Source organism: Mus caroli, unplaced genomic scaffold (assembly GCF_978045245.1).
Source record: "Mus caroli unplaced genomic scaffold, Mus_caroli_1 scaffold_9, whole genome shotgun sequence".
Classification (NCBI taxonomy): domain Eukaryota; kingdom Metazoa; phylum Chordata; class Mammalia; order Rodentia; family Muridae; genus Mus; species Mus caroli.
The window spans coordinates 130,028,691-130,155,262 of NW_028227264.1; the positions used below are offsets into that span (position 1 = coordinate 130,028,691).

At 40.0% G+C, this 126,572-nt stretch overlaps 2 protein-coding genes and 1 long non-coding RNA gene across 6 annotated transcripts; 2 read left to right on the forward strand and 1 right to left on the reverse strand.

The window, feature by feature from the left end:
- Window positions 1-32,295: 32,295 nt before the first annotated feature.
- On the forward strand, window positions 32,296-71,404 carry Tespa1 (thymocyte expressed, positive selection associated 1). The gene is made up of 9 exons (XM_021175048.3): window positions 32,296-32,389; window positions 53,270-53,476; window positions 54,401-54,443; window positions 64,630-64,685; window positions 65,316-65,369; window positions 66,157-66,193; window positions 66,643-66,741; window positions 69,298-69,506; window positions 70,660-71,404. Exons 2-9 carry the CDS (start codon window positions 53,314-53,316, stop codon window positions 71,379-71,381), a joined length of 1,383 nt encoding a protein of 460 aa, XP_021030707.1. The 5' UTR covers window positions 32,296-32,389; window positions 53,270-53,313; the 3' UTR covers window positions 71,382-71,404.
- LOC115032115 (uncharacterized) lies at window positions 58,939-87,469 on the reverse strand. Of its 3 annotated transcripts, XR_015048504.1 has the most exons (5): window positions 87,177-87,469; window positions 75,847-75,959; window positions 64,045-64,176; window positions 62,369-62,406; window positions 58,939-60,967 (listed from the first exon to the last, which is right to left on the reverse strand). It is a non-coding gene; the product is annotated as an uncharacterized LOC115032115 (long non-coding RNA). The 3 variants fall into 3 exon arrangements; XR_015048506.1 differs by lacking the exon at window positions 64,045-64,176; XR_015048505.1 differs by lacking the exons at window positions 64,045-64,176; window positions 75,847-75,959 and having other exon boundaries at window positions 58,941-60,967.
- Window positions 87,470-99,461: 11,992 nt separating this feature from the next.
- LOC110288620 (uncharacterized) lies at window positions 99,462-105,646 on the forward strand. 2 transcript variants are annotated; one of them, XM_085843310.1, is made up of 4 exons: window positions 99,462-99,607; window positions 99,797-99,857; window positions 100,949-103,371; window positions 103,853-105,646. In XM_085843310.1, the coding sequence occupies exons 1-4, from the start codon at window positions 99,574-99,576 to the stop codon at window positions 103,906-103,908; spliced, it is 2,574 nt and encodes an 857-aa protein (XP_085699436.1). In that variant the 5' UTR covers window positions 99,462-99,573; the 3' UTR covers window positions 103,909-105,646. The 2 variants fall into 2 exon arrangements, with proteins under 2 accessions (XP_085699436.1, XP_085699435.1); XM_085843309.1 differs by lacking the exon at window positions 103,853-105,646 and having other exon boundaries at window positions 100,949-103,702.
- The last annotated feature ends 20,926 nt before the right edge of the window (window positions 105,647-126,572 follow it).

The window sequence follows — 126,572 nt, forward strand, 5'->3', positions numbered from 1 at the left end:
GTCTTCATAGAAAACTAAATAAAAAATAACTTTTTCTGGTTTTTACAAGTAACTATTAATTTTCAGCAAATCTTTAAAGCCTCACTAATCTTTTTGTTCCTTATCCAGGAACTATTGCTCAGCAAAATAAACTTCATTTAAGCAATGCATAATAGACATGGTAATTTCTGGAAACATATCAGAATTTATTCCTCAGCCAGAGGGAGGGTACAAATAGGAAAGTTTGTCTCTAGATAAAGCACCTTAATAATTTCTAAATGTATGCTTATTAGATGGGTCACTCCCCCAAATTCTGTCTTCAAAGCCATATACATGGATACTAAAAAGTTGTTGTTGTTGTTGTTGTTGTTGTTGTTATTTTGGAAGTGGCACCATGCCTGTGAGATTTACTGTAGGAGGAAAGGAATGGAACATTAGTAGAAAAATAAACATATTGAGACAAAGGTGAGGGTAGAGATGGAACATTGTGCCCAGATATCTCTGACAGATGTAAGGAATTGAACATAAGAGGATTAACTTTCAAAATACATTCAATTGTGTGAGTGCACACACGTGGTGTGTGTGTGTGTGTGTGTGTGTGTGTGTGTGTGTGTGTGTGTGTATACTCATGTAGTGGCAGAGGGAGTTTTTCTTTAAGAACTAGTTTTTGGTTTTTGAGTTGTTCGTTGTTTTTTTTTGTTTGTTTGTTTTTTCAGAAAAGTGGATGGAATGCATTCATCAGGGTTTCTGTCAAAACTCCTTGACAGTTGTGGGGTTGGCTGTTGAATTCTGAGAGAGCAGGAAGGGCAGAAAGGCTGTGCAATCAGCAAAAGGAGGGAGTGATGACTGCCTTAGGAAAAGAGAATTAAGGTCATTTGCATTCATTCTCCTCCCCCACATAGTTCCTGGGCTAGAGGGCCAGTCCACAGCCCTTCCCTCTTTCTCTATTGCTTTTTTGTAAAGATCTGAGGTAACCTGTTAGAACCATCTGCTGAGTGGAGAAAAGAAGACCAGACCAGCACTCAGTTGCTGGCCCACTGGCCTGACACTAGGAGCCATTGAAGCAGAGAAAAGGAAGGCAACAGGCAGATTTATGAGCAGCAATCTGTTACACCCCACCCCACCCCACCCCACCCCACCCCTCAGGCTCCTCTGCTAGGAGACAGCCTGATAATCCATCAACCCCACTAATGAATTAATTAGTATTCCCAGTAATCCTGACCCCCAAAGGAGACCTGCCCATAGGCCTGTAAGGAGAGTAGAAACTGCCTTCTGCAACCAGACACTGAAGAAGTGAGACCACTGTCTGACACTGGCCCTAGGGCACTGGGCTGAAAGCCACAGACGCTGTTGGTAACTGTCCCCAGATGTCCCTCCTTCTCGTCTTCCCTTGGGAGACCACTTGCCTTTGTTGAATTAGACCACTACTTCCAAACAAATGGGGTCCAGAGGCATAAATCAAGAACTATAGAAAGTGGGAAACTGAGACTCAGAAAAGAAATTACTGGGCCGCCCATAATCACAGTAAAATTTGAGCAGACCCTGAGCCTGGTCCACTTACTGGGACTCTGGGGCAGCAATAGAAGGGAACAGGTTGAAAAGAAGGCAAAGGACACAGTCTCTGATCTATGGAAGTTTAGGGCTCAAGTAGTAAAGTCACAGAGAGTCAAAAATTAATTGAGAAATGTTTTTAAACCAAGTGGTTTGTGACTTGAGATACTTCTGAATATGGACTGAAGCAAAATATAAAGACACCAGTTAATTTTCCAAGTCTGTGGAGAATGACATCAGGGAGATTCATCATCCCTCTTTACAACCACAAAATCCTTTTCATTCTTCTCACAAATAAGATGCAATGGACAGTGAAAACACACACACACATACATACATACATACATACATACATACATACATACATACATACAGATTGGAAGTAAGCATACTTGTGTTCTGAACCTTAGTGGATTCCTCAGGATCTTGGTAAGGTGTGGTCAAGTGGCCTAAGCATAGTGTTGTTCCCTCTGGTCAACCATCAGGGTAGATTAGAATCTCTGACCTCTAACATTCAGTAATGGCAACATTGTTAGATGTCACAATCATCTTTTGAGACTGGATCATTCAAAGGTCTTCAGGTTTGAATAAGGCACCAACATTGGTTAGTGACCAGATCATAAATATAAGTGTGGGTGTGACTCCACCTGTATAACTGGTAATTTGCTTCATTTTTCCTCTACTCCATTCATCCAAAGTCTGTGCATCTGGGCATTTATATTGTGCATCATTTCAGCTTCATAGTATTATCCACATTTGCTTAAATCTGCTTAACAATACTTTTTTAAAACCTCTGTGCTTTTGCCCTAAGCCTTCTTGGCAATTGCTGTTCCCAAAAGTCCTCTTGCCCTCATTGATGCTTAGTGCTACTATTTACTAATGACAGGACATCAGACAGCTTATTTTCTTCTCTACTCCTAAGTTCCACCATATGTAATTGGGGGTAATAAGGCTCAGCTAACAAATTGTATCTGACGAGTATACACAATAACAGGTGGTGAGTTTGCTAAGTTCTTAGTATAAGATCTGACACTTAGCAAGAGAGCAGTAGACACTATTTATGAGTATTTTACCTTAAACATTAGAATCTGATCTTTTATTCCCTACTGACCAAAGAGTTAACATTAGGATCTCTTTTTATAAGATTTGTTTCTGTATGTCTATGTTACAACAATAATCGCACCATACTAATTTATCTATTACATACTTTTATATGCAGACTTGCCTATAGACCAAACTAATAGAGGCATTTTCTCAGTTGAGCTTCTCTCTTCCCACATGACCTTAGCATGTGTTAAATTGAAACAAAAAGCTAACTAGACAGAACTCTTAATTTTTTAAATATACAAATATACATTAGATGATATATATTTTTTACATGTACATTCATCTCTTATGTAGCATCTTTATATGAGGATATTTGTTACAACATATATCTAAATCAAAAAAGATTGTTTTCACCTTGCATGAGTATAAAATACTAATTTGTAAGTTGTGAGAATACAATTGGTTTTAGAACATAACTAAAATATACTGTCTTTAAAATGCCATTTTTAGTTACTTTTCTCATTGTAAAATAACCCTTACAGAAACAATTACAAGAAAGAGGGGTTTGTTTTGCCTTACACTTTGAGAGTACAGGCCACCACTATGTGGAAGGGTGGTGGCAGGAGTCTGAGGCAGCTGTTCATATTGCATCCACAGTCAGGAAGCAGAGAGAAATGTGTTCAACTCACCTTCTTTTTTCTTATTTCTCTCTTTTATGCACCTCAGGGTCTGTCCCATAAATAGAGCTACCCACACCCAATGTGGACTTCCCTGCTCTGTGAAACTGTTTGAGTTACATACTCACTCACACACCTAGAAGCTTGTTTCTATGGTGATTTTAAATTACATTAAGTTAACAAAGTGAACAACTGAATCTACTCATTAGTTCCCAACAACTCCACCCTATTCTTCTTAGACCCAGAAACATCTGCCAAGATAAGAACAACTTAAACTCGAGAAACTCCAAGTTTATGGCTCCCATCTAAAAAATATGTGGTATGGGTCAATAGGAATTTCCTTAACAGATGGGTAACTAAAACAATAACAGAGTAAATAGGTATATAAAGCCAAGTACAACTTTCAAGTACTTTCAGTTGTACTTGATGACAGACAGAGCACAGACCTGTGTACTTGCAGGTCAAAATCAGAACTATTTCACGATGTACACTCTTAAAAGAGTATAACTTAGCCCTTCTAGATAGTCTCTGTTTTATGGTACACCACTTTATGATTAGTCTCTGCCATGTGCTTTCACTCGGGCAAAATGAGTCACTCTGAAGTTCAAACCATCTCCACTATAATGGAATGACACTCCTAAAACTGTGAGCCAAAATTAATCTTTCTTACTAGGTTTCTGTCCATTATTTTTCTCACAGTATAAACAAAGTAACTACAACCTACTTCTATGGCAAATGATTCTTCAACAACTTTCCAATTTTACTTTGCTATCTTTCTGTTCCCATAGCTAGAACTATTTTATTTTCTACAACTTTTAATGTTAATATGAGTCGAAAGACAGAGAATCAAGCAAAACAAAAAACATATTGCTGTGTTCATCCTTTGAGACTCAAACTAAATATATCAGAATTATGGAGAAGGGGTGATAAAAATAAAGAAGGAAACCAACATTTTCTTAAACATTCCTTACATCAGCACTCTGAATATTTATCACAAGTTTCTGATTTTTCTTTTTTCTTTTTCTTTTTTGGTTTTTCAAGACAGGGTTTCTCTGTATAGCCCTGGCTGTCCTGGAACTCACTTTGTAGACCAGGCTGGCCTCGAATTCAGAAATCTGCCTGTGTCTGCCTACCGACTGCTGGGATTAAAGGCGTATGCCACCATGCCTGGCTAAGTTTCTGATTTTTCATGTCAGTAACTTTACCTACAATAATTCTTCATAGATGTGATTATTATTACTTTTTAACTTGTTTCTTTGCCTGTTTTCCCTGTTCATCACATCAAAGGCCCTGCATACCCTAAATGGGTGAATACCCCATTTAGATGTGTTATTTAGATGATAGAGAACAAATTTAATTAATTAATTCATCCAATAAAGATTTGAGTGTTTCTCATGCATAATGGGTACTAAAGATGTATCAGTGAGCAAAACAGAAATGATGTTAGCATGTCCAAGGTAACAAAACCAAGGAATGAAGATTACTTCTTGAAATGGCTGCTTATTTCCATGCCTTTCTATTGGATTGATTTATTTTTTATGTGTCTGGGTGCTTGTGTGTATGTATATTACTCTACCATGTGTGTGTCTAGTGCCCAAGGAGTCCAGAAGAAGATGTCAGATTCCTCTGCAACTGAAATTATAGATAGTTGAGAGTCATCTTGTGGTTACTGGGAACTGAAAATGAGTCCTCTGTAAGAGCAACCAGTGCCATTAAAGACTAAGCAATTTCTCTGTTCCCTTATTTTTATTCTTAATGTCTAAGCTCTAAAAGAATATATTTAAGTGAAAATTCTGTAAGTTAGCACTCCATTCCAGGAACCTACCTATTTCCAGGAATAATATTGGTTATATAAAGGTAAGTAATGGCCCTAGTGTGTCACTATAAACAGAGATATCCTATAAAACTTTGAGTAAAATAGTTCCCATATGGTGCCTTTTTCTTTTCTCCTCAAGCACAACCGTACTCATTCAATATATATCCATATTTAGTCATATATATGATGATCACAAGTTCTGATTTACTTAATACATTCATAGCTTAAAATTATAAGCCATTATAATTATTATATCAATGATTATAAATTATATTAATCATTATAAACCAATGATTCCCTATCAACAACTTTATTTTTTTATTTTATTAGTGTGTGGACAGTTTTCGGAATTTTAGTCTCACTTTTCACTTTATTAAGAAAGGGTCTCTTATTTTTTCTGCTGCATTGTGACCAGACTAGCAGGCTTGTGATTCTTTGGCCAAATGTGACATCTCTGTCTCTGATTCCACTATAGGAATGCTAGGAATACAGGTGGATAACATTATATTTGGTTTTTATATGGATCCTGGGAATTGAACTCAGGATATCAGCCTTGTGCAGCATCAATTTTTAGCCTCTAAACTCTGTCTCTGGCCCCTTTCTAATTATTTTAGAAGTTCTTTGATTTTCTAAAATATCCCAACTTGGAGGTTCATTGTAGTGTCTCTTTATTTACACTTTCTACTGGGGTAGAATTTGCCTGTTCCCTTTAGTTCCCCTTGATGCTTCCTACTTTACTTCACCATTAAAAGAAAAATGCCTTCTTTATCTAGGCTGTAAAAGATTGTACTGATGAGGTTCAGAGGGGTCTTAGAGGGGCCTAGATAAAAGATGAGATGATAACTGGGAAAAGTAAAGTGAAGGAAGTAAAAAAATAGAAGAGGAGCAAAGAGAGAGAGAAGCAAGAGAGAGAGAGAGAGAGAGAGAGAGGGAGGGAGGGAGGGAGGGAGGGAGGAAGGAAGGAAGGAAGGAAGGAAGGAAGGAAGGAAGTAAGGAAGGAGAAGAGAGAAAAGAAAAGAAAAGAAAAGAAAAGAAAAGAAAAGAAAAGAAAAGAAAAGAAAAGAAAAGAAAAGAAAAGAAAAAAGGAAAGGAAAGGAAAGAGAAAAGAGAAAAGAGAAAAGAAAGAAGAAAAGTCCTTTTTTATTTCATTCTGTGACTCAGTGAAAAAATAGCCCCAGGCTCGTCTTCTTGGTATTCAGCTGCCATCCCTTACCTTCCCTCAGATGAATCAGAGTTAGAGCACAAATAAATCTTTAAGGGTAAGCACTATTTCCCCTTCAGGCTAGGATGGATTTAACCTCTTTAAAGGCTAAATTAAGACTGAATATCTTCTGTTGGTACCAGCTGAGGCCAGGCTGTATTCTTTAGGAACCTCCTACAATATTCTGGGGTAGATATTGCCACCTGGCATTGAGAGCTCTAGTGAGCTTGACTAAAAATGACTCAGCCTTGTCAAACAGCTACTTGGAAGGCTGAGCCAGGAGGAATTAAGGCCGGCTTCTGCTGTAATGAGTGCAATACAGCTTTATTACTTGGGAAAACAGGATCTTTTAAGCATGTTTTTTAGTCTCTCAGATAAAATTATTTTAAAACAGACTAAGAGGGAAATTTGAAGATGATGATTTTATTAGAGTTTGAAAAACAGTAAGGCAGGAACATTAAAAATCCGCCAGGAAGAGGAAGATGAATAGGAGAAAAGAGAAAGTCATGCGTCTGAGCAAAAGGAAGATGATATAAAAGGGAGAGAGTTAGGAGAAGAGAAGGGAGAAGAAGAGATGGGGAGGGTGATGGATAAGAAGGAGAGAGAAGGGAGTTGTGTTGGTGTTTTAGTTACTTATCTGTTCAGGAAATCCCCACTGACTCATACCACATATTTTTTCAGATGGAGGAGCCATAAAATTGAAGTTTCTCAAGTTAGAGTTTTAAGAATGAATTAGATAGACAACTAAATTCTCTGAGATCTTAGGACACTGGACCTCAGTCCTTCCCTGTCCACTGACCCCTCACTTCTCAACTGTTCCAGAATAACATCCTAAATACCATCCTCCCAACTACTTTAAGGTTTAAGGGGATTTCCATGTCCCTATTAGGCCCGTCGCTATTGTGTAACCTCTGTGTATCTTTCTCTCTCCTTCCTTTAGTGCACATGTTCCCCAATTTGATTTACTTCAGGACATTGTGTGGATTTGCAATGGCTGGTCCTCAGAGAGCCCTCAAAGGGAGCACTCCATCTGTCAGTCTTTCATTATCTCCTCCCTGGCCTTCAGTCATTGCCCCCACCAGCCTCTTTGTATGCAGACTTTGTATGCAAGTTGTTGAAGGTTTAGGGACACTTTGCCTTCCTGACTTTGTCTCACCTTTGCCCTGCTTTCTGCCACCCTTACTCATCTTGATTCTGTTTGCCCCCTTAAGAAACCTTTGAAATTGTAGAAGTCTGAGAACTTACAGCTCAGTGAAGCTACTTTGCCTGTTCTTCCCTACTAGGGTGTCTTGTGCTATGCAATTAAGATGAAACAGGGAACTGGGTTATCAGTAAACTCAGGATTAGGCACACTAGCAGAAGGGAGCAATGGAGCAGAAAATCTCAATCAGCAGATAATCTAAAATTATATCCTATTTAACAACTGTTACTTATTCAAATCTGTGAAGACACAAGCAAGAATGAAATAGTAAATGCCCCAGTTCCTGATGACTTCCATTGTCTCTTGATGGCTATTCACACAGATGAACAACTTTATTTGAGAAGATGTACTAGGGGTGAGCACAGAGTGACTCGAGGGTCAGGGAGTAGTTCCAGTAGGAGATGGAACTTATGCTTTGAGACATCATGCCTATGAACTTTTATCCTATGAACTCAGCACCAAATTTGAACTGGATATGTATATACATCTTTTATCTTTAAGCTACACAGTAACCTATTTTGTATTCTATGTATAAGTAAGCTTGCAGGGATGTCTTTCTCCTTGTTCTATCATTTCCAACTGGTGTCAAAATTTCACTGACATTTTCTGCTCCAGGATTACTAGCTTCCTTGCTAGTCTTCAAAAACCCTGGCTATGAGTCAGAGCATTCAGTTGTTTCATCTACTACCAATGTTCTTATACTATATACGTACACACACCTTGTCTCATCTCTTGCAATTATTATTTATAGTCAAATTATATTTAGATTAAATTATTATGTATCCTTGAATAAGTTTTACTTCTTACTAAAACCCAATTTTAAGTTTTAAAATGCATGACACTATTTCTGTGATTTTTTTTCCATTTTACTTTACAGAGAATGGAAGAATAGCTTCTTGTGCCTATCATAGCCCTTGTCTCATCGTGTATTGTCACAGTTAATACCACTTGTTCATTTCTTCTGTAAAGGGCACACTGTTTTCATGTGACGATGTGTCTCTTTACAATGGATGCTCTGCAGTATAAAGCATAGCTTCTTTCATGTGTTAAATAGAACTGTGGCTGTCTCATCACACTGCCAATTCAGTATCACTGCTCAAACTTTTGCAGAGTTTTCATGACAGCTAAGCACAGCTCCAATCACTGTGGACCTAGTAAAGAGTGGAGATACTAAGTCATTTTGCAATTACATGGCATTATTTAGATAAAAATAGACAATTAAATTTCACAAGTGTTCCTTAAACATCAGATAAAAACATTAATCTGTGAAGCTAGGGTGCTATTTGCAGTTTAGCCTGTCTTAGATTCTCCCTGTTATGAGAGGCATATGATTTTTCTTTAGATGAGAAGGCCTACTTGACAATTTGTCATTCCCTTATGACTTCATATCTATTCATGTTTTTGCTTCTTTCCTGTCATTACTTTCATAGAAATACCTTCCTCTGTTTTATCCTTTTAGCTGTTCTTTTTTTAATTTTCTGGAACTGACAATTATCCTCAGCTCTAACAACTCCTAAACCACTTTGAATTAGTTATCAACTAATAATGGGCTGGACTGTATTCCGCTGGTGTGTGTGTGTGTGTGTGTGTGTGTGTGTGTGTGTGGCAGGGGGTGAGGTACTTTTGATATTCTTGCACCTACTTTCCAAGTCTGGGATAATGTATACCATACACCTTATTTCTGCTGTGCTGGGAATTGAATCCAGGGTTTTATGCATGTTCAATAAGCATTTTACCCTTAATATATATTCATATTTGTATGATATCATCTTACTAGTTAAAAAAAAGTCTAGATACTTTGATTAAAAGAGTAAGTTGTTCTGTGATAGTGAGTTAATTAAAAATTAAGTAGTTTTTGTATTTTTCCACTAAAACATAAATGCAAAATATTACCAGATGCCTTCTTATTAGAGCCCCATTTTCCTTTCTGATTATGAAATAAATTGTGATTATGACCACAAAATACATGGAATCTTGATTTCTCAGCAGTCTAGACTATTATCTCTGTTCTGGTGTCTAAAAATATTTGGTACATGGGAAGACAATTTTGTTAGACATGAAGTTAAAGCCAGGGAGATGCCTCAACAGGAAAAATTGCTTGCTGCCAATACTGACAACCCTACTTGATCCCTGGATCCCACATGGTGGAAGGAGAGAACAAACTCACAAAATCTGTCCTCTGTTCTCTAGACTCTGGTCTTGGCACATGTTATTATGTACATAAAATAAATAAGTATAGAAAAATACATTTAACTGGGCAGTGGTGGCGCACGCCTTTAATCCCAGCACTTGGGAGGCAGAGGCAGGTGGATTTCTGAGTTCGAGGCCAGCCTGGTTTACAGAGTGAGTTACAGGAAAGCCAGGGCTACACAGAGAAACCCTGTCTCGAAAAACAAACAACAACAACAAAACCATTTAAAGTGATACTGTATTATTATCTGATTTCTACAATGTGACTTGCCACTTACTTTTATAAACTAAAATCTAATGCAATACAAACTAATAGTCACATAAATTGTTACAATGATTTATATATTAAAGATCAAGTCTTTCTAAAATTAGAGCTAGTGATAACACATAAGTTATAGCTACAAGATCAAGCTGACCAAAGGTAAGCTGAAATTCAAAAAAAGTTACTTTAAATATTCCCAACATCAAATAAAATACTTTATGAAATATGAATAATTGTATATCCTGGGAAAACATAATCTGTTTAAAGACAATGTGTTGGGGTTGTTTGAAGTGTCTGTTTCCAGGGCTGAGAGCTATAGGCCAGTGATAGAGCACTTGCCTCACATGTACTTATCCCCGGTGTTCCTCCACCCCTCAGAAAAAGCAATAAACAAATGACAAAAAACATTTCTCTTATCTGTAGCCTTTTTACTTCTTGAAACACACTATGCCTGATTATTTTAATTTGGTAGATGGTACTATTATATGCCATATGTAAATGTTATGCCAGATATAAATAGGTAAATCAACTCTGGACCATGAAGGAACATAAACTTGATACGTCCAAGTACTTATATCTAAATGTTTTACAAATTATTTCTCTCTCCTGATGACTCTTTTTCTCCTTATTCAGCCTCATCATTATCAGACCCTAAGAATGAGCCTTCTTAGTACCCTGAGATATAAAATAACATTTGATTTCCATATGAATAAAATATGGTGGTTAGTCAACAGAAAGAACTATAAATTGAGGCTTCTAGAAAAATAAGTCATACTTATGTGAAAGATTTTAGTAGTCAAATTGATTGACCAGAACTTCTGTGTTTACAGGGAGTTGGAATGTTTTAGACCAGAGTCAAAGTACCTTAAGCTACCTTTAATAGCTACTCATTACCATCTTTGCATTTGACACAGTATCCTTGTCACATTATGTTAATTCTTTTGGAACATTTTAACAGACCACTAGCTTTCAGCAACACAAAAGCTAAAACAAACAAACAAACAAACAAACAAAAAACATGTCTTTAGATAGCATCTGAAACCAGTAACAGGGATGTATGTGCTTCCTTGCAACCTGCCTACTTGCTACTTCCAACCATTTATTTGAAAAGTGTCCTGCATTTTTACTTTTATTTCTTCTGTAACTATAAAAACTTCACAAGAGTGTTACAGTGTTGGAACATGATATTTAAATTAACCTGAATAGTGTTCCTGGGAGTTGGTCATTCATATTTGACCCCAGCATAAATGTATATTTTACTATCATTGATGTGAAAGGACAGAAGATTGGAGTGAAGCATGTGTCAACTAAGGAAAGACATGATTGTCATCAAACCACCATAATTTTACAGGATTTCACTCATGGGACACCTCTAGGCTTCAGTGAAAGTGCGTTCATGGCAGGATGACAGCTTGGCTTGCTTTTAGCACACAGTGCATATAAAACCAGAAGCTCAATGCTTTCTTAAGGTAGCCTAGGGAACCAATACAGTGTTCTTGAACTTTGGTCACATAGCACTCACTTTTATTTTTAAAAACATGCATATATGTATGTGTCCACTTTTTAATTACCTAGGTACTAGACTGAAATCTTCAAGAGAAAGAATCTTTCTATTCCATAACACTGTTATCTTTAGAATAGTAATTGATACAGTGCAGATAAAACATATTCTGAATTTATGTATGAAGAAACCAGGTGGCAAAGGAATTCAAAGACTGTGAGGGGTAACACCAATGATCTGGTTAAAGTAACTCTACTGCCAGAATTGTTCTTTTTAATCCATTAAATGTTATTTTTTATGTCCCTACAAAAGGAATAATCACATTATAGCAATGCACTTATTTGTGGAGGGAATGTTACAGGCATATTTTGAAAGTCATGACTGAGGTAGCTCTAGACTTTAAGAAAAATTCCTGTCCCCCTCAGCTAAGAAGTTTGGGCCCATAGAGCTCTGTAAATAAAGCATCATTCTACTCCTCAAAACGTATCTCTGTCCCACCCCTAGCCAATAATGTATTTGCAACTTATACATTCTAAAAGAGAGAGAAAATCAATTTTCTTTAATGGAGCAACAGTTATGTGTATCAACACACTCTTGTACTCCTGATTCTCCTGCCTCTTTCTCTCAATCATGTGTGCTACTATGCTTAATGGCTATGACCTTCTTCAAAGCAAGAATTATGACTTCACATTTTCTGTCCCCTTATGTTAGATACCATAGCATAAGTGCATGAGATAAATATTATTGTGACAAATATTGACGGATAGTTTTGTCTTTATTAAAGATAATTTTAAAAAGGAGGACCCTGTTATCATGAAAAAAAAAAACTATTTTCCAGCCATCAGGAGGAAAAGGCATTATCTAAAAGGCAATTCCTAAAAATGCTTTGTATTAATAATTAATAATTACAGAAGCATTATTTTTTTATGTGAGACAGAAGTAAAAAGTATTTTCTAAGGTTTGGTGGCATATAACTGCACACATTACAGAATGCATCCAAAGCTAGCCTGAACAACCCAATAAGACCCTAACTACAAATGAAAAATTAAACGAGTACAGACAATGTGACTCAGTAGGATAGTGCCTTCTTCATAAGTGTAAGGTTCTAAACCCAGTCCCCAGTACTGAGGAAGACAGAACAAAAATTCAACAATGATTACTGCAGGAAAGAAGGCACAGACATGTGACAGAAAAACTGCTTTACAAGAACAGATGGACATGTGGAAGCGGTGGTCGAGGTTTATTTTTAAGGAAAAGTCCCCTGTCATCCTCCGTTTGGCCCTACTGAGCTGAATTTGGATGGGAGTGTGGAGTTCCTTGGAGTAAAACTATATTCTCTCATATGGTCCTAATCTAATTCAAGAGGCCCAAATTGGCTGGGAAGACAAAACCACCCAGGCAAAAAGAGTCAAATATCCTCAGTAAATATTGGCACTGCTCATTTATTCTTTATTGGACCAGTACCCCAAAGATAGAAGAAGACAATTCTAACCCAGAAAATATAATTAGTCAGCCTGCTGGTCTGCATTCTAATTTAATCTGGACAGCTGTGCCAGGAACTTGTATTAGCATGACACTGGGAGGTGGAGAATACAATTACCAAGCAATAGAGGAGGGAAGGAGCAAAGGGATCCCAACCAGTGACCAGTGTGTGCCTGCAAAGGGGATGCAGTGGGGGCAGGGTGTCACAGAGGAGGAGAATTCCCCTGGGAGAAAACAAAAAAAAAGAAAGAAAGAAAGTGGCTTCTGGCCAGGGATCAACAGAAACATTAGTTTGGCTTTGGAGAAATTACATATGTGTGTGATTTTGTTTATAGATGTGAGTGCATGCTTGTCATGAGTGTGTGTGTGTGTGTGTGTGTGTGTGTGTGTGTGTGTGTGTGTGTGTGTGTATCTGTGTGTGTGTGCAGTGGCACTGGAGTGTCTGGAGAAGAGGATTTGTATTTGAGAACCGGTCCATTCTGCATGATGAATGTGAGTCTGAGAGTATATGGATCCTTTCTGAGTCACCCTGGAGCTAGGTTAAAGGTTGTTGGAGCAAGTTATAGTTGAACTGGGAGAGAGATTCTCAGATATATTTCAGCTCAATATGGAAAGCAAAGTAAGATCTGAGTGTTGCACACCTGCTGTGTTATTCCTTTTACTTTAAGGCAGATAATTGTAATTTAAAGAACAATGCTTAGATTACTCCACCCATACAGAAAAGCTTCCTGCTATTAATTTGCTTCCAAGTTATTTACTTCGTGTTGAGCTCTACTAAGGAGCTTATGTTTATTATCATACGGAATCTTTACAAAGCCAAGCAAGGTATTAAATATTATAATCCACCCACTCATCAACTGAAAAAACTGAGGTTCAGGAAAATAAAACAAAATGTTCTGAGTCAAATATTAGCAAATGTTGAAGGCAGGAACCAAATCTAGGCCAGACTGAGTCTAAATATGCTAACTATTGTTTTCTCCATTTACACATAGGGAACTGGGCCTCATAGCAACATAGCCATTTACATTAGCTGTAAATATGACCTTGTGTCAGAACCAGAAATAGACTTTCATCTCATGAGTTTGCTCTTTTGTGGAGTACCTATGGGAAAAGAGGGAGGCATTATTTACCAGAGGTAGAGCTGGATATTCAGAAAAAACAAACAAACAAACAAACAAACAAAAACAAAAACCAGGTTTCCTTACCCTCAATCTAATGCTTTCCCTAATATAAAACTATACTGTTAACTTCTTTACTATGGAGTAGTTTCACACCCCCTAGTTAGCATCCCTTCCTTGTTATATGAGAAAACAAAGACTTCAGGGCACTGAAGTTTGCCCAAACTCAAATACCAAGTAAATGGTAGAATCAAGACTCAAATCCAACACCTCTCTGAGAAGCATACTGCCTCTTCCTGCATGGTGCCAACCCCACCTCTATACCTTAACAGATTTGTAAAATTAAACTATCCTTTGAAAAGGAAAAGTATACTATACCTCTAAAGTCCATAAAACTTTATCCTTGGGATAGGTCTGTTGGCCTATGATAATTGAAGAGAAAGGAGATGCCAGGCATTGTGACACACACCTTTAATCCCAGCACTCTGGAGGCAGAGGTGGGTGGATCTTTTTGAGTTAGAGGCCAGCCTGGTCAACATAGTAAGTTCCAGGACAGCTAGGACCTACATATAGAGACCCTACCTTTAAAAAAAAAGTAAGATGACATTTGACTGATGGACTTATTAAGAATTACATGCTTTTAAACCCTCAGAATCAATATTCCTTGTGGCTCTCAACCTCTCCCCTGTTCTGTACAGAATAATTCTCTTTCATCTTACTTGCTTCATGGCTTATAATACTGGGCAGAGAATGTGCCCTGTTTTTTCTTCTGCCTCATGCAATGAGACTGCTACTTCTTCAGCTTTTTCTCAATAACAGCCTCTCTCTGGGCTTTGAGAGGTACTGAGAGTGAGAGGAGAACTCACCAATTTCCACTAGTGAAAGAATGGGGGCTGCTCTGTCTTCTAAAAACTGACAGAGCCAGCCTTGTCCTAATAGCTCAGCTGCACAGCATCTGCCCTACACCCAGAAGCGGTTCTTCTCTAGGGTCTCTGCCAATCTCCAGGGCTCTGGAAAGATGAACCAAACAGGGCACAGATGAGCCCTTTTCCTAAAGCCTATGGACATCACTGAACCAATGCACATAGCCCATGTGCAGGAAGCCAGAAGTGTCATGAGTATAGAGACATAGACAGCTCATGGGCAGCCTCTTAAGGACCACATCCCTGGTGAAAACCGACAGTCTTTCTTCTAGAAGATTTTTCTACTGTAGATTTCCTCATAATCTCACTGCAAAACAGTGGAGTAGATGACATTTGTCTAGCCTGTAGCTGAAAATCTACTGTCTACACAACTAGTGGAAAAGCAAGCCTTTCCTCCCTTCAAAGCTCTTATTTTAGTCGTATCCTCTTTTGTGGTAAGCAGAAAGGATTTGAGAGAGTGGATTGAAAAGATGGAGAAGGGCAACATTAGGGGTGATGGACATCAGGAGAGAGATTGTGAGATCAGATGTTGCTTCTGCATTACATGCAGTTTTCATTTCTCATTTCATTTATTTTAAAGTCCAGAATTGTTCTTTCATCTTTCTCTGTCTTTCATGACATTAACATTTTTGAAGACTGTGGTGTGGCATTGTAGACTGTTCTTGAGTTTGATTTCTTCATAGTTCATGTAATCAGATTTGGACAGGTGGTTGCTGTGAATGATTCGATCTGCCTAAGTGTACAGCACTAAGAAGCATGTGAGAAGGCTCTGCCTTCTACGGGGGTTGTAGTTATGCTCTCTGATAGGTTATTTCTCCACTAGTGCAATAAGCCTATTCAAACCAGATTAGATTATTAAAGGCAGGTTTATCGGGAAGCTGCTCTTGGGCAGGAGAGTTCAATGTTCCCAAGAAAGGAGGCTAGGGAAGTTGCCATGGTGGGGACGGGAAGGGGTAGAGAGAAAGAAAGAAAAGGGCACACATACAGAGAGGGGAGAAAGAGAAGAGAGCGAGAGCAACAGACCAAAATGTCTGGATTATATAGGGAAGGCAGCCCAGCCCCTGGGCTGGAAAGTTTGGGTAGGGATGCTGGGAGAACCTGAAAACCAAGTCTGCTTTGATGTGTAAAATATGCACCTCAGTCCCTTGTACCAGGGCAGGGAGGGTGCGGGACAGGGGACATGGGTGTGCAGGGAGGGAGGGGAGGTCTGAGACAGAACACTTTCTCTCACCTATAAATTTATGGTTTTCTTTTAAAATTATTAAATTCTTTTAAATATTTTAAAGTTATATAAACATTTTATTTCTATCAAACCTTCAACTTTAAACTACCAGTTTTGGATATTTAGTGTGTCCAATGATAAATCAATAAAAATTGAGCTTCTTGGGATAAAGTTAGATTTATGTTTAGAAATAGTACCATGAGAGAAGAAGGGAGAGAGGGGAGAGGCTCCTACATACTATCAACTTTCCTTCTATCTGAAACTCTGATACTGGGTTCAGAAAATATTTAACCCTTGAGTCTAACATAAAATCTCAGTATACTGGGTACTGATGGGGCTATGTTTCCAGGCTAAGGCAAGCCCAGTTTGTGATCAGAGATTTTGATATTTTCCCTCTGCAATTATGTTCACTGAGAACTGTAGCCCTGGCTTAGTAAGATGGCACACTACATTCATCAAAAATGTCATTGTCATGAAAGATGGGTAAAGATGAAAGAACAATTCTCGACTTAAAAAGACAAGAGAAATTAAAATTGCATGTAATGCATGATCCTGAACATATTTAGGTAACTTTTATGCATGTATGTGTGGTGTATGCATGTGTACAATGTATGTGGGGTTGTGCTTGCCAGAGAGTGAGTAATTGGATAGTTTGATGTTGCGTTATCTTCCTCAGTAGCTTCTCCAACTTTTTTTCCTTTTGACAATCAGTCCCCAGTCAACAGGGTTGCAGGCATGAAGTGTCACATGCAGTTTTCCTCAGGTACCAAGGATCCAAACTCCAGTACACATTCTTACCCAAGAAACACTTTACCCTTTGATCCATCTCCCAGCCCAGAAAGTAAAATTTAAGTTAAGTCTGTAAGTTAGAGTTAAATAGCAATATTGCATCATTGTGAAATTCTTGATTTTTATAATTACAGTTTAGCTACAAAAATTACTATCCTTGTTTTAAGTCAAATAGTAAATGAGTAGACATTATGTCTACAGGACATTCTCAGAAAGTTCAGGAAGAAGAAATAATAAAGCAAGGTATTAATAATCACAAACTATAATGACAGGAATAGAGTTACAACCTTTGTAAATTTGAAATACTTTCAAAACAACTGGGTTTTCCCAAAGTTAGATCCTGAGACAAGGCACTGAGTTCCCTATATTTAGCCTCACATCATGTCATCTTAGGAGTCAATCATTTCCCGTTGACAGTGTGACCACTTGATTTTCTTCAAATGTACCTACAACTTTACACCGTAGAATGTGCTCAATTAGCATTCTTTTTGTCTAATCAGACCTTTTTGTGCTATCTCATCTTTGAAATTCTGTTTAACTTTGGGCATCCTTAATTTAATATGATCAATTTAAGAAAAAAAAATCCCTTTACTGTCCATTTAGCTGTAAATATGTCTTCAATTATTCAAATTAGATGAACACACCCACATGCTGCTCTGATTGACATCAACCTAGAAAGTAAGAACTTTGTAATTGTGCACTCCGAATTGGGTGTCGGCTGCCACCTGGTGGTGATCAATAGTACATCAGCTTGAACATTTCTTTCTGAACTCAAAATCTAGGAGAAAAAAATCTGATTTAAAAAAAAAAAAAAATCATATCCAGAGTGATTGTTCCAGCTTACAATCCCACAAGCAATGGAGGTGTGTTCCTCTTTCTCCACATCCTCACAAGTATCTGCTGTCACCTGAGTTTTTGACCTTAGGCATTCTGACTGGTGTGAGGTGGAATCTCATGGTTGTTTTGATTTGCATTTTCCTGATGAGTAAGGATGTTGAACATTTATTTAGGTGCTTCTTAGCCATTTTTTATTCTTCAATTGAGAATTCTTGTTTTAGCTCTGTACCCCATTTTTAAATACGATTATTTGGTTTTCTGGAGTCTAACTTCTTGAGTTCTTTGTATATATGGATATTAGCCCCCTATCAGATTTAGGATTGGTAAAGATCTTTTCCCAAACTGTTCGTTGCCTTTTTGTCTTATTGACAGTGTCCTTTGCCTTACAGAAGCTTTGCAATTTTATGAGGTCCCATTTGTCGATTCTCGATCTTACAGCACAAGCCATTGCTGTTCTGTTCAGGAATTTTCCCCCTGTGGCTCTTCCCCACTTTCTCCTCTATAAGTTTCAGTGTCTCTGGTTTTATGTGGAGTTCCTTGATCCACTTAGACTTGAGCTTTGTACAAGGAGGTAAGAATGGATCAATTCACATTCTTCTACATGCTAACTGCTGTTGAGTCAGCACCATCTGTTGAAAATGCTGTCTTTTTGTCCATTGGGTGGTTTTAGCTCCTTTGTCAAAGATCAAGTGACCATAGATGTATGGGTTCATTTCTGAGTCTTCAATTCTATTCCATTGATCTACCTGTCTGTCGCTGCACCAGTACCATGCAGTTTTTATCACAATTGTTCTGTAGTACAGCTTGAGGACAGACATGGTGATTCCACCAGAGGTTCTTTTATTGTTGAGAATAGTTTTTGCTATCCTAGGTATTTTGTTATTCCAGAAGAATTTACAAATTGTCCTTTCTAACTCTATGAAGAATTGAGTTGGAATTTTGATGGGGATTGCATTGAATCTGTAGATTGTTTTCATCAAGATAGCCATTTTTACTATATTAATCCTGCCAATCCATGAGCATGGGAGATCTTTCCATCTTCTGAGATCTTTGATTTCTTTCTTCAGAGACTTGAAGTTCTTATCATACAGATCTTTCACTTGCTTAGTTAGAGTCACACCAAGGTATTTTATATTAATTGTGACTATTGTAAAGGGTCTTGTTTCCCTAATTTCTTTCTCAACCACTCTGGAAATCAGTTTGGAGGTTCCTCAGAAAATTGGACATAGTACTACCAGAAGATCCAGCAATAAAACTCCTGGGCATATACCCAAATATGCTCCAACTTGTAATAAGGACACATGCTCAACTATGTTCATAGCAGCCTTATTTATAACAGCCAGAAGCTGGAAAGAACCAGATTTCCCTCAACAGAGGAATAGATACAGAAAATGTGGTACATTTACACAATGGAGTACTACCCAGCTATTGAATTTATGAAATTCTTAGGTAAATGGGTAGATCTGGAGGATATCATCCTAAGTGAGGTAACCCAATCACAAAACACACACACACACACACACACACACACACATGATATGCACTCACTGATAAGTGGATATTAGTCCAGAAGCTCAGAATACCCAAGATACAATTTGTAAAACACATGAAACTCAAGAAGACGGAACACCAAAGTGTGAATACTTTGATCCTTCTTAGAAGGGAGAACAAAATACCCATGGAAGGAGTTACAGAGACAAAGTTCAGAGCAGAGACTGAAGGAACGACTATCCAGAGACTGCCCCACCTGAGGATCCATCCCATAAACAACCACCAAACCCAGACTCTATTGTGGATGCCAACAAGAGCTTGCTGTCAGGAGCCTAATAAAGCTGTCTCCTGAAAGGCTCTGCCATTGCCTGACAAAAACAGAAGTGGATGCTCACAGCCATACATTGGACTGAGCCCAGGCTCCCCAATGAAGGAGCTAGAGAAAGTACCCAAGGAGCTGAAGGGATTTGCAGCCCTATAGGAGGAACAACAATATGAACTAACCATAACCCCCCCACACCACCACCACCACCCCCGAGCTCCCTGGGACTTAACCACCAATCAAAGAAAACATATGGTGGGACTCATGGCTCTAGCTCCATATGTAGCAGAGGATGGCCTAGTTGGCCATCAATGGGAGGAGAGGCCCTTGGTCCTGTGAAGGTTCTATGCCCCAGTATAGGGGAATGCCAGGGCAAGGAAACAGGAGTGAGTGGGTTGGTGAGCAGGGGGAGAGGGGAGGGGATAGGGAATTTTAGAAGGAGAAACTAGGAAAGAGGATAACATTTGAAATGTAAATAAAGAAATTATCTAATAAAAATATTTTTAAAAATCATTTCATTCATTGGTTGAACCCAATAACCATTTAAAAGATAGTTTTAACAACAGCTAATGAATGATATTTGTTTTCAAGTAGTAGTTACTAATCGATATTATAAGCAACAAAGTGCAAAGAATTTTATTTCATTTCATCAGTTTACAATAAAACATAAAATCTGCTAGATGAACCCTCTCAGAAGACAGCCATGTTAGGCTTCTGTCTACAAGCATAACAGTATCATTAATAGTGTCAGGGATTTTGTGCTTGCCTATGGGATGGGTCTCAAGTTAGGCTGGTTATTAGTTCGCTGTTCCCTCAGTCTCTGCTCCCTCCCCAATGCCTAAATTTCTTGTAGACGGGATAAATTTGGGGTTGAAAGTTTTGTAGGTGGGTTGGTGTCTCTGTGGCTCCACTAGGGTTCCTGCCTGGATACAAGAGGTTGCCTCTTCAGGTTCCATATCCTCAATGCTGTGAGTCATGGCTAAGGTCACCCTTATTGATTCTTGGGCATTTGCCTTATCCCAGATCTCTATCTTGTTCTGGAGATGCCCACCACCTCCTTACCCCTCTCAGTTGTAGATTTTCATCCATATTCATGGCTATCTGGCTATCTGGCCATCTCTCCTGTCCTTCCCCATACCTGATCCTGCACCCCTATTCATTCCTTTCTCCATCTCCTTTCCCTCCAAGTTCCCTCCCTCAATCTGTCTCTTTTGACTATTTTATTCTCCCTTATAAGTGAGATTCAAGCATCCATCCTTGCTTGTGCTCTCCTTCTTGTTTAGCTTCTTTGGATCTGTGGCTAACTCAGACAGATGCAGACATCCACAGCCAAACAGTGGATGAAGCTGGGGGGCTCTTATGGCAGAATAGGAGGAAGGAATGTGGTCTGAAGAGCATAGGAAAACCAACATAGTCAACTAACCTGTATCCTTGGGGCTCTCAGAGACTGAACCACCAACCTAGGTCTCCCCACACATATGTAGCAGATATGCAACTTGTTCTACATGTGAATCCCGAACAACTGGAGCAGGGGCAGGGGCTATCTCAAAAGCTGTTGCCTGTACTTGAGATATGTTCTTCTAGCTGGGTGCCTTGTCTGGCCTTAGTGAGAGAGTAAACACCTGCCTTGCAGAGACCTGAAGTAACAGGGGGATACCCAGGGGGTGCCCGCCAGCTCAGAGAAGGGGAGAGGAGAAGAATTGTGAGAAAGGATGACCAGGAGGGAGGCAGTGATCAGGATGTAAAGTGAATAAGTAAAATAAATAAATAAATAAATAAATAAATAGTAATCAACTAATTAAAAATCAGTTAACATCCACAGTGGATTTAGTTAGAATCTGCCAAAAAGGGCTGGCAAGATGGCTCAGTGGTGAAGAGCGCCAACTGCTCTTCCAAAGGTCCCAAGTTCAGATCCCAGCAACCACATAGTGGCTCACAACCATCCATAACAAAATCTGATGCCCTCTTCTGGAGTTGACTGAAGACAGCTACAGAGTACTTACATATAATAAATAAATAAATCTAAAAAAAAAAAAAAAAGAATCTGCCAAAAAAAAATAAGAAAAAAAGAAAGAAAGAATTTGGAAGGGAAGCAGAGCAAGGCAGCTGGCTCTTGTTCCTCACCCCTTCTCTGAACACATATCAGAAGAAACAAGTTGAATGTGAACGACAGCAAATTAGAGTGCATTCACTTTAAGGTGTTTGGATCATACCCATACCCATTTTATCATGACTCTGGTCTTCAAAGACCCACAGTGCAAGACACAGGGGGTGGAGGCTGGGTGTGTGCTTGGGCAAGACAAGTCCCCAACCCTTACAATTCCGTTTCAGTTTCGCCTTCTCCAGCTGGTGAGTTACTTCTTTCCAGGTTCTGTCCCTGTCTCTGAAGCCATTTCTCTTCTTTCCACTTCTTTCCCTCTTCTACTCCATGCCTTCTTTCTTCTCTTTTTTTTAATAATTTTTTTAAAAAATTATTTATTTATTCACTTTACAAGCCCCTCTTTCTTAGAGCCTGACAAGGAGAACGCTGAGCTAAGTCTCCTGCACTGACCCCTCTCAGGAGCTTCTGCAGATATCTTCTGATCAGAAATCAGCTGCTGTCTCATTTCCTTTGAGGAACTGATGCATAAGGCTGCATTCTACAACACTCTTCCCCTTCTTCCAGCTATTACAGTTTTTTGTCCCCTCATCCATAGTGTTCTGCCAGCCTTGGGGATGGGGGTGGGGGTTTGTGACACTGATGTCCTGTTTCTGACTGAGCACTAAACAGACACATATTCTTAGCACTTGACAGTTATGAGTCTCTGCATTAACTGCTGCCCATAGCCCATAACAGAAGGAAGTTTCTCTGATTAGCATATTTTGAAATTTTAATCTCCAAGGTGATATTAAAAGACAGCGATTTAGGAAATGGTTGGTTCATTAGGACAGACAATTTATGAATTAAATTAATACCCTTGTTAAAAAAATTCTAGAGAGCTAGCTCTCCCTTGTTATCATGTGAAGACAGACAAAAGACATGTTAACTAGGCAGCCACCCCTCACCAGATACATGCTCAATTTGAACATGGATTTCAAGCCTTTAGAACTGATGGGAAATAGATTTCTTTTGCTTATAAACTGCCTACTTTGCTTTTAGAATTACAGCCTGCTATATGACTCTATTCTGGTCAGTTTCAGGGACTTCTTGAAGACGTTGAATTGTTTACTTTCTGGATTTTAAATTCAGAAAGGAATGTTCAATGGACTCTAGAACATCCCAGTCTTAAGAAGCTTCCCTCTAAGATCAAATGTTTTATCTCAGAAGAAATGTTATAGAACATAGCCCAAACAAACTAGGACAGTTTCACTTCTAAATTGCCTGTTTTTCTTTCTACCTCCTCCACTTTATGCCTTCTTTTCTTCTAGGTAGAGAGAGAAAATTTGAAACTATTAAAGTCCATGGATTACTCCAAATAGAGTTTATTTGCTTGCTTGCTTGTTGTAAACTTTCAGGGTAACTGGCTCCCATACTATTCAATCCCCAAACGGTCCTTCTCCAAGGCAGGTCCATCTGATCCTAGGTGTTAGCAATTTCTCTAGGCTCTGCCTAACAGTTAGTTAGCAACAGTCATGTATGAGCCTGGCTCACATATAAAGACTGGACTGTTCAACTCTCTCTCTCCATCTCCCTCTCTCTCCATCTCTTCCCCCCTCCTTCTATTCCCTATGTGTCCCTGGCTGGTTTCTTCCTCTATTCCTCTTTCTTCTCTTTTTATCCTTCTCTGTCCCCGTTTCCCTGCCTTAACCCCTTTCTAGGTCTCTGCTTTCCTCCCTGGGTCCCTTACCCCAATAATCTTCCTTTGTACTTGGCCTGTCCTGTGGCATGACTGTTCAGAGGGACAACTTGACAGGGGCCATTGAGGTGCGCCCTCCTGCATTATTACACCATGTGGCTCATAAAACAAAATACTAGGGTTGGTGTAAAACACCATCTAAATTTGATTGGGATCTCCATAAGCCCCAATTCCTCTGAACTGAAAGGGCTTAGACAGAAGAAAGCCCATCAAACAGTACAGGGCCAAAGACACAAATACCAGTGTGTAACCTAGAGTACAGCCAAAGACACAAATACCAGTGTAACCCAGAAAGAACAGAAACAACTTTCCAAAACTAACACAGTCAATCATACCTCAAAAAAAGACAAAGCAGAGCTGGTGAGGTGACTGGGTTGGTATAGCACTTGTGCACTGGGAATCACCACAAGGTGGCATTGTTCTCTAATCTCCACATACACCCTGGGGCACATGTGCTGTGTGTGTGTGTGTGTGTGTGTGTGTGTGTGTGTGTGTGTGTGTGTGTATGTGTGTGTGTGTGTGACACATTTTCCAGAAACAAAGAGACAGTCATTCAGAAAAATAAACTGCTCCATCTTCCTCAAAGATGCACATTTCAGATCTGTTTATGAACATCCCCAAGAAGTTAAGCTTTAAATATACAATCTGATCTTTTAAATTTTTGTATTTCCGCAATTGATGTCATCACAGAACCATATATGTAAGAGGTAATGCTTCTCTTTCAGATATTCATTTCCATGGATGTGTACTTTCACATATATACAGACATTTGGAAGGTAACCAGTGTCACAGCTTTAGTGGACTTGATCTCTGAAAGAACATCTTCTGACTGACTGTTCTTCAGTTCTGCTGAACTTCAGTTTATCTAGACAGAGGAAATCACTCCACCAAGAAGAGTGATTTAGGAGAAGGCATAGGCTAGAAGAGTGATAGTTCCACTTCTCAAGATCTTTTACTCCCAGAATACACAGGCAAAGGACAACAGTACCTACCCAGACATACTTCTCCTTGTAAGAAACCCCTGATGAGTTGCCACTGTTTCCTCCTTTCTACTCACAGTGTTTCCCACTAAAGCCCAGGTTGGCCTGGACGTCACTATGTAGTGCTTGGCAACCTTTTTGCTTTTACTTCCCAAGTGCTAAGATTATAGTCAGGAGCTCTGGTTCTCCTACTCTGATTCTTGGATAAATGTAGGAAGCAAATCACTAAACATCTCACATGAGCAGTTAAAAAAAAAAAAACAGATTCCTACACAAAGTAGTGTTTTTTCATATCATAGGAGACCAGCTTCGCATGGAGCAGATGTCATGCATCTGGGCCTGAGCAGAGGGGCCCAGCTGCTAGGCAGAGCAGGGCTCTGAGCAGCAGCTTCCTCTCTGGGCAGCTGTCCTGGCTGTGCCCCAAGTCTGGGCAACCTTCCAGATGAGCGTTAGCTCCTCAGCTTCAAACTTGTGCCTGGCCCCTCCATCTGTCCATCAGAGCTCAGAAGTGGTTTGGCCATTGCATATGTACAGATATTATTCAAAGGTGATATATATTTGGCTTGAAGTGGACTATAATCTTTAATACATTGTCTGTTACCCTTATAACTTATTACCATGTCTTACTTAATATTCTCATTCTATAACAAATCATATGATAGATATTAGACAATTAATAAAATAACTAGTATAGATGCCATAGGGATTAGTATAATATAGTATAGATGTTATAGTGAATAATCACTTTAATTAAATAAATTCTATAAATCCTTAATTTTAGTGGCATTTACTAATTGTATAATGACATTGAATTATTTATTAATATGAGATAAAGCTTCCATCTATTGGCTCTCTTTTGTTAGCTCACAAAACTGAAGAAAATATCTTAGTTATTTTTCTTTTTTTCTTTATTTTTTTTAGATATTTACTTTATTTACATTTTAAATGTTGTCCCCTTTCTTGGTCTTAGTTATTTCTCTTACAAAAGCAATGTGGTGAAATATAATATAGTAGAAATATTTTCAAATTTACAAAAGCAGTATAATTGTGTCAGTGTTACTCTTAAAATACTTTTTGTAGCAATTTAGCAATCAGGAGAATATATTTTTAAAAGGATTCTTCTGTAGAATAAAAACATTTGGAACCCACTCTGCAGTGTCTTTATTATGGTGATGTCCCAGTAGATGATACAATTTACAATGTCTGAGCACTCTGATGTCTTTCATCCTGATGTCATTCATCATTTCCCTCTTCTCCATCATGTAATGATGTGTGTGACAGTCATTTCACTAAACTCAAAAGACTTAGTCAGGACTACCCTTCTTTTAGTTCTGGAGATACCAGAATATAAAAATACTAGTAAGTTGTTGTTCACATATACACTCTAAAGGGGCTAGAGTTATACTGAATGAAATTAAATTCCCTCCCCCGAAAAAGGTAAAAGCCTGACTAGAAATAGCAAAATTCAATAACCACAGCACTTGCTAATATAGTGCATTTTACATTTCAAAATGTCTACCAATTACATTTTTATTTATTCAGTGAAATTCACCAAGACATTAGATACATACAAATAACAATTTGTGCCTTTATTCATACATCTACAGTCCATCATTTTATTGTAAATGGTTATTTATTTCTTATTAAAATTCATTAAAAGTTTTAAAAACTCAGTCCATATGAAAGGTGTCTTTCCACAAACTTTATATGCCCCAGTACAGGGGAACACCAGGGCCAAAAAAAAAAAATTGGGAATGGGTGAGTAGGGAAATGGGGGAGAGGGTGGAGGGTATGGGGGACTATTGGGATAGCATTGGAAATGTAATTGAGGAAAATACGTAATAAAATATATTAAAAAAAAAAGAAAGGTGTCTTTCTTCCTTTATTTCTATAGGTTGCTACCTTTAACAATGCTCTGGCTTCAGTCTCCTATTGGTGGTATTTCAGGGGAGCCATACCATTACCAGACAGTTTTCATTATTGTTAAGCAAGAGGAAACAGCCATAACTTTACTTTTGGTTTCATGTTGTAACCTTTTCACTCTCCACTGAAACAATTCTTTGCCATCTCCCTTCCTTCAAATATAGACACACTAACAAAGTAGTGTTTCTAAAATTCATCTTCAATAAAGTAAACTGAATAATAAAAACAGATACTAGTTTTATAACTTTTATATTCATCAATTAGTAAAGATGTTAGTAATAACTGATGCAATATCTGCAGGTAATATAAAATTGTATCCATAAAACTCAAGCATTTATATATAAAAGTATAATTTTACCAATCTGTTACATGTACAGTTTGATTTCTATGCAAGCCAAATCATGTAATAAAGAGTAAGTGCATATTTTTTTAAACACCAATGTATCTAGTACACATGTGCAAATAATGCTTTTGGATAATTAAGGTAGGAATAGTATACTTTATAATAAACTTTTTCAAAAAAATGAAAAGCTAGTTCTACCAGATTCCATGTGAAAATGAGCCTGGAGCTACTGCAATCATTATGGATACGTGGGATAACAAACAACTCCTTTTTATGAGCTGGAAGAACAGGTAGGCATATACATGTGTATCACTATATTTGTTTCAGTTGAAACAGATTCTATGGAAAATAGTCAATATATCTAATGGTTATATTCTGGCACTAGGCAGAGTTCTTAGTTGCCATCTGTGAGGTGTGTCCTCCCAAAATGCTCTCATATCTCTTCTGAGCTCTGTGAGCTTGCAGTACCAGGAGACTTTTGCCTCATTTCAATGAAAATATGTAAGGTGACTTCATAATGACTGTTGCAAGGAAGTGCAATTTTGAGTGTTAGCTATTAATGTCTAAGGAAACTCTGGGCAAACACAATTCAATAGTTCATTTCAAATTTTATATCAATTATTTAAAATCAACATAATTGTTATAGTAAATTGCTATTACAAAAAATTAACTATTTTCTTTATTTTTTTATTAGATATTTTCTTTATTTACATTTCAAATGCTATCCTGAAAGTCTCCTATACCCTCCCCCGAACCCTGCTCCCAAACACACCCACTCCCGCTTCCTGGACCTGGCATTCCCCTGTACTGGGGCATATAATCTTTACAAGACCAGGGCCTCTCCTCCCACTGATGGCCTACTGATGGCCGACTAGGCCATCTGCTACATATGCAGCTAGAGACATGAGCTCTGGGGGTACTGGTTAGTTTATATTGCTACTCCTCCTATATGGTTACAGACCCCTTCAGCTCCTTGGATACTTTCTCTAGCTTCTCCATTGGGAGGCCCTGTGTTCTATCTAAGACATGATTGTGAGCATCCATTTCTGTATTTGCCAGGCACTGGCATAGCCTCACAAGAGACAGCTATATCAGGATCCTGTCAGCAAAATCTTGCTAGCATATGCAATAGTGTCTCCATTTGCTGGCTGATTATGGTATGGATCCCCAGGTGGGGCAGTCTCTGGATGGTCCTTCCTTCCATTTCAGCTCCAAACTTTGCCTCTGTAACTCCTTCCATGGGTATTTTGTTCCCCATTCTAAGGAGGGACGAAGTATCCACACTTTGGTCTTCCTTCTTCTTGAGTTTCATGTGTTTTACAAATTTTATCTTGGATATTCTAAGTTTCTGGGCTAATATCCACTTATCAATTAGTGCATATCATGTGTGTTCTTTTGTGATTTGGTTACCTCACTCAGGATGATATCCTCCAGATCCACCCATTTGCCTAAGAATTTCATAAATTCATTGTTTTTAATAGCTGAGTACCACTCCATTGTGTAAATGTACCACATTTTCTGTAACCATTCCTCTATTGAGGGACATCTGGATTCTTTCCAGCTTCTGTCTATTATAAATAAGGCTGCTATGAACATAGTGGAGCATGTGTTCTTATTACCAGTTGGAACATCTTCTGGGTACATGCCCAGGAGAGGTATTGCTGGATCCTCCGGTAGTACTATGTCCAATTTTCTAAGGAACCGCCAGACTTGTTTTCAGAGTGGTTGTACAAGATTACAATCCCACCAAGAATGGAGGAGTGTTCCTCTTTCTTCACATCCTCACCAGCATCTGATGTCACCTGAATTTTTTATCTTAGCCATTCTGACTGGTGTGAGGTGGAATTTCAGGGTTGTTGGTTTTGGTTTTTGTTTGTTTGTTTGTTTGTTTGTTTGTTTTTTCATTTCCCTGATGATTAAGGATGTTGAACATTTTTTCAGGTACTTTTCACCCAGAAATCAACTTTTTCAAACAACTTATTTTAGGATACAGGTCTCAAATCATAAATAAGTGAATAAAAAGAGATGGCCATTTGAAATATTTAAACTTTTCAAAACTAAAATATTTTTACTTGCTCAGTGATTAGATAAATAAATCAGCTTTCAGCCCAGACCAGACATCTTCAAATTTTATATCAACTATTTAAAGGCCATTCACATTCACCTTTAAAGGTCTTCATTAAAGGCTGCTGAAGTTTAGCACAGAGAAGTAATTAAGGGTAATAATGACCATATTTTCTGATCAAAGATATAAAAAAGACATTCTGTATCTTATTTAAATGAACAGATAAAAATGGAATGACAGTTAATTTGGCTTTTTGGAATAAGGAAATATATGGCATTGACAAAACATCTATTTCTAGATATATAACATTCATAAAATTAAACATAAAATATTGTGCTGTGCTATCTAAAGACATCTTTCAAATATGACATAGAAACAGATAAATAAGTACTAAGAGTGTTTCATTTGCTGTACATAATGACATAAATGCATGGAATCCTCCATTTGGAAGCAACTATGCTCTGATTCTCGTGTTTCAAGGACTCTTAACTTTAAAGATAGTCTTATAACTTTAGATGTACAGAGATGAAAAAAAAAGGGAGTAATCATAGAAAATGGAAGTAAAAGGAATGGAAGCAATAAAAACACCGAGGATAGTCACCGAGTGTGGTCATTTGGTTATAGTGTTACAGCACCATAATAGAATCCATACTTTTGGATTTTACTGAAATCTACCATTTATAAGCAGTATTAAGTAATATTTACTAAAATATTTTTAACTTTTTAAATTGGAGCACTATACTGAGTTTTTAAGATATTTATTTATTCATTCACTTATTTATTTAGTGTGTAGGTTTTGTTTGCCTGAGTCTATGTGTACTAGGTGCCTGCTTAAGGTTCTGTATAATTGACTGTGAGTGCTCAGCTATAAATGACATCTGTATCAACTTTCAACCCAAAACTCAAGGAACTTCACTGAAGAGGGAAATAATATAAGAGCCATAGGATGTGGAGGGATGGTATGAAAAACTGTCATCCGGGCTGTTGCACACATGAACCCAGTACAGCAGAAATTACCCATGCAAGATCCGTAGATAAAACCAATCCAGTTAAATATTCCAGCATGGTGCAGGGCATGGATTCCAAAACCCTACTTCTAGATGAAAAGCTATTTAGCAATTGATGACTGCTGAAGGAGGGAGAGTCATTTTTTTAAGTGTGGCACTACTTGGAGTTAGTGATCTAAAAATGAATGATAAAAGTAGAATATGAAGGTGGAAGGTAGATGTTATAGGGTGGTCCTGTGAGGAGTTGGAGAATGGGAAATAAAGAGTAGATATGATGATTTAGATGCAATGAATAAGTGCATGACATTTTCAATGGCTAAATAAAGAAAAAAGATGAAAAACGAAAATCATGTTCCTAGAACTTAATTTTCTGAGCAAAAACTTTATTTGAACCTTTCTCCACCATGTTACAGCTATATTTAAATTGTATATGGCTATTCAAGTGGGTTATCTCATTGGTATTTGAAATGCAATTTGGGGCCATAGTAAATAGGAAATCCAACTATCACTTCAATCCTAAAATTAAAAGAGAGTGTACATCTGAAAGCAGTTACACTTAGCATATGAGAGGAGTACTTTGTACAATGACTGTTCTGATAAATATTTATACTAAGTGTGCAGGCAACCATGGAGTTGGCTTGGCCGGCTGGCTTGAAAGGCATGCATCATAGGTTTTTCAGGTTAGAGTCCATGACTCCTGGAGCACAATGTGCCTTCCAGTTTCTGAGAGACTGATGCACTCCCTCAGGCAGTGCAGTATCCAGGCCTCTTTGTTTCCCTTGGAAGTCTAAGAAGCAAAGAAGCTTGACAGGACAATTGGTTGTAGATATTAATCTCATGTATCCTGTATGGCTTGCAAATGTCATTATACCCTGACAACTACCATGTTATTGATCCTGGCAACTGCCATCGTATTTTGTTTCTGATAAGGGTATAAAAAGTCTGATTGCTCTCAATAAAATTGCCACAGCCTCAGTTGTGCTGTTGCTACTCCAACCTAGCCTGATATAACTCCTTGAGGCCATATCAGGTGACCTTGGACCAGAGTAAGCATGGGTGCTGACATAGGGTAATGTTTCATTTCAATTGTCAATTTGCTGAAACTTGGAGTTACCTAGGAAATGGTTATGCCTATAAGTGATTATCTTGATAAGTTATTGAGCTTGGAAGACCTGCTCACTTTGTGTGGCCCCTTTCCCTGGACTGAGATCCTGGACTGTATAAAAGGAAAAAAGTGAGCTGAGCACAAACATTTATGACTTTCTCTCTACTGCAGGTGCAATGTCGCCAGCTAGATCAACTTCTTCCTGTGACTTTTCCATGACCCCAGATCAATCCTTCCTTTCTTACATTACTCTTACCAAAGTCTTTTATCACAGTGGCTAGAAAGGTAACTAAGACAGTACATAAGTCCAAGAGGAAAGAATAAAATCAGAAGATGCAGGAGATATCTAGACTGAATAGGGAACTATCAAAGAAACCAAGAAGAAAGCCCAATAGGAGATGCTGTGGCTGTGATGGAGGCATGGTCAGTGGTACTAAATGCTTCCCAGGATGAAAGTGAAAGTGGGAAACTCTCTTCTAGAGTTTAATAAGGCCTCCCTGAAACTAAAAGACAGCAAACTGAAGACAGCTCTGGGATGTAGTCATCTTTAAAAGTCTAACTGTTAAAAATTTATTGTAAAAGTAGTTAGTTATTTCCTAGAATAAGGGAACCTGAAGTGGGTTTAAGCATAATAAGCAAAATGTTAGAAAATGAACATGGCTCAGTGAGTAAAGTTGACTTCTAATAAGCCTGATGACCTGAGTTCAAACCCAGGATCTACATGGTGGAAGGAGAAGATTTACTCCTTCAAACTGTCCTCTAACCTCCACATGCATGCTGTGACAGGGGCATAAACACACACACACACACACACACACACACAGAGAGAGAGAGAGAGAGAGAGAGAGAGAGAGAGAGAGAGAGAGAGAGAGAATATGCACACATAGAAACACAAATAAATCCAGTAAAAAATTTTAAAAAGAAGTTAATGCATAAAAATTGTTTTCATTAATAGTATTTATGAAGAAGCTTCTGGGGGGTCTACCTGAGTGTGAAAGAGTTATGAAAAGCCCAGGTAGGGAGAAGTTCTCAACTATGGAATAAATGTGAGTAGATTTTATGGAGAGACAGGTCTAATTTTTAAATCATTCTCCACATTTTCTATGTACATTTGGCTACAGGAGTAGATTCTAACTGCTTCTAATTATATTGGAGGAAGACTTTCCCAGATTCCCATTGTCTAGTGGGCAATACCCCTCCCTAGGTGTAGAAAACTGAAGTCACTGCAAGCAGCCATTTCAGGGGATGGGCTCTGCCTGTAAGCTTATGGGTGATAGATGCTTTATTCTTCCGTCTCCTAAGCTAGAGCAGAGGATGTGGCTGGCTAAGAGGCAGAGGCTGTGCAGATGCGTGTATAGATATCTCTGTGTTCTCTCACATCCGCTTCCTCTTTTGAGCTGACAGTTGAATGAGAACAGAGAGAAAGTCACAGTCTGCGATATGAAACTATCACACAGTCCTCACCTCTAGCACCACTCCTGAGAAAGATTCAACCCTGTTTCGAGAACTTTCTTACCTCTGGTAAGTGTAGTTTTTCTTTGGCTTTAGGGTGGAACTGATATAGAGTTATAGATAGTTACAGAGAAAAGGATACATACGGGTCAGGGGGGAAAAATCTGGCTTCCAAGTTAAGAGATTTATCAGGAGAGAAACTTTCATTCCTGACCTTAACTCTACAGCCTCATCATTGGAACTATTGAGCAGAGAGATGCCTCTTTCCATCCTCCTGGTTACCAGATGTTATTGTTCTGGGGTCATGAATCATGGCCTTTTTGATGAACTGAATTGCTATTCACAAAATTCCTTTTTTCTCATGAGAATTCTTAGCATCTTGCTGAACTCATATGTGCGGCCATTTAATTCTATTTTCAATTATGAAAAGTTGTGAACAAGAGAAGTTTCCTGGTTTGATGATAGGTTCTGTTTAGTGCCCTTATCTCTGAATTTGGGAATATACAAATCTAGCCTGACTTTTCTCTCAGCTTTTCTTTGGAATCTTCAGCAAAAGAATATGGAGATAAAGTGTTGTGAGGTATGTAAAAATTACTATGTAGGAAAATTTGCACAGTTGGATAATGACAGGCCAAATTTACTAAAAGCCCATGGTCCACATTTTATGAAGACTAGAGTTTTGCCTTATATCTCATTTAAATATGTTGACCTCTCAGTGACCTACATAATATTGGAGCTGGCATCTCCAACACCCTTTGTTTCAGGGTAGCCATCCATCTGTATCCTGGGAAAGGAAGAGGCATGGAAATATCATTCACACTGGGCTTTTCCCACAACCCACTTTATCCCACAACCCATTTTATTCCACCACCCACTTTATCCATGGGTAGAAGAGGCAATGTAGGGATTTAGGGCAGAGCCTCATCAAGATAAAAGTGTACTGTAGAAATAGTTTAGTAAGATAATAAGCATTTAAAACAATGCCCAAGGAAATATCTGTGACTTTGTATATCACAAAGGTCCTTAATTGGAGGTTTTAGACAATTCATGAGTAATTAGAGGTTGGAAGCTTGCAAATGTCCAAGCTTCTGATTCAGCAGATGTTCAGCTTGAGTGGTAAGAGCCAGGGATCTGCAGTCTCCTATATCATGACCATTGGTAAAAAGAAAAAGAAAAAAAGAGCTCAAAAGGACAGGTTTATTGGTTGTCTCATACAGAAAATGTTATCATAGATAGCAAGATAAAGCTATAGTAGGAGGGATAGAAAAAGAGCCAACAAACACAGACACTCAGACAGATTTAGAGGCCATTTATAACCAGACTAATAATGTTCTCTTAACTCCTTCGATCCTCTGAAAGTTAAGATATTTTCTAGGATGAAACACTATATAGTGATGTGGAGAGACTTTTAGGTTCAAGTTCTGACATTCAGATTATAATAGAAAGTTGGGTCTTGGCTCGTGTCTTAGTCTTGACCCATGTCATGACTCAAGCTTCACTCTGAATGGCAGCAATGGAAAAGACACAGAATTACTTTCTATGTGTAGACTCATAGCTGCCTGATTTCTACTTAGAGGTCAAGGAAAGTGACTAACCCAAAAGCCACAGCCCTATGCTCAACCCATACCCAGGCCCAGTGAGAATGGCCAAAACACAGATTTGGGCTGAGAAGAGAATCTGTCAAATAAGCTGAGGGATGAGAAGAGTATATGTATCTACTGTGCAATAAAAGGGGGAAATGAGAACAAGAATGAAGTAACTCCATGACCATGAAAACAAAACATTGAGTTAATGATAGCAATACACAGAGATCATTAGGTAGTCAAGAAATCTCTTCACTTATTCTAAACAAGTCTAAATAAAGCTATGTGTAATTAGCCAGAGTGAGCTATTTTCTTATTCCTGATACCTTTTAGTCTGCTGGGATTTTTTTAATGGCATCTCTCACACACCAACAACACAGTATGACTTGATGCAAATATATGACTTTAATATCTCCCATGGTCATTTATAAACCTTCCAGAAATCTCCCTCATATCTGAATGTTCAAAGGGAATGACAGGAAAAGAACTTAGATGATTTGCTTTTAATATTCAGCTAAATTTGTTTGTGGGAAAATGGCATTAAAAAAAAGGAAAGGCAAAGGCATTACTGTTGAAGGCAAACTTCAACACCACAGGGTAAACTGAGGAGAGCTAAGTATAGAGTCAGTGACTGGGGGCTGGTGCTGATAGCAACAGGTTTGATAGCAACCAACAGGGGCTGCTGCTGATGGCAGCGAGCAACTAGAAAAAAGAAAGGATTGGAGCTAAGACGAAAGGATGGACCATCCAGAGACTACCCCACCCAGGGATCCATCCCATAATCAGCCACCAAACCCAGACACTATTGCATATGCCAGCAAGATTTTGCTGAAAGGACCCTGATATAGCTATCTTGACTGAGGCTATGCCAGTGCCTGGCAAATACAGAAGTGGATGGTCACAGTCATCTATAGGATGGAACACAGGGCCCACAATGGAGGAGCTAGAGAAAGTACCCAAGGAGCTGAAGGGGTCTGCAACCCTATAGGTGGAACTAGGTGGAACAACAATATGAACTAACCAGTACCCCCCAGAGCTCATGTCTCTAGCTGCATATGTAGCAGAGGATGGCCTAGTCCACCATCATTTGGGAAGAAAGGCCCCTTGGTCTTGCAAACTTTATATGCCCCAGTACAGGGGAACACCTGGACCAAGAAGTGGGAGTAGGTGGGTAGAGGAGCAGGGTGGGGGGAGGGTATAGGGAGCTTTCAGGATAGCATTTGAAATGTAAATGAAGAAAATATCTAATAAAAAAAGATGTAAAAAAAAGAAAAAAGAAAGGAGAGGTAAATCATACACAGGCATGCACACACACACACACATGCACTGAGTGGATGAAGCAAGAAAAACAACAACATGTATATATATATATATATATATATATATATATATATATATATGCACACACATATTCCCACACTAGATGGATAAAGCAAAGCTTCAACCAACTTTACATATATATATACATATACAAATATACACATACATGTATACACATATACATATTTGGTGGATGGAGCAAACACCAAAAACAAGTTGACTTCAACAACTTTATTTTTTCTTTTAGCCTTTTTATACCATGAAGTCAAAGTTCTGTATATAAAAAAAGATGACACCATAGCCACAGATTCATATTCTCTAAAAAAAATCACCACAAAAACATATTCTTCAAAATAGATTAAAATCATTACACAAAAGGAATTTACAACAGGATTATTGATTATGTATTTTTCTTTTGAAACTCATACCTAACTAAATATTTTCAATCTAACTTTCTTTCTATAAATTTATCATAACCCTAAAGCAATAATTTTTGTCATGATTAATAAGATTTAAGCAAGCATATTTATAGTAGCAAGCTTTTTCCTATGCTTAGCTGACAATCTGTATTTACCAAGAAACAGATCGTCACCCATCTTACGTCTTTTTTTTTTTTTTGAAGTCTTTTCAGCTAAAATGGCCAATCATCTTATATTAAGAATTATTTGCTCTTTTCCTAGTGTACAGCAAAACATTTGGCCACATCCCTAGATCACAAGATGCAGGAACTCAGACATAGCCTAGAATGACTGTTTTCTTTGATCATTAACTTGTCCCAAGCCTAGTTTTCTCTTCCAAGTATGAGTATGTGCTTATAATGCATGAAACTCACTCTACTCCTTTTTTAACTTATGCAGCCTTCACCATACAACAAGGGAGGGAGCATGTTCCACTCTTAATTCTAACTTTATTATATGTTTCTGTCAAACAACTTAAACCATCTCCTTAAACTTTCTATCAACTACTCTAACTTCCTAAAACTATTTAAATATCTTCAGAATTTCTGTACAATCATTAATTTATCTAAACAATATTGTTCTATGCAAGTTCATGTTGATTTGCAGGAAAATTGCCCAATAGAGTGGGCTATCACCCAGCAAGTAATCATACCAGGCTACAGGGAGTAAGAGTCTCCCCACATCTAATCACACCAAGCTGAATATACAAGGAATATAGGAATGACAAACATGAGAGGGCACATCAGTAGCAAGAAGCAATCCTGGGATGAAACCTCTGGGGCTGTGCCTATCCAAGGTATACCCATTGCAACTGTGCAAAATTGTGGGCTATCTCCAGGAAGCTCATTTGCCCACTGCAGCTCCTCCTGCATGGAGTCTACTATGTTACATTTCATAGTTTCTATTATTTACTAAATAATACTAACTTTTTTTTTATTTACTAAGTAACAACATTTTTCTACCCTGTGAAACAAAGACTGGAGTGCTGTAAGGAATGAAAAAAGAAAGTCAAAGAAGTTACATTGTGTAGTTTCTACTGTTTACTAAATAACACCCTTTTTTCCTTTTCCCTAATCCAGAGACTGAAGTGCTCCCTTAGGTCATAGATGTCTCAGAGTGCTCCAACATCACAAGAATAAGTTTTTATTTAATAATGTTCCTAGAGCCACACTGGTTACCATTGATCTAAAAGGAGTGCAACAGCCTATTGTAGGTTTTTGATACATAAGTTTGAAGAGGGTCAATCTGGCTTGAAGTTAAATTTGCCCTTTCCACAGAGAAATGCTGTCTGCTCTGGGATTTCCCCAGACTTCTGAATTGGTAAGACTGTGCCTGGGGCTAAGGATGCAGAAGTTCTGTTGGGCCACATCATGGAAACTCTATTTCCTTTTTTTGTTTTTTTTGTTTTTTTGGTTTTTTTTTTTTTACCCTTGATCTCACTCTCAGTCCCAATTCACAGGTACTGCTTAGGGCATAAATAACATACAGAGAAGAGGGGCCTGTCTGGTCTGTTGGTAGAAGGAGGTCCCAAGCACTGAAGACTGATCTAGAACCTGAGAGTGGTAGGAAGAACCCTGTGTGATAAAAGGAAGAGAGAACACACTTGCGATTTAAACTTGTGAGTCCTATGTTCTATCTTCCCTTCTCTCCCTCCCTCCTTCTCTTACTCCATGCCTCCTTTCTCCTTCCTTCCCTCAACTTTCCTTACCCCTTCTTATCTCTGTCTAGTAATTTTACTCTAAAGTGAGTGTCCAGGATTAGATTTCCCTCTGTTCCCTCTGGACATTGTATAAGGATAGGCACTATTGAAGTAGAGAATGATTTAATGGACAGAACTAGATGAGGATCTGAATCAGATCACCAGTACTCATGTAAAAGCTAGAGGTGGTGGTGCAATCTGTTATTAATGCTGAAGTAGTGGAGATAAAAGACCCCCAAGGACTCACTGTCCAGCCAGCTTACAAAATCAGTATATCCCAAATTTAGTGAGAGACTATTTCAGAGAATGATAGAGGAAGACACCAAATATAGACCTTTGGCCTCTATAGATGCACATATGAGTACATGCATGTATAAATATAACACACACAAATAAATAGAAAATAATAAGGGATTATTTTTCTCACAGTTGATCTCTGCCTAATACGAGCACCTCTCTTTAACATCCTGATATGGTGCACTCTAGTGTATTCTAATGATCATTCCCTTGTCTCCCTTTTTTGAGACTAGCTTATATTGAGAGAAAATTAATAACAACCTTGCATATTATTTATTATATAATACCTAATTTTAATCTTCAATAACACACAATGTGTGGCAATTATCAGTTTACATATTGAAAACACTTAGATACAGAGAGGTTGAGTAGTTTTGCCAAAAACTCTAAGTGGATAAACTACTATTTTTAAACAGGAATACTCTGATTCCAAGTCCCAAGCTCTGCCTACATGTTTTTCTTTCCCTGAGTTTCTAAATAAAACTGCAAAGAAAAGGAAACATTGCCCATGTTACTGGGAGTTTAAAAATATCCCTACACTGAACCATATATAAGCACAGGTATTGTCAGCTTCACAGTGGTAGGCCCATTTGTTATATTTAAATATTAAGATAGGTGGGGAAGAACTGTGAGGAGTAGAGGGGGGAGAAACTGTAACCAGGATATATTATATAAAACAGGTCTATTTTCAATACATGGAAAAAAAAGAGGAGGAAGAGGAGAAGAGAGAGGAGGAAAAGGAGGAAGGGGGAAGGGTGCGGAAGAGGCAGTAGCCCACTTTGCACATTGTTAATATATCACATCCCAGAGAAATGCATCAACCACTATTTCCAGTTTTAAATAAAAATTAAACCTCCCCCTTGGGGAAAAAAAGATATGTCCACAGTAAATTGTGGTAGATATCATTGCTCCCAGTCCTCTTAATGCAGCACAATTTACCCTAGCTGCCCCTGCCCTTTCCACGAGATTTCCCAGACTGTTCAAAAAAAAAAAAAAATCTAGCAATTCAGTAACTAGGCCTATGCTGAGCCTGGCCCCAGGGCTGTGACTATTAACTTTGTTAATTCAGTGCTTTTCTACAATAACTGCTAAAATATTCTAATTCTACAATCTGGAAGCAATGAAGAAATTTCATGTAATCCCAAATTGAACCTTGTTGGAAAACTGACCTGCAAGCCCGAGGAAGGTTAGTCTGCTTCCAGATCACCAAGATGGAATCAAGAAGAAAACTATGCTGGTAACACAAACAAAACAATACTTTTTTTTGCTGTGATCATCACACAGCTCAGTACAAAATGTGTTAGGTTTATGCTTTTTCTACTCCACCAGATTATAAAATAGTCAGCTTAACAGTATATAAAGCAGAGAATTTACTAAAATAATCTTGTTGTGTTTTATGAATCGCAGCATGATGTGGAGAGAGGGAGGATCTGCTAAGGTGTGCCCCTGAACAATCAAGCCATATGGCAGGCCTAGTACAGAAAGAAGTTTATTGGAAGGAAGGTGAAGAGCAGAATGGAGACCTGGAAAGGAGTAGAGGCAGAGAAAGGAAGGGAGACAGAGAAGGATAGAAAGAGGGAGGAGAGAGGAAGAGAGGCTTCAAGCTTGAGGGAGAGGGAGAGAGAGAGAGAGAGAGAGAGAGAGAGAGAGAGAGAGAGAGAGAGAGAGAGAGAGAAGAAAGAGAGAGAAGAAAGAGAGAGAAGAAAGAGAGAGAAGGAAGAAAGAGAAGGAAGAAAAAGAGAAAGAAAGAGAAGAGAAGAGAAGAGAAGAGAAGAGAAGAGAAGAGAAGAGAAGAGAAGAGAAGAGAAGAGAGAAAAGAAAAGAAAAGAAAAGAAAGGAAAGGAAAAGAAAAGAAAAGAAAAGAAAAGAAAAGAAAAGAAAAGAAAAGAAAAGAAAAGAAAAGAAAAGAAAAGAAAAGAAAAGAAAAAAAAAGAGAACTAGAGCGGTCTTCTTACTGACTCGGACCTGGCAGGCAGACACAAGTTACTAGGTAACTGTTAGGCAGAATCTAGAGGAATTGTAGGCAGAGCCTAGAGGAATTGCTAACAACTTACAACTCCCTTCCTTCATCCAAGACTCTATATCTGCAGATACTTGGGTGACAATAGGCTATTTTATTACTCTAGTATTTGTGTAAAGACTGTACAACAAGAAGTCAAACCAATGCAAGCTTAAATCCAAGCCCTTTTAATACGTAAATACACATCCTTGAATAAGATATTCTCTCTGAGCTTCAGATGCTAATGATTAGCTCTAAGGTGTTGGTTAGAATTAAGTGAAGTATTTTATAGGACATATTTATGGCTAAATATTAGATGCTCTACACAAATCAGTTATTTCTAGTCCCTGATTCTTTGATTCACCATGTCAGTGTATTGTGAAACTGCAGCTGAATCTTCTAGAAGATGGACTAGCAATGTAGTAGGAAGTAGACATGTTCTCAATTCAGCAATAATGACACTTTCTCAACTGTTTCTTCACTACTGCTACAGGTATTTGACAATATTTTATTAGAAGATAGGCACAGTTCTTAAACAATTCTGTGATCTTAAGCCACAGATGTAACTTCATCCCTACTTCTATAAACTCTTCACAGAACAAAGAACATCATCTCTTACTCTATTTGGTTGTAGTTAATACCAGACCTCCTGGTAAGTTATGGAAAATAATTCAAGAAAATAATTCTAGAGAAATTTCTAGGCTTTGGGGAAATTCAGACAAGAAGTAAGTAGATACTATGTGGCATTTTTCTTAAATTATTGGTAAAAACAAAAGAAAAAATATACAGGTTGCCACCTTCTCTCTCAACATTGGACATAATACAGCCAAAGTTATAATAAATTTGCATCAAGGAAAGTAGCAGTCAGAGTTCAAAGAAAGTTTTGAGTAGGAAATGAAAAATTAGAATGGAAAATGATTTTCTAAAGATAGCATTATTTGTTAGTTTGAACTTTAAAATTTAATCAGATGAGTTACCCTTATGGTGTATTAACTAAAGCACAGAAAGATGGTCCCACATAGCATCCCTTCACTACAAGGTAGGTAATATACACACAGAAGATTTGAAGCCATGGAGAAAGCCAGGTGGGTCTGTACCTCTTCTATGATATATACTAGTTGAGGGAAATTTCCCAGCACAAGTGTGAGTCTTGCTCTTCAGCAGGTACAATATTTGCTAAATTATCTCCATTAAAAAGCATTACACCATGCCCTGTCATGGGACTCAAGAGAGACCTTACAAAGAGTGGTCCAATCAACACAAACATGCTATATACTTTTTGAATATGACAGAATTACACATGCTGGTTGCTAGAAACTGATCAGAGAAATGATGTGAATACAAATGGCAATTCTTATTTTTTAGCTTTTACTTAGTAGTAGTATTTTCATGATCATTGTGTGTATGTGTATGGTGTGTGCTGGGAGGAGGTCAGAGGGCAACTTTCAAGAGTCAGTTTTCTTCTTCCACCTTGGATTCCAGTGATTGAATTCAGGTTGTCAAGCTTATGTACAGACATTCTGACCAGGTTCCATCATATTGTGGGAATACACTTTTGTCTGATGACCATTGTTGTTACTGGAACATTTAGAGAAAATATTTCTATCCCAATCTCTCTATTAGCCTCCCTCCAAAAACCTCCAAAGCTGTATCTTGCCATCTCTGTACCCATCTGTCATTTCTCAACATACTCACTGCTGGCGTGTTACAACATACTCAACATACTCATGCTGTTACAACATACTCACTGCTGGCGTGTTTATCTGATATCATTTGCCACTTCCTTCAGATTTCCAGAAACAGAACTTAGTTTCTTATCTCCCAGAAGTGTGTTCATCCTTTTACTATGAACCAAACCCTTTATTTATTTCTGTTTCCCAATATTGCTACCCATTTTTACAGTGGTTCCACTTAATGCTTTGTGAACAGTTCATGATGACCCAACTATGACAAAGATTGGGGAAAAATACTTTTTATTTTAATTTCCACACCAAGAGCCAAATTTAAAAAATTAGTTCCTTTGCATCTTCTCTCTTGAGATCATGGGGGCAGGGGGCGCAGGAGCTTGTGTACACAAGCACACGAGCACATGTACATGGAAGCCAGAGGTCAAGGTCAGGCATTCTCCTCTATCAGTCTCCATCATAAATCTTGACATGGGATCTTACATTTACTCTGGAATTTACTATACTGCCTGACCAGTGAGACCCAGAAATCATCCTAAATTCAGTCACAGTGTTGGGATTATAAGCATGTAGTACAGCTCTCAGCTTTTTCATATTGGTTCTGAGAATGTAGTTCAGGTCCTTGTGAGTACATAGCAAACACTTTAGACATTAAGACACCTTCCAAGCCCCTACCATAGTTGTCTTTTAAAGTGAGTAAATTATTTCATTCTTATCCAAACTGCCAGAAAATTACTGTTCTTTGCAGTGTGTGCTAGACCTCTTAGTTTGTGTCTTTCTGCTGCCTGTAACTACAGCCAGTTTTGTGAGTCTTCCTTTGTAACTTTTAAATCATTAAGCATTCTGTTTCTGTATACACTTTCCTTTAAGTAGTTGCAATTGGTCTGAATAAGGATGTACAAATAAGAAAAAGGAATTGCCAGGCACATGCAAATGTTGTTCTGAATTGCAGAAACAGGGTTTAGAACTATCATCTCTCCGTTCCCTAACTTTCTGTCCCTCACACATAGTTAAAGCCTATGGGAACCTTGAAGCTACGTGCTGAATTTGTCTGTGGTAACTTGTTAAGGCACTAGGCTCTCATGTTTAGCCAACAACATGTTTGATTCTGTTTTAGACATTAGAATCACAGCAGTGGACAATCTAGACAAAAACATCTGACCCTGGAGCTTATGTTACAAGTAGAAGAGTAAATAAAACATAATATAAATTAATAAAAGTGGAAAGTAAAAGTGTAACAGGGAAGTCACGCACAGACAGGGTTAACACCAACTGTAGAAGCCACATCTGGCTTTCTGGAGGAAATGGGTTGAGAACAGATTGAGGGCTTTATGGGTCTAGTGCAACAAATACTTAGGATGAAAAGAGAGAGAGAGAGAAAAAAATGTGTAAGAAAAGCCAGGGCTGAAGAGAGGTGGAGAAGAAATTCACTTATTTGAATGAGAGCTTCAAAGATGTGAGGAACATAAAATACTCTTATCAAAGATGGTACTGACAATCTTTGCCTGTCATACCAGGTAAAGAAAATAAGGTGTGTCCAGTTGTGTTTGGTACAGACAATAGGATATCAGAGCCTAGTGTGGCAGCCCTATGTCCCTTTCTAGTTGTGTCCCTCTTGTCTTTCTGTCCTTTATTTTCCTCCTCTCTCTACCTCCTTCCTTTTCTTACCGCTTTCCTTCCCTCATTTTCTTCTCTCATTCCCTTGCTCTCTTCTCCACTAATCTCTCTACCTCACCTCTCCCTCCTGTCTCCCCCTCCCAGTTGTTCCTTTTCCCCGTGCTTTTCTTGCCTTACTGCCATCCTTTTAACTTTTTCTCTTTTTCTAATTTTTTCTAATTTTTAATATTTTTATTGGATATTTTATTTGTTTACATTTCGAATGTTATTCCCTTTTCTGGTTTCCCCTGCCCCCCCAAAACCCCCTATTCCATCCTCCCTCCCCCTGCTTCTATGAAGGTGCTTTTCTACCCACCCACTCCCTCCTCTCCGCCGTGGCATTCCCCTACACTGGGGCATCAGGACTTCCAGGACCAAGGGCCTCTCCTCCCATCAATGTCTGACAAGGCCATCCTCTGCTACAAATACAGTTGGAGCCATGGGTCCCTCCATGTGTACTCTTTGGTTGGTGGTTTAGTTGCTAGGAGTTCTGGGGTGTCTGGTTGGTTGATACTGTTTTTCTTCCTATGGGCTGCAAACGCCTTCAGCTCCTTCAGCCTTTCTCTAACTCCTCCATTGGGGACCCTATGCTCAGTTCAATGGTTGGCTGCAAGCAGCTGCCTCTGTATTTGTCCGGCTCTAGCAGAGCTTCTCAGGAGACAGCTATATCAGGCTCCTGTCAGAAAGCACTTCTTGGCATCCGCAATAGTGTCTGGGTTAGGTGTCTGTATATGGGATGGATCCCCAGGTAGGGGAGTCTCTGAATGGCCTTTCCTTCAGTTGCTGCTCCACACTTTGTCTCTTTATTTCCTCCCCTAAGTATTTTGTTCCCCCTTCTAAGAAGCACTGAAGTATTCACACTTTGGTCTTCCTTTCTTGAGCTTCATGTGGTCTGTGAATTGTATCTTGGGTACTCCGAGCTTTTGGGCTAATATCCACTTATCAGTGAGTGCATACCATGTGTGTTCTTTTATTACTAGGTTACCTCACTCAAGATGATATTTTCTAATTCCATCCACTTGCCTAAGAATTTCATGAATTCATTGTTTTTAATATCTGAGTAGTAGTCCATTGTGCAAATGTACCACATTTTTTGTATCATTCCTCTGTTGAAGAACATCTGGGTTCTTTTCAGCTTCTGGCTATTATAAATAAAACTGCTTGTTGGAGCAGCTTTTGGGTATATGCCAGGTATGGTATAGCTGGGTCTTCAGGAAGTATTATGTCCAACTTTCTGAGAAATTGCCAGACTGCTTTCCACAGTGGTTGTACCAGCTTGCAATCTCATCAACAATAGAAAAGTGTTCTTCTTTCTCCACATCCTCACCAGCATCTGCTGTCACCTGAGATTTTGATCTTAGCCATTCTGAGGTGGAATCTCATGGTTGTTTTGATTTGCATTTCCCTGATGACTAAGAATGTTGAGCATTTCTCTGGGTACTTCTCAGCCATTTGGTATGCCTCAGTTAAGAATTCATTGTTTACCTCTGTACCTCATTTTTAATAGGGTTATTTGGTTCTCTGGAGTTTAACTTCTTGAGTTCTTTATATATATTGGATATTAGCCCTCTATCAGATCTTTTCCCAATATGTTGGTTGCTGTTTTGTCCTATTGACAGTGTCTTTTGCCTCACAGAAGCTTTGCAATTTTATGAGGACCCATTTGTCAATTGTTGATATAAGCCATTGGTGTTCTGTTCAAGAGGTTTTCCCCTACGCACATGTTTTCAAAGCTCTTCCCTACTTTCTCCTCTATAAGTTGCAGTGTATCTGGTTTTATGTGGAGGTCCTGGATCCACTTGGACTCAAGCTTTGTACAAGGAGATAAGAATAGATTGATTTGCATTCTTCTACATGCTGACCACTAGTTGAATCAGGACTTTGTAGAAAATGCGGTATTCGGTAGGCACGTCCTGAGCTCCAGAGCTGTGGCAGCAATCTCAGGTTGGCTGTATGCATCAAGCTAGAGCCTCTGGGTTTGGTGTCTGTGTAGTTTCTTTGACAAACAGGGTTGGCTCACCCCACCTCAAATAGTTCTAGACCATTTTTTTCTCTTGTAATTTTGGAAAATGAGGGGAAATAAGTACCATACCCCCATACCAATGTGTTTGTGGTGGCCTTCAAGGCAGGTGACCTGGCCAGCCCTTACTGATCCATGGTCTCTGCAGGTCTGAGAGCTGCCCCACTGGTCTGCTTCTTCTCCCTTGGCAGCAGAGCTACCTGGGGCTTGCATGTTAATCCTGAGCAAGCTTGTTGGGGTGAAGTGGGGGCTGTCTCCCCACTGTGACTGGAGTGCATGTTTACACCAGCACTTTTTCTGCACATGTATCTTCAATCCAACAAGGCCGTTTTTTATTCACATAGCAGAGGCCTCGGGTGGCTACTGCACTGTGCTCATGGTCATCTGCACCATTTTCTACACCAGATCTGCTTGGCACCATGGGGAACTCTGCCCCTGCACAATGACATTCCAATCACTACCAGCCAGAAGTTACAGCCGACCTTGCTGATTGTCACAAGCAGGACCTTGGGTCCATTGGCACTGTCGGTGATAGTAAGCCATTTCTTGGGGAGAGGAGACTCTTCCCTACAGATCTGCTTGGGCCTGTGCAAATGGCACTGCAAACGAGTCACACACGCGTGGAGTCCATGAGCTAGTGGAATGTACAAAGACGCTTAAGCATTTCAGGGCTGGTTCTGTTCATATCCAATTCTGGTGCTTAGGAACAGGGACCCATGTTAATGCCCCAGAGCAAAGCCCCACTCCTGTGAAGGAAGGGGCAGCCTGACCCTGACGCCCAGCAAGGGGCAGCCCTAGGCTTTGTTTTTCTTGCTTTATTCCCTTTTGTGTTGGCCTTGTGCTGGGTTTGTTTATGAAGATGTATTTTGTTTAACCAAATATTAAAAATGAAAAGCTGAACACAAAAAAAAAAGAAAGAAAAAAGAAAATGTGGTCTTTTTTCCACTGGGTGGTTTTAGTTTCTTTGTCAAAGATCAAGTGATCATAGGTGTTCATTTCTGGGTCTTCAATTCTATTCCATTGATCTACTTGCCTGTCTCTGTACCAATACCATGCAGTTTTTATCACTATTGCTCTGTAATTCACCTTGAAGTCAGGGATGGTGATTCCCCTAGAAGTCCTTTTATTGTTGAAAATAGTTTTCGCTATCCTGGGACTTTTGCTATTCCAAAGGAATTTGCAAATTGCTCTTTTTAACTCTATGAAGACTTGAGTTGGAATTTTGATGGGAATTGCATTGAATTTGCAGATTGCTTTCACCAAGGTGGCCATTTTACTATATTAATCCTGCCAATCCATGAGCATGGGAGATCTTTCCATCTTCTGAAATCTCTGATTTCTGTCTTCAGAGACTTGAAGTTTTTGTCATACAGATCTTCCATTTGCTTGGATAGAGTAACACCAAGGTGTTTTATATTACTTGTGACTATTGCAAAGGGTTTCATTTCCCTAATTTCTTTCTCAGCTTGTTTATCCTTTGAGTGGAGGAAGGCTACTTTTTTATTTTATATCCAGCCACTGTGCTGAAGTTGTTTATCAGGTTTAGGAGTGCTCTGGTGGAATTTTTGGGGTCGCTTAAGTATACTACCATATCTGTAAATAGTTATATTTTGACTTATTCCTTTGGAATTTGTATCCCTTTGACCTTCTTTTGTTGTCTAATTGCTCTGGACTTCGAATCCTATATTGAAGGATTCTATATTGAAGTCTATAGGTGTCTAGTCTCTGATTATAATGGGACTGCTTCAAGTTTCTCTCCACTTAGTTTGATGATGGCTACTGCTTTGCTGTATATTGCTTTTACTATGTTTAGTTATGGGTCTTGAATTCCTGATCTTTCCAAAACGTTTATCATGAAAGGGTGTTGGATTTTGTCAAATGCTTTCTCAGCATCTAATAAAATGATCATTTTTTCCCTTTGAGTTTGTTTTATATAGTGAATTATGTTGATGGATTTCTGTATATTGAACCATCGCTGCATCCCTGGGATGAATCCTACTTGATCATGATAGATGGTCATTTTGATGTGTTCTTGGATTCTGTTTGTGAGAATTTTGTTGAGTATTTTTGCATCGATATTCACAAGTGAAATTGGTCTGAAGTTCTATTTCTTTGTTGGGTCTTTGTGTGGTTTACATATGAGCGTAATTGTGGCTTCATAGAACGAATTGGGTAGTGTTCCTTCTGTTTCTATTTTGTGGAATAGTTTGAGGAGAACTGGAATTAGGTCTTCTTTCAAGGTCTGATAGAATTCTGCACTAAACCCATCTGGTCCTGAGCTTTTTTTGGTTGGGAGACTATTAATGACTGCTTCTATTTCTTTAGGGGATATGGGGCTGGTTAGATCATTAATCTGATTCTGATTTAACTTTGGTACCTGGTATCTGTCTAGGAAATTGTCCATTTCATCCAGGTTTTCCAATTTTGTTGAGTATAGCTTTTTGTAGTAGGATTTGATGATGTTTTGGATTTCCTCAAATTCTGTTGTTATGTCTCCCTTTTCATTTCTGATTTTGTTAATTAGGATACTATCCCTGTGCCCTCTAGTGAGTCTGGCTAAGGGTTTATCTATCTTGTTGATTTTCTCAAAGAACCAGCTCCTGGTTTGGTTGATTCTTTGAATAGTTCTTTTTGTTTCCACTTGGTTGATTTTAGCCCTGAGTTTGATAATTTCCTGTCATCTTGAATGTATTTACTTCTTTTTATTCTAGAGCTTTCAGGTGTGCTTTCAAGCTGCTAGTGTAAGCTCTCTCCAGTTTCCTTTTGGAGACATTCAGCACTATGAGTTTTCCTCTTAGCACTGCTTTCATTGTGTCCCATGAGTTTGGGTATGTTGTACCTTCATTTCAATTGAATTCTAAAAAGTCTTTAATTTCTTTATTTTTTTCCTTGACCAAGTTATCATTGAGTAGAGTGTTATTCAGCTTCTATGTGTATGTGGGCTTTCTGTTGTTTTTGTTGCCATTGAAGACCAGCCTTAGTCTGTGATGATCTAATAGGATGCATGAGATTATTTCAATCTTTTTGTATCTGTTGAGGCTTGTTTTGTGACCAATTATATGGTCAATTTTGGAGAAGGTACCATGAGATGCTCTTGCGCGCACCCGACTGGCCAGCAAGAACGACGCTGCAACAGGATCCTTCTGCACACGTGTATTGGGAGAGCTTGATTGCAGAGGCGAAGAGATCCCAAGCCCAGAACTGGTGCCGCTTATATAGGCCTAGGAGAGGCATGTCTCACACCCGGATTGGTTGTGCTTGGGTTATGCTTACCACCTCATTTGCATGCCTACATCTGATTGGTTAACTTCTCTCTCATCTGATTGGTTAACTTCTCTCTCGTCTGATTGGTTAACTTGTCTCTCATCTGATTGGTTAATTTTGGTTAATTCTCAAAACCTCATCATGGCAAAAAGAACTTTACTGCCTATGTATCCGTGGTGGCCAACAGTAGCCAGCACCACCCTGCAATGGCACATGTGGCTTCCCACAAGGTCCTAAGAAGAAGATATATTATTTTGCTTTAGGATGAAATGTTCTATAAATAACTGTTAAATCCATTTGGTTTGTAACTTCTGTTAGTTTTACTGTGTCTCTGTTTAGTTTCTGTTTCCATGATCTGTCCATTGATGAGAGTGAGGTGTTGAAGTCTCCCACTATTATTGTGTGAGGTGCAATGTGTGTTTTGAGCTTTAGTAAAGTTTCTATTATGAATGTTGTTGCCCTTGCATTTGGAACATAAATGGTCAGAATTGAGAGTTCATCTTGGTAGATTTTTTTCTTTGATGAGTATGAAATGTCTTTCCTTGTCTTTTTTGATAACTTTTGGTTGACAGTTGGTTTTATTTGATATTAGAATGGCTACTCCAGCTTATTTCTTGGGATCATTTGCTTAAAAAATTGTTTTCCAGCCTTTTACTCTGAGGTAGTATCTGTCTTTGTCACTACAAAATACAGGTGTGTTTCCTGTATGCAGCAAAATGCTGTGTCCTGTTTATGTATCCAGTCTGTTATTCTGTGTATTTTTGGGAGGGAATTGAGTCCATTGATGTTAAGAGATATTAAGGAAAAGTAATTGTTGCTTCCTGTTATTTTTGTTGTTAGAGATGGGATTGTTTGTGTGACTATCTTCTTTTAGGTTTCTTGAAAGAAGATTACTATCTTGCTTTTTCTAGGGTGTAGTTTCTCTCCTTGTATTGGAGTTTTCCATCTATTGTCCTTTGTACAGATGGATTTATAGAAAGGTGTTGCATATATTTGGTTTTGTCATGTAATATCTTGACATCTACGGTATTGAAATTTTTTCTGGGTATAGAAGCCTGGGCTGGCATTTTTGTTCTCTTAGGATCTGTATGACATCTGCCCAGGATCTTCTGGCTTTTAGAGCCTCTGGTGAGAAGTCTGGTGTAATTCTGATAGGTCTCCTTTATATGTTACTTGACATTTTTCCCTTACTACTTTTAATGTTCTTTCTTAGTTTATTTCATTTGATGTTTTGATTATTATGCGACAAGAGGAATTTCTTTTTTGGTCCAGTCTATTTGGAATTCTGTAGGCTTCTTGTATGTTCATGGGCATCTCTTTCTGTAGGTTAGGGGAGTTTTCTTCTATAATTTTGTTGAAGATATTTACTGGCCCTTTAAGTTAGGAATCTTCACTCTCTTCTATACCTATTATCCTTAAGTTTGATCTTCTCATTGTGTCCTGCATTTCCTGGATGTTTTGGGTTAGGAGTTTTTCATTTTGCATCTCTTTGTGTTTTCTATGGTATCTTCTGCACCTGAGATCCTCTCTTCTACCTCTTGTATTCTGCTGGTGATGCTTGCATCTATGACTCCTGATCTTTTTCCTAGGTTTTCCATCTCTAGGGTAGTCTCCCTTTGTGATTTCTTTATTGTTTCTATTTCCATTTTTAGATCCTGGATGGTTTTGTTCAGTTTACCTGTTTAGTTATGTTTTCCTAGAAGTCTTTAAGGGATTTTGTGTTTCCTCTTTAAGGGCTTCTACCTGTTTACCTGTATTCTCCTGTATTTCTTTAAGGGATTTATTCATGTCCTTCTTAAAGTCCTCTATCATCATCATGAGATGTGATTTTTAAATCTGAATCTTGCTTTTCCTGTGTGTTGGAGTTTCCAGGACTGGCTCTGGTGGGAGAACTGGGTTCTGACAATGCCAAGTAGCCTTGGTTTCTGTTGCTTAGGTTTTTGCACTTGCCTCTTGCCATGTGGTTATCTCTGGTGTTAGTTGGTCTTACTGTCTCTGACTGGAGCTTGTCTCTCCTGTTGTCCTGTGAGCCTGCGATCTTAGGTGTGTCAGCACTCCTGGGGAGACCAGCTCTCTCCTGGGCAGAATTTGGGTGTGGAGGGCTGTGTGACAGCCTTAGCTCTGGGGCACAGATGGAGACCAGAAGCATCCTGTCCTCTTAAGTGTTTCTATCACCAAAAATGTCCTTGTGCATTAAGGATTCCCTGTGATTTGTGTGAAGAAATTAAAGAAATGAGCAAGTCAGTTTTGGCATCTTCTTTTCTGGGCTGAAAATAGTCTATTAAATATTTTAGAAGGCATGACTAGGAAAACACACTCTAATTTCAGGCTTTCCAGAGAATTTTCCTGAATTCTTTCTGGAGGCACCCTCATCCACCCAATGATAGCAAGTCTCCTCATCCTGGATCACCCAGTGATAGCAAATCAGCAGCCTCCTCTGCTGACCCTCTTTCTAGCTTCCCTTGGTCCTGAGCTCAGTTGAGTGATTGACTGTTTCCTAAAAGGCAAAAAGGAGTGCAAAAACATCTTACAATGCTAAAGCTGCCTTTTCTAGAAGGCAAATCCTGGACTGGGCCCAAAGGGAAGGAACCTAGACTAGTCAAAAACAATTACAGATTGTCTTTTCTCAGTATACAGCAATACAAAACAACTGAAACAATTTTATTGCACTAGAAGAACAGTTTGTGTCCAGAACATTTATTAAAAAGAAAAAAAAAAGCTGCTTTAGTACCTTTGAGTCTTAAGTGAAATCTCTTGAAATTCTTATATTTTTCTCTTCTATTTTCTCTGACTTTAATAGTTTGAAATATAATTTTGAAGATGAATCTGTGCATGGCCATTCCAGAGGATGGAAGCACAAGATCTGAAAGTCTTTTTGAAAATCTACTAACTCGCTGTGGAGGGATGCAGGTGTGACTGAGTTCACATTAGCTCCTGCTTTTCAAGCTCTATCTGGAGAGCTGAATGATTCTTCCCTCTATTCTCCTCAGATTCTGTGTCTAGAGGCATTATATATTTTGGGAAAGAGTGTAAAGGTGTCAAATTAACTAGCAATTTGTGGAGTGACAGTTACATTAACAGGCTGAGTAAGCAACTCATAGTCAATATGAAAACTGACAAATTAGAAAGTGACTGTGGGAAGGTGTGATCTGCTGGTTAATTGAGGCAGTAAGTTACATGTCTTGTTTCTATTATAGCTTTTATTTCCTTTCCTTTTCCTGGGGAAAATCTCATGTGTTTCCTAGAAAACCAAACAAATCCAGAAAAAAAAGAAAGAAAAGAAAAGACAAGACAAGCTAGACACTAAAGGTGTGATCACATCCTTTTGTGGAAATTTGGCCTTCTTAAACTTTGCCAATTCTAAACTTTTAAAAAGCTATCTCCATGCAGATGAAATAAAGTGGAAATTTAAAGATTTTTGTTTTCCTTTTCTTTTATTAATGGGGAGGGGGGAGCAGAGGACAATGGTAATGTCTTCCTGAATCTCTCTTCACCCTATTTTTTGAGATAGGGTTTCTCACTGAACCTTAAACTAATTGAGCTGACTAGGTTGTCTAGCCAATGAACAAACTTCAGAAATTGATTCTCCCAGCTCTGCCTCCACAGCTAAAATTACTTGGCTTATATGTAGGTGCTGGATATCTGAACTCAGGTCCTTATACTTGTGTGCCAAGCACGTAACTGACTGAGGTATCTCCCCAGTTCCTCAAATATTTTAGTTTCAATGCTAGATTCTGAGATGCAAAATTACAAAGAGTAAAGAAAACAATTCTTTTAAACATAGTCTCTATTGAATTGTGGCTTTAGATTGGTCTGCCTGAGCCTTCTGAGTGCTAGAGCTACAGGTATGGACCAACATACCTGCCTTAAGAAAAGTGTTTTTTAATAGAACATTTCAGCTACCACAAGAAGTAGAGATACTTTAAGTCAAAAAATTTCCTCAGTGGCCTGTGACTCCTGTGATGTTTAAAGCTTTTAGACTTACTGACTTGAAATACTTGACCTGGTACTTAGATTTTTTTCAGGCATTCCTATTTTTGGTGGTGGTGTGCCAGGAAACATTTGTGAACCCCAAAAGACCACCAAGGAGTTGATTCCAATGCAATCGCATTAGGGTCTCTTTATTCAAGTTCGAGCTTGGTCCACATGCAAGAGATTGGGAGGGGGCAGCCCTAAGGTTAGTTTGAGGCAAGCATTTATAAAGACAAGAAGGGTTATCTAACCAAATAGTACACATGGAGTGACCCATGGCTCCAGCTGCATAAGTAGCAGAGGATGGCCTTATCAGGCATCAATGGGAAGAAAGGCCCTTGGCCCTGTGAAGGCTCAATGCCCCAGTGTAGGGGAATTCCAGGGCCAGGAAGTGTAAGTGGGTGGCTTGATGAACATGAGGAGGGGAGAGGGTTTCCTGAGGGGAAACGGGGAAAGGAGATGACATTTGAAATGTAAATAAATAAAATATCCAATTTTAAAAATCTAAAAACGTGGGGGGGGGATATCTCTCCTGGCACACCTCTGATTGGGAGTGAGAGGGGGAGCATTATGGCCTTTAACATAATTGACTGGTGCTGGAAGCCAAACCATAAACTTAACTACTGAGTTTTTCCTGATTGATGGTTATAGGAAGTGAAGTGGCAGGGACAGGCTTGTAACCTGGGGATGCAGATTTGTTAGGGAATAACCTGGAAACTGGTGCTAGACAGAAGTCTTGTTGGAGGGTAAACTGACTGGTCTGTTAGTTAATTTGAACTCAACCTTAGGTCAAGTTCTCTAAGATGAAGTCTGAACTCAAAAGAGCTGGTCTCTCAGTGGTGGATGGGTTGAAGCAGCAAATGGCTAAGCATCATTTCTTTCCTGACTAGGCAGTGAAAAAGCTCTTTGCACAGACAGACGGTTAGACAGTCACCTTTAGAGGAGTTGATATGAAGAGATGGTAAAAGATATTTTCCCCCATGTTTCAACTTTCAGGAGGGTATCAGTTTGATAGGAAGGCCTGAAAGTGGGCTCGAACAATGGAGGCATCGGTACTGAGCCCCACATCCTGGGAGAAACGAAGGGCCTGGTTACGACAGAGTCGTAACTGGCAAACCCAGGTCCTGGAAGAGGAAGCAGCAGCAGCTCTGCAGGATGCACTGGATCCCGAGCCTTCCAGCCTAGATGATGTTTTCCAGGAAGGTAAGAAAATGCTGAATGTTACATAGATGTCCACTGTATCTTGCACAAATTTGCACAGGATGGCTATAGCCTCTACTTAGAGTAGAACCTTACAAAGTCTCATTATGACTCTTTACAATGATTGTAAGGGAGAGATATAGTATCATATGATACATGAATTATATGAGGCAGCTATAGGCATATATGGTTGGGAAACAAAAAGGGACACCTTTATATCCTTCTGTATGAGTCAAGGAACAGAACAGGGTTTGTCTGTGAATTAAGTGTGTGTAACAAGACTACAAATAGTTTATACCCAGATTTAGGTTGCAACTTTGACACAAGTGACCTTTGAGAAATTTCTCTGAAGATTTTTCAGACTCAATGAAGTAGTTGTCCTTTTTCCAAAAGCCCATGTCATCTGATGTTCAAAGAGAAATACCAGAGATGTAGTCTGAAACAAAGACAGTAAAACCATCCTTGTTTATTTGTTAGAAAAATAAAGCACAGGGCCATCCCTTTTGTGATTTTTCTTCCTTTTCTTTTCTTTTCTCTTCTTTTCTTTCCTTTCCTTTTCTTTCCTTTTCTTTTCTTCTTTTATCCTTTTTTTCTTCTCACTGTTTATTTTTGGGAAAGAAACCATCCCTTTTCCCAAATTTTGAGAAAAGGAAGTAGAAAGCATGGTAGTCTGTACACTGGGAACTTTCTGAAGTCTACAAAAAAAAGGAGACATGTCCAACATCTTTATATATGAGTACATTCCTTTTATATGCATGCAGGCGCGCACACATATACACACACACACACACACACACACACACAACCACCATGGGTAAAAGGGTCATGCTGTGGCTTGTGTAAGGACAACTTGCAGTATGCCTGAGTTAAATAGGGAGGTGTAGTTTTTTTTGGTTCCCACAGTCATCCAATGTCTGCTTTTTCTAGGGAATCCAATCAATAAGATCGAGGACTGGCTGCAGGGCTGTGGGTAAGTGCTCAAAAGCAAAGATGTGGCTGGCCGATGGCTGTGATGATGGACATGGTCCCTATGAACTCAGAAGCAAGGAAGGTTTGCTGTACAGACATGATGAAGAGATTTGGTACTTGGGTCAGTTGGTAGTCCAAGCTGTTGGACAAATGAAACTTGAGGCTGAGATGATGTTCAGTAGGAAAGTTGAGAATCCAGGAAAGATTTGGGCTAGAGCTAAGAGAAAATGGAACTCTGCATCTACTTAGAATCACAGGCATGAGTGGTAGGTCCCTCCCATTGGCTTTCCCCATACTACAGTTTTATATGATATGTCAAAAAAAAAAAAAAAAAAAGAATAGATGGAGGTAGATCATTCCTCCTCAGGAACAGAGCACAACAGGGACTCAGGGGCTACAAAACCATGAGGAGTTCAGAGGCTTTAAAGTATATTGCTTGTTTTCTCTAAAGTGCTTTAAAATATAAGGCTCTCCTGAAATTCCACCAGCCTGTACCATTTTAGACTCAGTCTCCTTGGACACAGGGTAGCTTCTGTGACCTAGTTATGTCTGAGTCTTCTTGTAAGAGTGACTTCTAAGATGTACAACTTCTGCCTACTCCTTATTTTCCATCCAGGAACGTCTCCAGGCTTATATAACCTTTAATCTAAACTCATCAATTAACTGACATAAATAAACCCACACTTGCTTATTTGGCAGGAAATAAATAGTACTGAATAATCCAGGGCTGTTTATTTTAGTCTGCCTTGAATGGCAGTGCCAAGAAGTACTTATTTTGTGTTTTTTCCAGTTGTTTAAAAAAGGTGTGGCATTTCTTACCCTAATCTTAGACACAGTTCATTGAATGTAAAAGACAGCCTTCCAGTGGTGGAAGGTGACGATGGTTTGCAGGGTTTGATGAGAAACCATGATGAAAAGTCCTGGTGCTACACTAGACCCATTTCTTCAGAATGAGTTTCACACCCCCTCCCTTGGGCCCTCCTTATTACCAAGTTTCCTTGAGTTTGATGATTGTAGCATGGTTATCCTGCACTTTATGGCTAACGTTCACTTATAAGTGAGTACACATGTCTTTCTAGGTCTACATTACCTCACTCATGATAATGTTATTAAGTTCTATCCTTTAGCCTGCAAATTTCATGATGTCTTGCTCCACATCCTTGCCAGTGTGTGCTGTCCCTTGAGTTTTTGTTCTTCACCATTCTGAAAGGTGTAAGATGGAAACTGAGTCATTTTGAGTTGCAGTTCCATGATGACTAAGGACGCTGAGCATTTCTTTAAGTGCTTTTGGACCATTAGAAATTCTTCTGTTGAGAATTCTCTGTTTATCTCTGTACCCCATTTTTTATTTGGGTTATTTAGTTTGTTGGTGTCTAATTCCTTGAGTTCTTTATATATTTTGCGTATCAGTCCTCTATTGGATGTAGGGTTGGTGAAGATCTTTTCTTATTCTGTAGGCTGCTGTTCTGTCCTATTTGTGTGTGTTGTTGTTGTTCTTGAGTGTGTGTTCTTGTGTGTGTGTGTGTGTGTGTGTGTATTCTATCCTATTGATGGTGCCCTTAATCATGCAAAAGATTTTCAGTTTTATGATGTACTATTTATTAATTGTTGGTCTTAGTGCCTTGCTATAGGTGTTCTGTTCAAGAATTTGTCTCCTGTGCCAATGTGTTTAAGTCAGTTTTCCACTTTCTCTTCTGTTAGAGGTACTGTGTCTGGTTTTATGTTGAGGCATTTGATCTACTTTGACTTGAGTTTTATGCAGGGTGATAGATATGAGTCTACTTGTATTCTTCTACATGGAGACCAGCACCATTTGTTAAAGATGCTTTCTTTTTCCCATTGCTCTTTGTCAATTATCAAGGTACACAGGTTTATTTCTGAGTCTTCAGTTCCATTCCATGGATCAACCTGCCTGTTTTTATTCCAATACCATGTGACTTTTATTACTATTGCTCTGTAGTATAGCTTAAAATCAGGGATAGTGATATCTCCTGAAGTTCTTTTATTGTACAAGATTGTTTTAGCTATCCTGGGTTTTTGTTTTTCCATATAAAGTTTAGAATTACTCTTTCAAGGTCTGTAAAGAATTGTGTTGGAATTTTGATGGGAATTGCATTGAAACTGTGGATTGCTTTTGGCAGGATGGTCATTTTTTACTATGTTAATCTTACTACTGATCCATGATCATGGGAAATCTTTCCATCTTCTGATATCTTCTTCAATTTCTTTCTTCAGCAAGTTAATGTTCTTGATGTAGGAGATATCGGGAAGGCTTGCCTAACCTGGATGTTCCTGGTGCAGCAGGCCTACAGTGAGCAAACTTGTGCTGGGCAATGGAATTCAGTGGGTCATGCATGTCTTAGAAAAGCTGGGCATACCCCAGGCGACATGGCCAGCAGGGAATTGGGAGCAGCAGGAAGGGTCTGACCTGGATGCTCCTAGTGTAGCAGGTCTGGTGAAGGCAGGCTACAATGGAGATGAGGAGGGTAGCACACAGTTCCATTTTTCTATGTTTTAAAAGAATTTCAGTATTTAACTTTTTAAATATGCTATAAAGAAGCCTGCAAATTTTCTTACTTTTGCTCTTGAAGGGCAATTATTATGCATTGAAAGCATTTCCAATTTTCTTTTTTTATTATCCTTTATATCTTTGCACTATATTCATGCTCTGTATGTGGATGTTTCAGTTAACAACAAGCTACGTACGGTCCTCTAAGGTTAATTATCAGGTAACATGTAGGTAGAGCTCACATACTGACTATAAAGTCCAGTGTTCAAAGGCTCAATCCAAGCTGATTCTCAAAAACAGCCAATAAAATACCTTCCAGATTACAACCTGATAACTATAGGGTGAGTATATTATATTTAGGTAGTAATAATGAAATTTGTTTTTGCAGAAATTAGAATTTTAACCAGTCATTTTAATGTAAATCTTATTGAAATGTAGCATATAAATCAACAGCATTTTAACTTTACTTTAAAGCATATTAAGTATAATATTTTTACTGAAAAAATAAATTAGTATGAGTTAATACTGTTGAATGAATTTTCACAGAACATTACCAGCATTTTAAAAGCCTTTTTAAAATTTTGGTCATTTTCCATTCATTCTTCTGCCTTGCAAGATAATCAATATCTTGACATAACATCATACACAAGTTATGGTATTTTCTGAACTGTTCTCTTTGGCTTTATATTATTTATAATGTTCATCTATGCATTTTTGTAAATCCATCAACCTTTTTTTTATTGTGCAGTATTAATTTACACACTTATAACATTTTTTTCACTTTCAAATAATTAGAGATTCTTTGGCTTTTTCTCTGGCTTATTTTGACTAGTTTTCTTTTGCTGAATATATACAGACATTTCTATTGAGTGTAAAAGTGAAATAATATTGTTTTAATTGTAATTCTGATGATAGTAAATACACTGAAGAAATTGCTGCTCTAATCCAAAATCTTCCAAAATATGAAACTTTTAAATGCTAGAGTGACATCATATGTAGAAAATTCTACTCTAGCCTCATGTGTGTAGTGGTAGATATTTAATCTGTTTTATGTTCCTGGCAAGTGTGCATGCCTCCTCTACACCCACCCAAGTGTTTTGGATTCACAAATGAAAGACACATACCTGTATTCTTATTTTTAATATGTCCTAGGCAGCTGCTGAGCCACTTTTTAACTCCACATGACTAACACACACTCCCCTCTGGTATTCCTGAGTTATTATTTACTAAATCTATATTTCACCTTTGCTGCCCTGGACCCTGCTGGGCAGCCCACTTTCCCCTTGTACCTACACTTCAGCTGTCTTTCCCTCCTGTTCCTTCTGTGTGCTCCATCACCCACGTCCTCATCATGACAGAATCCCCTCTTCCTCCTTCCTCAGTCCCTTCCTGGGAATCCTAAAAGTCCCACCTCTGTCTCCCTGTCCTCCCTATTGACTGCCAGTAACTTTATTAACCAGTCAAAAACCATCTGGGGACAGGCTTCCTTTAGTCCTGTAAACAGGTTTTTGGGTAACGTAGTTAACATGAGAACACAAGCTGCTACTTATGTAATAGGTAACAGTTGAAAGGCAGGCACTTTGTATAAAATATTATATAAAGTGACTGTGACTTTTTAGACTTGATTCTCTTTCCCGAGATATATTATTATGCATATGTAAATATTTCAGTATGAAATAATATCTCCAATCTATTTTACCTCAACATCTTGAGCAAAGGATATTCAGCTTGTATGTTGCATTTATAACACAAGTATTAAATGTGATTATTATAATATTCTAATAGTAGATAACTACATTGGTAATCACTGGTTAATAGATTTTAAAAATAATTTATATTATCATGTTAATAAATATATGTAGTGTAATATGCAAAGTATTTCGGTACAATTATTTATTTAAAAGATTAGTACATATTAGTATGTTTAATTGGATTATAAATTATACATTCTTAATTAGATTGATATAATTTCATACCTTATGTATCTTTACACACAGTTTTATTATAACAAAATAACAATTCAAATTCAAGAAACCTAGTTGACATTTTTTCACTATTAATAGGAAGGTATTAGCTGAAGAATGCTAATATATGTGTTTAATTTTGTAAAATTGAAGCACAACTTTACAGATTCCCAGTTATGAGTCCATTTCCATTGTTGAATATCTAAGATACTTGAAGAGCCTTCAGGTTAAGTATACTGCCAGACACAGACAAAAGGGAAGTTTGACTTAGTACTAGCCCCATCAGATGCACTTCAGCCTTTTTCTTTGCTAACTCACTTTACCAACACTTCTTCACTTCAGACTCCACCTGAGGCTACATTCAAAGCATCAGGTATCACTTTGGGCTCCAAAACTCTCCATTCTAAAGAATCTTGAGAAATCAAGTACTTAAAACTCAAAACACATCAGTGCTTCAAATGGATGTAAATGATGATAAAAATCAAGGAATCCAGATTCCCTTTTGCGGTTCTCATTTTAAAAAGAATTTAGAAATAGACTCAAAAGAAAGCTTAAGTCCCATTTTATTAGAGTTTGAGGTAAAACCAACAGGACAGGCAAGCTAAAAATGACAGCTTTTTGGTAGATAAAGATAAAAAAGAGGAAGAGAAAAGGTAATTCCTTTTAAGAATTATTTCTTTTATTTTTGAGACTATAAGATGATTACATTATTTCTGCTTCCCTTTTTCCCTTAAACCATCTCATATAATCTTCCTTCCTCTCACTCAAATTCATAGCCTCTTTTTATATTAATTGTTACATACATATATACATACATAATATATATTAAATATAATATCATCAATCTGTAATGTTACTTGTATGTATGTTTTCAGGGCAGATCTTTGATATTGGATAACCATTTGTTGTGCTTCTCCCTGGAGAAAACTATTTTTCCCATTCTCAGCATTCCTTAGTTGCTGTAGCTCTTTGTGTAGGGTTGAGATCTCATGGGCTTCCCTCCATACACTTTGGCATGTCTATTGGTATTTTCCTTGTTCAGTTCATGTTTAGGCAGTCATGTTAATGAGATATTATGTGTGTAGCTTTTGAAATTTCTAGGAGATACAATCTCACAGAAAACTCCCTGTTCCTCTGGTTCTTACAATCTTTGTACCCCATTTCTGAGCCTTGGGTGTAGAAGTTGTGTTGTAGATATATCAGTTGGAACTGGGCTCCAAAACTGAGCATTTTTTTTCATTAATTTATTTATTTTTCACTTTATAGCCCTATCACAGCCCCCCTCCCTCCTCTTCTCTCAGACCCACCCTCAGACTCTCCTCTCCCCTGCCCTGCACTCCTCATTTCCCTTCTCTGAGAAGAAGGAGAGCCACTACCCCACCACCACGCCACTACCATACCAACCTGCCCTGGCACATTAGGTCACCTCAGGACTAAATGAATCCTCTTCCAGGGAGGGCAGACAAGGAGGACCAGCTAAGGAGAAGGGATCTGAAGGCAAGCAACAGCATCTGAGTCAGAGACAGCCCCTGCTCCAATTGTTAGAGGACTCACATGAAAACCAAGCTGCACATCTGATATATATGTATAGGGGGCCTAGATCCAGTTTATGCATGCTCTTTGGTTGGTGGTTCAGTCTCTGAGGGCCCCCATGGGCCCAGGTTAGTTGGCTCTGTAGATTTTCTTGTGGTGTCCTTGACCCCTCCGGTTCCCTCAGTTCTTACCCCTCTCCCAACTCTTTCACAAGATTCCCAGAGCTCTGCCTAATGTTTGGCTGTGGGTCTCTGCATCTGTTTCCATCAGCTGCTGGATGAAGCCTTTCCTATGACAGATAGGCTCCCATCTGGAAACATAGCAGAGTTTCATTAATAGTATCAGAAGTAGGCTCTCTCCCATGGGGTGAATCTCAAGTTGGGGCAATCATTGGTTGGATATTCCCTTAATCTCTGCTCCATCTTTATCCTTGCACGTCTTTGTAGTCAGGGTTAGGGTTGAAGGTTTTTTGAGTTGGTTGATCAGATGTGGAGATAGCAGAGGCGGTGGCTGAGAGGGCTGGGAGAGAAAGAGAAAATCAGTGGGAGGACATCTCTGAGATAAGCCAGAAATCTGTGATTGGGGAGGTCACTGGAAGGATATGGGGATGAGCCTAGCTGAAAGCCCCTGAGGATATGGAGTTTGAAGTGGACACCTTCTGTAGCCAGGTAAATCTCTGCATTTTTATCTATTGCAGTTTTCTGCATTAGTCTCCATCTTTTGCAAAAAAAAAAAAGTTTCCTTGATGAGACTTGATGATTACACTTATCTGTGGAATTAAGGGTTAAAGTAATGGTTGTAGGTTCTACTTTATAATCTATGACTTCACTATTCCTGGGTTGTTTGTTGGATAGATTTCCATACCAGACATAACTTCCCTCTTTTCGAGCAGATCTTAAGTTGAAATAGAGAGCTATTGGATACTGCTAAGATATGTGTGACACTACTGCACTTTTAGGGTTATTCCACAATGCTGGTCCTTTTGCAATTCATAGACACTATACCCTGGTAGGAATGTAGGTTACTTTGAATTCTTTGGAAATTTGCCTGGCACCTTATTGTCCCATGAAAGCTAACCCTGAGGAGCTGTCAATTCCAGCAGGGACCTCTTAGTTCTCTTTTTGAAGTATGTGGTATCTTCAGCAGTAGGGATTTTCCTTACACTTCTGGGCAGGGGGAAAGCAAGAGCAATAGCAATAGTTTGTAATATTTGGGAATCTCATGAACAACCTTGACCAACAACTCAAAAGAGGGCTTCTCATGCTTGGTGTTGGAGTCTTTGTTAGATGGTCTTTGGCTCATGTAGGGAGCATTACCAGCCCAGATGAAAGAATTCCATTCAAACTATATACATATTTTTTTACATATACCTATATGTATTATAATTTTAAACATTTTATGTAGATAGTTAATATCTAGTACCTAAAGTATGATTCCTTGTAACTTTTCAGACATCCTTACTGTAGTTTTACCTTCCTCCTTCCTTTTTCTCTATTTGTCTGCATCCTCCCTTCCTAATTAGAGTCCTTCCCTTTTTTCCAATTTTCCCCATCAGGTCACTTGTACTCTGCTATTCCCATCACTATTGTTCCCACACACTTACCCCAGAAATGGTCCAATTTTACTTTCCTGATTTCTACAGTTATTCTAGGAAGTGTTTTTCCGATGGAAAATTTGGAATTAGGGTCCTCCAATGAAAGAGAACATGTGATAATTGTCTTTTGTGTTCTGAGTTACCTCACTTGATATGATCTTTTTCAGTTCCATCTATTTACCTGAAAATTTCATGATGTAATGTTTTTACAATTAAATGTCTTTTCAGCTATGATTCAAGAAAACTATTGTGTTCATTCACAGAAGTTGGCAAGCAGCTACAAGCTGGAGGGATTAGGCATATCAAGAATGAGTTAGGATACTCACAGCATCAGAGAAATCCTTCTTAGACTTTTGCCTGGTATCTGGGAAGAAGGGAAGAAGAAAGAAGAGGAAAAGTTACTATCTTCTTGAGTTATAACTCAAAAAAAAACATGCAAGCTTAGCAGTACAGTATGACAGAAGCTCTGTAAGAGAGTGCACTGTGGGTAGGCTTCTTCCCATCCCTTAGCATGTCCTCAAGTGAATCATAGTGGTCTTCTGGACAAATAATTGACAGGCCCATATGGAATAACTCTTAAGGAAAGAAATAATAGTATGCAATGCTCCAATCTTTGGGGGGAAATCAGAATATCCTATCTCCACTCAAGATCAGAGGAAGAACTGAGATTCTATTCCTTGATCAGGAAGAATTAACTTTCCCTTAATGGGCCTCAAAGCAGTCTTGATATCTCCATCTTTTGATATAACAATTTAAATCCTTAGAAGAGGCAGTTGTGGCAGTTTCCTTTCTAGGGTTTCTGGGGAAAGAAGTGGAGATCTAAAACTGATTATGAGGAAAGGGCTTTATTCTCTGTGGCCTCCAAAGGTGGTAATGCCTGAAGTAGTACTTAAAAATAAAGTGATAAGGTAAAACATAGATTAGACAAAAGAGCTCAAGAATCATGAAAAAGAATATAATGCTGTGGTTTTTTTTTTCTAGTTTCAACCCTCTACTAGTATTTCTGATTTTCATGATGGATGTGTGCATTCAACTTTCTGTGTTAAAGTAGTAAGAACCAACTTCACATTCTGAAAGATTCCAACCTGTGTTATTTCTTCCAGGAAGGGATTATTAAAGTTAGACATTTTGGGCGCTGGAGAGATAGCTCAAATATGAAGAGCACTGGTTGCTCTTCCAGAGGTCTTGCATTCAATTCCCATAAGCCATCTGTAATGGGATCCAATGCCCTCTTCTGGTGTGTTTGAAGATAGCTACGGTATACTCATACAAATAAAATAATTGTTTTTTAAAAAGGCATTTTCCCCATTGACTAGTGTAATTAGAATTAGACTTGACACATCACTGAATACATACATTACATTGCTGATTACAAAAGTTGTGTTGCTACTTAGAAAAAGTGATTTCTTAGAAAAAAGGTATGTTATGAAGTAATGGATTTTGTAACCTGAAATTTTTCACACCTTTCTTCTGTTAAAAGCTGTATCCAATAATTATATTATTCTTAATATATAAATTAAGAGAAGACAAGACTGGATCCCAGGTGCTTTGATCCCAGCTCAAAGCTCTTTTATAGATTACTTTGATCACCCATTTCAAACAAAGGGAATTTGTTTTGTTTATAAAACTACTGCTACTTTTCACTGTCTGTTATACTGATTTCCCATTGTTGTTCAGGTCAAGATGGTGAATGGGTGATAAAGTACTGTTGCGGCCCGACCCGCAGTCCGCAAAGCGAACGGTTCAACTGAGGATGGCAGTTCGAGCTGAAAAGAGAGGAAGCTAGACGGGGCGGGAGAAAGAACAAGGCCAAGACGATTTCATGTTCAAGGCCCCCCTTTACTAATTCCAACATTCAGTTATAAAGGAAGGGGGAGGGAACCCGATTTCCTGCCAAGTAACTCGGGGTCCAGTAGCAGGACAAACACGTGTGTGCCTCCAAGCAGCAAAACGACAGGGTCCAGCAGTGGGCGTGGCAGAACAAATAAGCAGGAAACTCCACCCTTGAGCAAGCAGGTTCCAGGGTGGGGGAAGGGAGACCACAAAGTAGCATTGTAAATTTTCAAAATATCTATCCAGGATGCAGTTTCTTCTGTTTCTTGAAAGATGTGATAGTCAAGCAATAACATGGATCCTGGGAAAGTAAAGAGATGTGGGTAGATATGGTGAACTGACAAAAGCCTGAAAATAACTGACATTTGTATACATTACATGGAAATTATGACATCATAAGTTGTCAAACTCTAGATATTAGATCACTAGGAAGTGACAGAAATTATGGTATAAAAAAAACTCTGTCCTATTATAACGTATTTCCCCAGTTTTGCTTCTGTGGTTTTTTTTTTCCTATTTTGATAAAGATTGCTTGAAGTTGGTTTTGCAATGATTCATCAAAGTGGCCATAACAATAGTAACACTTTTAGAAATAAAACACATTTCAATCTATGAACTTCTCAGTCAATTAACCACAGCCTAATTGTCTCCAATATAAAAGCAAATCCAGTAGTTCTGACTCTCATTGGAAAAGTATGTGAACATGTGGGGGACATATGAAGAAAGACAGTTGGAAATGTCATTGTATTTTTAGTTGTAGAGACACTGAAGAGGGACTTTCTGAAGAATCAGGGCAATCTAACTACAGTGGTGAGCTGTTCTTTTTTTTTTTTTTTTTCTATTTGGATGCTGTGCAATGTGCTCTCACACTCTCTGTCTCTCACTGTGTCTCTCTCTGTGTCTCTGTCTCTGTCTCTGTGTGTGTGTGTGTGTGTGTGTGCTTCTGTGTCTGTGTTTTTATATATCCACATTCATATTTACACTTGAAAATGAGTGTCTTTAGCTTCTGAAAAATACCATTTGTTATAGAACAGTCTAGAAAGTACAAATGGAAATACTACCTCAAAGCAAATGTTCCCTAATATTCAGAATTTACCTGTTAGCTGTTGCTTTGCTAATAGCTGCTATTAGAGAATAACCTCGAGAACTATGTACATTTATATTTGTTTATCCCTAAGTGTACTCAGACACCCTCATGTGTTAACTACTTAGTAGAAAATTGTGCACATGATTATAGGTGACAAAATACACAGATCAAACCATGACAGTGATTGCTGATGTAAAGCCTGGGGGAAGCTTTGTGAATATGTAAATATCTAGCACATTTGTGTAGTTATGTGAATCTAAGGACATGTTCAAGTGTGCTGTGTGTATGTGTGTGTGTTGTGTTGTGTTCTGCCTTTATTTTCTGCAACTTTTGTGTGATTTTATTTTTGGTAGGGTACTCTAGCCATGGGACAAGCTTTGAAGATGACTTGAGTCTTGGAGCAGAGGGTGAGTGGCTCAGCTGTGTGATGTTGGGATCAGTACAGAGAGGGTCACATGGTATGATGTAAGGATAGGGTGGAAGGAAAACTTAAAGAATCAGGGTTTCTCTGGGGTCCTATCTAGATGGAGAGAATAGGTTGGGTTTCTAATTTGTTTTGATATATGATAAACACAGAAAGTACTCCAGATTTAGAAATATTTCTTAACCTGCTTATAATGATTCCTGACAGTCTTTGCATGGTGCTTCGAGACTATATCAAAGCACTATAATATTTGCTATATACTTACCTTTGTGACTTCTTTTCCTTATTAGAAGCTCAAAGAACCAAAGAAGTTTAAGAGCTTCTTGCTCCTTTTTCTCCTACTTCATTTTTATATTGGGTATCAGACCCAGTGACCCATCCTGCTAGGCTCTATCACTGAGCTACATCCCCACCCCTGAGAAGAAGTTTTAAGAGGCATATTTGATGCAGGAGGATAAGGACTTAAAAGATAGGACTGTCTCTCCCCAGTGTCTCCAGATACTTTTAAGATAGGCATGTGATGAGCAGGAAAAGGATCCTAAAGATCAGAGTGATACTGACCCTCAGGTCAGAGTCTCTTGACTAGACTTCAAGTTCAGACTACTAGCAAAGTGTTCTCTGACATGTCTGTTGCACTTCTTAGGCTATGTTTGTTCCCAAACTCTGTACCACTGAGTAAAACAGTGGCACTATTTTATGGATAGAAAAAGAGCAGGTGTGCTTTCAGCTTTCCTTTCTAACTTGTTTTTGCCTTTCTGTTTCTATCCAAGCCACATTACTGTCTACCAATGGAAACCTCTTCTCTAGGTAAGTATGAAGTTTAGGCAGTTTGAATGATATCATCCAAGGGGACAACGAACTAGATGAGGTTACAGAGTCAGAAATTTTAAGGAAAAATAAAAAACACACAGTAAAGAGGAAGGCTTTTTTTTCCCCATAATTTATTTTATTCACTTTACATCCCCATCTCAGCCTTCCTTCTCTCCTCCCAGTCCTGCCCTTACAAATCTCTCCCCTATTATTCCCTTCCCTTCTCCTCAAAGAAGGAGAAACCCCTCTCGGGTACCACCCCACCCTGGGACATCTAGTCCCAGCAAGACTAGGCATATCAAGAGAAAGACTTTCTAACCAGGAGAGGGGAAAAGGCATAGTCTAGGTTTACTCAGCACAGAGAAAATACATCCAGTAGGGGGAGCTTAAGGTCAAGGCATCGATTAGAAATTGGAATTGAATGACATCACCTTTCATCTCTTTAGGAATTTCCTCCAGACACCCAGACTTTGCCAGTTACTTGATCTTGGCTCTAGTTTGGCTTCCAGCAGCATGACTGGTGGAACCAACAAAACCAGTTCAAGGTAAGTTTTAGAGGGTTAGTTTCATTGAGGAATGAGAAACTAGACTCTGCTTCCTGGAGCTTATATACATTTTCTATTTACAATCAAGAAATATGGTGATGTTTGTACCAAAATGAGGAAGGGGTGTAGAGGAACCTTCTTCTTAGAAATGGATACTATGTACAAAACATAGGAACCTCCTTCCACTGAACCTATACTCCAGGAGATGTAGTAAGAGTGCTATTACAGTAACTAGTTCAATAAACATCGTGTATTTTTTTAATTAACTAATTTGTTGGTAGAAGCAATACAATACAGTTAAGCCCAAGCATTAACTGCATGGAACTTGCAAAGCTGAGGCAAGGTCTGTCTTAGGATCTTAACCATTCCATAGAGTGGACAATATTCCCATGCAAATAAATCTAGAACAAGATGGAAAGTATTAGTGGGCTATAATAAAAGTGTCAGAAATTTGAGGACAAAATTTCAATTTGAGATGTGGTACTGAGACTTAACTTTTTCTCCATGAGGCTAACCCTACCTACATAAAATTCAATGAAATGGAAATGTATAGAAGTAAGATTCAGGTATTGTATTAGTCAGGGTTTTCTAGAGTAATAGAACTTATAGAATGAATCTCTCCCTATATATAGTGCCAAAAGCCTGCTGGCCTGCAGAGAGTAGAGGCAAGGCATAGAGTAGGACTCTGGTGTGGCTTTAAAGTCTGAGGGTCTCTGGAAGTTCTAGCTCTCTAACTGTACTGATATGTTGATAACTTCTAAAAAGTCCTTAAAATGTACTTCCTCTTTCTGAAGGTAAAAAGCTTTTGGCTTAGGCGATTGACACCTGTAGCCTAACAGCAAAGGAGAGTGAGGGAGGGCAGGGGGGCGTGTTAAATAATGTGGCCTTTGTTCTATCTCAGCAAGAATTGTGCAGCTCTTTTAGCTTGCTAGTTGGAAGTCCCTGGAAGAAAAAGGGACACTCTGAAAAGTGATTATAGTGTTTATTACTAAGTTGTAAAAAGTTTCTTATGAAAGCTATTGAAAAAAAGGGGGGGGAGCAGAAAAATCCTAAGTGAGGCAAGGGAAAAACTCTTTTTCTTGTCTCTTTGTCCTCAGTACTTATACATCTTTCAGGATACATGATCACATGGTAAAAAGTTCACCATAAGTTCCCACATAAAATCAAATCATAAATTGAAGTAGAAGTTTACAACAGAGAATGTTTACATGCATATCCATTAGGAGTAAGTATCTGGCTAAATATCCATCACCTGTCACAGTTCTACAGGTTCACTGAAAGTTAAAAACCATAACTAAGTTATTAGTAAAGTTTTGTATAGATAAACACAGTCAATATTTTATCTTCTGTCCAAGAACCTGTAATAAATCATTAGTACCCTTTTTTATGACCTTTGGTTAATTGTTTTACAACCTCTTGGAATGTGCTCTGAGTAAGAGAAAGTCTAGTTACTATCTAGAATCAATTAACTGGTGATACATGGGAAACTGACAGCGTTCTCATTGCAGTTTTGACTATCAGAAAATGATCTAATAGCAGTCCCACTATAAAAGAGCTTAATAATCACTGATATAATTTTAGTAATTCTTCTAGGATCATCATTAAGACTCCATTGTTGAAACAGTTATTGAACATAGATGTCAAGTTATTCAGAATAAGAGAATGCATGGCAGGGGGAGGGGCAGTACTTGATCTTCTCTGAAATAGCACTTCTCCAGATGAACAAAGTGCTAGAAAGAGCGACACCTCTCTAAATCAGGTATTGAATGTACCTGAAGTCTTTTACACTAATTGTTTAGTTGTCTCACAGAAACTTCTAAGGCAAGTACAGTGACAAACTCCAAAGAACATGGCAAAAACCAGATCTACAACAGTGTACAGTCAGGAACTGACAATGCAGGCATATTTCTTTACTCTGTATTGCTTTTCACCTGCAAAGAATTTTCATCTTCATTTATATTTGTTTCCAGCTGTAGAAATGGTTCAAAGCTCTATGCTAATTTTCTTTTATAAACAGAACTGGAATATACTTCCCTATGCCTCCAGACACAGAAATTAGGTTCAAATATTAACAGCTCTTTTCAAAGCTACAATACTATTAAGTATTGTTCTAGTCACTGTTCTGTAGCTGTGAAAAAACACCATAACACCATGACCAAAGCAACTCTTATTTAAAAAAAAACAAAAAACAAATGTTAATTGGGAGCTTGCTTACAGTTTCAGAGGTTTAGTCCATCATCCTCATGGTGGAGAGCATGGCAGCACGCATGGTGCCGAAATAGTTGTCTAGAGCTAAATCCTCTTCCACAGGCTGAAAGAAAGAGAGTCTAGGCCTGGCATGGGCTTTTGAAAACTCAAAGCTCACCTCCACTGGCATGCTTCCTCCAACAAGGTCACACCTATTCATTCTAATCCTTTCAAGTAGTAATACTCTCTAGTGACTAAGTATTCATATATATGAGTCTATGGGGGCCATTCTTACTCAAAACTTCACAGATATTATGAATTCACTGATGTCTCCAAGTTGACCTATGTACCAAAACTTCCTCTCTTCAGCATCTCAGAGATTCTGGATCAGGTACAAGAAGATGCAGAAGATATTCTTTTCAGCCTGGGCTTCGGGCACGAGAACCACAAAGACACATCTCGTATCCCTGCAAGATTTTTCAGCAACCCTTCTCAGGCCAAGGGCATTAACTTTCAGCTCTTCCTGAAGTCTCAGGTGCAAAGGATGGAGATGGAGGATCCCTGCCTGATGCTTGCTAGTGAGTGTTACTTTAGATCCATGCACGTTCTTTATCTTCCTCTCATCTGCAACAGCAGCTCCATACCCTATTTTTTCATGTCCTTTGCTTATTCCATTTTTATTTATGTTTTTCTAAAACTGGAGCACTTGGTGTCTGCTTTTTTTTCTCTTGAAAAAAAAATCTTCAGGAAGCCTAGTGCCATTACTATTTTGACTACTTTCTTTTTTTTTTTTTTTAACTACTCTTCTCCACCCCAATCCTTTCTACCACCACCCATCCCCAACACTAGATAAGAGAGAAAAGTTTAGAAGGTAAAGGGTGCATTGATCTTATTAAATGACTTCCTGCTGATTAGGGGCGTCAAGTTCCTTGGGGCAAGTTTGATCTTTGCCATCAGATAGCCATTTTCTCCTAATCTCTTTGCTCACAACCACTTGGCAAACCATAACAACAGCAACCAGCACCAGGAGTGGGAGCAGTAGCCTTGGGAGTGTGGCATTTATATAGCCTCTGAAGAGTTCCCAGAATTCCAAACATAAATTATCTTCAGCTGGTAGAATCACACCCCTGCCAGAGCACAAGACAAATTGCAGTTTACTGCTGTGAAAAATCTGAAGCAGTCCCATATCCCACATTTTGGAATAAACAAGAACATATTCACATAACATAACTGAATTTTTTAAGAAACCAAAATTCTCACTACACTTAGGCCTATTGATCTTCAGCTGAATCAAATCAGCACAAAATTCTTACTCTTAGACCATTTAAAATTTTTTTGTTGGGTTATTTACTGGAGATAGAAAGTCTGGAAGCCAAGAAAGGACCACTGAGTACCTGAACTCTAAATGGGAGGATCACCAGTGAATAAACTGGTATCTCTCTCTGAAATTAGAGCTTTGGGGAAGCTTTGGAGTGGACATGTTAAAAATGTAATTTGACGGGCTGGAGAGATGGTTCAATGGTTAAGAGCACTGACTGCTCTTCCAAAGGTCCTGAGTCAATTCACAGCAACCACATGGTGGCTCACAACCATCTGTAAAGGGATCTGATGCCCTCTTCTGGTGTGTCTGTAAACAGCTACAGTGTACTCATATAAGTAAAATTAATCTTTTTTTAAAATGTAATTTACCAATGAGCTCCTAGAGTCACCATCCTTATTTCTTATATTTAGGCCGGTTTAAGCAGGTGCAGACGCTGGCTGTCACTGCTGATGCTTTCTTCTGTCTCTACGCCTATGTGTCTAAGACACCTGTCCAAAAGTTCACACCATCCAACATGTTCTGGAATTTCGACCCAACTGATGTGCCATCCATCAGGATTCTGGCTCCAGAGCCTGAACCCTACTCACCCAGAGAACGTCTCAGGAGAGCAATCTCTAAAATGTGCCTGTATACAGGTTCCCGAGATCGGCTATCATCATCTTACAACAACCCCAAAAAGAACAGTTTGGATCAAATTGTGTGGAAAGTGATGGACAGAGTGAAAGGAGAGAAAATCGGTCTCCAGCAAGACCCTGAGCATAGGCAAGCCCTTGGGGAAGAGACTGTTCCACCAATACAAAAGACAAATCCATCTACTTCTTCCCTTCCATGTGTTTTCTACCCTAAAGAAGAAACACAGGGAGACATCTGCCATGCTCATGCTCTAGCAAGACCAGGTGCACAGTACCACATAGACTCTACACAGGTAAGGAGACAGCTGTGGGTTCTACAGGACATTAATGAGAAGCCACGTTCAGCTGAGAATGAGAGTCCATGGGAAAGAAAAAGCAAAGCAAGAAAGAACCTGTTTCAAAGGATTCCTTTGGACAAGAATATTAAGTCATTGAACTTGCCCACCATCCAGCAGAAACAAAACCAAGGACAAGCCAGACATGAGCTGACCAATCTTTAACTCAGCAGCTTCAGGATGCTTCAGATTTGGAGCAGGTGAGAGCTCAGTTTCTCATGAAATGTACATGTATTGGTTTTTTTAAATGTTTTTTCATATAAATGAAATTTTAAAAACTACACATTATTTAATAAAATATGTCTTTTGCCAAGGACCAGCCTCAGCATGGAGAGGGGCTCTGAAAGAAAGGGTGACTGGGAGCGGCGAAGACAAACAACTCGAAGTCAAATCGTGGATCCAAGCAAACAAACTGGGTTCTGCTTGATACAGCTTTTCCAGTCTGCTTCTCTCTATGTTCGGCTTTCTCTCTGGAGATTTCTCTGTCAATATTCTGCTTGCCTGCTACTCTAAGAGATATCCCTGTCCATGTTCTGCTTGCTTTCCTATCTCTCTGGCCATGTCTTGCTTGAGTGTGTGTGTGTGTGTCCATCCATTCATCTGTCTGTCTATCTGTACAAACACAGTGGGACAGGAAGGTTTTGGGTGTCCTGTTTTTTCATTAGTTATTTTCTTTGTTTCCTTTACAGCCTGATCATACCACCCCCCTCCCAATCCTACTCACACAATTCCTCTCCCCTATTAACCCCTCCTTCTCTTCAGAGTAAAGGAAGATTCTCTTGGGTACCACCTGCCCTGGCAAGAGGTAATCTCCCACTGAGACCCAGCAAGGCAGTCCAGCTAGGGGAGGGAATCTAATGGCAGGAGGCAGAGTCAAAGGCAGTCCCCACTCCAATTGTTAGGGGGACTAACATGAAGCTGCGAGTCTGCTACAAATGTGTAGGGGGCCTAGGTCTAGCCCCTGCATGCTCTTTGGTTGATGGTTCAGTCTCAGAGAGCCCCCATGGGCCCAGGTTAGTTGACTGTGTAGGTCTTCTTGTGGTGTCCTTGATCCCTCTGGTTTCCTCAATCCTATCCCTTTGGGTATCCTTTTAAACAATCCATCACAGACAGTTAAAAAAAAAACTTTTAAAAAGTTTATCAGAGTCCTTTATTCTTCATATCTTTTTTCTTAAGATTTATTTATTTTATATATGTGAGTATACTGTCATTGTCTTCAGACACACCAGAAGAGGGCATCGGATCCCATTACAGATGGTTGTAAGCCACCATGTGGTTGATGGGAATTAAACTCGGGACCTCTGGAAGAACAGTCAGTGCTCTTAACTGCTGAGCCATCACTCTAGCCCTATTATTCCTATCTCAAAGATTTACCAAGAGTAAACTCTCATTCAAAGACTAGTCCAACCCATTCATATCATACAGAAATTTGAAAGGAAGTTAACTCCTAGAGTCACTGAATTAAAACAGAAAACATGTGAAGTATATTTCAGATTCTTATGTATATTATGTATGTATTTATGTATGTATATTGCAGATCTGTATGTATATTATGTGTGTATGTAAGTATATTGCAGTTGCCTTGATGAGCGTGTGCTTTTATATTATTTCTCCACTAGATGTCAGCCTCACACAAGAAAATATCAAGATGTCCCATGAACATCAACTCCTCTCACAAACCTGAAGCCATTCAGAGTAAATTTCAGATTCCAAAATATCAGAATTGTCTGGCAAATAAATATATTTTAACTATATGAATAGATCATATTTTCTGTCAACATAGCAGAAGAGATGATGGTTAGACATTCTGTATTATATTCTGCATCCTACACATGTTTTTTCAAAACTGTAACATATCTATAATTAGGATGTTATCATTTCTATCATTAACCAAACTTTCCTTTTATTTAATATGTGTTCACATGAAATATCAAATAATTGTGAATCTTATAAGAGATGAAAATGAAAACAAACTATTTTAAATATGAGAGAATCAAAAATATCTTCTAGGACAGTCTTTGTTTCAGTCTTGGTGTTTGCAAAGTATTTCCCATGTAGGTTTTTTTTCTCTCTTTTATTGAAAATGTTGTTTTTAATACACCATATCTGAATTACGCCCCCCCCCATTTCCCCTAGTTCTTCACCTCCCTTCCCATCTAGATCCACACTCTATCTGCCTATCAAAATATAAATAGGCGTGTAGTGGATAAAACAAACAGGAGAAAAGGAGCCCAAGAAAAGTCACAAAACCACATACAGTTGCAGAGGCCCATTTGTGCTCACACTCAGGAATCCCTTAAAATCACAAAACCAGAGACTGTTGGGTTTTTTTTTTTTTGAGGGGGGGGAGCGTTGGTTTGGTTTGGTTTGGGTTTTGGGTTTTCTGTTAGCTCTCTACTGCTGGTCATGTAGCCTACCCTTAAGAGTAGTTTGTTTCCATAGTGAGATGTTTTGAAAAAGAAACATAAATTACCACTCTCTTCTATTATTCTTTAAGAGATCACAAGGTGAGAAAAACTGCTCAGTGCAGCACAGCAAAGATTGAGACCTATATGCTAAGTGTGGAGGGGAAATAGACTGAGATATACTGAGTAAACCTCCCTATCTCTTTAAGGGCATAAGGATAGGTAAGATATGCTAGAAAAATTCAACGGGTCACTCTGTTCAGCTGAAGAATCCTCATTGTCCAGAGACATCCAACCTCTAGGAACTTCTTTATCTTATTTTTTAAGGCTAAAATCAACCCACCCGTGTGTGTGTGTGTGTGTGTGTGTGTGTGTGTGTGTGTGTGTGTGTTTCTCATTTCCATTTACAAATAATTCATCTGTATAAGGCAAATGTTGATTTGAAATTAGCATATGTGCATCCTTCCTGCTAAAAGAGGATCTGCTCCTTCCATGCTATTACTGGCAGAAGGGTTTTTTTTTTTCCTCCCACTTTCTCTTTTAATATATGCCAAGGAAGTGCCTTTGCTAGAGGAAGTGAGAGGAAATACAATTGTGATTATATCCTCAAATCATAGATACCTCAAAGTATAATTTTGTGTTTGGTGGAACTTAAATGATCTGGGAAACTATGGCGTTTATTTTCAATATACTATTTTGTCATATAATATAACAATGATAAACATATGCAGTGATTATTCTATGTCATATACTAACCCTAACCCCAACTTCCTAACCCCCTAGCCCCCTAACCCAGGCTCCACCTAGTGTTTGGATATGGGTGTCCTCATATGCTCCAATCAACTGACAGAGGAAGCCTCTTTGATGATGATTGAACTGGGAACCCATGTACAAGTATAGCAGAATATCATTAGGAATTATTTCATTGATTTTTTTAAGTCAGTTGCGTTTGGTTCTTTAAGCCTTCCAGGCAGTGCCCAGAATGGGTTCCTTCTCTTGTTTTGTGCCTTGTTAGACCTGTCATTGACTGACCACTCCCACAAGCTCTAAGCTGTAGAGAGAATCTCTTAAATGCTTCATGGAAGCATCACCTGTCAATTTTAAAAAGCCAATGGCCAATGAACTAAGGCAGGAAATAGGAGGTGAAACATCCAGCAGAGAGAGAGAGTCTTTGTCTTGTTTGGGCGAGTGGCTCAGTGGAAGCAGTGGCTGAGAAAGTAGAGGGGCTTCCTGTATGAGATTAGTCCCGTGGATCTTTAGAGGAAGACCTGCTCCATTACTCCAGCATGGTGGATCCCAATGAGAAGAGACAGTACATGGTTTTAAGGTGTTTATTGTCATGGCGGAGAGCTGTGATGAAACCTTACCCCCTTTTCTCAGGGTGGGCCTGAGGTTAGGGAAGGGCAGGTAAGAGGGTAGTAGAGGCAGACAACGGCAGAGAAAGGGAGAGAGTAGAGAAGTAGAGGCTGACCATAGCCATGTGGAGAGAGGGGAGAAGGGAATGCAGAGAGGGGAGGAGCAAGAGGGCAAGAGAGAGGGGGGCAAGCGTAAGAGAGTAAGAGAGGGAGAAGGGGGCAAGCAGCCCCTTTTATAGTGGGCCAGGCCTACCTGGCTGTTGCCAGGTAACTGTGGGGTTGGAGTCCAGACAGAATACCAAGGGCTTGGGGCATTGCCCCATGTGACTGATGGCCACAGAATTATGGAGCTGAGGCTTTGTGTCAGGAGCCTGGTGTCTGGGGGCATGGCAAATGACCTTCTGTCCCTTGCAGAAACACAGGGGTTTAATCCTAGCTCAACCAGAAAAGAAACTGTCTCTTATGGTCTCACAGTATCATTTGGGAAGATTTAGGAAGTGCTGGCCTTCTGGAGGAAATTTGTCACTTGGAGTGGGCTTCAGAATACACATCCATACACCATTTCCAGTTCCCACTCTCTGCTTCATGCTATTCAGCTTCCAAGTATGGTTTTTTGTTTTTTGTTTTTTGGGTTTTTTTGGGTTTGTTTTTTTTTTTTTTGGCCCTAATCAATCAGTCACAGCTTGATACAATAAATTCTTGTCATTTGCACTGATCTGTGTTTCAGGTGTGTTTGATCTCAACAGATACTATAACTCAAAGGATTTACCACATTACTACCTTTATAGAGTTTCTCTTCAGTGTGAATTCTTTCATGATGACTAAGACTATAGAAGTGTGCAAAGGCTTCACCATATTAAATGCACTCACAGGGTTCTTTCCAGTATGATTTCTTTTCATGCCTTTGAGAATGATTCTGATATGCAAAGGCTTTACCACATTGAGTATATTCAGAGGGTTTCTCTCCAGTATTTCTTTCATGCCTGCAAAGATAATTGGCACATGTGAAAGCTTTACCACATTCATTACACTGATGACTCTTTTTGTATGTATAGAATAATTTTATAATTTTGTCTAATGATAAAGAGGAATCAGATCTTAGTTTTATCACTTTGTTTGCATTCATGGTGTTCCCCTTCATTGTGGGTTGTTTTGCATCTTTGAATGGTAAGAGCATTTATTACATGTTTTACAATTATAGCATTCTTTTTCTATATGAAGCTTTTCACATGTTTGAAGAGAACAGGAAGAACTCAGAGCTTTACCACACTGATTGCACTCATAACTTTTCCTATAAGTTGTACCACATTTGCAAAGTGAATCAGGAAAAACAGAAGAATTTCCATATTCCTAGTATTCATGGGAGTTTGTAAATGTTCGCAATAAATTTGGAAATCTGTTGGAGTCCAGGAGTCACTTCACAAACCACACAAATACCAATCTCAGTCAGACATGGATAGTTTATTGGGTATATGTCCCAGGACTGATAAATCAGAGCTATAATTCAGACTCAGGAGCTGAACTGTGACCTTGAATTAAAAGCCTATGGGGCTTTTTAAATGTGAGATCAATAAACATCTGTATCAAGTTATTCCACCAATCAAGATTTAGGGATAGGGGATTTCCTTAGGAACATGTCTTTGTTGTACATTTATCCTGTACCAATTGGTTGGGGTATTCAACTTGCCTTATATAACTTTCATGTCTTAACTCATTAACCAGGATGTCAGTTACTCACGTACATGTCTCTTTCTGCCAACTAAGGTTGTCAATTCCCAGGAAGATCTTGGGAACTTAAACTTCACTCAACCTCTACTTAAAATGGAAGTCTTATTCTAAATAGATGTAGCTGTCTCTCTTATGTTGGGTTCTATCCCAGGGGCATCTTATAAAGGCAAATACCATAAAAACTTATACACAGGTACAGGAATTGCTGCTGGGTGGTTGCTTCAGGTCCAAGCTTACTGTGGCTAACTATACCAAGCAGTTCTAACTGACTTCTGTTGTGATTGGTTTCCTAGAGCACAGAATATAACAGAATATGCAAATAACTTGGGCATGAGAAAGTTTTCTAGTAACAGCAAAAACAACATATGAGAAAGTTTCTTAGCAACAGCACAAATGGCAGGCTAGCCAGGTAACAGTTACCTAGGTCTTAACATTCCATCTAGGCTTTAATGTTTTCCCTAGGCCTTAACAAAAAACAATTAACTGAAAACTTGAATAACACTCAGAAAATCTACTTGAAGTGGATACTACTGCATATCTTCTCATTTGTCTAGGAAAGACAGAGGTACATTGCTTCTTTCAATATCCCTATGCTCACATGGCTTGTATCCATTGTGACATATAATAATCCTATTAAAAGAAGAATAACAACAAATGAAAGGATCCCACATTGCATTCACACAATTTGACTTTTTTTTGTTCCTCATAAACATGTGCTATGGGATTAAGTTTTCTATAAAACAACATTCTCAACTCATACACTGCCCCTCTCACCAAACTTAGAAACATCTTACAAGTATCTGAGTAACTCCAGCTTTACTATGAACTACTTGCTTATTAGACGATTTTGGAATATATTTAACACCTATTCAACATGCATATATTTTGCAATATTTAAATGGTATGAGCCTAAACAGATTGGCAGTTCTACACCATAGCTCTAATGGGGTTATGATCAAATGGTGCTGTTAAGGCATTATTTCCTCCTCTTCTTCTTTTTTTTTGGGGGGGTGTTTTTTTTTTGTTTGTTTGTTTTTTTTTTTTTTTTTTTTTTGGTTTTTTTCGAGACAGGGTTTCTCTGTATAGCTCTGGCTGTCCTGGAACTCACTCTGTAGACCAGTCTGGCCTCGAACTCAGAAATCCGCCTGCCTCTGCCTCCCAAGTGCTAGGATTAAAGGCGTGTGCCACCACGCCCGGCCCTCCTCTTCTTTCTTACAGGAATGCCTTGCAAACACACCAGATACCTGACTGTGAGGCACGTGGTTTTTTGAGAATTTAATAGTCATTAAATTTAATAGTCATTAAAAGACAGTGCTTTCTTACCCTGTTGCTTTTCTTTAAAATTTCCAGCCAGCCCTAACTAAATATTTTCCTTTGCACTCGACTGCTTTTCCGAAGGTCCAAAGTTCAAATCCCAGCAACCACATGGTGGCTCCCAACCACCTGTATTGAGATCTGACTCCCTCTTCTGGAGTGTCTGAATGAGTGCATAATGAGACTCCCAGTCTTACACATGCTACAGCTACAGTGTATATTTTTTGAACTCTATGTGCCAGGACTTGTATTCTATGCTTTATAGAGATTATCTCATTGGAGAAATATTCCCATATAAAACAGCTTTAACTAAAAATATTTTGGTACTTAAGCTTTAGTTGGCTGAAAATTTTACATATATGGAAAACACATTTACTAAGGAGGCTTTGATTAAATAATGGCTCTACGTTCTCTGTTTGGACTGTGTGTGTGCATAAACATATTAAGTCTGGTAAGTGTGTTCACAGTATTTTTGTACTGTGCTCTGTTCTTCAGTAGTACTAGTAATCCTTTATCCATGGGAAATGCATAATGAGACTCCCAGTCTTACACATGCTGTTTTTCTGTGCATGAATGTTGATGATGACCTTTAACTTATAAATTCAACACAAAAACAGGTTAACACAAACTGGCTGTTTCTGGGCTCCAATCCCCCCTCAAAGTACCAAGTACCAAAGTAACAAACTGGTAATGAAGTTCTGTTACTTTAATCTTTCCCTAGTGACAAAAAAACAGGTTCTTGAATCGACCTCTATGCTTAGAAAGAGAACCTCACCTTCCAGAGTGGAACGTTTGAAGTTAGGGTCTCACTCTAGTCACTTATTTCAGTCACAGAGAGCAATAGAACTTGATGTAATACAAATAGCTCATATGCATGCACAACATGGTCCCAGTGTGCAGTTTGAAACAAAATTGTGTAATTGTTGTGACTGCCACTTGGTGTTTGTCAGACAGAGAGTTTTATTTGTTTGTCTGTCCTCCTGCCTTTTAAAAATGTTTTACACCAATGGTGAACTGTTGTTGCAGAACAGATTTGGTCTTTCTGACAGTTTCTGTCTCTACTGTTGGTTAATTTAGTTATATTTCCCTGTGTAATAGGTGTATATGGCTTTATTCAATTATTGTCCCCAAATCTTTATTATGAACTGTTTCTCCTCTTTCTTAGAAGCAGCTGGATTCCTATAATCATGTGTCTCTAGCTGTTTGACACACTGAATAGAACTGTTTCCTACTGTTTGTGATCTTAAAACAATCTAAGATATACTATTAAATTTAATGTATGGCCTTTCCCCTTGAGAGGTGATTCATGAGAATAAAAATCCTGTAAGCATGCTAAAATTTTAAAAATAGTTAAGCTTAATTTATGTAAATGTGGCAAAAATCCTCCAGGATGCTTTTAGGAAATCATTTTCTTCTATTTATATGTATAATTGAGATAATCATAAATTACGGGTAATTTCCCCTGGTTTTATAAGCAATGTATTTCATATGTGAGGGGAGATGCATCTGTGGGTCCTTGTCTGCTGTGTTGCGTAGAGCATCTAGCCAACAAGACCCCAGACTTGCACATGCTCTGCACTGCCCCAATCCCAGCCAAATGACCTTCTTAAGCTTAAGTGAAAAACGTAGTGCATAACAAACATAACAGATGTGCCTTTAAGATAAATGAGGAGACTTCTTATATAATCACAGTATAGTAATGATAAAGACCTCTATAGGATTTACAGTTGAGTGAAAGGAGCTAATATGCTTTCTATGTAAATAACACAATAAGCTGAATATAATGACCTGAAACTTGGATCTTAGACATGTACCTAAGTCTAGTACACCAAAAGAGCTCTGATTCCTAAATTTCAAAAATAGAAATCATGTGACTTTAAGGACAGTATATGATTTTAATGGAAAGTCTTATATCACTAGCTGAGTGGTTCCTCTGGCTTTTATGTCTTTGATGTCCTTATTTAAATATTTCAGAATTCTGTATAAGCTTGCATTTTTAAGTATAAATTGTATTTACAATTTTTTATTTTTAATATTATTTATTTATTTTATTTATATGAGTACACTGTAGCTGTCTTCAGACACACCAGAAGAGGGCATTGGATCCCATTACAGATGGTTGTGATACACCATGTGGTTGCTGGGAATTGAACTCAGGACTTCTTGAAGAGCAGTCAGTGCTCTTAACTGCTGAGCCATTTCTCCAGCCCCGTACTTACAAAGTTTTATCTTCTTGAATTCACGGGCTTTTCCACAAGACCATATACTTCTTACCTATCATGAGGTCATGTCTTCTGAGGCCTCTGGGTACCTAAATTTCATATTACAAACTGAAAATATCCTTCACCATTCCCTAAATCTTGCTGACCATTGTCCTTTCTGCTGCTGTTTCCATCCTAATAAATAGCAGGTGATGAGCTGCACTGAGACCCTGACAGGGAAGGACTCCAACCCTCTTTCAAAGCACTGACCTGCCACTAAGTTCTGTCTTTAACGTGTGTCTCTTTCTGGAGAAAACTGATTCGTTTAAGGACATTAGTACTCATACAATAGCATTTTACTTATTTTATTGTACTGTGGAAAACCAGTAAAGGTCACTATCTCATGTAGATGTTAAATCATGTTATAATGGTAGCCTACATATATGCAGGATGCTGTTGTGGGGTATAACCTGAAATACAATTTAGACCTTGTTGCAGCTGTCAATTGGTATCCCTTAAAAAAAGATTGTCTTGTTTGTTTCTCTTCCTTCCTTAACCTTTTAAGTGATTTGCTCCTACCTTGAGCTTTTTCTTAGGCTGTTTTCTTTCCATTTCTGTATCCATGGTCATCTAACTTACAGCTGTCTATGGGGTCGTTTTCAGTGGCTTTTTCCCTCAATCAGTTCCCCAAAGACTTCTGGTGTGTGTTTCTTCTTTTAGAAGAAGCAGAGTCATCTTTATAATTTATGATTTTTAATGTCATTATACCATATAACTATAAACTGCCCAATATTTTATATATAATGTGATGTAAAATTAAGAATTTTTTTTCTATTTGATGGTGTTTAATGATTTAGGTTCTCAATAACTTAGGCTTGCCTACTAGCTAGTTACTGACAAACAGAAAAAAGGGACTTAAAAGGGACTTAAATGTACTGTTAGGGTTCAAAATTTTTAGGTAGGATAAGGTAATTTCTTTTACATGAGACATCCTTAGTGATATTAAAAGTTACATAATTCTCTTTTTTGTAAAATTTAACAAATATATCATGGTTGTAATCAGTACTGTAACCACTACTAAGTTAAGGATATTGGTTCCCATTCTTCTACTCTAGACAAAAGTAAAATCTTTTCATTTCTTATCTACAGCTAATGATGGTGTGGGTAGCAGAGTAGTATATATGAAGATATTTAATTGATAAATATTAAGTATTTGCTCCTTTTCCTTCATCCATACTCTGTAATATGTAGGTCAGAGTCATTTTGCAAACAAGCATTCCAAACATGAAACATTCCACCTTCTCATCTTCAGAAAATATCTAAAGAAGAAAATGAAAGAAAAAATATGACATAAGTTCCTATATTCAGAGCAACCTGCTGCCAAGACAGCAAATGAAGTGGAGCATGAACACAGTGGATCACAGAACATGCTCTCTTAAGCAAATCATTAAAGATTTCAAAGTGAAAACTTGTATAGTTCTTTATTTTTTTTTTTAATTTATTTTATTTTTTTGGTTTTTCGAGACAGGGTTTCTCTGTATAGCCCTGGCTACTTGTATAGTTCTTAGAAAACATGAAAATAATGTTGTCCCAAGGAGAAACGACTACCTCATAAAAAGAAAAATTAAAGGTAATTCCAATTTAAAAAACAGTGGGAAGGTTTTTGCCTCAGGAACGGCGGGAACCATCTTGGTCCCGGGACTCCGCCGAAAAGTAGTCTGCACAGGAGAGAGTGTGCACACAGAAGCAGACAGCTTCTGGGACAGGCGGGAGCCACAGAGCTTCTGAGGCAGCGCCCTTTTCAGGCTCCAGACATCTGACCACCCTCCGGTCCACTGCAGCACGGGGGTTCCTGGCCCGGGGAGTCTCCGGACACCCACAAGGACCCACACAGGATCCCCCATGGGATCCTAAGACCTCTGGTGAGTAGAACACAGCGTCTGCTCCAATCCAATCGTACATGACCTGAGACTGCATTAACTAGGGAAGCAGATAACCCGGCCTGATTAGGGGCACAAGTCCCTTCCAGTCCACTCCAGCATCGGGGTTCCTTGTGCACTGAGTTTCTGGACACCCCCAAGTTCCTCACAGGACCCTCCACGGGATCTTAAGACCTCTGGTGAGTGGTACACAACTTCTGCCAGGAGGCAGGTTCGAACACCAGATATCTGGGCACCTTCCCTGCAAGAGGAGAGCTTGCCTGCAGAGAGTACTCTGACCACTGAAACTAAGGAGAGAGCTAGTCTCCCATGTCTGCTGATAGAGGCTAACATAATCACCTGAGGAACAAGCTCTAACCAGAGACAACTATAACAACTAGCTTCAGAGATTACCAGATGGTGAAAGGCAAACGTAAGAATCCTACTAACAGTAAATCAAGACCACTCACCATCATCAGAACGCAGCACTCCCACCCCACCTAGTCCTGGGCACCCCAACACACCCGAAAAGCTAGACCCAGATTTAAAAGCATATCTCACGATGATGGTAGAGGACATAAAGAAGGACTTTAATAACTCACTTAAAGAAATACAGGAGAACACTGCTAAAGAGTTACAAGTCCTTAAAGAAAAACAGGAAAACACATCCAAACAGGTGATGTAAATGAACAAAACCATACTAGACCTAAAAAGGGAAGTAGACACAATAAAGAAAACCCAAAATGAGGCAATGCTGGAGATAGAAACCCTAGGAAAGAAATCTGGAACCATAGATTCGAGCATCAGCAACAGAATACAAGAGATGGAAGAGAGAATTTCAGGTGCAGAAGATTCCATAGAGAACATCGGCACAACAATCAAAATACAAAACGCAAAAGGATCCTAACTCAAAACATCCAGGAAATACAGGACACAATGAGAAGACCAAACCTACGGATAATAGGAGTTGATGAGAATGAAGATTTTCAACTTAAAGGGCCAGCGAATATCTTCAACAAAATTATAGAAGAAAACTTCTCAAACCTAAAGAATGACATGCCCATGAACATACAAGAAGCCTACAGAACTCCAAATAGACTGGACCAGAAAAGAAATTCCTCCCGACACATAATAATCAGAACAACAAATGCACTAAATAAAGATAGAATATTAAAAGCAGTAAGGGAGAAAGGTCAAGTAACATATAAAGGCAGGTCTGTCAGAATTACACCAGACTTTTCACCAGAGACTATGAAAGCCAGAAGAGCCTGGACAGATGTTATACAGACACTAAGAGAACACAAAGGCCAGCCCAGGCTACTATACCCGGCCAAACTCTCAATTACCATAGATGGAGAAACCAAAGTATTCCACGACAAAAACAAATTCACACATTATCTTTCCACGAATCCAGCCTTCAAAGGATAATAACAGAAAAAAACCAATACAAGGACGGAAATCACACCCTAGAAAAAGCAAGAAAGTAATCCCTCAACAAACCAAAAAGAAGACAGCCACAAGAACAGAGAATGCCAACTCTAACAACAAAAATGAAAGGAAGCAACAATTACTTTTCCTTAATATCTCTTAATATCAATGGACTCAATTCCCCAATAAAAAGACATAGACTAACAGACTGGCTACACAAACATGACCCAACATTCTGCTGCTTACAGGAAACCCATCTCAGGAAAAAGACAGACACTACCTCAGAGTGAAAGGCTGGAAAACAATTTTCCAAGCAAATGGTATGAAGAAACAAGCTGGAGTAGCCATTCTAATATCGAGTAAAATCGACTTCCAACCCAAAGTTATCAAAAAAGACAAGGAGGGACACCATACTCATCAAAGGTAAAATCCTCCAAGAGGAACTCTCAATTCTGAATATCTATGCTCCAAATGCAAGGGCAGCCACATTCATTAAAGACATTTTAGTAAAGCTCAAAGCACACATTGCACCTCACACAATAATAGTGGGAGACTTCAACACACCACTTTCATCAATGGACAGATCGTGGAAACAGAAACTAAACAGGGACACAGTGAAACTAACAGAAGTTATGAAACAAATGGACTTAACAGTTATCTACAGAACATTTTATCCTAAAACAAAAGGATATACCTTCTTCTCAGCACCTCATGGGACCTTCTCCAAAATTGACCATATAATTTGTCACAAAACAGGACTCAACAGATACAAAAATATTGAAATTGTCCCATGCATCCTATCAGACCACCATGGACTAAGGCTGATCTTCAATAACAACATAAATAATGGAAAGCCAACATTCACGTGGAAACTGAACAACACTCTTCTCAATGATACCTTGGTCAAGGAAGGAATAAAGAAAGAAATTAAAGACTTTTTAGAGTTTAATGAAAATGAAGCCACAGCATACCCAAACCTATGGGACACAATGAAAGCATTTCTAAGACGGAAACTCATAGCTCTGAGTGCCTCCAAAAAGAAACTGGAGAGAGCACACACTAGCAGCTTGACAACACATCTAAAAGCTCTACTAAAAAAGGAAGAAAATTCACCCAAGAGGAGTAGACGGCAGGAAATAATCAAACTCAGGGGTGAAATCAACCAAGTGGAAACAAGAAGAACTATTCAAAGAATTAACCAAACTGGGAGTTGGTTCTTTGAGAAAATCAACAAGATAGATAAACCCTTAGCTAGACTCACTAGAGGGCACAGGGACAACATTATAATTAACAAAATCAAAAATGAAAAGGGAGACATAACAACAGATCCTGAAGAAATCCAAAACACCATCAGATCCTTCTACAAAAGGATATACTCAACAAAACTGGAAAACCTGGACGAAATGGACAAATTTCTAGACAGATACCAGGTACCAAAGTTAAATCAGGATCAAGTTAAGGATCTAAACAGTCCCATATCCCCTAAAGAAATAGAAGCAGTCATTAATAGTCTCCCAGCCAAAAAAAGCCCAGGACCAGATGGGTTTAGTGCAGAGTTCTACCAGACCTTCAAAGAAGATCTAATTCCAGTTCTGCACAAGCTATTCCACAAAATAGAAGTAGAGGGAACTCTACCCAACTCATTCTATGAAGCCACAATTACTCTGATACCTAAACCACAGAAAGAGCCAACAAAGATAGAGAACTTCAGACCAATTTCCCTTATGAATATAGATGCAAAAATCCTCAATAAAATTCTTGCTAACCGAATCCAGGAACACATTAAAGCAATCATCCATCCTGACCAAGTAGGTTTTATTCCAGGGATGCATGGATGGTTCAATATACGGAAATCCATCAACATAATCCATTATATAAACAAACTCAAAGACCAAAACCACGTGATCATCTCGTTAGATGCGGAAAAAGCATTCGACAAGATCCAACACCCATTCTTGATAAAAGTCTTGGAAAGATCAGGAATTCAAGGCCCATACCTAAACATGATAAAAGCAATCTACAGCAAACCAGTAGCCAACATCAAAGTAAATGGAGAGAAGCTTGAAGCAATCCCACTAAAATCAGGGACTAGACAAGGCTGCCCACTTTCTCCCTACCTATTCAACATAGTACTTGAAGTCCTAGCCAGAACAATTCGACAACAAAAGGAGATCAAGGGGATACAAATTGGAAAAGATGAAGTCAAAATATCACTTTTTGCAGATGATATGATAGTATATATAAGTGACCCTAAGAATTCCACCAGAGAACTCCTAAACCTGATAAACAGCTTTGGTGAAGTAGCTGGATATAAAATTAACTCAAACAAGTCAATGGCCTTTCTCTACACAAAGAATAAACAGGCTGAGAAAGAAATTAGGGAAACAACACCCTTCTCAATAGTCACAAATAATATAAAATATCTTGGTGTGACTCTAACAAAGGAAGTGAAAGATCTGTATGATAAAAACTTCAAGTCTCTGAAGAAAGAAATTAAAGATCTCAGAAGATGGAAAGATCTCCCATGCTCATGGATTTTCAGGATCAACATTGTAAAATTGGCTATCTTGCCAAAAGCAATCTACAGATTCAATGCAATCCCCATCAAAATTCCAACTCAATTCTTCAACGAATTAAAAAGAGCAATCTGCAAATTCATCTGGAATAACAAAAAACCTAGGATAGCAAAAACTCTTCTCAAGGATAAAAGAACCTCTGGTGTAATCACCATGCCTGACCTAAAGCTCTACTAAAGAGCAATTGTGATAAAAACTGCATGGTACTGGTATAGTGACAGACAAGTAGACCAATGGAATAGAATTGAAGACCCAGAAATGAACCCACACACCTATGGTCACTTGATCTTTGACAAGGGAGCTAAAACCATCCAGTGGAAGAAAGACAGCATTTTCAACAAATGGTGCTGGCACAACTGGTTGGAGAAAGTATCCAAGGAGCTAAAGAGATCTGCAACCCTGTAGGTGCAACAACATTATGAACTAACCAGTACCCCGGAGCTCTTGTCTTTAGCTGCATATGTATCAAAAGATGGCCTAATCAGCCATCACTGGAAAGAGAGGCCCATTGGACACGCAAACTTTATATGTCCCAGTACAGGGGAACGCCAGGGCCAAAAAGTGGGAATGGGTGGATAGGGAAGTGGGGGGGAGGGGATGGGGGACTTTTGGGATAGCATTGGAAATGTAATTGAGGAAAATACGTAATTTTATATATATATATATATATATATATATATATATATATATATAACTGTATTTTGTTTGAGAGCAAAGATGTGCTAGCCCATGTTTGCAGTGCTGTAGAGTGTCCAGATAAGGGGATCTTATCTGGACAGCTTTGTACATGTCCTGGACCTCCTACACAACCTCAGTCCCAACTGCATCCTTCTCAACTGATCGTTTAAGATATAAGTGAAAATAAATTACACTACGAATATAACAAACCAGAAATTAATAAGCCTATTAATTTCTATAAACTATTGTTTCCCAAAGTCTCTCTTTAATTGTTTATATCCTGGGCACCCTTCCGCCTGTGGGACAGATGGATAACTCCCCTGAAAGTTGAGTAATGGGCTATGCAAGCTACCTACCTTTATTCCAGGAGGAAGAAGGCTGCTGAGTGAGGGAAGCTCAGGCTGAAGTCAGGAGCACAAGGTCATTGCCCACATAGGGGAGGAGCAAGCGGCGGAGCAAGCGGCAGAGCAGCGGCTGGTGGAGTGGTGGGGCCTCTATGGGGCTGCTCAGGGAGACAGATGGGTAGGCTATTGGAGGACAGACACAGTACTACAGAAATGCAAATCCCTGTAGATCTGGAAAAGGTCTGGCCCTGGACTTGAAGCTTGAGCTGAGAACCTCTACACTGTGTACCTTCAGCACACTCTAAAATCTATGGGAGGTTCTCGAGTCACTCCAGACTTACTGGCCAATCAGAGCCTTTAGGCGGACCTGCCAGTCAGAAGAGAAGGCGGGTTTTCCGGGTGCGGTGGTGCTGGTTTCGCTTAGTAGCTGAGCAGCCTTGAATGGTACTGTGTGCTGTTCTCTCTGTCCTGCCGCTGGATGCTGTGGAGGGTGCTCAGGCAAGCTCCGAAGTTGTGACATGGTGAGCACAGGATCACTGCCAACAATGGGGAGAAGTAGGGGTCTGAGGAGCGCGAGCTGGTGTGGTGGGTCTTTCCCGGGACTGAGTGGGAATCGGCGGCCACGTGTGAGGTCCAAGCCACTCGCTGAACCCAGCTGTAGCCTCTGAATAACTTCACTGTGGGAGCTGCATCTGTGCAGAGCTTTTGGCTTGTGTGTAGAAAGATCCTTGGCATGATCCCAAACTCAGAGAGTCCTAGTTTCTACAATCCATTTGGAGTTAATTTTGTGGTGGTTATAAAAGGCATCTCATGTGCTGGGTAGCAATCCAATATCAAGCTGTGATGTGAAAGAGTAGAATTGATGATGTAAAGGATTTAATAAAGCTTAGGAGATAGTAAGGCACACCGAGTAGAATTTAGGCGAGGGCTGACTGCCTGTAAAACACCCCACAGATAAGTAATATGCTAGCCAGGGCAATTAGAGATTAGGAAGCTAGGATACACATGTTTGTTCACCAGGATTGTCCAGAAATATGGTACCAAACCATAACAAAGGAAACAAACTTGATTTACAACCAGCCACTAGGTCCATCTCCATATCAAAGAGCAGGCCTTTAACAAGCTGCTCTATGGAGCTTTGCAGTATTACAATCAACAGTAAGGCCTAGTGTGCTATAAAGGTTCAGTTTTCTTCTTGAGAAAAGCATAGTTCTGCCACATGGGTGAGATGATACCTAGTGACAACCATTTGAGAAGGTAAAAAAGAAAACAAAACAAAACACTGTTGTATTGAGTGCTGGTCTGATCAAGTTACACTTTCCCTGAAGTCCCCGTACATAGCTCCTTCTGAAACCCAGGAACTTGCTTGGCAGAGGCAGTAATAGCCTTGGGAGCTTTCCCTGAGGCCCTGGGTATAGAGATAAAACTGCTCCTTTTGTAAAACCAGGAATATGCTTGCGAGAGCTGGTAATGGTCTGGGGCCAGGAGCTTTGGGAGGGGTTGCATCAGGTTGTGAGAACACAACTCTTCCCACCGAATGGGGCTGTGGTTATCAGTTCCAAGGCCACTAGAGGCTTGGTCAGAAATGTTTTTAAGATACACTGAGTTCTTTTGCAGCATTGCTTGATTAGACTTCTCCTGACTGTGTCCCATTGTATGATGCTGCTTCTAAGTTCATAGTTTCTTCATCTTTCTGCTGACTTCATAGATGTCTCCCATCTCCTTCCTTTTCCCTCATGTCAATCGTGTACAAGATTTACTTTAGTATAAGAAATAGCTTGTGTAAGACCTCCCCACCCCAGCTTTTATACTTTGCACCTTTTCCTTTTCTGATGTTTTTCATCATCTGGGACCTTCCACTTAGGACACTGCCACTAACCTACTGTGTTAGGGCACTGGTGTACTTGGGATTTGATCCTCAAATATGTTTGCTGTGTAAATTCCCATCTGTCTAAGTGGCTAAACTTGCAGTCTCCAGTCTACATTTAAACTGTTCAAAACTTAACCTGGAACCTGAACCTAAAAGAGACTTAAGGGTGGCAGCTTGGGTGGAATGCAAAATCCATCATAGTCTGGCTCCTCTTTTAGCATTAACCATGTAGCTAGTCTTTGCTACTTTATGGTTTCTTCTTTTAACACACACTTAATCCCCCTCCCCCGCAAATCCAACCCTCTTACCCCCCACTTCACCCCCTAACACCAGATAGGAGAGAAACAAGGATGGAGGAGAAAGAGATTCTTGAATCTAGTTTCTTTATTTGTACTGGCCCCCCACCCCCACCCCCCAACATGAGTCAGTTTCTGATGGGGGAGCAAGGATTAAAGATAGAAAAGGCAGAAAGAAGATGTAAAGCCAAGAGTAAGATTGAGGAGGCCTGATGGTTAGTACTGCTGCAGCAGAGCAGCCAGCAGCAACCAGCAGCCTTGAGTTTATTTCTCATAGTCTTTTTATACCCCACAATACTGTAGAAAGCAAAGCCACAAGCTAACAGAAACAAGTTTCCTGAAACATACACAGAATATCTGTTATCCCAACCCTAACCTCCCTTGAGCCTCAGCTGTACCTCCTCTTGTCGTTCCATGCCTGCTCAGGCTGGGAAATCTGCAGACCCTAACCTACCTTGACTGCCTACAAAGAATAGGGTTAGTTCTAAGGCATAAACAAAGTAGTCAAGGAAGAAAAAAGGTGTAAACTAAGTTCCCTTGTTTACTGTACCCAAGGTCTTATCAAGATGATCAAGATATTTTAAGATATGAGGAACACATTCCTCAGCTGTTTTGGGGGGGGTTGTTTGTTTGTTTTTTGAGCTTACTTCCTTGTCCTAGCCCAGTGTCAAACATTCTTGCCATTTTCCTAGAAGTGATACCAAGAACTCTCCATACCGGGGAGAGTAGAAGATTCTAATAAAATACAAATTTACCATACTAGGGCTCTGTGTGCCCTTAGGGTGGTATGGAAGGGCAGAACTGGGAAGACTTGTTCTGTCTGAGTCATTTAATCTCTAATCCTCCAGTAGGAGAGCTGCTAATGTCCTCTGGGCAGCTAGCAGTCAGGAGGAGCACCAGTGGGAGGTCGCTTGCAGGTTTTTTTTTCCATATTCTCCTCTGATGCAGTTCATCAGAGAGCTGTGAGGGAGACTCCAAGCCACAGCATCGTGATTGTGGCAGCCACTAGGAAGAACAGGTTAGCTAAGCAATCAGAGTCCAATCTGATTGGACTGGGATGGACTGTGAACCAGACTGTGGTACTTTTGGTACATGTGGTGACCTGAGCAAAGGACCTTGGCCTCTGAGCCTGCCTGAGAGTGTGGATTCCCTGGGGAAAAGGAGGTTCTGCAGCTCTGGCCATAGTAAGCTGTGTTGCTTATAATACCACTGTTCAGTGTGCACACATAAGTATTGCTTTTGGTGTGCAGAAAAAAGATTTCAAAACTGAAAATCTGGTTTCTAGAAGTTCTGAACATTGCACTGCAAATTCAGTTTTGTGTGATAAATTTTACAAATCATTTTGAAACTGGTAGAGATGAGGTTATGGGGATCATCCTTCATCAATATTTGATTAAAATCCTTTTATCTTTCCACTACCACCAGTCACAATGGATTGATTCAGGGAAGTTCAGTTCCAGGGTCCAAAAGAAGTTTCTGAGATGTAGAGGTTTCTTAAGTGTGCATGATGGTATGCAGGTGGGTAGGACAGATTCTACATCGTGTGTTATAATCCACAAGGCAGGAAGCAGACATTAAATTATTCTTCAACCTTGGTTTGTATGTGGGCTCAGTGGGGCTGGGTTTGTGTGAGATCACAAGGGGGCATTAGGTGCTGAAGAGCCATAACCCACCTTTCTGATCACCTCCATACAGAGAGAGCTCTAGAGCCTCTATTTGAAAGTGAGGTCAGTAGTGGCTGGAAGGGTCAGAAATGTAACAGTTAGGAGTCATTTTGAGTTATTTTTGTGGGAGTTGTGAAGTCTGTGTTTATTCCATTTGTATACACATGCAACCAGGTAATACTGGTCATGTTCACATTTTTCCTGTCTGAGTTTCCTTAAGTTTTTTTATTGAAACTTGACTATAATTTGGGACTTATATTCTTGGCTTTTTTCTCTACATCTCATTATTTTTTCACAAATGTTGTAAAGCTTTTGATTGTTGTAGCTTTGTGATAAGTATGGATGGAATTTACATTGTGCCAAAATGTGTACCATTTCTTTATAATCCTAATGACAATTCTGAGGATTTTTTTCACATGGCAGATAGCTTTGGAATCAGCTTTCCTGTTAGGAGTTTTCTTTAGATTGTTTTGAATTTATCCTGCAAATTAAACATATCTGGACATTCTTTTTAAGAAAAAAAAATCACTATAATGGTGTTGCTTATTGTTGTAAGTGTGTGAAACTGAAACTGGTGTAAAATAGTGTACAAAGCCATAGAAAGAGGACTTTAGCATAGACTTTAGTGACACAGAATATATTGTTAGGGTCACATAAATGGTATCTCACTTAGTAGAACTTAATTGAGAAAACAAAAAGAGTGAAAATAAAACATTGTCCAGTACTGAATAATGAATATGTGTGTGACACAGGATTGTGTATTAGCAATAAACTCTGATAGCAGTAGGTTGGGATTTTCCATAGATATAAACTAAAACTAGTTAAGACCATGTTGTGTTACAGTTGATATAAAATAGCACATATTTAATATATGTATTCTGATACATTTGGACATAATACCTACACCCAAGCAACCTCATTCTACCAAATTCTTACAAAAATTACAGAATTGCCATGGATCCCATGCACTTGAAATTAGTTTTAAAAAGTATCAGAATTCTCATGTTCATTGCAGTTGTATTCAAGGTAGCCTAAATATGAGAATTACCTCAGTGCTCATTTGTTGAGAACAAGTTGGGTGCCTCAAGGTGACATTGTTCTAATGAAGACATTTGCAATGGTTAAAGGATTAAATACTTGTAAAGACTTTCACAGTCAGTGCTGCATTGGTCATGAAACAACATGTAATTACAGCTTAAACATTGTCAACCCATTTCTTTTTCCATATACTTTTAATCTTTAGTGCACTCCCATTGTCAAATGGATATGAGAACTTGAACCATCTTGTCTACCTCACAGGTAGCAAGGGGGACCAAGACAGCTCAGTCAAGTCAATAGGCTCTCAAGGGAGGGAACAAGGATTGAAAAGAAGACAATTAGACAACACTATGACATGACTCCAGACAGTGCTGAGGCTGAAGCAGGTTTATTTTTCTCAAGCCTGCTTTTACATTTTTTGCATTTGCTTTTACATTTTCAATTCTAGGTGAAGGAACAAAAAAAGCAATAAACAAAGTCTGGTGATCCCTGTTTTTAGGGGCTTATCCGGATGCTCCCAGGTAAAAGGAATGCCACAAATTCCTTGGCTGAGTTTACCTCCTTGTACTAGCTCAAATGTAAATATTCTTTTCTGCGCTTACTTCCTAAGTCCTAGCCCAAAATCAAATTCCTGCCTGAGCCTACTTCCACTTCCTAGCTCAATGTCAGATTCCTGCCAAATTCCTACAGAAGGGCAAAAAGCACAGAATCTAGCTGAAGCAATCTCCTTCAAAGGGTTTTTCTAGTGTTTATTTAGAACATTATGTGGAGAAGAGAAATGAAATATCAAGTTTTCTGTAGCAAGAATTGTTATAGATGGGAAGCAAATGTGGTACACTGTAAAAATGCAGAAAGTGGCCTTATTTGGATGGCATCAGAGCTTTCTGCCAATGAGTAATACTGCATGAAAAAGTAGAAAATGAGTTTAAGAAACAGACTGACTGTTTTGTTTGAATTTAAATTCTAATGATAAATTACAGTTGAACAAAGATGTAATAGTCTTAAATAACTGACTCATCTCTTTGTTTTCTCTGCATTAAGTAACATCTTAGATGGTAACACTTTCATTTTTGCTTTGGGAATGTGTTTAAACATTTGACATTTTTATACATCAGTTTATTTATTCATAATATATAATATAAATATAATTACAATTTTGTACAACATCACATTTTATTTTTATTGAATAGTTATTCAAACATTAGTTTTTCTTAAAAACACTCAAGAGTATTCATTTGTAATGAAATGAGAAGCATTGTAATTTCATATTCACATTGCTGAGAGCAAAACTTCTGATTTCACAGATACAAACTGGGCCCAACCCAATTTACTGCGTTTGGGGTGGGGTGGGAGGGGAAGGTGTTTCTAAATGTGGTGTGGCTTAGCCCTTAGTACACACATTTGCTCCCAAGTGATGAAGATAAAGTTAGTTTTAGAAAGAAGCACTCATGTTTGAAGGCAATGTCTAATTGAGTGGCTAACAAAATGATGAATCTGGGAAATATCTGATAGAATATGATATACCCAACTCTCAAGAGAAGAGAGAGGGAAGAGAGGCAACATAAGAGGAATCAGCTCAGAGGGTGTGAAGAGGAGGCAGTTTTACCTGGAGTGTTTTATAGAGACAGGCTAAAGAGAGAACATGCTAGACACAAGTAAAGAAAGAATGAGCCAGAGAATGAGAATGTGCCAGAAGATAAGAACAGATTGCTAGAGTTCATTTGAGGCCAAGCACAGCAATTCTGTCATAAGTGAAAGAAGCAGTTGGAATCAGGTAGCATGAAGAGGAGTTTAAGTCAGAACAGCTGAGTTGACCAGCCAGCCAAAATTCAGAAAGAAAAAGAAAGGGTGATGTTATTCAGCAGTTGTCTCAGATGCCCAAAACATTCTAGACCTAGATAAGACTGTACAGAGCTAGAGGCTTCCAGGACTAGGTTTAGATTATCAGAAGGAGAAAGTAAGCCTCCAAGATGATATTTTTAAATTACTTTATATTTTTTACACTCCATATTCTCACTCCCCAAAATGATATTTTTACGCTCCTGTGTGATGGTCACCATCTACAAAAAAACAGAATGAGAACTGTGTCTATCACAAATTATACTGCTTTTCTTTGTTCATTATTGCTTCCCTTTTTTGCATTTTTGCATTTCCATTTAAGCAATATTGAATTAATTTTTTATTTATTTTATGTATGTGAGTATACTGTAGCTGTACAGATATTTGTGATCATGTGGTTGCTGGGAATTGAACTCAGAACCTCTGCTCACTCTGGGCTGAAGATTTATTTATTATTAAATGTAAGTACACTGTAGCTGTCTTTAGACACACACCAGAAAAGGGCATCAGAGCTCATTATGGATGGTTGTGAGCAACCATGTGGTTGCTGATATTTGAACTAAGGAAGAGCAGTCAGTGCTCTTAACCACTGAGCCATCTCACCAGCCCTTGAATTAATTTTTAAATTGAAGATAGATTCTCTCTCATACAATATATCCTGACCACTGCTTTTCCTCCCTACACTCTTCCCAGCTGCCCCCCCCCGACTTCACCTATTCTCTTCTCCCCAAAATCCAACACCCCCTCGCCCCATTTCCTCTTCAAAAAGGAGCAGACCTCCAAGAGAGGACAGTCTAACAGGACAAAACAAGATAGAAAAAGAAAAGATGAAAGCCTTCATATTGGACAAGGCAACCTGATAGGAGAAAAAGTCTCAGGATCAAGCAAAAGAGTCAGAGTTATACCTGCTCCCACTGTTAGGAGTCCCACAAAAACACCAAGCTAACAACCATAACATATTAGCAGAGGACCTCGAACAAACCCATGCTGTCTCTGTGCTTGCCATTTAAGTCTCTATAAGGTTCCTACAAATCCAGTCAGTGTTAGTCATGGGTTCCCTCTCATGTCAAGGGTCTCAAGTTAAACTGAACATTGGTTGGCCACTCAACCAAGTTTGTTACCATCATGTCCCAGCACATCTTGCAGGAAGGACCAATTGTAGGTGTGTGTGTGTGTGTGTGTGTATAAGGGGGGAGGGGGGCAGGTTTCTCTTTCTGTAGCCTGTAGAGTAACTTCTCTCCTCAAAGAGACTAGAACATAGGGGTCAAAGCTCCAAGCCTGCACCAGTTTGGTTTCTACATTCAGTGAGCTGTGTGGAATTTATCCTCATTGATGGGGCCCTGCTGTCAGTTATGTGAGAGCAGTTTTGTCCTAGCATCAGCATGGATTGTTTGAGGATCTCAAAGGAACCACATTGACCAACAGCTCAACCAAATGTAACCCATTTCTAACATTGAAGTCCTGGCTGTCTAGAAAGGATGGTCAGTTCAGACTATGTAGTCTCCATTACTTGGAGTCTTCATTACGGTCACCCTATAGCATTCAGGAAGTTGCTGTTGTACTGGGTTTTTACATTAACCCCAAATGACCCCTAATTCCAGCTGTTTCTCCCTGCATTGTGCTTACCCCTGCATCCCAACTGATCCCTCCCACTCCTGTTCCCATCAAACTCCAGTCTATTTACAGAAACTACTCTATTTCCCCTTTAGAAAGAGATCTGTGCCTCCCCCCCCCTATAGCCCACCTCTTTACCTAGCCTCTCTGGGTTTGTGGGGTACAGCTTGACTATTATTTACCTAATAGGTAATATCCACTTAAAAGTGAATGCATGCCATTCTGGGTGTGGGTTACCTCACTTAGGGTGGTTTTTGTGTTTTGTTTTTGTTTTTGTTTTTGTTTTTTATTTTAGTTGCATTCATTTGCCTATAAATTCACAATGTCATTTTTTTTTGTTTTTTTTTTTGTTTTTTTGTTTAGAAAACAATATTTCATTTTTATTTATTTTGTTTGTTTATTTGTTTTGTTTGTTTTTTTATTACATCTTTTCCTCAATTACATTTCCAATGCTATCCCAAAAGTCCCCCATACCCTCCCCCCTACTTCCCTACCCACCCATTCCCATTTTTTTGGCCCTGGCGTTCCCCTGTACTGGGGCATATAAAGTTTGCATGTCCAATGGGCCTCTCTTTCCAGTGATGGCCGACTAGGCCATCTTTTGATACATATGCAGCTAGAGTTTTGTATAAATGTACCACTATTTTTTTGTTGATCCATTCTTCACTTGAGGTACCTCTAGGTTGTTTCCAGATTCTAGCTAGTATGAGTAAATATGCTATGAACATAGTTAAGCAAATGTCCTTGTAGTAAGGTGGAACACCTTTTAGATAGACTCCCAAGAGCAGTATAGCTGTGTTTTGAGATAGATGGATTCTCAGTGTTCTGAGGAACCATGATTCTGAGGAAATACTGATTTCCATAGTGGCTGTATTAGTTTGTACCCCACAAGCAGTGAGGGGTTGTTCCCCTTTCTCCACATCCTTGCCAGCATGAGTTGTCACTTGTATAATTGATTTATAACCTAACCCTTAACCCTAACCCTAACCAATTATCTCTGTCTTTGTCAGCCTCATGTTTCTTTAACTCTTCTTCTTGTCTGTCTCTTATTTACTGGTTCTTCCTCTAAATATTTCTCATTCAGAGTATCTCTCTCATTTCAGACCTCTCAAATCTCCTTCATCTCTATTTTTACCTCTCCTCACTATTAACCTCCCTATTTGCCACTGTCATCTATCTCTCTTGAGTCTGCTGAAGCTTTGCTCTTAGCTCACTTCTTTGCAGACCTCTATCTTTCCTTCGTTTCTCCTCCTCTGCACTTTCTTATTGACTTACGCTAACTTTCTTACCAACTTACCCTGTCCTTCTTCTAACTTGTAACTTCCTGTTACCTCGGTCAGATTGTTGGGGCACTTTCTAGTCCCACAGAGACGAGACCCCCATCAGAGCCTGGCAGTTAGACTCGAAGGTGCTCCTTACCTTGGACAGAAGCCCCAAGTTGGCAGATGCCTCCCTCACTGGAGCTTGGAAAAAAATCACTGCCAGCAGCTCAGGGCAGAGCCACCCTAGAAGAGAAAACACGTGGGGCAGGGAAGGGAGTGAAGCTCTCACAGCTGGCTGTACCGGACCACTGATATCTTAAAGTGAAAGCACTTTTTCTGTTAACAAGTTATGGGATGCAGGGGACAAGGGAATGAGAAGCAGCCAGGGAACCTGCGGAGCTCTTGGCTGGCCACTCTCGTAGCCTCCTCTATCTCCCCCTCAGCAGCCACAACATCCAGGGCCACTGACTTCTCAGGGACCACCCCTCTTTTGTTCCGGGTTTCCCAAGCTCATTTCTCCCTAGGCTCCAGTTCCATGGGTGGGACCACTGTGACCCCTGGAGTTGGAGTGGGAGGCAGGGCAGCCGAGGAGCTGAAAGGAAGTGGTCAGCATAGGGATCTGACAGGATTCTTAGGCTTATTCCAGAGGGCATAACTCAAAAACAGTCGTCAGTTGTTAGTCCAAGTCCGAACACAAAGAGACACACGACACACAGAAACTGTTTTCAGGCAACCACCATAGAATCACAGTACCACAGAAATGACAAACACAAGCAAGACCAATACAGGGTGTCTTACACACGATTTCCAGAGAAGCCTGACACTATCTGTTCCAGGCATATACTGAACCCTAGCTGCTGCTGGGTTGAGAAGGACTGTTTCAGATCTAACAGCTTGACACCGGAGCATCCTCCAGCGTTGTGGCCTGCAATGTTTTGTCACGTCTCACTGTCACTACAACCAACCCAAATGGACCTCTCTCCATGGGAGGGCCCCCAGAACCTGAGACCAGCCTAAAACCAAACCAAGATAATCAGTCAACCCCTTGGGACCCAAACCAGACCTGAAACCAGCTATGTCCCATGATGAAAACCACAAACAAAAACAAGACAGCAACAGAGAAAAAAGAAAGACACCAGTATATCTAAGCACACTCGTCCATGCCTGGACTTGTACAACCAACCAAACGCGACTTCCTGATGGGGGTCGGATTCCACATTGACACCCTTCCTGACGGGGGGGGGGGGGGGGGGGGGGCAGGACTCTGCTTCCGCTTCCGCCCCCTTCCACCCGTGGAACGTCTTCCAGGGTTGCAGCCTGCGGGGCCTTAGGACATCTCCCTCCCACAGCCACTAGGTCCTCATGGTCCACAGTGGTCACTGCCAGAATACAGAATACCAGAACTGGGAACCCAGGTGGGACTCGAACCCACAATCTCAGAACTGAAAAACCAAGACACAAGGTGGGACTCAAACCCATAATCTCAGAACTGAAAAACCAAGACACAAATTCAGTGGTACCACACTTAGACAACAGACAGCATGCAAGACTCACACAAACAAACGTACCTTCAAGGGGTCTTTCGGGGTTCCTGGGTGTCACGCAGATCTCGCTGGGGCCTCCAAATGATAGAACCTACTGGGGAAACCCCCACTCAATTCCCGATTCGGTGGGCACCCAAAGAATCACGAATAGATAGACCGTCTTGATCTAATTACACGAGGTAGTTTAATGACAGAACTCCAGACCAACATGCATCCCACACAGGAGATAATGGATGTCGGCCACGAAACTCGTAAGCTAGGGGTTTTTATGGGGTAAGGGGCTTAGGGATGTGGAATTCAGCATAGCGACACACTATTGGCTTATTCAAACTTCAGCAGAAAAATTACATGTACGTGCAGGGTGTCAGAGTTCTGTGAGTTATTGACTCCGTTCAGATAGCCCTGTTATGTCTTCATATTCCTCTTTATCTTTTTGGTCAAGCTGTTCCCAGGAATGTTTTAACTACGGGGCATACCCGGGTTTGTTTTTCTTTGTTCTCAGCCCCAGGCAGCCTCTAGGCTCACAAACAACCAGCAATTTCTGAGTACTTTATATGACTTAAGATCTTGAAATTTCATCTTTCTTTCACTTTCTATCTTTCTTGTTTGTTTGATTGATTATTAAAGAGGAGACAGGGTCTTAATATGTACCTCTGGATGTCCTGGATAGACCAGAAATATACCTGCCTCTGCCTCCTGAGTGCTGGGATTAAAGACATAAACTAATATGCTCAACTTGCCCATCATTTTTTGTACTTTAGTAAGTGTTCATACAATTTCTCTGATGTATGCTCAGTATTGCTTCTCTCTCTCTCTCTCTCTCTCTCTCTCTCTCTCTCTCTCTCTCTCTCCCTCCCTCCTTCCCTCCCTCCCTCCCTCCCTCCCTCCCTCCCTCCCTCTCTCTCTCTTTCTCTTATCTCCTGTGTGGGATGCATGTGTGTGTATGTGTGTGTGTTAATTAGCATTTCTCTTACAAGGCTGTATCCTATTCAAAGAGCAAAGAAATGACAGAGTGAACCTTGTTACTCAGTTTTCTTCTAAGATGAGTTGATAATTACATTAGAACTTCTTGGTCATGAAATAAGTGGGGGAAGCACCACAATCGTATAAATATATTGTCAATGAAGCATACATTTACAGTGATGTCAGTATCATGGTTTTTGTCATACGCATGTATGGAATATTTTAGGATGCATTGACCTATGATGATGTGCATGTGAACTTCACTCAAGAAGAATGGGCTTTGCTGAATCCTACACAGAGAAATCTCTACAAAGATGTGATGTTGGAGATCTACAGGAACCTCAAAGCTGTAGGTAAGACTGAATTATCTTTCACTTTTTAAAATAAGGGAACAATTGTTTCTTTGTTACTGATGCTTTTCTGTAATTTCAATTGGAAATGAGGAAGAATGTGGGTGAATAAATCAGGTTTACTAAAGATAGTAACTTTAATTTGCCTAATTTCCAATAATATATCATACATTTTCTGGTACTATATTTTAGGCTACAATTGGGAAGACCAAAACACTGAAGAACATTGTCAAAGTTCCAGAAGACATGGAAGGTAATTTTCATGTGCAAGTTGGTATGAATTTGCCTCAGAAGAAATGTTAATTATGGCCTGGAACCTTTTTTAAATTTATTTTATTTTATTATTTTTTGGTGGCCTAGAACTTTTAAAGAAAAACAACAGTTTAAAAAAAAAAAAAGGCTTTTCTTTAAGTGTATTGTTTAAATTCTCACAAATCTATGTACCTCAATGTCAGGTGTTTGATTTGTGTTTTCAAGGCATTTTCTAAAAGAAAAGACAGGGAAACAATGCTTTAACTGATATTGCCATTTGAATCATAGCCACATTACAGCTACTCTGTAGAACTGCCAATCTAGTCTCATACCACTCACATATTGCCAAAGATATATAGGTGATAAGTATATGTTTCTAATAAGCAAATATCCCTTAGTAAAACTGATTACGCATATAGTAACATTGCTAAGTTTAAGTGAGAGGGACAGTTTATGAGAGTCAAGAATGTTTTTGAGGAGAAACCTTAATTCCTATACCATATATCTATGATGAGCAAACAGCCAAACTGTGTGAATGCAATGTGGAAATCTTTCATTTGTTATTCTTTTTTTTAATAGTTATATCCTGTGTCACAATAGATACAAGCCATGTGAGCATAGGGATATTGAAAGAAGCAGAACCTTCTCTCTCTCCCAGAACAATTAAAATATATGTAGTAGTCCACATTTGAGCAAACTTTCTCACTGTGATACAAGTTTATAATTAGTTGGTTTTCCAACTTCAGTGGGAATATATCCATAAACTCACACTGCAGAAAATCCCTATCAGTATAGGGTTGTGGAAATTCTTTTATGTTTGTCCTGGTTTATTTTGTCAACGTAGTATGAAAATGTAGTATATTTCACAATATAGGAAAACTTATGAATGTACTCAGTGTGGTAAAGCTCTGAGCTCTTCTATTTCTCTTGAAATATGTGAAAAATGTCATAGGGAAAAAGGATGTGAAAAATCTTAAGATGTGAGTCCTCTTTACAATTAGACCAAATTGTAAAATTAATTCCTACAGATAAAAAGATTCATCAATTTAGTGAATGTGATAAAGCTTTCACATGTGCCAATTATCTTTGCAGGCATGAAAGAAGTCATACTGGAGAAAAACCCTCTGAAAATATTCAATGTGGTAAAGCCTTTGCAAATCAAAGTCATGTCCATGTACATAAAAGAATACATACTGGAGAGAAACCCTATGAATGTAATCAATGTGATAAAACCTTTGCACAAAAGACTCATCTCAAAATACATATAATAACACATACTGGAGAGAAACCTTACAAATGTGATCAATGTGATAAAGCCTTTGCATCTCATAGTACGCTCCAAGTACATAAAAGAACACATACTGGAGAGAAACCCTATGAATGTGATCAGTGTGGTAAAGCCTTTGCACATCATTGTCATTTCCAAGTACATAAAAGAATACATACTGGAGAGAAACCTTATAAATGTGATCAATGTGGTAAAGCCTTTGTAAGTTGGATTGAACTTAAAAGACATAAAAGAGTTCATACTGGAGAGAAACCTTACAAATGTAATGAATGTGGTAAAGCCTTTGCACAATACAGTACTCTCAGAATGCATGAAAAAACCCATACTGGAGAGAAACCCTATGAATGTAAGCAATGTAGTAAATCCTTTGCCTCTCATGGTCATCTTCAAATGCATAAAAGAATACATACTGGAGAGAAACCTTACAAATGTAATGAATGTGGTAAAGCCTTTGCACAATACAGTACTCTCAGAATGCATGATAAAACCCATACTGGAGAGAAACCCTATGAATGTAAGCAATGTAATAAATCCTTTGCCTCTCGTGGTCAACTTCAAGCACATGAAAGAATTCATACTGGAGAGAAACCTTACAAATGTAATGAATGTGGTAAAGTCTTTGGACGACACAGTCATCTCAGAATTCATAAAAGAATACATACTGGAGAGAAACCTTACAAATGTGATCAATGTGATAAAGCCTTTGCATCTCATAGTACTCTCCAAGTACATAAAAGAACACATACTGGAGAGAAACCCTATGAATGTGATCAGTGTGGTAAAGCCTTTGCACATCATTGTCATTTCCAAGTACATAAAAGAATACATACTGGAGAGAAACCTTATAAATGTGATCAATGTGGTAAAGCCTTTGTAAGTTGGATTGAACTTAAAAGACATAAAAGAGTTCATACTGGAGAGAAACCTTACAAATGTAATGAATGTGGTAAAGCCTTTGCACAATACAGTACTCTCAGAATGCATGAAAAAACCCATACTGGAGAGAAACCCTATGAATGTAAGCACTGTAGTAAATCCTTTGCCTCTCATGGTCAACTTCGAAAACATGAAAGAATTCATACTGGAGAGAAACCTTACAAATGTAATGAATGTGGTAAAGCCTTTGCAGAACACAATACTCTCAAAAGGCATAAAATAACCCATACTGGAGAGAAACCCTATGAATGTAAGGAATGTAGTAAATCCTTTGCCTCTCATGGTCAACTTCGGAAACATGAAAAAATTCATACTGGAGAGAAACCTTACAAATGTAATCAATGTGGTAAAGCCTTTGCATACCATTATCATCTTCAAATCCATAAAAGAATACATACTGGAGAGAAACCTTATAAATGTAATGAATGTGGTAAAGCCCTTGCATGTCATCGTAGTCTTCAAATGCATAAAAGAATACATACTGGAGAGAAACCCTATGAATGTAAGCAATGTAATAAATCCTTTGCCTCTCATGGTCAACTTCAAGCACATGAAAGAATTCATACTGGAAAGAAACCTTACAAATGTAATCAATGTGGTAAAGCCTTTGCAGAACACAGTACTCTCAAAAGGCATAAAATAACCCATACTGGAGAGAAACCCTATGAATGTAAGCAATGTAGTAAATCCTTTGCCTCTCATGGTCAACTTCGAAAACATGAAAAAATTCATACTGGAGAGAAACCTTACAAATGTAATGAATGTGGTAAAGTCTTTGGACGACACAGTCATCTCAGAATTCATAAAAGAATACATACTGGAGAGAAACCTTACAAATGTGATCAATGTGGTAAAGCCTTTCCATATAGTAATACTCTCCAAGTACATAAAAGAACACATACTGGAGAAAAACCCTATGAGTGTGGTCAATGTGGCAAAGCCTTTGCAAATCAAAGTTATTTCCATGTACATAAAAGAATACATACTGGAGAGAAACCCTATGAATGTAAGCAATGTAGTAAATCCTTTGTTTCTAATGGTCAACTTCAAAGACATGAAAGAATTCATACTGGAGAGAAACCTTACAAATGTAATGAGTGTGGTAAAGCCCTTGCATGCCATCGTAGTCTTCAAATGCATAAAAGAATACATACTGGAGAGAAACCCTATGAATGTAAGCAATGTAGTAAATCCTTTGTTTCTAATGGTCAACTTCGAAAACATGAAAGAATTCATACTGGAGAGAAACCTTACAAATGTAATCAATGTGGTAAAGCCTTTGCAGAACACAGTACTCTCAAAAGGCATAAAATAACCCATACTGGAGAGAAATCCTATGAATGTTTGCAATGTAGTAAATCCTTTGCCTCTCATGGTCAACTCCGAAAACATGAAAGAATTCATACTGGAGAGAAACCTTATAAATGAAGACAATATAGTAAAGCCTATTCACAATAAAGTCACCTTCAACTACATAAAAGCACATACTAAAGAGTAACTCTGAATATAACCAATGTGACAAAGCCATTGCATATCATAGTTATCTCCAAGTACATAAAAGAATACATACTGGAGAGAAACCCTATGAATGTAAGCAGTGTAGTAAATCCTTTGCCTCATGGTCAACTTCAAAATCATCAAAGAATTCATAATGGAAAGAAACCTTACAAATATAATGAATGTGGTAAAGCCTTTGCACACCATCATTATCTTCGAATACATAAAAGAATACATTGGAGAGAAACCTTACAAATGTAGAAAATATGGCAAAGCCTATTCACAATCAAGTCACCTCCAACTACATGAAAGACCACATACTAAAGAGTAATCCTATGAATATAACCAATGTGGTAAAGCCATTACAGCAATCTTGAAAGGTGTGGTTTGAAAATACTTGGCCCATGAGAAGTGGTAGTATTCACAAGTATGGCCTTTCAGGAATAGATGTGGCATTTGAGAAAGTATGTCACGGTGGGAGTGGACTTTGAGATCCTATGCTTAAGCTCCACACAGGGCAGAAGAGTCTTCTGATCAAGATGTAGAACTCTTGTCTCCTGCAGCACCATGTCTGCTTGGACACTGCCATTTTTTCAGCCTTGATATTAGACTGAACCTCTGAATCTGTACACTAGCCCCATTTAAATGTCCTTTATAAGAGTTGCCTTGGTCATGGTATCTTTTCACAGAATAAAACCAAAATTAAGACAAACAACATAAAAGATAACACACTGGAGAGAAACTGACAAGCTGATAGTTCTCTGCATGTTTGATAACAGAAATAACATGTTTTAGATAGTCTCTTCCTTCTCTCCTTCCGTTTTTCCTCATCTATATCTTCCTATATCTCCTTTTCCTTTCCATTTCTTCTCCCCCCCCCCCAAGGATAGTGATATATTAAGATAGAATCTCAAATGTAGCCCAGGGTAACCTTGAATTGAAAATCCTACCTCTATTTCTTTAAGGCTGAGATTATAAGTGTGTATAACATGCCCAGGTTTTTCAAGCTGAATCCATGGATGTGGGACCCTGAGTTACAAATTACTGTTAATCTTTGTGAAATTGCTAAGCTGATGATAATATTGAGGAGTAGACTCAAAAGAGTACAGCCATGCCTCCACTTCTATTACCTCCTGGAATCCCATTACTATAGGGATATGGAGTAAGCCTAGGCATTCGTTCTAAAGCAGTCTGTTTCACTTGAGACAATAAGAGGCACCAAAATGACCAAGAAGGACTAGAACTTAAAGCACTGTAAAGGCCTTCTCAAGCCAGACAAGGACTCTAGGAGTTGCTCTTACAGAATCAGTGATCCATGGTCAGAGAGGACTAACCCAATTGCATTACGAGGTGTAAGAGAGGGTTCCAAGGTACTTCCCTCTTGCTTCATATAGTGTTTATTTAAACCCAGACACATACTGGATAGAGTAGAGATGAATATCTTTAAGAGTCACATGGCATTCTTTCTAGACCATCATGTCCAAAGAGCATCAGAACATGGGATCTGCTGCTGATGCATTGAAGCAGTTCCAGAAAGATCACTGTTATGTGCCTATTAGTTTTTGAAATGTTTAATTCTAGGCTTCTTCAGAATTTGGAAGGATGATAGGAAGATAGGCAGGAAAAGAAAAGTCTTGTGGGTTTCCCTTAATGCTTTCCCTCCTGTGTTCTACATAATGCAAAGCATTATGGTTTCTGAGGTCTTGCACTATTTCTCATTGGTAATATTGCCTGATGAGCAGGTAATGAACTCTGGTCTTTAATGTGCATGCAGAGATCATGATTTCCTAATAATTCAATGTGTTTTCTTAGAATCAACATTGTATTGAATATATAAAACATCTGAACTGATTTACAGTATATGGAGGATGTGTCTGGGTTCTGAGCTGTTACTACACAATTCTATGTGCACTGAGTGTAGTTTAACTCCACTATATTGTTGTGGCTGCTCAGCATTGCTTATTGATCATCTAACTCCCAGGAAGTACATTATACAAAGAAACTACCTTTTCAATGTATTATTTCATGAATTTTGTATTAACAAACATTAAATTTAAAAGTATTATGTCTCTGAAGTGTGCTCAGCAATTAATTTTCTATCAGCAAATCATGGTTCAGATGCACACATTCACAGTTAACAGAGTCTACTATTGAAAACTTGTCAAATGCAATGCACATTTCTTTCTAGTTGGATCTACTACAAATTTGTTCATTTTCAGAAAATTAAAGTAACTAAATTATGGATATAGTGAGACTTGGAAAATATATTAAGAATAAAAATGTACTGGAGAGATGGCTCAAACTGCTCTTCCACAGGTCCTGAGTTCAATTCCCAGCAACCACACGGTGGTTCACAACCGTTAGTAATGGAATCTGATGCCCTCTCCTGGTGTGTCTGAAGACAGCTACAATGTACTCACATATATAAAATAAATTTAAAAAGTACTGGAGAGATGGCACAGAGGTTGAATGCACTGACTATGCTTGCAGAGGTCCTGAATTCAAATCCTAGCAACCACATGATGGCTCCCAACTATCTGTAATGTGATCTTGGTGCTCTTTTCTGGAGTACAGGCAGAACACTGTACATGATAAATAAATCTTTAAAAATAAGAAAAAATGCAAAACCCTTGCCAAAAATGGAAGAATTTTTGTCTCCCCTCCCAAAGAAGGTAGGTGAACCTTATTTGAGATGGCAAAAGACTCTATGGCTATTTGAAGAAGATTGTATGTTACCTAGATGATTTAATTAATACCTAAAGTACAGACCATAATATTCCCTTTTGTGTGGGAGGATAGTTATGTAAAATACATGCAATTGGACAAATTTGCACATCCTATCCTCCAGCTAGAGTACTGATCACATTGGGAATAACCCTGATTCTTTTTAAATTAAAGACCATGGAAATTTTTTTAATTTAATTTTTATTTTGAATCTTTTATTTTATTTTTAAAAGATTTATTTAAGCTGGGTGTGGTGGCGCACACCTTTAATCCCAGCACTCGGGAGGCAGAGGCAGGCGGATTTCTGAGTTCGAGGCCAGCCTGGTCTACAAAGTGAGTTCCAGGACAGCCAGGGCTATACAGAGAAACCCTGTCTCAAAAAAACCAAAAAAAAAAAAAAAAGTGTTTATATAATATATAAAATTTTTCTAATAACATAGGCATCACATATGAACATTTGTTTAAAGGAAATTTACACAGTATAGCACCTTTCTCAGAATTTGTCTTTCAGCATCATATCATTATATGAAATTGGTTCAGTAGAAGCCACCAGGGGGAACCCTCAGCACTATGTCCCAATTGTGTCCTAATTAACGTGTCCTGAACACAAGGTGACACTAGAAAATAGACTTCTCTAGGAATGCTGCACCCTATTATATTAGACAACTTCAACAGGAAAAAACAAACTTTAACTAAGAGGAAATGAAACAGTCGGAATGAGTCACTCAGTACTGTGGAAGAGTAGTAGAATTAGATTTCCTAGTGAAAGCAAGAGTCTGATTCTTATACCTACTACCTACCGACAGTCTCTTCTACTACATCCACAATCTGTGAACTCCTCTATGCCTATGTGTAGAGTGACATCATGGCATGTCACTGATACACCGGATACTGGTCTATGTCTTATGTGTGAAAATCTGCTTTAGTCATGAGGAAGAGATTTCTTTAAAATAGCATCCTCTATAGGAACAGAAATGACCAGGCCCCACAACACTCCCACTGTCAATAACAGGCCTTTTCTCCACTGGCAGCCACCACTACCCCCCCTTCCAGCCTGTGCCTGTGTGATATCAGAAGAATCAAATGCATAAGTCTTCTCTCAGAAGATGAGAATTAAAGAATGTGGATGAAAGAGTAAGAGAAAAGGATAGACTAGGCAAGCATCTACCACAAGGATTAGGGACAAAGGAAAAGACCTGTGGACATCTGAGCAAACTATTTACTTAAGAGAGTATTTCTTACCTTGAAGTCATACCTGCCCAAAAACATTCAGCCTGCACATTCTCCAGACTGCACCTCCCTCCACCCCCCTACCTGGACAGTGGCTAACAATCACACACATATTTTCTTTCTACCTGTGACAGTCTGCACGAAAATGGCCCCCATTGGCCCATAAGGAGTGGCAATATTAGGAGGTGTGGCCTTTTTGGAGGAAGTTTGTCAGCTACCTTTCCAGCACCATGTCTGACTATATACCACTGTGCTTCCCACCATGATGATAATGGACTAAATCTATGAACTATAAGCCAACCCTAACTAAATATTTTCCTTTATAAGAGTTGCTATGTCTGTGGCATTCCTTCACAACAGTAGAAACCCCAGCTAACACACTACCCATTTGATTTTGGGGACCTTCTTAGTTAGGTTTTCCTGGGATTCGAACTGAGGATGTGGGAAAGTTTTGAGGGCAGATGGTCATCTTAACTGTTCCTTTATTTTATGAGGCAGAGTATCACTATGTAGCTCAGGCTGGCCTCAAGCTTGCAATCCTCCTGCCTCAGCCTCTTGATTGCAGTTATTGTAAGTATGCAGCATTGCACCTGGATAGACTCACAGACTTCACTCTGGAAACTTCAGGGTTTCTAAACAAATAGGAAATGGGTTGAGGTAGGTTAAATAGATGAGTCCTTGTGTGTAGTATGTGTGTGTATGTATTTCCAATATTTAATTAGCTACATGTCTCAACTCAAAGATGCTTAGTGTTAAGAAAGTGTGAGGTGAGAAATAACCAGTGCAGGCACACTGACAGCCATACAAACTGACAGCTTGATAGAGTGAGTAATAGTTAGCTGACAGCCTGTCCCACCGTTAGCCATCCCTCACATTGGAACTGTTTTGTGCAGGATCCAAAAACCCCAGAATTCCTGGTAACTTCCAAGATGTCCTTGTGCTCATAGCCTCATTAAATAATTAATATTTATGATGACCTTGGGCCATCAAGAGGAATAATTATACTCTATTTACCTCAATTCCTAAGGCAGGCACTTACATAATACATTAAAAATTACTAACACTTATTGAACTCTATGTGCCAGGACTTGTATTCTATGCTTTATAGGGATTATCTCATTGTAGAAATATTCCCATATAAAACAGCTTTAACTAAAAATATTTTGGTACTTAAGCTTTAATTGGCTGAAAAATTTACATATGTGGAAAACACATTTACTAAGGAGGCTTTGATTAAATAACAGCTTCTACATTCTCCATTTGGACTGTGTGTGTGCATAAACATATTAAGTCTGGTAAGTGTGTTCACAGTATTTTTGTACTGTGCTCTGTCCTTCAGTAGTACTAGTAATCCCTTATGCATGGGAAATGCATGACAAGACTCCAGTGGAATGGCACCAAGCCTTATGCATGCTGTAAATGAATGTTGATGATAAACTTTAGCCTATAAATTAAGTATAGTAACAGGTTGACAGCAATGTTTAACTGTGTACTACAGTGAAAGTAACACTAACCAGTTGTTTTACCCTTAAAATATTATGTTCACTGTTCTTCCTGTGATATGAGATGGGAATGCCACTCCATAGTAAGATAAAGGTAGTCAGAAAACACAAGCACTGTGGCAGTAATGGGCTTCTATGGAAGGGTTATCTGAACACAGCTGCAGTAACAATAAATTTGAGACAGACAGTGATGGAGCAACATATAGGTGATTGACAGATACAGAATGAGTACAAGACAAAGGGATGATTTACATCTTAGGTGAGCACAAAATTGTGGTTTGGGCTTTTCTATTCCTAAGCTAGTCATGGCACAGATCTCACATAGCTTTTCAGGGAACACCTACGTTGCTCAGGTTGACTTCCACATCTACCTTGGTCTCACTTCTCTTCTCTGAGCTTCTGCAGCCCTCACTTCCTGTCCATTGTGTGCCAACTAGCTCATCTCTCATGTTGATAGCACCTTCTTCTCTGGACCACAAACAGGTGGTACTCAGGCTCTTCTGTAGACTCCTCTGGTTCACTCCTTCATTCTTCTCCTGAGAGCTTCACTTTTCTCATGAACAATAGGGATTCTACTGCTCACATCATATTGGCCAATATGTGCATTACTCTAAATAACATGCAAATAGATTGCTACACTAATGTTAGTTATCTGTAGTGCAATTTGTATAAGATCCAATGTACTAAAATATGGTGTTCATATAGGATTTATTTTTACACTTTTTGACAAAAATTATTAATTTTATTGTGTGCATAGTGTATGATGAATGTGTAGTCACATACATATATATTATGGCAAGTATGTAAAGATCAGGACAACTTTATGGAATTGGTTCTTTTTATCTTTGCATGAGCTCTGGGACTGGCATTCAGGTCTTTAGGTTTATGTGGTAAATTCTCCCTTTCTCCCTCTCCCTCTCCCTCTCCCTCTCCCTCTCCCTCTCCCTCTCCCTCTCCCTCTCCCTCTCCCTCTCCCTCTCCCTCTCCCTCTCCCTCTCCCTCTCCCTCTCCCTCTCCCTCTCCCTCTCCCTCTCCCTCTCCCTCTCTCTCTCTGCCATGTTGCCAACCCTCACATAGCTTTCTAGAAGTGTGTTTCTTAGAAATAAATATGGAACAATCTGCCCAGCCTAACCTTGACCAGGGACCCATCTGCTGCTTCTACATGTCAGCGTTAGCCCCTAATCCACCCTTCTCCAAAGACCCAGACACTCAGATTTCTTTCTCAGTTTTGAGATTGTGCCACTGAAATACTAGATACTCTGTGCTGTGGAGTGAATGTTTATGTCCTCTTGAAGCTGTGTGTGGAAACTGGGACCACAGGTTAATGTGGTTATGAGTGTTTGTCAGATTATCAAGTCACAAGTATGTATCACTCATGGAGAACTCATGAGTGTCGTTCTAGCATTAGAAAAGAGACCTTGTGAGCCCCAGTATTCTGTCTGCCATGGGAACACAGCAAGAAGATTGCAGTCAGGGAATGGATATCTGTGGACCTCAGCAGATACCTAACCTGGCATACTGACTTAGTATTTCCAGTGTTTCTGTGCTGGAAATTTATGTGACATTTTTATAATGACAGACAATCTATGTTGGGTTCCTGAAGTGGAAATATGCATGTGCCATGCGCCATCTGCAAAGCAGTCTGTAGTGTTGTGTAGATGGCAGCTTTATCAGAGCAAAGACCAATGCCCACGTGGTCCTGTACAAGTGGGGTAATACCCTTTGTTCCCAATTTCTTGTTTCTAGCTCCACTCCTTCTAGTAGCTGTCCTGCTAAAGTGGAAGGTGCTGATTCTCTGTAACTATATTGCTTTTATCTTGCATCAGCTATTTTTTAAGTTAAAAGAGCATTCTATTTTCAATTTTCTAATCAAACCATATATTCTGAAGTCAAAAAGAAAAATAAATTTAAGACAGTAGCATGAGACAAATGACTTTTTATTACAAAGAGCCCCTCCCCTCAACAAGGAACTAATAGAATAATCAAATTATGTGTTCACCAGAATCACATTTATGAGTCTGAAGCATTAAAGAAGAGCATTTTGCTTTTCAAAACATATTCTGTATTTTACAAGCACTAGTTACTTGTACTTGTAAAATATTACAGAGCCAACCTGTTACAAGAAGTATGTGAGGTCAAACACAAGCCAAATTGCTTTTCTTACATTCAAATCCCCAATCTTTATTTAGCTTTCATGTTCTTATCCTTTCTGTAAAACTTTGGCACTAATTACAATTAATTTCAACCATTAATTTATAAGAGCTACCTCCACTTGAAAGCAGTCCCTTTCCCTCCCATCTTTTTTCTTCACCCTCTTGTCTCCTTTTCTCTGCACTTTTGTTTTTATTTTTGAGACAAGAGCTCAGTATGTAGCTCAGGCTGGTCTCAAACTCTCCACTCTTCTGCCTTAGCCTTCTAAGCTCTAGATATGTAGGCATGCCATACCACATGCATGTGTGACAACCTTTTCATTCAAACCAATTTTCTGTAATAGTGATGGTTTTTCCTTTATATCATAGGCTAAACTTAACTTTCTTTCCCTCTCCAATTATTTTTAAATTTTTAATTTAAATAATTACTTTATTTTTATGATTTCCTTCTATTCCCAGGACCTCTCCTAGGAAAGACAGAACAAATCACGTTACTCCCAGGCTCAGAATGACTTACAGATAGAAATCCCACGTGTTTGCTGTGGCATTCAAGGCCCTTCAAGCCCTCTGGAAGGGGCTTTTCTGCTTTCTGTCCATGTTTTCCCGCCACATGGGTCTGCCTCCTCTGTCTGCTGGGTGCCCACAAAGAGCCCCAGGCACTGACATTCTTCACTTGCTCATTCCTTCTTTCTTCTTCCCTAGGGCCCACGATGTCCTGTGAAGTCTCCCATCCCCTCTTGTATCCAGTAATTGCTCATCCACTGCACTCTCCTTTCCAACTCTCTCATCCAACACTCCTTTTTTTGTTCAGTCCTGTTGTGGGTTGGCCAGATGATATTCTTATTCTGATGTTAATTCTGCTTCTTCAGGAGGGCTGCCCCAGGCCAGCAGTCCATCAAGTATTCAGGTGATTTCATGTAAACCTTCTTCCCATTTTAACTGGTCAATAGAGGCCAGAGTCTGTGATTGGACAGTGGAGGAGAAAGGTGGGAGTGGAGGTTCAAAAGTGGGGCCAGGAAGAGAAGGAGAAAAAGACAAGAGGAGGAGAGAGGACGCAGTGGGAGGAAGCACGATGGAGCAAAGTCATGTGGCTAGGAGAAACCGTAAGTAGGATGGGGGTTTTATAGCTGGGGAATAAGTTAGTATAGTGCTGTATCTGCCCAATCTAGACATAAAACATAACTGATAAAAATAGATTTTAACTGACAAGAACTGTAGTCATATTTTCAGTAGTATTGCTAGAAGCATTTTATAGTAAGTGGATTTTTATAGTAAGTGGATTTTTAATGTTGAAGACTGTATGAACTCTGTGGCTAAGTAGGGGTGAGATGACTTAATGGTGAGTGCTATGCACTCATATTTGAATCAACTCAAGGTCTGTCACATAAAAAATATCCAAACTATTTCTGAGTTGCTTGTGTTCGAGTTAGAACCTCCCATTTTTCTGCTTGGGTTATACTTCAATGATAAGAAACCCCATGAAGTTTGGAAAGCTAGGCTTGTTAGAGGCCATTGTCTTGGATGTTGTGGCTCAGATGTGTATACAAATCTTTCCACATTTCTGGCTGCATGTACACAGAAGTTATGAAGCTTTCCTAAGAACTCTCACTTTGTGGACATGGCAAAAATCTAGTACTCCGTACTGTTAGCCCATTTGCCTTTCATGCAGCTGTCCTGATATCTGTGCTCCCTGCTCTTGTGAAAGTCTCAGAGTTTCTGATTTTATTTTAGACCCTTGAAACTCTTTTTTTTTTCTTTTTTTTTTGGTTTTTCGAGACAGGGTTTATCCTGGAACTCACTTTGTAGACGAGGCTGGCCTGGAACTCACAAATCCTATCTGTGTCTCCCAAGTGCTGGCATTAGAGGCATGTGCCACCACTGCCCGGCTTAGACCCTTAAAACTCTTAATGTGCAGAGTGACTACTGTTTTCCTCATCAAATCCAGACAGGTCACACCCATTTGCTTCTATACTCAAATTCACCCTACATCACACACACATGCACTCACACACACTCATACACACTCACAGAAACACACATATATACTCACACATACAAACTCGGGCACACTCACAAGTGTATACACCTTCTTGATTCTGTGAGGCTGGTGTCCAACCAGCTCTAAGATCTGTCTCCCTCATACTCCATAGAACTGAGATTACAAACACATTGGCATCATGTCTAGTTTTCAGGTGGGTTCTGGGCATTTGAACTCAGGTCCTCATGCTTGCACAAAAATCATTTCACCACTGAGCCATCTCTTCTATCCCTCTAATTTGTTGACCTTAGACAAAAGCCTAGCAGCTTAAAGCAAAGGTTTTGGAGAACTCTCTTTCACCAGCAGCTTTTCAAGGTTTTTCCAGCCTTTTAATTCTTTAATTGGTAGAGAGAATGAACCTGATCAAGACTCCTAAATGGTATTATGAGGGTGCTCCTTACTGCCTTGTTCACTGTGGCCTGCTTAGCCTGCTTTCTTATAGCACAAAGGACCACCAGCCCAGGGATGGCCCCATCCACAATGGTCTGGACCTTCCCATATCAATGACTGATGAAGAAAATGTCTTAAAGGCTTGCCTACAGCCCAGTCTTATGGAACATTTTTAAATTGTGGTTCTCTCCTCTGAGATGACTCCAGTTTGGGTCAAATTGACATAAAATTAGGCAGAGCATAAATGTTGACCAAAGAAATTTTTCTGAAAAATAAACTGATAATGAAGATCTGATTTCTTAACTTCCAATCTTAAGTACCAAATTTTTCATTTCTAATTCAGTATTCTTGGCTCTTAGCCTGGAAGTCTTTCAAGAAGGGATTTATAATATTTTTTAGTAGTTTAGTGTTAGGCAGAGCCATATAAAAATGTTTTTGAGATTTAAATGCAGCTTAATATGTATAATGTATGGTTCATCCTATTACCAAAGTACAGGTGACATGGTCTACATTGAACAGTTATTGTACACAAGGCTCTGTGTAAAACTAAAGATGATGTTTTGATATTATAAAGATAGACTCAGGTATGAGGAGTTCATGGTGATGAGAATGAATGACAAGCTGCTTGAGTCTCCTGTTTGAGAGTTGACCTACTTCCTCACAGATCCGCAGTACAGAGGTGAGGGTTGTTAGGGTTAGGGTTAGGGTTAGGGTTAGGGTTAGGGTTAGGGTTAGGGTTAGGGTTAGGGTTAGGGTTAGGGTTAGGGTTAGGGTTAGGGTTAGGGTTAGGGTTAGGGGGTTAGGGGGTTAGGGGGTTAGGGTTAGGGTTAGGGTTAGGGTTAGGGTTAGGGTTAGGGTTAGGGTTAGGGTTAGGGTTAGGGTTAGGGTTAGGGTTAGGGTTAGGGTTAGGGTTAGGGTTTTAGGGTTAGGGTTAGGGTTAGGGTTAGGGTTAGGGTTAGGGTTAGGGTTAGGGTTAGGGTTAGGGTTAGGGTTAGGGTTAGGGTTAGGGTTAGGGTTAGGGTTAGGGTTAGGGTTAGGGTTAGGGTTAGGGTTAGGGTTAGGGTTAGGGTTAGGGTTAGGGTTAGGGTTAGGGTTAGGGTTAGGGTTAGGGTTAGGGTTAGGGTTAGGGTTAGGGTTAGGGTTAGGGTTAGGGTTAGGGTTAGGGTTAGGGTTAGGGTTAGGGTTAGGGTTAGGGTTAGGGTTAGGGTTAGGGTTAGGGTTAGGGTTAGGGTTAGGGTTAGGGTTAGGGTTAGGGTTAGGGTTAGGGTTAGGGTTAGGGTTAGGGTTAGGGTTAGGGTTAGGGTTAGGGTTAGGGTTAGGGTTAGGGTTAGGGTTAGGGTTAGGGTTAGGGTTAGGGTTAGGGTTAGGGTTAGGGTTAGGGTTAGGGTTAGGGTTAGGGTTAGGGTTAGGGTTAGGGTTAGGGTTAGGGTTAGGGTTAGGGTTAGGGTTAGGGTTAGGGTTAGGGTTAGGGTTAGGGTTAGGGTTAGGGTTAGGGTTAGGGTTAGGGTTAGGGTTAGGGTTAGGGTTAGGGTTAGGGTTAGGGTTAGGGTTAGGGTTAGGGTTAGGGTTAGGGTTAGGGTTAGGGTTAGGGTTAGGGTTAGGGTTAGGGTTAGGGTTAGGGTTAGGGTTAGGGTTAGGGTTAGGGTTAGGGTTAGGGTTAGGGTTAGGGTTAGGGTTAGGGTTAGGGTTAGGGTTAGGGTTAGGGTTAGGGTTAGGGTTAGGGTTAGGGTTAGGGTTAGGGTTAGGGTTAGGGTTAGGGTTAGGGTTAGGGTTAGGGTTAGGGTTAGGGTTAGGGTTAGGGTTAGGGTTAGGGTTAGGGTTAGGGTTAGGGTTAGGGTTAGGGTTAGGGTTAGGGTTAGGGTTAGGGTTAGGGTTAGGGTTAGGGTTAGGGTTAGGGTTAGGGTTAGGGTTAGGGTTAGGGTTAGGGTTAGGGTTAGGGTTAGGGTTAGGGTTAGGGTTAGGGTTAGGGTTAGGGTTAGGGTTAGGGTTAGGGTTAGGGTTAGGGTTAGGGTTAGGGTTAGGGTTAGGGTTAGGGTTAGGGTTAGGGTTAGGGTTAGGGTTAGGGTTAGGGTTAGGGTTAGGGTTAGGGTTAGGGTTAGGGTTAGGGTTAGGGTTAGGGTTAGGGTTAGGGTTAGGGTTAGGGTTAGGGTTAGGGTTAGGGTTAGGGTTAGGGTTAGGGTTAGGGTTAGGGTTAGGGTTAGGGTTAGGGTTAGGGTTAGGGTTAGGGTTAGGGTTAGGGTTAGGGTTAGGGTTAGGGTTAGGGTTAGGGTTAGGGTTAGGGTTAGGGTTAGGGTTAGGGTTAGGGTTAGGGTTAGGGTTAGGGTTAGGGTTAGGGTTAGGGTTAGGGTTAGGGTTAGGGTTAGGGTTAGGGTTAGGGTTAGGGTTAGGGTTAGGGTTAGGGTTAGGGTTAGGGTTAGGGTTAGGGTTAGGGTTAGGGTTAGGGTTAGGGTTAGGGTTAGGGTTAGGGTTAGGGTTAGGGTTAGGGTTAGGGTTAGGGTTAGGGTTAGGGTTAGGGTTAGGGTTAGGGTTAGGGTTAGGGTTAGGGTTAGGGTTAGGGTTAGGGTTAGGGTTAGGGTTAGGGTTAGGGTTAGGGTTAGGGTTAGGGTTAGGGTTAGGGTTAGGGTTAGGGTTAGGGTTAGGGTTAGGGTTAGGGTTAGGGTTAGGGTTAGGGTTAGGGTTAGGGTTAGGGTTAGGGTTAGGGTTAGGGTTAGGGTTAGGGTTAGGGTTAGGGTTAGGGTTAGGGTTAGGGTTAGGGTTAGGGTTAGGGTTAGGGTTAGGGTTAGGGTTAGGGTTAGGGTTAGGGTTAGGGTTAGGGTTAGGGTTAGGGTTAGGGTTAGGGTTAGGGTTAGGGTTAGGGTTAGGGTTAGGGTTAGGGTTAGGGTTAGGGTTAGGGTTAGGGTTAGGGTTAGGGTTAGGGTTAGGGTTAGGGTTAGGGTTAGGGTTAGGGTTAGGGTTAGGGTTAGGGTTAGGGTTAGGGTTAGGGTTAGGGTTAGGGTTAGGGTTAGGGTTAGGGTTAGGGTTAGGGTTAGGGTTAGGGTTAGGGTTAGGGTTAGGGTTAGGGTTAGGGTTAGGGTTAGGGTTAGGGTTAGGGTTAGGGTTAGGGTTAGGGTTAGGGTTAGGGTTAGGGTTAGGGTTAGGGTTAGGGTTAGGGTTAGGGTTAGGGTTAGGGTTAGGGTTAGGGTTAGGGTTAGGGTTAGGGTTAGGGTTAGGGTTAGGGTTAGGGTTAGGGTTAGGGTTAGGGTTAGGGTTAGGGTTAGGGTTAGGGTTAGGGTTAGGGTTAGGGTTAGGGTTAGGGTTAGGGTTAGGGTTAGGGTTAGGGTTAGGGTTAGGGTTAGGGTTAGGGTTAGGGTTAGGGTTAGGGTTAGGGTTAGGGTTAGGGTTAGGGTTAGGGTTAGGGTTAGGGTTAGGGTTAGGGTTAGGGTTAGGGTTAGGGTTAGGGTTAGGGTTAGGGTTAGGGTTAGGGTTAGGGTTAGGGTTAGGGTTAGGGTTAGGGTTAGGGTTAGGGTTAGGGTTAGGGTTAGGGTTAGGGTTAGGGTTAGGGTTAGGGTTAGGGTTAGGGTTAGGGTTAGGGTTAGGGTTAGGGTTAGGGTTAGGGTTAGGGTTAGGGTTAGGGTTAGGGTTAGGGTTAGGGTTAGGGTTAGGGTTAGGGTTAGGGTTAGGGTTAGGGTTAGGGTTAGGGTTAGGGTTAGGGTTAGGGTTAGGGTTAGGGTTAGGGTTAGGGTTAGGGTTAGGGTTAGGGTTAGGGTTAGGGTTAGGGTTAGGGTTAGGGTTAGGGTTAGGGTTAGGGTTAGGGTTAGGGTTAGGGTTAGGGTTAGGGTTAGGGTTAGGGTTAGGGTTAGGGTTAGGGTTAGGGTTAGGGTTAGGGTTAGGGTTAGGGTTAGGGTTAGGGTTAGGGTTAGGGTTAGGGTTAGGGTTAGGGTTAGGGTTAGGGTTAGGGTTAGGGTTAGGGTTAGGGTTAGGGTTAGGGTTAGGGTTAGGGTTAGGGTTAGGGTTAGGGTTAGGGTTAGGGTTAGGGTTAGGGTTAGGGTTAGGGTTAGGGTTAGGGTTAGGGTTAGGGTTAGGGTTAGGGTTAGGGTTAGGGTTAGGGTTAGGGTTAGGGTTAGGGTTAGGGTTAGGGTTAGGGTTAGGGTTAGGGTTAGGGTTAGGGTTAGGGTTAGGGTTAGGGTTAGGGTTAGGGTTAGGGTTAGGGTTAGGGTTAGGGTTAGGGTTAGGGTTAGGGTTAGGGTTAGGGTTAGGGTTAGGGTTAGGGTTAGGGTTAGGGTTAGGGTTAGGGTTAGGGTTAGGGTTAGGGTTAGGGTTAGGGTTAGGGTTAGGGTTAGGGTTAGGGTTAGGGTTAGGGTTAGGGTTAGGGTTAGGGTTAGGGTTAGGGTTAGGGTTAGGGTTAGGGTTAGGGTTAGGGTTAGGGTTAGGGTTAGGGTTAGGGTTAGGGTTAGGGTTAGGGTTAGGGTTAGGGTTAGGGTTAGGGTTAGGGTTAGGGTTAGGGTTAGGGTTAGGGTTAGGGTTAGGGTTAGGGTTAGGGTTAGGGTTAGGGTTAGGGTTAGGGTTAGGGTTAGGGTTAGGGTTAGGGTTAGGGTTAGGGTTAGGGTTAGGGTTAGGGTTAGGGTTAGGGTTAGGGTTAGGGTTAGGGTTAGGGTTAGGGTTAGGGTTAGGGTTAGGGTTAGGGTTAGGGTTAGGGTTAGGGTTAGGGTTAGGGTTAGGGTTAGGGTTAGGGTTAGGGTTAGGGTTAGGGTTAGGGTTAGGGTTAGGGTTAGGGTTAGGGTTAGGGTTAGGGTTAGGGTTAGGGTTAGGGTTAGGGTTAGGGTTAGGGTTAGGGTTAGGGTTAGGGTTAGGGTTAGGGTTAGGGTTAGGGTTAGGGTTAGGGTTAGGGTTAGGGTTAGGGTTAGGGTTAGGGTTAGGGTTAGGGTTAGGGTTAGGGTTAGGGTTAGGGTTAGGGTTAGGGTTAGGGTTAGGGTTAGGGTTAGGGTTAGGGTTAGGGTTAGGGTTAGGGTTAGGGTTAGGGTTAGGGTTAGGGTTAGGGTTAGGGTTAGGGTTAGGGTTAGGGTTAGGGTTAGGGTTAGGGTTAGGGTTAGGGTTAGGGTTAGGGTTAGGGTTAGGGTTAGGGTTAGGGTTAGGGTTAGGGTTAGGGTTAGGGTTAGGGTTAGGGTTAGGGTTAGGGTTAGGGTTAGGGTTAGGGTTAGGGTTAGGGTTAGGGTTAGGGTTAGGGTTAGGGTTAGGGTTAGGGTTAGGGTTAGGGTTAGGGTTAGGGTTAGGGTTAGGGTTAGGGTTAGGGTTAGGGTTAGGGTTAGGGTTAGGGTTAGGGTTAGGGTTAGGGTTAGGGTTAGGGTTAGGGTTAGGGTTAGGGTTAGGGTTAGGGTTAGGGTTAGGGTTAGGGTTAGGGTTAGGGTTAGGGTTAGGGTTAGGGTTAGGGTTAGGGTTAGGGTTAGGGTTAGGGTTAGGGTTAGGGTTAGGGTTAGGGTTAGGGTTAGGGTTAGGGTTAGGGTTAGGGTTAGGGTTAGGGTTAGGGTTAGGGTTAGGGTTAGGGTTAGGGTTAGGGTTAGGGTTAGGGTTAGGGTTAGGGTTAGGGTTAGGGTTAGGGTTAGGGTTAGGGTTAGGGTTAGGGTTAGGGTTAGGGTTAGGGTTAGGGTTAGGGTTAGGGTTAGGGTTAGGGTTAGGGTTAGGGTTAGGGTTAGGGTTAGGGTTAGGGTTAGGGTTAGGGTTAGGGTTAGGGTTAGGGTTAGGGTTAGGGTTAGGGTTAGGGTTAGGGTTAGGGTTAGGGTTAGGGTTAGGGTTAGGGTTAGGGTTAGGGTTAGGGTTAGGGTTAGGGTTAGGGTTAGGGTTAGGGTTAGGGTTAGGGTTAGGGTTAGGGTTAGGGTTAGGGTTAGGGTTAGGGTTAGGGTTAGGGTTAGGGTTAGGGTTAGGGTTAGGGTTAGGGTTAGGGTTAGGGTTAGGGTTAGGGTTAGGGTTAGGGTTAGGGTTAGGGTTAGGGTTAGGGTTAGGGTTAGGGTTAGGGTTAGGGTTAGGGTTAGGGTTAGGGTTAGGGTTAGGGTTAGGGTTAGGGTTAGGGTTAGGGTTAGGGTTAGGGTTAGGGTTAGGGTTAGGGTTAGGGTTAGGGTTAGGGTTAGGGTTAGGGTTAGGGTTAGGGTTAGGGTTAGGGTTAGGGTTAGGGTTAGGGTTAGGGTTAGGGTTAGGGTTAGGGTTAGGGTTAGGGTTAGGGTTAGGGTTAGGGTTAGGGTTAGGGTTAGGGTTAGGGTTAGGGTTAGGGTTAGGGTTAGGGTTAGGGTTAGGGTTAGGGTTAGGGTTAGGGTTAGGGTTAGGGTTAGGGTTAGGGTTAGGGTTAGGGTTAGGGTTAGGGTTAGGGTTAGGGTTAGGGTTAGGGTTAGGGTTAGGGTTAGGGTTAGGGTTAGGGTTAGGGTTAGGGTTAGGGTTAGGGTTAGGGTTAGGGTTAGGGTTAGGGTTAGGGTTAGGGTTAGGGTTAGGGTTAGGGTTAGGGTTAGGGTTAGGGTTAGGGTTAGGGTTAGGGTTAGGGTTAGGGTTAGGGTTAGGGTTAGGGTTAGGGTTAGGGTTAGGGTTAGGGTTAGGGTTAGGGTTAGGGTTAGGGTTAGGGTTAGGGTTAGGGTTAGGGTTAGGGTTAGGGTTAGGGTTAGGGTTAGGGTTAGGGTTAGGGTTAGGGTTAGGGTTAGGGTTAGGGTTAGGGTTAGGGTTAGGGTTAGGGTTAGGGTTAGGGTTAGGGTTAGGGTTAGGGTTAGGGTTAGGGTTAGGGTTAGGGTTAGGGTTAGGGTTAGGGTTAGGGTTAGGGTTAGGGTTAGGGTTAGGGTTAGGGTTAGGGTTAGGGTTAGGGTTAGGGTTAGGGTTAGGGTTAGGGTTAGGGTTAGGGTTAGGGTTAGGGTTAGGGTTAGGGTTAGGGTTAGGGTTAGGGTTAGGGTTAGGGTTAGGGTTAGGGTTAGGGTTAGGGTTAGGGTTAGGGTTAGGGTTAGGGTTAGGGTTAGGGTTAGGGTTAGGGTTAGGGTTAGGGTTAGGGTTAGGGTTAGGGTTAGGGTTAGGGTTAGGGTTAGGGTTAGGGTTAGGGTTAGGGTTAGGGTTAGGGTTAGGGTTAGGGTTAGGGTTAGGGTTAGGGTTAGGGTTAGGGTTAGGGTTAGGGTTAGGGTTAGGGTTAGGGTTAGGGTTAGGGTTAGGGTTAGGGTTAGGGTTAGGGTTAGGGTTAGGGTTAGGGTTAGGGTTAGGGTTAGGGTTAGGGTTAGGGTTAGGGTTAGGGTTAGGGTTAGGGTTAGGGTTAGGGTTAGGGTTAGGGTTAGGGTTAGGGTTAGGGTTAGGGTTAGGGTTAGGGTTAGGGTTAGGGTTAGGGTTAGGGTTAGGGTTAGGGTTAGGGTTAGGGTTAGGGTTAGGGTTAGGGTTAGGGTTAGGGTTAGGGTTAGGGTTAGGGTTAGGGTTAGGGTTAGGGTTAGGGTTAGGGTTAGGGTTAGGGTTAGGGTTAGGGTTAGGGTTAGGGTTAGGGTTAGGGTTAGGGTTAGGGTTAGGGTTAGGGTTAGGGTTAGGGTTAGGGTTAGGGTTAGGGTTAGGGTTAGGGTTAGGGTTAGGGTTAGGGTTAGGGTTAGGGTTAGGGTTAGGGTTAGGGTTAGGGTTAGGGTTAGGGTTAGGGTTAGGGTTAGGGTTAGGGTTAGGGTTAGGGTTAGGGTTAGGGTTAGGGTTAGGGTTAGGGTTAGGGTTAGGGTTAGGGTTAGGGTTAGGGTTAGGGTTAGGGTTAGGGTTAGGGTTAGGGTTAGGGTTAGGGTTAGGGTTAGGGTTAGGGTTAGGGTTAGGGTTAGGGTTAGGGTTAGGGTTAGGGTTAGGGTTAGGGTTAGGGTTAGGGTTAGGGTTAGGGTTAGGGTTAGGGTTAGGGTTAGGGTTAGGGTTAGGGTTAGGGTTAGGGTTAGGGTTAGGGTTAGGGTTAGGGTTAGGGTTAGGGTTAGGGTTAGGGTTAGGGTTAGGGTTAGGGTTAGGGTTAGGGTTAGGGTTAGGGTTAGGGTTAGGGTTAGGGTTAGGGTTAGGGTTAGGGTTAGGGTTAGGGTTAGGGTTAGGGTTAGGGTTAGGGTTAGGGTTAGGGTTAGGGTTAGGGTTAGGGTTAGGGTTAGGGTTAGGGTTAGGGTTAGGGTTAGGGTTAGGGTTAGGGTTAGGGTTAGGGTTAGGGTTAGGGTTAGGGTTAGGGTTAGGGTTAGGGTTAGGGTTAGGGTTAGGGTTAGGGTTAGGGTTAGGGTTAGGGTTAGGGTTAGGGTTAGGGTTAGGGTTAGGGTTAGGGTTAGGGTTAGGGTTAGGGTTAGGGTTAGGGTTAGGGTTAGGGTTAGGGTTAGGGTTAGGGTTAGGGTTAGGGTTAGGGTTAGGGTTAGGGTTAGGGTTAGGGTTAGGGTTAGGGTTAGGGTTAGGGTTAGGGTTAGGGTTAGGGTTAGGGTTAGGGTTAGGGTTAGGGTTAGGGTTAGGGTTAGGGTTAGGGTTAGGGTTAGGGTTAGGGTTAGGGTTAGGGTTAGGGTTAGGGTTAGGGTTAGGGTTAGGGTTAGGGTTAGGGTTAGGGTTAGGGTTAGGGTTAGGGTTAGGGTTAGGGTTAGGGTTAGGGTTAGGGTTAGGGTTAGGGTTAGGGTTAGGGTTAGGGTTAGGGTTAGGGTTAGGGTTAGGGTTAGGGTTAGGGTTAGGGTTAGGGTTAGGGTTAGGGTTAGGGTTAGGGTTAGGGTTAGGGTTAGGGTTAGGGTTAGGGTTAGGGTTAGGGTTAGGGTTAGGGTTAGGGTTAGGGTTAGGGTTAGGGTTAGGGTTAGGGTTAGGGTTAGGGTTAGGGTTAGGGTTAGGGTTAGGGTTAGGGTTAGGGTTAGGGTTAGGGTTAGGGTTAGGGTTAGGGTTAGGGTTAGGGTTAGGGTTAGGGTTAGGGTTAGGGTTAGGGTTAGGGTTAGGGTTAGGGTTAGGGTTAGGGTTAGGGTTAGGGTTAGGGTTAGGGTTAGGGTTAGGGTTAGGGTTAGGGTTAGGGTTAGGGTTAGGGTTAGGGTTAGGGTTAGGGTTAGGGTTAGGGTTAGGGTTAGGGTTAGGGTTAGGGTTAGGGTTAGGGTTAGGGTTAGGGTTAGGGTTAGGGTTAGGGTTAGGGTTAGGGTTAGGGTTAGGGTTAGGGTTAGGGTTAGGGTTAGGGTTAGGGTTAGGGTTAGGGTTAGGGTTAGGGTTAGGGTTAGGGTTAGGGTTAGGGTTAGGGTTAGGGTTAGGGTTAGGGTTAGGGTTAGGGTTAGGGTTAGGGTTAGGGTTAGGGTTAGGGTTAGGGTTAGGGTTAGGGTTAGGGTTAGGGTTAGGGTTAGGGTTAGGGTTAGGGTTAGGGTTAGGGTTAGGGTTAGGGTTAGGGTTAGGGTTAGGGTTAGGGTTAGGGTTAGGGTTAGGGTTAGGGTTAGGGTTAGGGTTAGGGTTAGGGTTAGGGTTAGGGTTAGGGTTAGGGTTAGGGTTAGGGTTAGGGTTAGGGTTAGGGTTAGGGTTAGGGTTAGGGTTAGGGTTAGGGTTAGGGTTAGGGTTAGGGTTAGGGTTAGGGTTAGGGTTAGGGTTAGGGTTAGGGTTAGGGTTAGGGTTAGGGTTAGGGTTAGGGTTAGGGTTAGGGTTAGGGTTAGGGTTAGGGTTAGGGTTAGGGTTAGGGTTAGGGTTAGGGTTAGGGTTAGGGTTAGGGTTAGGGTTAGGGTTAGGGTTAGGGTTAGGGTTAGGGTTAGGGTTAGGGTTAGGGTTAGGGTTAGGGTTAGGGTTAGGGTTAGGGTTAGGGTTAGGGTTAGGGTTAGGGTTAGGGTTAGGGTTAGGGTTAGGGTTAGGGTTAGGGTTAGGGTTAGGGTTAGGGTTAGGGTTAGGGTTAGGGTTAGGGTTAGGGTTAGGGTTAGGGTTAGGGTTAGGGTTAGGGTTAGGGTTAGGGTTAGGGTTAGGGTTAGGGTTAGGGTTAGGGTTAGGGTTAGGGTTAGGGTTAGGGTTAGGGTTAGGGTTAGGGTTAGGGTTAGGGTTAGGGTTAGGGTTAGGGTTAGGGTTAGGGTTAGGGTTAGGGTTAGGGTTAGGGTTAGGGTTAGGGTTAGGGTTAGGGTTAGGGTTAGGGTTAGGGTTAGGGTTAGGGTTAGGGTTAGGGTTAGGGTTAGGGTTAGGGTTAGGGTTAGGGTTAGGGTTAGGGTTAGGGTTAGGGTTAGGGTTAGGGTTAGGGTTAGGGTTAGGGTTAGGGTTAGGGTTAGGGTTAGGGTTAGGGTTAGGGTTAGGGTTAGGGTTAGGGTTAGGGTTAGGGTTAGGGTTAGGGTTAGGGTTAGGGTTAGGGTTAGGGTTAGGGTTAGGGTTAGGGTTAGGGTTAGGGTTAGGGTTAGGGTTAGGGTTAGGGTTAGGGTTAGGGTTAGGGTTAGGGTTAGGGTTAGGGTTAGGGTTAGGGTTAGGGTTAGGGTTAGGGTTAGGGTTAGGGTTAGGGTTAGGGTTAGGGTTAGGGTTAGGGTTAGGGTTAGGGTTAGGGTTAGGGTTAGGGTTAGGGTTAGGGTTAGGGTTAGGGTTAGGGTTAGGGTTAGGGTTAGGGTTAGGGTTAGGGTTAGGGTTAGGGTTAGGGTTAGGGTTAGGGTTAGGGTTAGGGTTAGGGTTAGGGTTAGGGTTAGGGTTAGGGTTAGGGTTAGGGTTAGGGTTAGGGTTAGGGTTAGGGTTAGGGTTAGGGTTAGGGTTAGGGTTAGGGTTAGGGTTAGGGTTAGGGTTAGGGTTAGGGTTAGGGTTAGGGTTAGGGTTAGGGTTAGGGTTAGGGTTAGGGTTAGGGTTAGGGTTAGGGTTAGGGTTAGGGTTAGGGTTAGGGTTAGGGTTAGGGTTAGGGTTAGGGTTAGGGTTAGGGTTAGGGTTAGGGTTAGGGTTAGGGTTAGGGTTAGGGTTAGGGTTAGGGTTAGGGTTAGGGTTAGGGTTAGGGTTAGGGTTAGGGTTAGGGTTAGGGTTAGGGTTAGGGTTAGGGTTAGGGTTAGGGTTAGGGTTAGGGTTAGGGTTAGGGTTAGGGTTAGGGTTAGGGTTAGGGTTAGGGTTAGGGTTAGGGTTAGGGTTAGGGTTAGGGTTAGGGTTAGGGTTAGGGTTAGGGTTAGGGTTAGGGTTAGGGTTAGGGTTAGGGTTAGGGTTAGGGTTAGGGTTAGGGTTAGGGTTAGGGTTAGGGTTAGGGTTAGGGTTAGGGTTAGGGTTAGGGTTAGGGTTAGGGTTAGGGTTAGGGTTAGGGTTAGGGTTAGGGTTAGGGTTAGGGTTAGGGTTAGGGTTAGGGTTAGGGTTAGGGTTAGGGTTAGGGTTAGGGTTAGGGTTAGGGTTAGGGTTAGGGTTAGGGTTAGGGTTAGGGTTAGGGTTAGGGTTAGGGTTAGGGTTAGGGTTAGGGTTAGGGTTAGGGTTAGGGTTAGGGTTAGGGTTAGGGTTAGGGTTAGGGTTAGGGTTAGGGTTAGGGTTAGGGTTAGGGTTAGGGTTAGGGTTAGGGTTAGGGTTAGGGTTAGGGTTAGGGTTAGGGTTAGGGTTAGGGTTAGGGTTAGGGTTAGGGTTAGGGTTAGGGTTAGGGTTAGGGTTAGGGTTAGGGTTAGGGTTAGGGTTAGGGTTAGGGTTAGGGTTAGGGTTAGGGTTAGGGTTAGGGTTAGGGTTAGGGTTAGGGTTAGGGTTAGGGTTAGGGTTAGGGTTAGGGTTAGGGTTAGGGTTAGGGTTAGGGTTAGGGTTAGGGTTAGGGTTAGGGTTAGGGTTAGGGTTAGGGTTAGGGTTAGGGTTAGGGTTAGGGTTAGGGTTAGGGTTAGGGTTAGGGTTAGGGTTAGGGTTAGGGTTAGGGTTAGGGTTAGGGTTAGGGTTAGGGTTAGGGTTAGGGTTAGGGTTAGGGTTAGGGTTAGGGTTAGGGTTAGGGTTAGGGTTAGGGTTAGGGTTAGGGTTAGGGTTAGGGTTAGGGTTAGGGTTAGGGTTAGGGTTAGGGTTAGGGTTAGGGTTAGGGTTAGGGTTAGGGTTAGGGTTAGGGTTAGGGTTAGGGTTAGGGTTAGGGTTAGGGTTAGGGTTAGGGTTAGGGTTAGGGTTAGGGTTAGGGTTAGGGTTAGGGTTAGGGTTAGGGTTAGGGTTAGGGTTAGGGTTAGGGTTAGGGTTTTAGGGTTAGGGTTAGGGTTAGGGTTAGGGTTAGGGTTAGGGTTAGGGTTAGGGTTAGGGTTAGGGTTAGGGTTAGGGTTAGGGTTAGGGTTAGGGTTAGGGTTAGGGTTAGGGTTAGGGTTAGGGTTAGGGTTAGGGTTAGGGTTAGGGTTAGGGTTAGGGTTAGGGTTAGGGTTAGGGTTAGGGTTAGGGTTAGGGTTAGGGTTAGGGTTAGGGTTAGGGTTAGGGTTAGGGTTAGGGTTAGGGTTAGGGTTAGGGTTAGGGTTAGGGTTAGGGTTAGGGTTAGGGTTAGGGTTAGGGTTAGGGTTAGGGTTAGGGTTAGGGTTAGGGTTAGGGTTAGGGTTAGGGTTAGGGTTAGGGTTAGGGTTAGGGTTAGGGTTAGGGTTAGGGTTAGGGTTAGGGTTAGGGTTAGGGTTAGGGTTAGGGTTAGGGTTAGGGTTAGGGTTAGGGTTAGGGTTAGGGTTAGGGTTAGGGTTAGGGTTAGGGTTAGGGTTAGGGTTAGGGTTAGGGTTAGGGTTAGGGTTAGGGTTAGGGTTAGGGTTAGGGTTAGGGTTAGGGTTAGGGTTAGGGTTAGGGTTAGGGTTAGGGTTAGGGTTAGGGTTAGGGTTAGGGTTAGGGTTAGGGTTAGGGTTAGGGTTAGGGTTAGGGTTAGGGTTAGGGTTAGGGTTAGGGTTAGGGTTAGGGTTAGGGTTAGGGTTAGGGTTAGGGTTAGGGTTAGGGTTAGGGTTAGGGTTAGGGTTAGGGTTAGGGTTAGGGTTAGGGTTAGGGTTAGGGTTAGGGTTAGGGTTAGGGTTAGGGTTAGGGTTAGGGTTAGGGTTAGGGTTAGGGTTAGGGTTAGGGTTAGGGTTAGGGTTAGGGTTAGGGTTAGGGTTAGGGTTAGGGTTAGGGTTAGGGTTAGGGTTAGGGTTAG

What these genes read in the sequence shown, in the direction of transcription:
- Tespa1 (XM_021175048.3), top strand. Translation starts at nt 53,314, where the DNA reads ATGGAGGCATCGGTACTGAGCCCCACATCCTGGGAGAAACGAAGGGCC. An exon ending in AGATGATGTTTTCCAGGAAG is followed by an intron (nt 53,477 to 54,400) that starts GTAAGAAAATGC and finishes TGCTTTTTCTAG; the next exon opens with GGAATCCAATCAATAAGATC. An exon ending in ACCAACAAAACCAGTTCAAG is followed by an intron (nt 66,742 to 69,297) that starts GTAAGTTTTAGA and finishes TCCTCTCTTCAG; the next exon opens with CATCTCAGAGATTCTGGATC.
- LOC110288620 (XM_085843309.1), top strand. Translation starts at nt 99,574, where the DNA reads ATGTTGGAGATCTACAGGAACCTCAAAGCTGTAG. An exon ending in CAGGAACCTCAAAGCTGTAG is followed by an intron (nt 99,608 to 99,796) that starts GTAAGACTGAAT and finishes ACTATATTTTAG; the next exon opens with GCTACAATTGGGAAGACCAA. An exon ending in AGTTCCAGAAGACATGGAAG is followed by an intron (nt 99,858 to 100,948) that starts GTAATTTTCATG and finishes TTATCTTTGCAG; the next exon opens with GCATGAAAGAAGTCATACTG.